Source organism: Aptenodytes patagonicus, chromosome 4 (assembly GCF_965638725.1).
Source record: "Aptenodytes patagonicus chromosome 4, bAptPat1.pri.cur, whole genome shotgun sequence".
In the NCBI taxonomy this organism is placed as follows: domain Eukaryota; kingdom Metazoa; phylum Chordata; class Aves; order Sphenisciformes; family Spheniscidae; genus Aptenodytes; species Aptenodytes patagonicus.
In genome coordinates, this window is record NC_134952.1 from 15949567 (window position 1) to 16093745 (window position 144179).

At 41.3% G+C, this 144179-nt stretch overlaps 2 protein-coding genes across 3 annotated transcripts; both read right to left on the reverse strand.

Annotated features, from left to right (window-relative positions):
* Positions 1–42728: 42728 nt before the first annotated feature.
* RAB28 (RAB28, member RAS oncogene family) lies at positions 42729–110574 on the reverse strand. 2 transcript variants are annotated; one of them, XM_076335953.1, is made up of 8 exons: positions 110251–110574; positions 102735–102831; positions 97436–97524; positions 88500–88629; positions 53642–53745; positions 50662–50739; positions 44660–44760; positions 43667–43733 (listed from the first exon to the last, which is right to left on the reverse strand). In XM_076335953.1, the coding sequence occupies exons 1-7, from the start codon at positions 110326–110328 to the stop codon at positions 44665–44667; spliced, it is 672 nt and encodes a 223-aa protein (XP_076192068.1). In that variant the 5' UTR covers positions 110329–110574; the 3' UTR covers positions 43667–43733; positions 44660–44664. The 2 variants fall into 2 exon arrangements, with proteins under 2 accessions (XP_076192069.1, XP_076192068.1); XM_076335954.1 differs by lacking the exon at positions 44660–44760 and having other exon boundaries at positions 42729–43733; positions 110251–110532.
* Positions 110575–136685: 26111 nt separating this feature from the next.
* On the reverse strand, positions 136686–138010 carry NKX3-2 (NK3 homeobox 2). The gene is made up of 2 exons (XM_076337581.1): positions 137596–138010; positions 136686–137161 (listed from the first exon to the last, which is right to left on the reverse strand). The coding sequence occupies exons 1-2, from the start codon at positions 138008–138010 to the stop codon at positions 136686–136688; spliced, it is 891 nt and encodes a 296-aa protein (XP_076193696.1).
* Positions 138011–144179: the final 6169 nt, after the last annotated feature.

Consider the following 144179-nt stretch of genomic DNA (forward strand, 5'->3'; position numbering starts at 1 on the left):
ACAGAGAATGAGATCACAGTCTGAACCACTCTCAGATACTTGAACTCTTCAAGGACCAAAGTGTTTTATTTCCTTTTGATAAGCTTGTCCCACAGCTCTCATAGCATCTTTCCTTCACTAAGCAATGGCCTGAAAATCTAATTTTCTAGGACTTTCCACTCAGTCCTCCCTAGCACTGTTTGTGAATGCCATAGGTCTGTAAGCTATACAATGCAGGTTTCCTAGCCCCTCACTCACAGAGAGATTAGACTTTTACAAGAGAGACCTTTCTTAACAGCAAAAAATAATAAATGTACCTCCTAAAATAGCATCTGTGAATCTGGCCCCAACTCATCCAAAGATATTTTTCTATCACCCAGTAACTATAATATGCATGTATATTACTATCCCTGAGCTCTCTGGGCCAGTTTTGATTAATCTTTCCCCAGGACACGGAGCCTTCCAAGCCATGAATCATTTTGCTTGATTTTGTCTGCACTTTTCCATGTCAGCAGTTTTCCTGCCCCACCGCATGATGACAAGAGCAGCATGCAGTGTTTGTTGACTGCCAAGTGTTACGCTAACTGTCACACAAGTAAAAAAGGCAGTGGAAACAGATCTGCTTTGTTTAAGGATGTGCAGTAATTTCGTAGGCATCTCCCTGCTCTCTAGCTCCATCTATAGAAATACTAAACCTCCCTTCCCAAAATAATCCCCAAGATTCCCCACAGAGTACAGGAACATTTGAGGCAAAATTGCTTTACCACAGGGTAGTATGATACAGTCTACAAAAGCTTAAGTGGTGACTACACACTTACAACACCCTACTGTAATACCCATTTCTGTAGGCTGATTCCATCTGAAGAGCCTGACCCCGTAACATCAGAAATTCCCCGTGACATACTTGACCTCCCCAGCACACTTGCATCGCCCTCTTTAATGAACACACAGCTGCTAATGTTCTTTCCAATGCCCATCGGCTCCATATCAGCCTTGCCCTTTGAATCTCTCCCTCGGTTGCCCCTATTTTGATGTGTTGCTGACTCCGCAGCAAAGCTACACCCTTTTTTCAGTGGAGGATATGTTAACTACTTTTTCATGACAATAGTCATTAAAGATCTATCATGAGTCAAACCTTCGGTCAGGACTTTGTTTATTCTTCATGAGAGCTTCAATGGAACTTGTTCCAACTGTATGCATTCATCTTACAGCTGATGAGAGACATAGGGAGAATTTTGTTTTGACCTTCCCAAAATAAACACTTTCAAGAAAAGAGATACAAAGTAAATAGTAAAAAGACTGTGAAATATTAAGAGGAAACTTGGAATGTCTGAGAAGATTACATAGTGTCTTCCCATTTAATGAGATTAATTTCTTTTCAAACCCCTCTTCAAACTGTAAATTATCAAATAAACATCTATTTCAGTAACTACTTAGAAATTTAAAAACAGAGGGATGAAATTACTAGAGAGAACTATTAAAGGAAAAGGACGTTAAGGTTCTAATTCATTTTAAAATCGATCCTAGCTGAAGTCTCCAGTAGGGTGTTGCATGGAAACACATGGGTAGCAGCAAAGGAATCTAACGCAACAGCAAAGGGGCTCTCACTGCTCTGGGTCTGGAAGAAGGAGAGGTCCTGGGGTGGGCTGCATGCCTCAGCCAGGGAGATGTTTACTCTACATGTCACAGTGTCCTGCTCTTCCCTGTGCTCAGGCAGTTCACCTGGTTCTGCCCCCGCTGGCTTGTGATCCAGTGAGCAAACCAAGTGAAAGAGGTTTTCCTTGCATTTTTTCCCTTCCCCTGTCCCCTCCTGCTTCTTCAAGGAACAAAGAGAGGCCTTGGAGAGGAGGAGGTGGGAAAAGAAATGAACGCCTAGTTGTTCTCTGCAAGAGCAGGGATGAAGAAATAAACAACTTGCATTACTCACAGGAGGGGGTGAAAGGAAAGCAGAGCCAGTCTGGACAAGCTGGATTTTCCTGGCTCCAGCAAACCCCTCCTGGAGTAATATATCGAGCCGCCTCACACCCTTCACTCTTTTATCTGAAACACACTGTCCACTTGCAAGCAGCGTTTTGCCTTCCCTCGCAGACCTGCCTCTAGCTGCTTCTTGAGGGACAGGAGGACCCAAGAAGCCCAAGGCACAGGCAGAGACTCAGCAGAGGAGGAAAAAAGCCACAGGAGTTGCAAGGACCTGGAAACTCCAGTGACATCCAGGAAAGAGATGGGAATAGCCTACGTTGTTTGCAGAGAGGTGTCCTAGCTGTAAAGTTGCCAACTTTCCTTTTGACCTGCCACAGAGTTACTTGTGTGGCTAACACACAGCAGGCTGGTAAGGGACTAAGGAAAGTAAAAATAACATTTCTATTTACTGCATCAGACTCAAGACTTGAATGACAGAGTGGCAACCAACAACACATAGTGGAGACTGGAGTAGTTTCTGCAGACACATAAATTGTTTGAATGCGTTTAATCCAAAACACTACTAATTTTGAGAGGAAGCTAGTAGGGGTGAATTATGTGTCTTCTTGAAGGCTTACATTTTAAACATACAATTTCATACACACAGAATATTCAGAACTCTTGCTTATCTTAAGGTGACTGAAAACCATAGGTTAGATAATGTCCACTCTACAGCTCTGCTCTTTCAAAAAAACCCCAAAAACTTCCGATGTATTTTACCTCCTTCTGCACTCAGTACAATTTAAAATTACCTTTTCAACTCTCCTATATTATCAGAAAGACTGCGTACCACCATCTATTTCTTTATGCTCTCCAGTAACTATGCAAGATAACAAAATGAGAGCACAACCAATCTCAGAATTTTACATAACCCCCCAAAATTATGGAACATACTGTGACTAGTGGAAACTTCTGGGAAACATTACTCTAATATGCAACCACCAGACAACTGTGCAACAGATTTATAACTGTATTAGGAGGGTAACTTGAAATCCAAATATCACCATTGTGATGAACGATGATATTTGAGTTGTCTCAGAAGACAGCTTCCTCTTCTGCTGAAGATACATCACAGGGGAAGGATTTATGGAATTCACTTTTCATTCAGAGTTTTCCTTAAAGCAATCCAGAGAAAGTAATCCACAAACTCCAGGTCAGACCTGAAAAGATGGCAGCCTAATGGCAAGTAGAGGGAACACAAACTGAACAGGGACAACATAATGGCATGAGGGTTGTGAGCAATCTGCACTGGCAGGGCACTGCCTGACCCACCTGCTCTCAGGTCACCTTGGCCTCCCGCGTATCTCCAGCACCAGCCTCCTATGTATAAAGTCATTAGAGGCCTCCAAACTAGGAATCCCACATCCGAGTCTCAGGCAGGGACCAAACAGCAGCCTGGTAGACAAATGGAAAAACTCATCTCTCAGTCACCTTCTGCAAACCCATTCTTTGGCACCCTTATTCAGTTTCTGGGGTGGCTTCTGGCACCTACCTTGAATTTGAAAATTCCTCTTCGAAAAAGCGGAACCCAGAAGTCGGGCATAGACAATGCACAAGAACACCGAAACGCCTCTTTGCCTTTGCTTATCAGTAGACAGATGACTTTGGTCTCCGGCTCCATTTTTTCAGACACAAACTAGGCATCAAGGACCTCAGGATCCACTGGTCTGCAATAAGGTTAGGTCTAAACACCATTGAGACTTTGAAAAACATGTCCTAAGTTCCTACATCTCCAAATTGACTTCTGTAAATTGTTTCCTTCAAACCATTTTGGAGACAAGCACATGTCAGAAGACCAAGCTGAATGAATTTGCATCAGTTGTGTGTGTGTCTCTCTCTCTCTGCAGAGGTAGTATAAAGCAAACTCTCATTCTGTTAGAGACCCACAGATTTCAAATCTCCTCTCCTGTGCGATCCATTATCACTGCTAGTTTTGTTACAGCATTGTCAGAGATCCCAGTATGGACCAAGGCCCCCTGTTTAACATTAGGATCCCACGCAGAAGCTTCCCACTGGTTGGCCAAGATTTGCAAGACAGCACTTTGACCCAGCTCAGCCTAATATAATCCACTGCCTAGCAAATGTTCAGACTTTATTACTGGGCCCCAAGTCTTTCATCAAAATATTGGTGTGCTTCAGCTAACAAGAGTCCATGCTAAGATCATCAACAATGTACTTTCCAGAAAGAAAATTTCTTGGGAGTCATTTTGCAGTCTAGGGCCAGGATGAGGCAACTTGCAGTAGTAAAAAAGAAAAGCTTAAATGTAGCTCCACTGGAGCTGGCCAGTGACTGAAAGCTTGAACATTCACAGACAAAACCTGGCCCTGTTAAAGGCAATGAGCAAAGTCTCACTGATTTCAGTGAGGTCTGGATTTCTCCCAGATGTACTCAGAAAAATGGTCAAAAAATCACCCTAGAGGCAGAGCCAAGCATTCACATTCCTGCTTCTGTAAAGAACCAAAAGTCTCTCAACCCCCAGTGCATGAAAACCACTCCCATATCTAATGTAATTGCATTTATCTTCAAAAGCATGGCAACTGGTCCAGAAAACAGATCAAGAGGCTTGTTAAATGTTAAACAAGTTACACTTCTGTCTCTCCCCTCTGTTTCCTCCTGTTTATTTTAAAAGGGAGCTTTTTAATCCAAGAACCTAATTCCCATCCTGCAATGTTTCAAGTGAGTGAGTTATGGGCATTACTAGGCCGATAAAATACTTACAGGATTTCTGAATTAGCTTTACCTTTTCTAAAATCATCAATTCTTAAAGTAAGAGGAATATCCGGTGGAAATGTGTTTTATCAAAAGGAAAAAGAGTGCACCTATATTTAGTCCTATTCGATACAGACAGTTTCAAAGCAAGACTGTAAGTAAAACTCTTAGAAAACACTGTATAAACACATTATTTAAGCTACATTCTGGATCTGATTAATTATAACAGGAGATCAAATGTTAACAACTTAAGAATCTTCACTCCCATCTACACATATGGGGTATTTCAAAAAGTACTATAATTTCAGAGTAATAAATAAGAGCTCTCAGCTAAATTATACAAGCATTATCTTTTGGTTGCTTTAAAGGTGAATGCACAATACAGAGGTTTTATTGCAGGCTCATTTGATAGAAGTTGCCCATATATGGCCTATGAGAGAACCAAAGAGGAAAATTATGTCCTTTGTAAGAACATTTAATTCACATTCCTGTTCTGTTTTCTGTACAGCAGTTACACTTATGACAGGTATGCATTCCTGCACTACTTACAATGTGTTTTCATACGACAAAGACATTCATATTCATTCTTAGCTGACAACATGTCTTGCATTGCTGTGAGTGTTACAGTAATCCTCAATTTGTTAACAGAATAAGGCAGGCCAACTTTCTCAGTATTCAAAGTCCAAATTCAATTTGTATCCTTACGATTTTGCTTCCAGATATTTTCCCAAATACTGAAAAACTTCCACTAAGCTCTACATCTTACAAAAATATATTGAATACTTATTGCCTGATAACAATTGCAACAGTTTTCAGTATAATCAGAACCGCCACATGCTGTAGTCACCACTTTAAGAGAAAGGGAAAAACCATCTCCAGTCCAAACCATAACACAGATAGTCCAAGCTCATTCCAGATGAGAGAGCGCAGAAATACAAACGTGATCCCAAGCTGCCAATACAGACCTTTATATGCCACATATCACCTTATAAAATTCAATAATGGAAGTGAATCCTCTATTTGAAGTTTCAATTATTTTCCTTTTTTCCTCCCCTTTTCCAGAAGCAGACGTAGTGGGCCAGAGTTTCATTTTGAACTAATAGTTAAAGTGATCAACCTTAAGATGGGAGACTTACAAGGAAAGAAAGCCCAGTATTTTGGAGAAATTACAGCTGTAAACCAGGGCTGAAATCTACTTCCATGAGTTTTCATGGTGCACGATCAGACTCTTGGGAGAAACAACTTTTGCTTAACGTTTATGAGTCTGGCATCAACCAGTAACCTACCCCTTTTGCAAGGGCTCAGCAGTACCCAGACCCTGAATTTGGGTGACTTCAGACTATGAAGCACGGAGGGAGGAGGGAAACAGACACACGGCATTGCTCTTACTCTTGTTTCAGTCCACGTTTGAACCAGACAGGATTTGTATCAGGTGTCACCATGGCATTCTGTTAACTCCAAAGATACGTTATCTTTATTATGCAACTGTATCCACTCTCCATTTACAGATGGACACCAGAAACCAAATTATGGCCTTACGTATTCTGATGGCTGTAAGAAAAACCAAAGGATATTCCGGAATTCAAAATGTCCATTCACCTATAATACCTCTCAAATTTCTATCCCATTCACAGCAGGTAACTCAAAGAAAAAGTTTAACTTTTTCATTTACTTTGCTTCAGAAAGCAGCAAATAGGTACAAAGTCAGGAGCTCTAAGCACAAATAGAACAGAACCTCTCTAAATAGTCATTGATCTTCTAAAAGTGCTCCACATAGACAACAAAATGGCTAGCCAGTCCAAAAGAGGATGAAAAGCCATGACATTGAAAACATTAATAAACAAATAATAGCATACAAGTCAATTGAATGATTCATGCTGTTTGCTCTTTGACCGGTTAAATATATGGATTTTTTTCCCCTCACAACTCAACTAAAGTTTCAAAACAAACCTACTTTGCGTTGGAAGCAAAAGAAAAAAACCCTTTCGTTTGGAAAATGGTTAAACAGGAAAAAAAAGATTTTTATTTTTTTTAAATTGCACTACTCAAAGTAATCTTATTCTTTAGATAAGCTCATTTGCTTTCCAGTCTATTCTATTGTTTTCCAACAATAAGCGTGTAATCAGAATATATCTAACGAGCTGTAATTGTCATTTCCAGAACTGATAAGAGAAGAACCTAGATATTTGATTTGTGTCAGAGCTCAACAGAGCAGTGACTTGCCTTAACCAACTGCTATCTCCTGAAATGAACCTCAAGGCATCACCCCTGCACTATGCTCTCTCCCTCTTCCCTACCCTCCCCAAAACCATCCCATTGCACACTGACATCACAAGAAAATTACCTCATCTGGAATGTGACCTTTCATTTCAGCACCTCCATTACCTTCTTCGCTTGCCGAAATTTACATTTCTCACCAATTCCCCTTGTGTCCATGGGCATGCTCCATGTTTTCTTTAGACATTAACCTCACGTTTGTGCATGAACATGCAGTCCAGGGAAACCATCAGAAAGAAAGGCAGAAGACGTGGTAAAACTCAGGAGTTTGGGGGCTCTTGCATGCTTCATCTTGCTGCTAGGGAAAACAATTTACTATAGGTCTGATGAGACACTGTATTATTCTTTGGCCTTGGCCAGCTAAAAGCATATAAATATTTCTGTATAATATCATTTCTCTCTAGATTATGCCTGATATTTAAAATGTAGATCACATGGTTAGGATGGTTTGTGTAGAAACCAGGTATGAAATGCTACAATGATGACGGCAGTATTAACTACTTGAAAAACTATCAGTAATTTTTTCTACATTAATTTTAATATTTTTCAATACTGTGTCATAATGGCATGACTCCGAATTACCACCTCAAAATAGCAAGTGGATACTCCTGTGGATAACCACTTTTCAGATTCCAACTGCATGATCTCCACAAGAAAAAGAGCAGGCAATAAACCCTCCAAAATGTTACGTAATGTTTCTAAAAACATCTTTGTTTCTAAGGAGCTTAAACATGTAACTTTTGAACTTGCACTTAAGCAATTATGAAAAATGTTAATACATATATGAAGAAAAGTGAAGTGTTGGAGTCTAACACTTGCAAGAAGAAAAAAGTAGGAAGGAGAGTTAAAATTTCTTTTTTTTTCTCTTTCATTAAATGAATTGACAAAGTTACCAGCTGCTAAAGGACTTGAACTAGCTGGTATAAGCCTTGTGTAATATGGTCACTCTTCTAAACTTAGCTCAGGATTAACAAGTAACACTAGTCAGAGCAAGGGTGAAACATGGAGACTCTGTTATTGGGAGATGAATGGATAGTACGAGCTTACAGAAACAGGTCTGGACTTTTTGCTTATAGAAGGGATCAACCAGACAAAAGCTGTAGCTCTAGGTTAAAGGTACATACTTATGGAACAGGTGCCACCTTCCTCCTTTTCACCTAGTACCAGAGCATTTCTAACACAGTAGGTTTTTGTCTGCTGCTGGTTTTCACTGCTGTGACACCGAAGTGACTTGAAGGAAGATGGAGCCCTAATTCTTTAACCTGATGCAGAAACCTCTGGAAGAGAACCAGCCCTCCAGCTGACTGTGTATGTGATTCACAGCTAACAACAGTCCCCTGGTTTATTCTCCCTTCTCAATATTGCTAAGAAAGAGAGCATATCCCCTTTGCAGCTAAGCCCAGAAAGAATTATAATCTCTTTGGCCTCCTTGAAACTAGGAGAAGGCAAGGAGTCCTTTGGCTTTGAAAGTTCATAAGTCCTGTCAAAAAGATGATGAATCAGCTTAGAAGGCGTAAGTAGCAGCACTCCCTCCACTGTGCAGTGTGTCCAGGCCTGGTGTGCCCGGCACTGAGACCCCTGAGCACATGGCTGGTGCACGGTCCAGGACAGCTTTGGAGTGCTGGATTCAAAGGCTGGAAGCTCTCATTCTGCCAGCTGCTGCACAGCCTCATCCCAGAAAGGCATAGGAAAAGCAGGATCCCATCCACTGTCAGCAGAAATGGGCTCAGCCCTGTTCATTTCAGCTACAGCACATAACGAGCAAATCCCACGCGCTATGTGCAGGTGACCAAGTGCTTCTGAATGCAGGACCTGCTGCAATCAGAAGTGCTCTGTCTGTAACTAGAAATTATGTCCCGTCAGGACTCAGCAACACTGAGTACAAGGAATGATTGGATTAGGCGAGATGGCAAGTCTCTTCATCATGGAGCACTTGCTGCTCTTTGGTGGCTTCTTGCAGGCCATATGAACACAGCAGTTGACAGGACCAAGCTCCTGGGTGTAAGCAGGCTCAGGAGGAAGGGTGAATTCACTGCTACATACAAATAGATGTAGTCCATCGCTACGAGCACCTAGCAATGTACAGGTACACTAGATGTCATTCAGATGTAGGGCACAAAACACAACTTTAATAACGTTTTTTTTCACTTTCTGAGGCACAAATAAAGGACTGTATGAGTTCCACTGGCCTAATCAGGCCTACTGACCATTGCTTGGCCTGTGCCAGCCCAGGAAATGAAAATTACTTTGCCTTCTTTAGGAAAAAGTTCTTCACTGAGAGGGTGGTGAAGCACTGGAACAAGCTCCCCGGGGTGTTCAAGCCTGTCAGTGTTCATGAAGCGTTTGGACAATGCTCTTAGACATATGGTTTAATTTTTAGGTTGCCCTGTTTGGAGGCAGGATTTGGTCTCGATGATTCTCGGGGGTCCCTTCCAGCTCAGGATATTCTTAACCCAAGGAGCTGGGACTGGGTGGCTTCGTAGTTATAGAAGAGATCTCATTCATTGCTCTAGTCCAGTAAATGAGCTTCACATCCCATAAATGATCCTTTCACAGCAGAGATGATTGACACAAATGCTGCAAGGTCTGTAATTTTTAAAGGCTGCTTTTGAAGGGAACAAACTGCTGAGAAGTAGAATCAGCTGGGACAGTTGTGTCTCAATATAAATATTTTGCTGTTATACATGGACTGTCATTAACTTCTACATGAATGAAAGTTTCGCAAATGGAGGTTCCCCCTCCTTCAAAAAATAAAAATAAACAACCATGGGTGAGCCAGCATAAAATTCACATCATAAGCAACAGAGTTCAATGTGTTAAAAACCATTAATCATGCTGAGGTCAACCAGTGCTTTACATATTTCCTCCCCAAACTCTGTCTTGTGGGTGATCTGTATCCTAACAGGTTTTGTATTGCTGAGTTGTAAAGCGTTCCTGATGAATTGTTTTTGGCACTCAGTCCAAAGCCTTGAAAGCCCGAGTCCTTGAAAATAAAAAGCAGAGCCTTCCTTTAACATTAGTGTTGGACACAACACTGGAACACAGTCTGCACCGTATGCATAACAGGAGAAGAGCCTATGGCCTGTGCATAGGTTTCTCTGTCACGTCAGGGAGAGTCAGGAGGCTATCAGCAGTGTTATAAAGCAAAGCCATTAGAGAAATGAGAGCACATTTGAAGGGAAGGCTATTAATATTAGATTTATTCCTCCTTCACTCTGCCACGGTAACTGTGGGACTTGTTACTACCCCTATAACTCCCACCATCAGACAGTGACCAAGTCCATCCTCCCTGCTGTCCAGTTACTCTCCCTGCCTTTCCTTAACCTCTCACTCTCATTAGTTTCCTCACACTTTTGACAGAAACGTGCCTTACTCTCCTATGTTGTGTGAAGAAGACAGACACAAACCCCTCTCTGGCTTCCATCCTTTTATCCTGCCTTTTCAACAGTTGCCATGAACAGACATACTGAATTCTTCCCCGCTGACCTCATCCTTCGCTCAGTCCAGTCTGGCTTCTCCCTTGAAATTATGTCCTTCCAGATACAGTGAAGCACACCTCCTACCTGAATCCAGGTGTTCTTGCTCCACCTTCACTGGCTCTCAACTTTCATCTGCTTTTACAAACTCTTTGTCATGCTTCATGAGATCCCAAAGGCTTTACATCCAGCCTTCCTTTGCTATTTGCCTTTTCATTAGGCATTCAACATGTTATTCAACATCTCTCCTTCCTTTGCTTTCCCACTTTCAACAAAGGAACCCAAGACGCCATCCTCTGCCTATGCCTTTTCTCCTTCAGCTTCCATACCTATTTGTATCTGTCATTTTTATCTCCGCTTTCTCTCCAGTCTACAGCCCCATTACAGAGTTGCCTTCAGCTGTCCAAAAACACTTATTGGATGGCCTTCCTCTGTGTGGGGAACCATAAGTTTAGTATAAACTATTATCTCTATCAAGTTTCCATGTCCTCCACTTGTTTGTAGAAGTAACTTTTACTGTGGCCAGGTTATACATCTAATGTATGTGTCTAAAGTATTCCTCTTGCTTTCTTCTTACATCACCAAAATATTATTTGGGTTTTGATTCATCAAGAGCTTTCTTCAAGTGTCCATCACTTCATGTCAGACCAGTTATCCTCAGGGTACTTGGCCCCCCGAGCTGGAAGACAGGGACGGCGAGCAGGATGAACCCCCCATAATCCAAGAGGAAGCAGTCAATGACCTGCTACGCCACCTGGACACTCACAAGTCTATGGGGCCGGATGGGATCCACCTGAGAGTGCTGAGGGAGCTGGCAGAGGAGCTCGCCAAGCCACTCTCCATCATTTATCAGCCGTCCTGGTTAACGGGGGAGGTCCCGGACGACTGGAGGCTTGCCAATGTGACGCCCATCTACAAGAAGGGCTGGAAGGAGGATCCGGGGAACTACAGGCCTGTCAGCCTGACCTCGGTGCCGGGGAAGATTATGGAGCGGTTCATCTTGAGGGCACTCACAAGGCATGAGCGGGACAACCAGGGGATCAGGCCCAGCCAGCACGGGTTCATGAGAGGCAGGTCCTGCCTGACCAACCTGATCTCCTTCTATGACCAGGTGACCCGCCTAGTGGATGAGGGAAAGGCTGTGGATGTGGTCTACCTGGACTTCAGCAAGGCCTTTGACACCGTCTCCCACAGCATTCTCCTAGAGAAGCTGGCGGCTCACGGCTTAGACAGGTGGACTCTGCGCTGGGTCAAAAACTGGCTAGATGGCCGGGCCCAGAGAGTTGTGGTGAATGGAGTGAAATCCAGTTGGCGGCCGGTCACGAGCGGTGTTCCCCAGGGCTCAGTTTTGGGGCCGGCCTTGTTCAGTATCTTTATCGATGATCTGGATGAGGGGATCGAGTGCTCCCTCAGTAAGTTTGCAGACGACACCAAGTTGGGCGGGAGCGTTGATCTGCTCGAGGGTAGGAAGGCTCTGCAGAGGGACCTGGACAGGCTGGATCGATGGGCCCAGGCCAACTGTATGAGGTTCAACAAGGCCAAGTGCCGGGTCCTGCACTTGGGCCACAACAACCCCATGCAGCGCTACAGGCTTGGGGAAGAGTGGCTGGAAAGCTGCCTGGCGGAAAAGGACCTGGGGGTGCTGGTCGACAGCCGGCTGAACATGAGCCGGCAGTGTGCCCAGGCGGCCAAGAAGGCCAATGGCATCCTGGCCTGTATCAGAAATAGTGTGGCCAGCAGGAGGAGGGAAGTGATCGTGCCCCTGTACTCGGCACTGGTGAGGCCGCACCTCGAATACTGTGTTCAGTTTTGGGCCCCTCACTACAAGAAGGACGTCGAGGTGCTGGAGCGTGTCCAGAGAAGGGCAACGAGGCTGGTGAGGGGTCTGGAGAACAAGTCTTCTGAGGAGCGGCTGAGGGAACTGGGGCTGTTCAGCCTGGAGAAAAGGAGGCTGAGGGGAGACCTCATCGCTCTCTACAACTCCCTGAAAGGAGGTTGTAGCGAGGTGGGTGTTGGTCTCTTCTCCCAAGTAACTAGCGATAGGACGAGAGGAAACGGCCTCCAGTTGCGCCAGGGGAGGTTTAGATTGGACGTGAGGAAAAATGTCTTTACTGAAAGAGTGGTTAAACATTGGAAGAGGCTGCTCAGGGAAGTGGTTGAGTCCCCACCCCTGGAGGTATTTAAAAGACGTGTAGATGCGGCGCTTAGGGACATGGTTTAGTGGGCATGGTGGTGTTGGGTCGACGGTTGGACTCGATGATCTTAGAGGTTTCTTCCAACCTTAATGATTCTATGATTCTATGTCTTTGCTTTTCATGTCTTTGCTGTTTCCACCAATTTTCTGCCACTTGTCAAAGAGCCTTTGGTCAACACTCACCTCAACTTCTCTCCTAGAGTTGGTGCAGTCTTCAGCATGAAAACAGGTCAGTTATATATAAATCCTGCTTTCTGTCAAACTGAACTTCAAGAGTTTTGTATAGCCAATAGGTATACGCAAGAAAATACTCTGTCTCCCAGCTAGAAATAAACGTGTTTCAGAGATATTCATCAGAAAAGAAACAATTTAGTATCAAATTACATCTCTTTCAGGAAACAGAAGACTGCAACTAGAGTTACGTTTGCAATCCAGACAAAGTTCTTGAGCAGAATGATTTTATCAGCTGTGTATGAAAGAGGCAAACTCAGCAACATTCAAAATAAATAGCATTACATTCTGTAAATAAGCAACACTCCTAAACTGCACAGGACACAGAACCATTTTCTTTCTGTTCTTGTTCTCTTATCATAGAAAATTATTGTCTGAGAACTGTTACAGTATTTTTAGGCAATAAGTAAAAAAAGCAATATATAATTCACTGTCATATGGTATGCCACACAGTTATACCTCATCTACACATACTTATACTCTGTCATAATTTCTTTTGTCCTTCATAAGGCCAGGTTTTCCTAAATTACCCATAATCAATAAAATAAAAGGACAACTCTTCTATCCTCAGACAAATAAAACTACTTTTCAACTAATAACCCCTTTCAGGTCTAAAAATTATAGTACTATTGTGACTGATGGCTCAGGGTTTATGTGGGTTTAACTATGCAGACTAATTTCTCATAAAGTTTGCAACTTGAATCAAAAGATCATTTCTCCGTTTGTTTTCACTACAGTCAATAGGAATCTGTTCCTGGATTTCAGCAGAAGCTGGAGCAGACACCTATTTTCTGTTATACTCAACTTTATTCATTGTTGTTATCTACTATTTATTCTTCATCACTTGACTAGGGTTGTGATTAAAACACAACTAAACTAAACAACTCAAAGAAAGTTAAAAGACATTAAAAATCATGGCTGCTTTAATGAAATGAGATAATATATGGCATATAACTATTTATAACATAAGACAAATATTGTCTGCATAAGCATTAACAAACTGTAATGAAGGAAATTTATTAAAATTCTGCAGTCTTCATTCCAACAGTATTTTTTTTTAAATACAACGTATAGTCATTTTAAAAACCAGCTATGGATTGTTAATAGTAATTACAATTTCACCTATGATCGTCAAAAAGAGTATTAACATAGAGCTGTGAGGATCATCTCCTTCATTTGTATGATTGCTTTCACCTAGTTATTCCACTTTTTGTTTGGTTATTTGTCCATGTCATGTCTTGTCCTTTTTTGCCATTAAATGCTCAGAAAGAATTTTCTATTCCATTTATAAATAACCTAGCACAACAGGACCCCAATCCTGGTTATGAGATTCAGAAATAATTCAACTTCTAATTATAGTGACTTCATTGTTATTTATGGCCAGCCACAAGAACAGTCCCATTTAACTCTGAGTTAAATAAAACTGTAAACAACATTGCTGTCAGCCCCTTGTTTTTGTGATAGAAACTGTGGATTAAATGAATGCTTTAAGCATCATAATTTTCTCTCTTGTGTACAAGAGAACATGTTTTTATATAGCCTCTCATGTCAATAAACTGAATGTACCATTTAATTCTTCATGGAAACCAGTGATCGATGTTCCACCTCAAAATCGCTAAGAAGCACTATGTTAGCCTCTAACCTCAGCTGCCCCAGTATCTGCTGGGGGTAAGTGGATGTAGGAAAAAATTTCTTGGTCCTTCAAGCTTGCCAATGGTCTGATTTAGAGCAGCCCACATCACATCTGGCTAGCTATGACCCCAGAGGGCTGCCTGCCAGCTGGGATTTGCCAGAACATCGTGTGCTTTGGACATTCCCCTGTTCCCACAGTAACATTCTTGTCAGGGGCTGCAGGGAATGTGCTAAGCAATGAGAATACCCAGCTGAGGAGACGCGGCAATTTTCCAGACATCTACAGTGCAGAATAAAGGAGCTCAGACTGACACACTCCGAAGCTGTTTGCAAGAGCAAACCCTCTTATTCCAGGACTGAAAGATCACACTACACCACACCACACCAGTCCTGGCTCTGAAGGAGAGAAGGGGAAATGTTGCCTATGAAGGCATTTCTATTTTAATTAATAGGATAGTTAAGATAAGCAGTGCTAAGCTGTGACTGTATTTGGATGGAAAGCACTAAGATAAATCCAGATAACAAGGCTTTGGGCTTACAGGGCACCATTCTGCCTTGAAGCAGTACTACCCATCTTGTGTACAATTTTACATGTGTATTTATCACTGTCCATCAGTGGAACATCATCTTTATAAAATCAGTGTATATAAATAAATGAGATATTTTGTGATAATGAAATATTTTTGCACTTCACCTCTCCTTGCAAGGTAAAATACCTACTTGGGACAGGCCTGAACCAATACCCAGCAGCACGCTAAATTATGTTTTTCTCAAAAATAACATTCTTTGAATGAGACTTAAAAGTGAGGTTCTAACTGCCAAGAGCACTTAAAAATCCCAATCCATTTTAAACGAGGACCTAATCAACTACCTCAGCTCATTATCTTCTGCTCGTTCACTTCCTGTCCCAAACCACTACCCAGGATTGCTCAAAAGCATTGGGCAGTTATTGAATTCCTTGCCCATCGATCATGGCGCTCCAGTGCTGTGCTTCCAAAGCTGTGAATAGTTTTGCAAATCCCTGATGAAACGCATAAAGCACTTTGGGGGAAGGTTGATAAATGAAAGCTCCATAGAACTTTGTTTTTTAGCACAAGAGCTTAATGGAGCATGATCGTGGTGGGTGGTGTGCACCTTCGATGGGGGGGTGAGGGGCGGACCAGAAGACAATCTCACTGAGAAAAAGGAGGAGACAGAGACAGTAAATACAAAGCCATGGACTTTTTAAGATGCGATTTCTTAAACAAGCATATTCCAATATGCAGCACATACATTTTTTTATTGCTTTGAAATTGCATCTGCTTTTTATAAGGGTAGGGTGATTATTATATAAGAAAAGCCTATTTGCCTGACTATGTGGTTACACATTTTCTACTGACTTCACAAATTGTTCAAATTTCAGCATTTGTTAGCTTCATTATAAACCATTGTTATTACTGGCCATTACTATAAGATATTAAAAACACTTTTTTTTATTGTTACTATAGTGTGGCATTAAGGATCAGAAACTCATCTGAAATAAGCTGAAAGGGCAGGAGTCAATTTACATTGTATTTCAATTTAAAATCTTACTAAAATAAATTATACTTACTCACCAGGTCAAGGAACCAACAGATCCCCCAGATGTGTGACGTCTTCTAAGATCTCATCAATTAGAGCTTTCCAGTTCAAATCAGATCCTGCCTGATCACTCTGCTCAGTTGAAGAGACTCACTTTGACTGGCCTTTGTGCTTTGGTTCACCTCCTACCCAAGGCACTTTCTGGACTCGTTTAGGGCTGATTTTCCCCCCATACTTTAATATTTTCTACTGGTTTTGGTCTTGTACTAACAGAAAAGAAATTTTCCACCACAATCACCCATGAACATAAAGCAGTAAGGAGGAAACCACACCGTGACGAGCTGTGAATACATAAGCTGAAGAGTTGGCATAGGTCAAACCAACAATAAAGCCCTATTTTTGACAAGTCACCCACTGTTGGGTGAGATGTTTCAGAGTCGCATTTCTACCAGTGTGACACACTCTGACAGAGAGAGGAATGAACAGATTTCAACCAATTGCTCATCTAAGCCTGCATGGTACCCAGCACCAGGCAATCCTGTGATATGAATGCAGGCTCTTTTGTGACATCAGAGAGGGAACACGTGGCTTCAGGTATTGTTTTCAGGGGAAGCAGACTTGGAAGGAGCCTTCAGGACATCAGATCCAGCCCTGGCTCTCACAAGCACCAATTCAGGTAATTGTTTTTATATAATTTGCCTCAAATAATCTGTAGCTTGCTTTGTTTTCATGGGTTTTGTTTCTCCTATTCATTTTGTTAGAAGACTGTTTCAGAAATTCACTGCTCTGAGGGGTGGGAACATTCTCATTTCCAGTCTGTCTGCATTTTTATGACCAATCTATATCTGTCTGTTGTCCATGTCACTGCAGTTCTCAGCTTTTAATTTCTCTTTCAGTGAAAACCCCAAATAAAAGCAGATTTTTTTTCTCAGTGAAGCCTCTGCTAAGACATTAGTTCTCTCACTTACTGTAGCTAATTCGGTGCATCACCATCATGAACAGAGGCAGGGACCTGATTTTCAGGAGAACAATCTTCCAGCCAGACCTGTGCCTGGAATCCCCACTGAAGCCAAAGGGCTGCCTGTTTTGCCACATGTGGGTGACCAAACTTGAAATAAACTGAAATTAATAGTAACAGCGCCCTTCACAAAGATCAGGTCATCCATATACAGACTCACATACAACATTTTGAGGAAACTAGAGACTCAGATAAAACTCCCTTCCCAAAGGAGACAGGTTAAATCTCTGTTCATTGCTTATGTTTTTACTCTGTTTCATCAGTAAACTGAGACACAAAAACTTGGTTTATAAAATCTACAATTATAGACCCAGGTAAACTTTTTCCTTCACAATACTAAACTAGAATTGTACAAGCACATGAAGTTTTAGGGCAGCAAACCTGTGCCTACATTCATCCTGGTAAACTGAGACCACAGAATGTACCCATATGCATTAACAAGTAGAAACATTTCAGGCTGAAAAGAATACATACGTGAATGTTATGCGAGCTGTTGATTTTGAAGACAGTACAAAAACATCAATTATTTTTCTGTCTTCTAAACTGAAGTGCTCAAAGAACATGAGAATTTTTCATAATCCAAATGCCCTGAGTACGTACAGGGGCTCCCTAACTTTTCAGCGAGACACCAAATGCAATGGCTAAACTATTTTACTTCATAGGGTCACGTTGAGTGCTAAAGTCAGCAGGAGCCACCTTGCACCCCTGAGGGCAAAACTCGTCTTGTCGGGTCTGCTCTCAGATACAAGACATTCAGAAAAATCAGGTTTAAGGTCAAATGTGGTGGGACAAAAGGACTGAAAACAAAGCCAACAAGACCAGCCAAATGAAATGTTCATCTCAATTTACGGCAGCACTACATGCAGACTATTAGAAAGCATATGTCCAGTTTAAGTATTACTGGGGGAGAGGGAAAGGCAGTCAGAGAAGTGTATGGCTTTCCACAGCACTACTAGCCTGGGTAAACTTCCAGTGTCTACTGGTTTCACTAGATTTGAGGCAGCATCTGTAATACTATTAGTTAACAGCAGTGCCAAACTCTCAGTAAGTTGCCACAACAGCAGCTCTATTCTTGGGTAAGGACACAAGATACTCGCTGAGCCCAGCTCTTCATAAACCCTAAACAAGACAAAAGATTATCAGTTTCCCATCAGTAACACACTGCAGTTGTTCAAATGACAGGTTATTTTGACACCTACTGGCCAACTCAGAGTACAGCATTGTTAAATTTCCAGGTTGAGACAGTGCCAAGAGTAGGCAGATGTTTAAGCCAGCCTCAGTAAAGTAAAACCCCTTTTTCTCCCCCCCCCCCCTTTTTTTTCCCTACTGGAAGTCAATGTATGGTTGGAAACTGGAAAGGCAGGACAGGCTGCTGGAGATCCCAGGCTAGTTTGAATCACAGGGTTACCTTAAAATAATTTGAGGGGATAGGGACAGGGAGAGGAGGGGAAGGAAGAGGAGCATGGGGACTGGGAAGCAGGATGCTTCTTGGAGAGTGTAACATTTATATTTGTAAGCACTGGTGTGGTTAATGGCTCTAAAATAGCTCTTAGGCATTGATGCATGAAATCCATTGCCAGGTCCAGGTGTTGAAAAAGGACTTGACTGATAAGAAAAGGCTGTTCAGAATTGAGAGTGCTACCAATGATATAAACAACCCTAGTAGCAGGGTCCATACAGAGAGAGGCGTGCTGTTATATTACGTCAGTTAAAATATATCATGAAAGTAAAATCTAGGGGTGTAGGATGAAAAGATTAATGAACCTTACGAGATTTTGACACTGGGAGTCAAAAAGCATGGTTATTGTCAACTCTCCTGCCAGGTTGACACAGGTACAGAATCAGCAGATGCAGACACAAAATGACGATCCTGCCCAACTAGTTTGGTCTACAAAATGGAAAAATTATTAAGGTCCAGAAATGATATTTTTTTGGAGAGAACTGAGTGCATTCATTTAAGTATCGATCCCTGGATTTTCCAATCTTCTTTCCAAGAGCTTCCACACTCCACTTTTCCCTGGCTGTGCACCTGAACAGAAGAGGGATCCCGCAATGCAAGGCAAAGCAAAGTTCAGAGAAAAGCTCAGCTGAAAGCAGAACAAATTTTCCAGCCTTCAGCTTTTTCCAGCCAGTCCTTTGGATTTAGCTACACTGTAGACAGCGTAAGCAACAAGTCATGACATAATTTTTGCAAGTAAGGAATACAAGCAACATATTGCAAGAAAACAAGCAAGCAAGCAAAACATACTTGCAAATTATTTTTTTTACCAAGGAAATTTAACAAGTAGCACTAGAGTTGCCATATATCACATCATGCAGTGAGGAGGGGTAAGAAATAGGCGAAAGAGAGAGACTCTAAAGTGTTGAAAGCTAGTACTATCCCACCTTAGCTAGCCAGACTTGGACATGCAGGAACTGTTCAGTTGGAACATTGAAGTAATAAAGAAAAATTGATGAGAAGAGAAGAACAAGTTTTCCCAAGCTGAAAAGTTTCTGAAAAATCTTCCTGGTGAACACTGGTAGTAAGAAGGATCAAAGTTTTCAAAATTTTTCTTTCTTCCCTCTTTAAACCTTTTTTATTATGTTTGGGGCAATTTGTTTTTTTAACTGAGCCATTAAATGGAAACCTGTTCTTCATGGGTAAGGAAACTTCTCCAAACCCAGCACAGTGACTGGCCCATATAGTACAGAGTGCTGACATTTTCATACGAATTTCTGCCCTTCCTAGTCCTGTTTCTTTATCACTCTCAAACTCCATATTTGTTTTTCCAGAGAGAGCAGCACTCCATTACCTTTTTTGCTTTATATTTTCACTGATTTTTTTTCCCTGCCCCTTTTACCACAATCTTGAAATGAAACATGAACCTAGTAATGTTCAAGCTTGAGCTGAACCTTGAAAGCGATGATATCTGAGTGGGTTTGAAATTAGACAAACTGAGTTCTCCCTTCCTTCATTCAATTGCTTGGGAAAAGATGTCAACCTGTTTACAGAGATATGGGGACTGACTTACATTTTCAAACAGCACAGAATGTTTTTACAAGCAATATGTGCAGTATTTGGGATACTGAGTCTTTGCAGAAGGATTTTGTACCCTGCTGCAGAGAAAGCGTCCAGTGTTGAGAGAGCTCGTACAGAGCTCATACTTCATCTGTGACTCTTAGAGAATATAGCCATTTTTCAAGCAATCAGTCTACCAGCTAATATCACCCCTGCATGGTGGCTATAAAAAAGCAAAGCGAAGCTGCAGAAAAAATACCACGAGTATAATTTTTGCAGTTTGGCCTGATCTGGCAAAACATGTCTCTTCAGGCTGTGCATCCCGCTGAGACAGGGAATATCTTTTTGCTCTCCTCTGAAAAGAACATAGTCCCAAGTCTCCTGTAACGTGAAGCATTGTGGTGAGAGTGATATGAGCATAAATATGCATACAAGAGGAATTAGACCGTGAGGATTTAGCCTGCACATGTAAACAACAGCAATCATAGGCATCTGCAGAGTGAGAGGTGCTGACTGTAGTTCCTGGAGTATTGTTAAACCCATTTTTGTTGGTATTTGAATTAGCTGCAGAGAAAACAAGTGCTGGACATGGACATCAGTGTGTTAAGTGCAGCCTGACCCTGAGCAGAAGACCCCTGCGACAGAAACATTGCAATTCCAGTATCAGACAAATGCAGATGGGCAAATGGGAAAGTATGAAGAAAACCAAACAAGTCATCTTGAAGTGCAGCAGTCTCAGCTTGCCAGGTGCCTGCTACTCTTTTTGTAGGCTTTGTGGAAAAACAGAATTTTAAGAAGTGATACTTAAAATTCATCTGCACGTAAAGCTAGTGTCAGTCTTTCCTACCCAATAAAACAAGGAGAAAAATTCTTGAGTTCATGCCCTCCAGCAAATTCAGCTAAAGAACTAGAAGCAGCATCCACTGCATCTAAAATGTTAGCAGTGCAGAATCAAGGTTCTTGAAACTTTATACCATCCAATGATGAAGCTAAAAGTCCCTGGTAGCTATTGAGCCTGAGGTTAGATATTCCACAGCTGCACTCCAAACACAAAAACAACTTTTATCTTAAGCCTCCCACGATACTTCAGATGCCTTAAGCAAAATTCTCCTCTTTCACATGCACGCTGGGTTTCATCTCTGCTGCTGTTTGCTCTCCTCCTGTGGGCAGAGCCGGCGGGATTCCCACTTGAGCGCAGCAGGCAGAATAGCAGAGTTGAGATCTCTGTGATTCCTGAGGGGAAGAAGTTGGATTTTAACAAGGCTGCCCAGGAGAACCAGAACAGATATTATCATTGAAACATTCACCTCCCTCCAGCATCAAAAATGCAAGTACCCCTGTTCCAGTCATATACATGGAAGAACAGGAAAAGCTTGTGAACAAATTTCATAGCTTGATTGCACTACCTCACCAAGATTTTATCTGCTCATTTTATCATTAACAAACAAACAAACAACACACAACATTTTTGCTGGATAAGGAAAGATACTGTCCTGTGTCTTTCAATATAATATCTCAGGTATGTGTTAAGAACAGCACCCAAAAGCACTTAAAAATGGATAAGGCTTTAGGAAAAGCCTTTACTTGCAGGGATGAAGGCTACATGCAGGTACTGAACAGAATAAGCATAGGAATGACAAGGCTAGTGTAACACTAGCCTTAGCGTTGCATGCTACTTGCTCTACAGCTGTAGTTTGTATGAGTAGAAAGAAGCCATGTGTTGAGAGAGGGGAGAGAAAGGGGAGGCAGTAGTTGGCCAAACTAAGGCAATTTTGCAGCTGTATGGGTCACAGATATATATGGGTGAAACAAAGGAAACCCCAAAGCCCATTTTTCCTTCCACTAACTATCTGGCCTCTGAACTCCGATCATCTGCTCCCCCTACAGCTATAGTTCTCCTGGCTTATTTGAGGATTTAATTTCAAATTATGCATGTGCAAAAACAGACTGAAATCCCATTTTACCACTGGTTTGATCACTACTGTCTGAACTATAATTCTAAAATACAGTGACTGTAATGTAGTTATGTTTCTTGCCTGCTGTTTGTAGTATAATAAGATACAGAAGCCAGGAACCCACTGTATCAAGCACTGTGCGAACATATTCCTCTACAATTCTTCCTCCATGAGTTTACAATTTAAGTACACAAGGGTTGAACTATGTTAACACTACTGCTACTTCCTTTTTTTTTTCCTAGGCTCTGAAAGACCTAAACATCAAGTTGACTGTATACGTTATAAATATTTTCTAAATATTATTTACCCAAGAGGCAGGATAGCAACTTTGAAAGTATAAGTACAATGTAGAAACACTAAAAACACACCCAACTTTCCCATGCCTCTCCCTTGCAATCCATTTAACACAAACACCCACTACTGTTTGCTCCTAACACCTTTATGTTAAACATTTCCAACAAAAACCAGAGCTTGTCTTTACCTTCAAGGCACCACTTAACAATCGCCCCATTCCTTTGCCCAGACAGCAGTATCCTCTAGCTGCCCCATTTCTGACTGTGGCTTTTTTCCACACTACCATAAAGTTAATGGAACTTCCAACTAGACAGGGCAGAATCCCCTTAAAAATACTTCTGTCCCAAACTAATTTCTCTTTGCTATATATAATTGCTAGCAGGTTTCTGTACTATGCTAAATTGCCTTTTTTTGTCCTAGAGCATACCCAAAGATGGCAGGTCCTGTAGGGCCTATAACTCTGAAATGGCTGGTCCAACAGACAGCTTGACACATTTCATAAAAGAGAAACAAAACTGGAGTTTATGATAAATATGATGCCACCTTCACTTCTGAATTAATTCCATCTTCTTCTGTCTAAAAATATAACTTGAAAATTAATCCTTCCAGTGGGTTTCCCAGTGCATATTCTCTTTCCACCTTTAAGCACTAAACTCAGTGAGCAAGGGACTGTTTCCATTTTGTGTCTCGCACAGAATTGAGCAGTTCTGTAATGTGCGATTAATATGTGAAAGCGAACAAGGGAATGTACCACCTGAAGTTTCCATTGCAGACCACTGAGTAAATTTGTACCGAGACATTAAATATGAATTTCTGCAGAACAGACCAGAATAGTTTCTCCTTCGTGACCCACTAACAGACCTTTTGTGAATTAACCTTTTTCTTTCAGGAATCATACTTAGACAGAAGGTTTAACTCATTGATTAAAGTCGCATAGATTTATGAGCTTGGTGGAGATTCTTACTTGTTTTAAAAATCTACCTTTTCTTGCCCTATTAGAGACGCTATTACAGTCACAAATTATTTAGAAGTCATTATAATAAAAGAATACCTCAGAATCATCTTTCTGTCACACGCGCATTGCTCAGCAAAACCTTCCACATTTTAACCAGTGGCAGGTTTACCCTTACTGCCATCAGTTGTTTCATCTTAATATATTGAATTTTAAATAATTCATTCCGGTGATTAAAAGGATCCAGAAATTTATTTAATGGACATTTAATTGCTGAAGAGGCTACAATTTTAAAGCTATTCATCATGTTTTAAGTAGTTTATTACATGTAACTAGCCCATTTAAAACTCAAGGAGCTTTGATTTCACTAATATTAATATTTGTCCTAAGTTACTACTAGTGATGGATACCAGTGTGAAACAATCCCTTTTCCTTTATATATCAGACCTGCAACCACCCAAGCTGTGAGCCCGCTGCAGATGCACCAGATAATCCATCTTATAGTTACTTAGTCATGTCTAGTTTTTCCTCTTGGTTTTATAACTTATCAAAACAGCTGTAGGAGTTTGGAGGGAAATAAGCAGTTTTATATTATTGTGTATTCTAAATAGTTGACTACTCAGCCAAAATAAACTTTGGCCTTCTAGTAGCTTTAAGGCAGTATTGGTACATGTAAAACAAAACATACAACAATACATACCACAATGAGTGCCAGATGTTCATGGGGGAAAACACACAGCTGTTGGGCTTAGATCACCTGAACTCTTTTAAAAGCCAAAGACACCGGTCACCTTTGTTGAGCTGTCAGATTAGCAGAGGGACTGCAAAGGCTGGAAGCAAGGAAGGGTCGTCTCAGTTACACTGAAGAATGCCAATTTATGCCTCATCAGCCAGCTGTCATGTAAAATTCCTTATGATAGACAGGACTAAAAATAGCTAATTTGTCTTAAATGTACTGTTAGGCCCACTGAAATAATCTAGTTATAGTTACTCTTCTATTAGAAGCTGAATGTTTCTCAAGTTTACTGTAAAAACCCAATTGACTCCAATTCTTCTGTTCTTCTATCCAGAAATAGCATTGAGCAATTCAGTGAGAGGTTATTCAGCATAACTAAATTTCACCATGCCATGAATTACAAGCGAGTGGACTGCAAACCCCTGAATTCTATATAATAATAAAATAATAGCTAGGAACTATGATTATCCCGCATACACAAACATAAGATAAATATTGGGTGATACATATCCCTGATATGGAGTTTCAATAAAGATTAATTTGCTCAAAAGATGAAGACAGATTACAACAAATCATTAAACTATTAAAGGTGGTGTTACCCCAGTGCTGAAACAAACTCTGGCAAAACTCGCCCCAAAAAGAGTACTTCCCTTAAAAGGATATAGCTACAGGATTTTAAATCATTTTGATGAAAACCAGTTGTAAGACTAAACACAATATTCCATTCCCAGTGCTGAATTACAGTAAAAGCAATAAATACTTTCCTCAGTTTTCTGAGCATCCAGACAGCAGGATCGTGTATTCTAGAATGATTCAGGAGTTACGGTGTTTGGATCAGTCATCTAAAATTCTGCTAGTGTACACAGTCAGAAACACAAACATACTATTTTTAAATCACAATAACCAACTGAATAATCTATTATTAAGCCTATTTTTGTTGAGCTCTTATGCTATGCATGTATCCAGCTGAAGATACCTAACAACGTGTTGTGTTTGCACATGCTGTTTCAGTTGTTTCTCTGAAATTCAGTCGGGGCCAATTCCATTTCCATTTCCATTGCTGCATTTCCCCAGTACAACTCTGTAAATAGCAAAATTATACATGTAAGTTTTTAGTCTTTGTGATTCTCACTTAAGAGGACTTATTCTGTCCTCACTTGGAACCAATATGCTCTACTATTTGTCTGATAAGCAAGTTATGTCATGGTAGAAAATTCAGGATGTGTTAAACATTTGCTGAGAAGTTTAGATCAGTCTTTATGGAAAGACTTTATGCAAAGAGTCTATGAGGCCCATCTGCTTTCCATAGGGTATGAGAGCCTATGAGATTCCTGTAGTTTCATATTCTGCTATTAGTTAAGGACTTTATTGCTTCCTAAATAAATACAGCAATTCAATCCATAAACTCACCACTGTATAACATATTTAGTACCACAGGTCTGACATTACCCATCTGAACATGTGATTACCAAAACCAGGTGAACAATTTTTTGTTCAAAGCACTGTATTTCTATATGCACTGAGAGAAACGTAGACAAAAAAATGAAACTATCATAATGAAATGTAACAAATATCTTAAATACTTTCATTGCTGTAAAATCTCATGGGTGGTTTCATGGAAACACCCCCTTTTTATTCAGTCTAATAAATTCAATGCTTCCTTAAGTTGTTGCGTCAACTGAAGATTTTAATTGCTCTAACAGCACTAAACATTTATTCATACATCTGGTTAGAATTCCTTTTCATTGACAAATTTAATCAGTGTAATTATCTATTTGACAGACACATAGTTAGACAAGGAGAAACCTCAACAAGATGTAACTTACATGCTTCAATTAATCTTTCTAAAAATTTGTACAATCTAACAGAGGGATCAAACTCTATGCGAGTATTTGACCAAAGGCTATAAATCAACAGTGACATGTTTTCTTTCAGGCAGTAGCTTGAGAAATTAATATTGTTTCACAAAGCTAGACAAAGGAATTGTAAATCTTACACTTACAATAGCGCCCTTCCTCATAAAACTATCTACTACGTAGAGAATATTAATGATGTAGCATTCTTAACCATGACAAAGAAAGGGTAAGTTTAAAATATATATTATTCTTGTTAAATCATTTTCTCTTATTTGTGTAAAGAACTTCATAACCCTGCACTACTGCAAATTAATTCACATTAACACTGATGAGCAAATAGTGAAATTCCCCAAAAGGCAGACTCCACAGTTACCACCTAATATCACAGCACACTATCAAAGCAGAGACACTTCCCTGATTTCATATTTTCCATTAACATTAAGAAAAAAAATGCAGAAATTGTGATACGAAAACACAATCTGACCCGGGGAGGTGGCATTATTCTAGGAAAGGCTCCAAGAGATGATTTGTGCTGTAAAGGAGAGAGGACTATGTCACTGCTGACCCTCCCCGTTACAGACAGCACCGCACTACTGCCTGCCCATGGAAGCAGCGCCTGGCAGCCCCGGCCAGGGAGTCTGTATTGCTCCACTGTCTCTTGAGCGTTGATACCATGATACTAGGAGTCGGTACACCTACAGTCAGCTATCCGAGAATGGCTCTGGGTGTTTAGGCTGAAAGCCTCTCAGTTTAGACCCGCCTGGACCTCCCAAGCTGCCCTCAGAAGGAAAAGTAAACTCACTGCTTCACCCCCCAAGTAATCAAAATACACAGCAGCTGAAATGCGATGGTCTGCAGCAGGTCGCCGTGTTACCACCGTCTTACTCTCAGCAGCGCCGTATGCCCACTTGGCCAAGCAAACATTCAGAACTGCAGCACCCGCAGGACTCCCTGCCATCCTCCCCCCGGAGGCGTGAGACACCTGAGAAGCTGCTGGTCTCACCAAGGAAGGGGCTTCTGTTCTAGCCGAGTTCCTGCAAGCCTTGTAGAGAGGGCCAGAGCTGCCACTTTGTACAGAGATGTTGCTGATCAGCTGAGTAATGGCATCTTCCTATAGACCAGCTTAAACGGCTTCAGCAAAAGGAAAGACTAAAACTTGCATCTCTCCCCTGCTATGAGAATGAGCACCATGTCTGGAATGCCTAACCTATTCACTAGGTAACCTTTAAAAAAAAACCTTATTCACTAGCAGAGCATGCTACCATGCTGCTGTCACAGTATGCTTTAAGATCAGGTACCTTTGAATGACAAATAATACTTCCTAGTCTTTAAAGCACCACGAGTGAGAAGCCATAGGAAGAACGTTTGTCTGGCGTAAAAACGTAGTCTCTTGGTTGTGACCTTCATCATTCTGCACTCTGAGAAGTAATAGGAGCTTTGATGACAATTAAGGAGCCAGCAACATGTAGCGCAATCCAGGCTGTGCAGTGTAGAACTGGGTGGGAGCAAGAATGTCATTTAAACCTTCCACTTGTTAAATACATCTTTCCATCTGTCTCTGAGTCAGCAGCACCCCCCTCAAGGCTGATACAAAGCTTAAGAGGAAACGAAACTGCTCCAAAACATTTTCAAACTTAACATATCAAGCCAATATTTAAAAACAGAGAGAGGTTCACTCTTTTAGAGTAGAGAGGTTGGGGGTATTCCTTTCTGAACCATGAGTGTACTTCAAAGGTACGTTCTTTTCACTTCAATGTGAAAAGCAGACCTAGTGCTTTAAAGCTACAAAGCCCTAACGCCCTTGATGTCTTAAAGATTATTTAAAATCAAATCAAATCAAAATTAATACCAGATGGGGAGGGGCAAGGAGGCCAGAGAAAGCGAAAAAAATATTAACATTCTGTTTTATCCCCAGTTATTTTTGGCATTTCATATTGGTACTTTAATTTTTTTACCCTTGTCTGCTATGACTAACTAATTCCGAGCTTAACTGGTAGTGACTATTGGCAATTTTGCTCACTTGTCAGATAATCACAGCAGTTAATTTTTCCAGATCTTTTATTTAATAGTGTTAGGCAAATACATCAAAAATTATTTGCAAATACTATTCCCTTGTTGATTATTTATTCTGCTGATTCATTGCACTGGTATTTGCACCCTGCTTGTTTACTTAGGCCTTGGCTCCTGCTAGCACTTATGTTCACAACTTATTGCTCACACGGAGCCAGCCAGTGGGACTATGCATGGATCGAAAGCTATCTCGTGCAAACCATGGATACATGCAGTCAAGCTTTGCATTTACAGGGAAAAAAAGCTCTTATTTCACAGCACTACAAATCCTTAAGAGACTTGGAAACAGAGAACAAGATAGCACATTTTTCAGTCTTAAGCTTTCCATAAGGAAACAAAAAGAGTAACACGCAAAACCAACGAATGATCCTATGGCATTAATAACTTGCAGCAACTGGTATAAGAAAAAAACCCACAGACTAAAATGAATTTGCACAGATTACTAATTGAACTTTAAGAACATTAACACATTCCCAACACAATTCATTTCTGGTAACTTGGAATAATCTTGAGGGATATACTTGAAGAAGCCGAAAAGGTCCCTTTTTACAACGTTGCTAGTTCAATCTAACTGAAAACCCAACTAAAATGTAAGATAATTTGCTTTAAAGTCTACTAAACATCACATGGCAGCCTTGGCTCCACCATAGGATATTTATTTATACATGTATATTATATTCAACGTGTATTATATTCTATTATATTCAAAAAAGCCATACGGAAGAACATTAAGGCTCCAAAGCCAAACACTGAAAAGTTAGCAAAAAGCCAAAGTTCAAGTTGCCTGTTCCACCATAGCGCTGCCTGCTCATGCATATACATTTTGACGCCATCTCCCATTACACGACCGCTTACTCTTTTCCCTAAAGAAACCCTCCCCCAGATATTGCGTATTTTCTCCTTCCCTCACCCAGCAAGGTGCGGCACGTTCTGTTACTTACTGCATGAAAGCCTTGCTGTGAGGGCAGGATTCATTTCCTCAGTGGTGAATGTGGTGTTGCACATCCCCATAGTAACTGAGTGCTTCAACCACGCACGTGTTTTCACAACACCCCTGTTTCCATCCTCCGTCACTCCGCTTGATCCCAAACCCTTTGGCAGGCTGTTGCCTTCCACAGTTTCACGCCCCAGTCACCCAATTCCTCATGTAATCTTGATCTCAGCCACACCTAGAGAATGAGGTTTCCATCCAAGTCTCAACTCCAGCAAAAAAATTAAAAAAGGTGGGGTTTAATCCTGACTCCCTTGAACCCCTTCTGATGAAGCCCCCTCTGTCCTGCAGACCCACTCGAGAGGAGAAACACTAGCCCAAACAGCCAAAGTTTAGCAAAGTTTTTACAAACTGAATGCAGGGAATTGGAAGGGATAATGTAACGTGGTAAATCTTCACAGAAGAAGTTGCAGCAGGTCTGCCGAGTTTTTATAAAAGAAGATGCTAGCTTCTAGGGAAAAGGAATTTGAACTGAGAAAAAAAAGCACATGGGGTTGAAAACACCCCCTGGAATAGAGAGAAGCACTCACTTGCAAAGGCCGCTTTCAAGGTTAGGGGTGCTTCCTTTTGCACCACTTTAAGGGCCAGTTCCCAGCAAAACGTGCCAAGGAAAGAAAGGTAATTTTATGGAAAGCAGGCAATGTTAACAGTTGTAGTGAAAAGTGTTGTTTATGTGTATTTTCTAATGCAAAAAGCAAAATTTATTACATATTCTGAATTAACTCTTGCTATCTTTGCAGATCGGAGTTTTTTTAAAGATAATAGTAATATGAAATTACACTTCAAGACTGGTTTTAGGTTGGTTTTTTTTAAGCTTAAATGCAATTTTAAAACTTCTTGTATCTACAGTAACTGGAAAAAATATTCTCGGAAATTTTCTCCCATTAACACACGTTTTGGCAGTCAAATCAACGTACTCCTGCAGGTCGAGGAACAACCTGTGTTGATGAGCTGGTCACTCACAAACACAAAACCAGATTCCCTTTACAAAGGCTGTGTTTCTCTGCATCCGTGTCTGCAGGTTCTCCTCAACCCAACAAACATAGCTGCATTACAGGACACAGTCTGGAAAACGCAGACAAATCAGCTGTGGGTGCATGCCTTGGATCAAATACGTCTGTTCTGCAGTATCTCTGAGCACAAATTACACCAGCTCCTAAGAGGAAACCATAGGGCGGTGTGGGGAATACTATGCTAATTTAAATCCTTACTGCCCTGAAACCTAGCGGTCTGCTCTCTGTTGGCCTCTCAAACACTGACAAAAAAAAAAATAATGGGCTTGGGTTTATTTCAGCTTTATCAAATCCCAGTGACTTTTTAGAACATTTATTCAGCTGGTCTGGATAAAAAGTAAGTTCTAAAATATTCTGAAGTATCATCAGATGTAAGACTCTCTCATAAATTACAAATTGAAAGGTCAATGACTCTGTGAGTGTAAATGGTAACCAATTAGCAATCAAGGGCAGCAGTCCAACTATTATGAAATCCATCTCCTGACTCTATTAAGTAGGAGATTAAGTACTGTGTAGCTGCATGGATAAACCCTTAGTCCTTTATGCATCTATTACTTATTAAAATTTAGCAAATGTTTTGAAGGCCACACCAGCTTAGTGTGGAAACAACCTTGAATCAAGGAGCTTCTGCTTTTTTGCCATAATTGGTTGCACTGCTTGTGGTTTAACACATTCTAAAATGGGCACTCTTCAGGTGAGGGACGTAAACCCTCCTTATTATGCTGCCAGCTATCTCCTTGGGTTGTGAAGTATTGACCTGAAGGAAAAGAAACCTTGTAATCTTGCCACACAACAGGTACGGATTTCCCGAGGTGTTACTGCATGTCTGTAACAGAACCAGAGAGAGAAGTCCAGGTCTCCTGGCCCCGATCTGAGGGCTCCATCCATGGAAGCTGGTTCTCTTTTTAAATGCCTGGTCAACAGCATTTAACCAGAATTGCTTTCCAGTTGGGTATCTGCTGAGACATCACCATTTAGCGCTGAAGTGGAAATTTTTCAGTCAATAACACAGAAGTTCCTGTAGTTAACGCGTTCTCTAATCCTAGCAGTGATGGCTCAGGCAATGTCATCAAACGATCCTAGCAGTGATGGCTCAGGCGATTTCATCAAACGTGCAAGTCGTGCCCCCAGCTCTTGCCTCCTACTTGGAAGGCGTTGCAACACCACCATGCAGCTTCTTCACATTGAACATATGTTGTGGATATTACCATTTACACCACATATGAACGTACCATTCTGAATAGTAGGAATTTGAGGACAGTCTGCCTTTGGTCTCCCTGGGAATCCAGGAGGCCTCATTTGGCCTCCACCTTGAGAGGTGGAAACAGAAAGGCTACTCAGCCTTTACCAGTCGGCTGAGTAATTTTCATGAGCAAAATCAGTGTCACCAAGCATCACAGATCCTGCAGAAGAGTGGGCTGTTGCCTTTGTCAAAATCCAACCTACAGAGCTTCTCATTCCCACCTCTAGAGGTGCACCTGTACCTCACTTTACCCTTATCTTTCCACATCCACGTTTGGCTCCTGACTCCCACTTACAACGGCAGCTCTTTGAGGCGAGGCCTCATTTGTTTCTGCATTTGAACAGCATCAAGCTTCAGGAATTCCAGATCACAGTTGGGGTTTTAGCACTTTTTGATAAAGGTAACAAAGAAATATTCTTCCATGTTTCCCCTAGCAAACAAACAAAAAAAACCCCAAACCACAAAGGGGAGAGGAATGCTTAGATTTGAATAATTTGACCAAATGTATATCATTTACATGGCGTAAGCATTTACATACATAGCATACTTCTACTGCAAATATACATTAACAGGCTATGCCTAGGGATTGTAGCTTCCATACAAGGGGGCAACTTTAGCTTTGATGCATGTAGGCGCGATTACATTAGCGTCAGTTGCAGCCACATGCTAAACACACGCTTTTCTCACACAGAAAAGTTTTTGATCCAGGAGCAAAACTACACGAGAAAGCTTCTAATCAGTATGGAGCCATCTTTGACATTAAGTTACACTCCCTTCCTCAACTCACTTATTCACCATCAGATGGAAGAGAAGAAAAGCCAAGTACGTTAAAAACAGCAACTGCTCCTTTTGTGAAAAAAGTGCCAGAAAACCCAGGGAGGAATGTAAAGTATTTCTTTGCCACAGATTTCAGATAGGCTGAAAGAGCATCACTGTGCATTTCCTCTCTCTTTCCTCTGCTGTTGCAAGAAACCACTATAGAGGTACAGAAAAGGGGCGGGTCATTTTATACTTAAGGTAATAATCTTTCTTCATTGAATTTAAAAAAAAAAAAAAAAAAAGATTTTATAGAGAAAGAAGTTAGATCAATTTTCAAAACTTGGGGTAACCCTAGCCCTGCAATCGGATGCTCAGGTATTCAGTGTCTCATTTTAGGCATCTCTGAAATATCCCCTATATGGAACACAGTCAGGTCTGTCTTTTGGTGCCAGATATTCTTTGATGAGGCAGCTGGCTTGGCAAAAGCAGGGGAAATTCTTGAAAATCATTATTACCTGCTGTGTTTCTGCCATTAATAGCAACATGCAAGGAAAACAATGTGAATTGAATATCTGGAAGCCCAGGAAAGGACGTGTTTGCAGACTGACTTTCTGCAGGTGGAATTGATGTCAAGAGGAGGTCAGACAGTGGTGAGAAGGATGAGAAAAAGGTCACTTTTCTTTACAACTTTTGCATAGCCTGAGGAATGCAGGTCATAAAGAGCTATACATTTTCCCAGGTCTGTGATTCCACGAGAAGCTGTCTTCACCGAAACACTGACCAGTGGTGCTTCTGTGCCCCAGCTCACTGTTGCCTCAGCTGTGCTTAAAAAAATGTGTGCCAAGCCACATCGATCCTGTCTTCTAATAAAAACTGATTCTCTTATGCTCCTCTTCCACATTTTTTAAGCTGGATCATTTCCCGGCCCAGATTATAACATGGCCATATAAATAATTGTGCTGCCTTAGTGACAGTGGAGTGGAGGGAGGATTTGAAGTACTGTAGGCTGATACTACTGGGAGCATCCAAGTGCTTTGGTGAAATGACAACAAGAGCTGGTTTGCGTACCTACTGTCCAGCCATCTTCCCATTTCCCTGCTTCCCACTGCAGCTCTCATTGCACCATGTAATTAAAAGTAGAAGGTGAGCTCTGGGCAGGCATGTCACTTCTGCGCCACAGCAGTGCAAGCAACAATGTTCCAGTGCTCTGCAGCGCTCCTTGGACCTGCTTAATTTACTGTAACAATGTAGTCAACATAGCCTAGACACAGCTATATTTATTATATATAATTAATAATTGTAGGTATTCCCACGTTTTAGCCACACAATCTAATATGTGCTTCTAGCAGCACTGAAACATTTGGCTTAAAACAGTAAATAGAGACAGGCGAGGAGAGAACCAAACATCTATCTAAAACTTTGCTAGTACCAACTACCAAGACATATATATGTGCACAAGTGTATGCAGGCTTATATATATGTTTATATACACACAGACATACATGTGTGTGTGAGCAATATAATGTCCTACTAAAGTACATAGCAATAGAAGAATCAGTTAATCTCAGAATGTGTGCTGTTGAGGATGACTGCGGTTGCCAAGTGTACAACAGAAACCACTGCTCTAATGAGTTGAACATTTAAAGAAAAAAAAAAAGAAAAAAAAAAAAAAAGGTGGGTTTGGTAACTTTTTGGTTTTTACTAGAATAATTAGGGAAAGGGACAGACCAGTAAAAAGACTAATTTTTTTTTTTTCATTAATTCAAAAGAATCCCAAGACTGACTTACGTGACTAGTCAGTCAGGCAAAGCATTCATCCATCCCCAGGCTTTGCCAGAATACCTCAGTGATCAATTGCATTAGCCTTCAGCTGCCATTTGTGTGTCTTCGAAGCAGAAATGGACAACGTTTTTTAATGTTTATGGCTTGTATGATGTAAACGGTCAGTTAACCTTGCTGGGATAACTTTTATAAACTTGAACCTACTTGTTACCTGAAATATACCTGGTCCAGGTCCGCCCCATGTGTTCGGCTGTAAGAGGGACACCGTCAGACCGCACAGTTGCACAACGGAAGCATTAACAAGAATCCTAGATAATATTGCTTGATGCCTCCCATGTCTGAACAAGGTATCAGTCAAAACTACAACTCCACCACAGTACGCAAGTGAGGACATTCCCACAAGTGTCCATGGCAGTCCTGCTGCGTGGAGTATTATGGTCACCCTGCAGAGAGTCCCAAGACACAGGCAGCTTAAGTGGTTTGTACAAAGGCACACAGGAAGCATTTGCACCTCCTCCAACTCAGAGCCAGAGATGCCATTCTACCAATTTCTGTTGAAAACACCCATCTGCAACGCCCAGTTCCAAATAATCTTAAAGACATTATCATTTCAGTTTCTTGGTGAATAGGTGTCAATTAGACTACTAAGGTCCTATAGGCGGGGGGAGGAAACCCCACACCAATATTCCGCAATTCACACATTTTCATTGCCCAGCACTTCCACCGTGCTGAGGGGAGGAAGAACATAGAAACAATCACAAAGACCAGAATTACCACCAGCTACTTATACCATCCTCTTTTAATGGATATTGCAGCATCACACTGAACGTTACGCAGAGAGATGGCTAATTAGGTCAGTGCCTGCACAACAATCTGGATTCAAACTTTCTCAAAGCTGAGTCAGATTTAGTGGTCGTGATCAGAATACCTTTTATATTGGAGAATAATTCACTTCTTTATTGCAGGAAATCTTTAATGTCTGACAAACCTGCCATGGTAACAGATCTCTGGCTCTGTAAAATTCCAAAGAGAAATACAGGTAAGCTGCAAAATGCAGTTTCCACACGTAAACTGATCTCTCACAAGCACCTTTACCCTCCTCCTTTCTTTCCAGTTAAGTTCCCTACTGACGATTCAAATCAGGTACAGCGCACAGCTTTGACTAACTTCATACCCAGAAACAAATAATGATGCTTCTAAGAACTTAGCTTGCATGTAGCCCTCTGCAACCTGACAGAAAAGTTATTTTTCATATGCTGAATGACAAAGAGGATTTTTACCAGTAGCAGATCATTGTTAATGATTTGGGGATCTTCATGGACCCTACAGTTGCCATAATCTACCATATTTCTGTTGGCAGCATAAACATTTTGCCAGAATAGGCAAATCCACGGTTGCAAGTATCAGTGCCATGATTTAGCAGGTTTGTGCCTCTTATGCTGGTTTCCAGTTAGTTGTCAGAAAATGTTGAAAGTGGTGTATTTACTTGTTCAGACAAATATCTGAAAGCACACTTGGAGCGTGGTACCACTATTTCCTCCTCAGATGAACAACAGACATTGGAATCAACATTCTGTTACTTTTTGGGGGTGAGGTTTGGCCTCATCCTTGCTACTCCAGCCTAGGAAACTGGAAAACACTAAGAATCTGATTCAGAAAACCTGAACTTTTGTTCTCAAAAGCCACAAAATGTGCCCTGAGAGAGAAACATCTACTGAATAACAGAGGTTCATGTTCACAGAGTGTAGTAATAATTTATGAGTAGTCACTTCGAAGTATCTGGGTACAAATGGAGTTACAGGACTTTATCGTATAACAAAATGCAGAGCCAACAGCTCAATTCTTGGGCTGATCCCGTCTCACATTTCTCTACCTTTCCACTTGGCCACTCCACAGATCAGTGTAGGACTTACACGATACAGAAGACCCTGCATGGATCCTGACCACAGCCTTCTTTCATGTGCGTGATTTATGCTACTATGGAGATGAGCATATGTGCAGAAAACCACCTTTATTTTGAAATTGCTGCATTTTCCTTGAGTCTGTTTTGTCTCTGGAGGGCATGGATTTCCCACTCCCCGGGGGGGGGGGGGGGGATCTGAGTTTTTCCCCTATATTTATTTTAATGAAACTCTATTAACAGGGCTAAATTATATGAACTCAAATACATCTTTTTGCAGTACATACACAGATAGCAACAATAGCAGGCAGCATTAGGTATAATACAACAGCACAGGTACCGTGTAAGTACCTATATAACAGCTGCAAGGAACTGGATTTGCTCTGCACGTGGAATGGGAACCTTCACCTGTTATTTCCAGACTTCCACAACCTGGGTAGCATCCAACCTGAATGGGTACGGTTAGTGAGTCTGCACTGCAACAAGCTTCTCAACCAAAGAGGAAAAGACTATGCCCACACCCAGGAGGATGCAGAAACATCCATCCTGTTGTCACAACTAAACAGCTACAATAAACTTACACTCGCCTAAAAAAAAAAAAAATAAAAATTAAAAAAAAGTAAGTTTGTGTCTTATCCAAAAGTCAACGGAAGAAATTCAGCTGCTGGTGACGTGTGTACAAATCAAACTAATTGTATCTCAATCAAGTAGTTTACGTTTCTGTGACTGCAAAGTCTGGCTGAACCTTCTCCAAGCATGCTCAGCTGCGCTTCAGCATCACCGCTGGCTGTCACCTCAGTCTCTGCTGCTGGGGACCTGCCTGGCCACCAGATGCTCTTGACAGAGGAGATTGGAAAGCCATCTAATCAACTCAGCTGTTGAGTGTATGGAGACAGAGTTAAACTCTGACCTTCAAAGGCTGGCCATTTAGTCAGAAAGATTAGCAGAACCATAGTGAAAAAAAGATAGGGAGCACTCTCTTAAGACTCTTGATTATATTCATGCTTAATTGGCACAAACACAAATTGTGCTTTTAATCTGAGAATGTGTAACCTGTTGAGTACAGGCTTATTTGCATCCCTGAATTTCTGGGTGATAAAATCAGGAAAGAGGTTAAACTGAAAGACTTCCATTTCCTTTCTTACATCAGTGTGTGATTCCTGGGGGATATGATTAGTTTTCTTGTAGTTTATGCTAGGTTGTGAGCTCACTCACTGTTATAAATGGGTTGTCTGTATAATTGTTACCAATTACATGCAAATTACTGCTAAATGGCACAGACAGCCCATTTGTGCCAAATGTTGGTTTACACTTTGCTCTCTTTCCAAGACAGTGGGGAGATAAAAAAGCAATTGGATTGATGAGTGGGATGTCAAAATTTCTCTCCAGTTTCCATTATGTGGTTAAACATTGCCTCACCATTCTTTGACAAATACTGGAATATGTCCAGAAATCACACTTCATTTTTTCCCAGATGGTGATCAAATACCTCCCCAAATCTGAGCAAGTACCGGCTCTTGTTTATCCTCCATGTCAGATCTGCAATTCAGACACTACAAATGGGAGCTTGATATGTTTTCCCGCACTATCAGTCGGTATTCAGCTTGCAGTGAGACTTGCCAAGTGTCTCCAGATTCTTTTCTCTGTTTCTGATTCATTATGGATCTGAGGAGCATTTGTTCCAAAACCAGCAACTCGCCCAATGTCAAGGAAATGCTCTGATCACACAACTGAACCACATTTCAACTTTTTTTATTTTCAACTTCTGTATCATTCATGCTAGGCAAAAGTATCAGAAAAGCAACTGAATACGAGAACCACATTCTTTTCATTTTTTTCTTTTTAACTTGGGAGTGGCTTTAGTTTATACCCTTCACAATGGGTAGAAAATTTAAGAAACAACACTGAAATTCCTGAAAGAACTTTAGCCTCAAAGGCATTTATTTCAATGGAGCCAGAATTTCTGTGTCAGCAAAGTATGCCAGAATGTATGTAGCTTCAAGTGTGTACTTAAATCTCATACACTTCAAGGGAACTTAAATACACGCTTAATTTTGAGCACATGCTTAAGTGCTTTTGGTGAATAGTATTGAACCACAGCATTCACCTCTTTGTAAAGGAGAGAATGCTTTCCAAAGCAACATTTACTTCCCAGGGCACGGTGTGTGTCTTTTAAATCCTCCTTTGATGTTTCTTGGTCTACTTTGTTTTTAAAAGCTCACCAGAAATCAAAAAGGATTAGTAGGTCATGATCCTGCAAGCTACCTGGTATGGATCAGCCCAGGAAAGGACAGAAATGGAGTTTAGCTAGCAAAGAAAAAAATATTTGCCTGGAGCAGTTTGCAGGACCAGTTTTCTGAGGCACAAACTAGTTAAAAACAGTTTGGTATTTTATTTTGTATTTGTAATCATTACCATTCTGAAAAATATTTTAAATAAGAAAAGTAGAAAGCAGAATATAGGATATTTAGCAGATCATAACAAGTAAAGATGATTTTTAATGTGTGTTAAACACCTTCACCTATGCCAGTGATACCTCATATAACACAAGCAGTTTTTTCCACTCATCCTTAAAAGAAAAACTTTCCTGAACCAAAGTATAACTACCACATTTTGTTTTTTAAATGGGGACTTGAATTAATACTTTTATAAAATATTGATTGCCAATATGACATGAGAGAGTAGAGGTAGAGAGACTCTTGAAAGTGAAATTAAAAAAAGATCTGGATTCCTATTTCCTGCAGAATTCAGTGCTCTAAATGTGGTATCGGAGCAAACACAAGCTCTTGACCTCAAATCTATATTCTTCTCCAAGGTTCGTCCACTAGGATAAGGAACCCTGTGTAGCGGTTAAATACAAAACAAACCTGAAATTGGTACCTTCTGAGGTTTGGTTCTGACCAACCTTTGAAACAAGATTGCTTTCAGTCAATTGGTTATTTCAGCACTTGACATCACCCCCACATAAAACAAGGCAAATGGCCAATTAGCTAACTGGAAGTTTTCCAGTTCAAAATGGTGCCAAAATGAACGAAGATGAAGTGGAGTAGAAAAAAAAAAAGTTTAAATTGGCTGAACAGTCAGCTCTCTATGGAAAGCTGAAAATAGAAAGCAGTTCACGGAACTCAGGAGCTTCACTATCTTCTATTTGGGGAAGATCAAACTTCGGCATTTGCAAGTTAAACAGGGATCCCCAAGGCTTCCAGAGAGTACTTTATAAAAAGAGGTTTTATATAGGACCTGTGTATTTTGCAAATAAAACTGTAGCACATTAAATTCTAATCACATTCTATTCATAGCATCTGAAATCAGAGTATAAATTTGCTTCCTACGATAATTATCTGGACTGGAGTTTTAATCTCATATGTATGCCATTACCCCTGTGCAAACACGGATAAATTTCGGCTTTTTCTTTTCAGCAGCATTCAGCTATTTTGACATTTTAAGTGGTTATGGGTCGGTTTTAAATAAAGACAGCCTAAAGAAATCAGATGATATGTTAAGCAGTAGTTGAACTGAGAAAGAAAAGAATACAACGTTGTAGAATAACCTCTTTGCTTGGGAAATAATGCTCAAATTCCAGACGGAAAAGTAGCTAATCACATCAGCTTTGTAAATATAATTTCTATAAAAGTCAATGCCGCTTTAAATACATCTATCAGGCCCCTCACACAAACTCTTAAGCTACATCAGAAATGAATGCAAGTATTCTAAATAGGAAAAATTCTCCTGCAGAAAATTTCCTGTTACTATAAAATTGTCAATTATGTTAAGGAACAGCAATTTAGTCTTCTGTCAATGATGACAAAACATGGACAGGACAGTTCTATTTAGATACACTAAGATTTACTTTGAAAGGGTTGAAGACAAGAAGTTATGGGGGATTTTGTTTTGCTTTCAGTCAGCTACAGCTGTCGGGCCAGCTCAGCGCAGTGATCCCAGCACGGCACAGGTACATAGCGACAAGGCTTCAGCGCCACTTCCCTCGGTCGCTCTTCCCAGCGACACCTAAATCTTAGGCCTCAGATCAACACATGAAACAGGGACACCTTCTAAACAGTACTCTCTACTACAACTTGTCTGAAAGGGTCACGATCATCATGAAACAAAGATTACAAACCTTCTTTTGTGAAAAAGCAACCATATTCCTAACATAAAATAAATGTAAACAGGAAAAATATTATTTCAACTTATTTAAACTGCCATCATGATCAAAAAGCAAAAGAATAGCCAACTTTAAATATTACTGTGATATTTTTCATCATACAATTATTACAAAATTTTGGCTACCAGGTTCATTATCGGGTGCATTTGCCAGTGTTTACTCTGACAAGCAAATTAGCTCTGCATTTAAAAGAAGCCACCTGATCCAAAAGCCCTTTAGTTCCAGTGAAACCCAAACAGTGCCTTATGGAACAGGGTTTTTTTGGTAAATAGATGCCTAATGATGCAGATAGCACCAACAATTTTCAAATTCCTGAAAAGAGCACACTTCACGTAATTTTTCTAGTGACCTTGTATGTGTCCTTTAAAACTTTTTTTTTTTTTAAAGTTATTCTGGTTAAAAAGAAGCCTCGTGTGTTTTCATAACTGTTATGAACTGTCAAAAGAACGATGTATTCAGAGAGGAGATCATGAACTCGTTGCAGGTGCTGGCACTCACAGCAGCTGGTCGTAAGGGAAAATACCTTCACGCTCCTGTTTGTGAAAGAGATTCAGTTTGACCCCACCGAATTTTAGAACCGCAAAAGGTAAGAAGTTGCATGAGTCTAATAACGCTTCAAATACATGTTTTAAAAGCACTGGTCATCTAACATACAGCCAGACACAATGCACCAATTGGTATCCACCACATCACATGAGACTGACCCTAGTGAGGAGCTGAACTTAGAAACAATTTTTAGCTGCGGAGCTGTTACTGAAATGATTAGTTACAACAGCTCTGAGCAGGCAGATCACTTCACCAGTGTGGATCTGCGTAAGATCAGGGCCTGAACACATTTCTTCCCTTCATCTGGCCTCAGCTTCAGGAAAAAACATGCTTCCCCCCTGCCCCAGCCCGCTCCCCATGTCAATGGACATTAAGCATCTGTCGCCTTACTTTTGGAAAGCGTTGCATTATTTAACTTCATTACTGTTTGTTGAATTGCTTTTAACCAGTTCTCACCTTGCAAAACACTTTTAAGTCCATTAATATGGCAGATGCTTAAACTCCACCATATGTGAATCGTGTGGATCAGTAGTGGGACACTACTTACGGAAGGAGACCGGGCACAGGGCGGTGGCTCACCTGCCTCCCCCTACACACCTCTCTGACTAAATTTGTTTCTATCCCTCCAGTCTCCAGAGAGCCCTGGCCTTCCCTGCAGAACAGTGTCTGCCCCCTCTCTCCATGTTGCTTAATCCTCCAGAATTATCTCTGACCTTTCTGCTCAGCCTGCTGGAACTTGGGCCGCACTGATGGCGAAGGCACCCCTGAGTCTTCAACCGCAGCTGCTGCAGCACTTCAAAGGCAGCTACCACAGCTAAGGATTTAGACTGCAGCTGGAATCCGAAGGCTCAAGGTGGGGTCCCCAGGGCTGAGCAAAAAGAGCAAAGCTCATTTGTAAGGATTAAAACGTGGACAGGTAATGGATCTAAATGGGGCGGGAAGGGTAGGGAAAGGCAGGGAGAGTGGAAGTCAGTATACAAAACAGAAAATCTGAGGAGGTTAAGAGGGGCAGCAACAGGAGGGGCTGGGGGCACAGAAGACAAGATATTCCCGGTTAGCGTAAATAATATACATGTATGTTAGGGAGGAAGAATGAGAGCAGCTTGGAAATGTAAACAAAAATAACTTCAGAGGAGGTAGGGCTTTAACATAGAAAATGGTGAAAAGATCAATGGGAATAAAACACAAAAGGATGTACAAGTCAAAGACAGATAGAAAAACAGGCACTGAGAATAAAAGATCGTGATGAGACAGGCATAAAAATCCATCTGTAAAACAGCTTGGACTGGCACAGCCTTCATGCTGCAGGATTACCCCAGATGTAAAACCAAAATGTTTTTATTATTCAGGGCAATAACAGGCTTTGCGTATCAAGTTACAAAAAAGCATTTTCTTCTGAAAAGTAAGATTACGGAAGTTTTTAAGAGAAAAGCACTGTTTGGTTTTTAAGAGCATGCTACATATTACTCGGGAAGCAGGACTATGAAGTTGACTCACATGCACTAGAGAAAGACGGCTCTAGCCATCAGGCTGAGCCAGGTTGTGCTCAGCTCCTCAGAGAGGGGGCAGTTCTCATGAATATTTGAACATATGGGCAGAGTTCAGGACACAAACGCACCAAGAAATCTGAGGGTTCAGAAGAACTTACCACATGCTTTGGAGGGCATAAACTTGTAAACTTACCAGCTACTTCAGAAAAACTGTTTGAACATTAGTTCTCATCTGGTGGTAGTGGAAGATAGCTCACCTTTCAGTTGCATGTAACTATAAGGTAAAGCTATGCAGCGGGACAGGAACTCCGTGGGACAGGAGCACGAACACAGACTGTAACCCTGGAATAAATAATTTACTGCAAATTCACACCTACCTTAGTGTAGAATAATTTCTCAGTATCTCAGCTTGTTTCTTAGAATTTCCCACATTTCAATGATAAAAAATTACAACACGAAGTCATTATCGTGTAGTTATAAAACTATGAGTCAAGCTGCATGTTGAATGGTTTAAAAATGAACTTAGCTTTTCAATGAACTTGGAATATACCAAAATAATAACAAATAGCACATTTTTGCCATCTGCAATCTTTTTTTTTAACATAGTTTAAATAGTTTAACTGTTTTATTAAACTATTAATAGTTTGCTAGTTCCAACCATTAAGCACTTGCTTGAACAGCTTAATAGGAACACTCACTTGAAGGACGTTATCATTTTCACTTGTGATATACACTCAGCCTCATTAATTTTCTAAATCTCCAAATCTTTTGTTGTACTTTATAAGAAAACACATTCTAGAGTTAAAACAGGAAAAGATTTCTAGTTTGGAATCAAGCTGGCTTAATTTTTTTTTTCTCTCCTTAGCTTTCTATTCAGATGTGCCAGCAGAGAACTGCATGTCTAAAAGAGACTGCTATAAAAGGAACAGAGGAGAAATGTGATGATCACAGAGCAGACAGCTTTTTATTTGTCGTTTACTCTGAACTAGAAAGAAAAGAGTACCAGGCCAAAAGTCATTCAGCTAGTTATTAAAAATGACTGATCCTAATTGATCCATCAACGGTTTCTAATGCATGCTGAATATATCACTCAACGTTCACAGCCCAAACTGTTGACTGAGGTTCATCCATATTCATGAAGACATATGAGCATATCTACTACTGCAAGAAGTAATGCTGACGTGCTAATAAAAATACACAAAAACACTAGCATTTTTCAGAGCATCCATGGAGACAACTTGAGACTTCAGAAAAATAACTATTTTTGTATTACAGCTTTATTTCAAGCACTGTTTCTTACTGGATACGATTTATACACTTTGCACTATGTATATATATTAATGGAATACTTTCCAAATTATCCCTAGATAAAATATATTACACGCTTAAATTTATTCCAGCAGTAGCTTTTCCAAGTTACATTTTTCTAAGTGTCAGTTCAGATCACAGAAGAAAAAAAAAAGAGAAAAAAATTTTGAAATGCTTTGGCAAAGTACCCTTCCATGGTGATGTCTTTAAAAGTATTCTGAATGCAGGACTTCTTCATCCATTTTTATTCCAGTATCAGTCAAATAGGTAGGAGGAAACATATAAACACAGTTATACTGTTTTATTTAAATATAATTTAAAAGAATATAGATCTTAATTTTTCAAAGTGTGTGGTCTCATATTTGAATTTTGGCCAGCCAAAATACTGCCCACTGCTTCTCAACACACAATGGTGCAACACGTTTTTGAAACCTCTAATTGCATTGTTGCGATGGTCACTGTTAAAACAAATTTCCTGGTAATCCCAGAGCCTGTGCCAAGGTAGGAGGACCGCCAAAGGTATCAAAACAGGGAAGAATAGCATGGTCATTGAACTGCACACATTGAGCTTCTAGGAGGATTAACGGTTCTTGTCACAGGCTCCTGACTGTAGTTGACAATATCTGCCTTCACCACCCTCTGTCATAAAAGAAAACACAGTAACAATCAGAAAATATAATCTTCATGCTGGCAAAGCATTCAACAGATATTTTACTATGAAATATGAAGGGAAAAAAATGAGGCAAAACAGACACTGTTCAGGGTTTTTTTTCATTACCTTACAGAAAGTCTTATCAGGTGCTAATTCTCATTCTAAATACCAGTTTATCCATACTAAGCAGAACGAAGTGCCTTGGTAGGTTTTCACAACACTACAAACGGAACATGACTTTTTTGCAAAAGCAATGAATACAGTTTTACTTCCATGAAAATTGCTTTGTATGGAAATAATAAAACAATATTAGTTTACAAAGACTATGGTATGCATTCTTTAAGAATAACTGCCTAAACTGTAATTGGAAATTGTACGTAAGTTTGTCTTTCCGTCTTTACTCCAAGCACTTCACAGGAAAATATGGACAGAAGTCAAAGCAAATTTCAAATACAACCATATTTCAAAAAAGCTTTGATAGGTAGACTGACTAAAGACTGAATTAACATTAAAAGAACCTCTGCATACCACAAATATTTATTTTCTAATACAGATCCAACAGATACTACCCATTCTATTTACAAAGCATTTGATAAGACTGTTGGTCTCTCCTATATGAGAAGGAAATAAGATTCCAGTTTTGCGTCCATTTTCATCTGAGGCAGCTATGTAACATTTTGAATATACAGCACTGAAGGACCTTCCTAATACCGTAACATGAAGTATTTCAAAGTTTCTATGAACTATCTGGTTATTAGAAACACCATGTAATTGTACACAGAGTTCCAAATTAACGTTATTACAAGTGCTTACATATACAAAATATATTTTTCCAATAGAACTTACTGTAACAGTTGTTACTTCATGTAAAAGCAATGCAGCTTGAAAAAAACCCCAAGTTTTCCATCAATACCTGAACTACTGCATTGAGCAGACTTTGCTCTGGCAGCTGGAAGTGTTGTGATGTTGGTTATCTTCTTCAGGATATTTCACTAGTTCTGCCCTGACAACATGCTGTTAATCATGTATCAACATAATGGATAGAGGGCAAGGAGAAGAATGTAAAAAGAAAAGAGAAGGAAAAAAAAAAATGGAGAGATTGATCAGTAGCTGAAAAGCATGAATGAATGACATAAAAAGACTATGCAGAAGCAAAACGAAAGTGCATTTCTTTTCAGGCCTTATGCTGATACAAGAGCAAGATGTCTAGCTGAAAGCGTCACTATCAGCATCAGGGATCCTTCTCAAGCTTCTTCAAGGACATGCCTTTTCAAAGCACCAAAGTGATATATTCATACGTGCAATCAACGGAAGTGTATTAAAGCAAGAGAAGGGACAGAATAAAAAGGAAGGCAATTCAGTGGAAGAAAAGATGACAATGGCCTATTCCTTTAAGTCTAGGGTACTTAAATATTACATTAGTCAGCTTCCTATCAACAATTGTAACAAGCGCATTAGATGCACACATGCATCTTTTCCATTACATAACTATCGCATTATAACTAAATATATAATCAAAAACAGTGACATAAATTAACAACCTCACATCTAAATGCTGCAAAGCATTTTTTTTTACTTCATATAAAAATAAAAGGCTCTCACTTTTCCCCTTAAAGACAAACAAAACTGTTGAAAGTTTTCTCACTATTAATGCAGTGTTAATGCAAAGGGGAGAAAAATTCATAGAACAATTTCAGCAAAGAAGTAACAGAGGAGGTAGATCTGCTATGAAAGATACCCCAAACCAGTTTAATGATTTAAGAAAAAATTCTTACTTACTTCAACTTTTACATAACATATTTTCAAGGTTAAAATTTATGGATAAATGAATAAATACTACTATTTTAAAGGAAACAATATATAAACTGGATTATATGAATACATAAACAGTATATGTTAAAGATCACCTCTGTAAATAAAACCTCTATGTCAAACAAGCAACAATAATTGAATTGGCTGGTAAGGGATCTGGATTTATTAGCTGCTGATGTACTCTTCTTGAGTTTAATTGATCACATTCATATTATCTTATCTAGTGGACAACACTCATGATTTACTGGACTCCTGGCCTGATGTTATCAAGGGAAAGGTTGCCAAATCCCATGTAAGGCGGTAGTAGGAGTTTTAGCATTAAACAGTGTTATCTGACCTCACAGGACCTAGTTTCTTCATACCAATCTTTTGACTAGAGCTGAAGGGGAGGGGAGAAGAAAAAAAAAAAAAGCTTTGCAATCAGTAGGCAATTAATTGTTCCTCAAAACATTGGTCTAAATCCCATCCTGTAAACACAGGCAGGTTAGTGACCCGTGCTTAGGCACGTTGTAGCAAGAAACTGACTATCATAAATGACTTGGATTTTCTAAAGGAATTTCATCTAAATAAGAGTAAAAAAAATACCACTGCAACATTTCTTTTATTAACTTCATGGTAATTAAAAACTTGGGCTTATTTGTATCAGTTTCTATGTCAGGCATATCATTGCCATGGTTCAAACCACTGTCAATAATGAGAAATAACCCTCCTTGGTGCAGGTGCTCTGAATTCCAGATCTGACTGATCTGCCAAACATTTTATTGTACAAAGCTGGCACACACACCCTAGTTTGCTGAATTGGCATTTAGTTAAAGAGAAAACTACACATCACTTACAAAAATGCTAGCTCTTGCCAATGCCAAGGAACAAAGCTGTACCCCATGCAGTTTTTACACTATGGTTGAAAGTAAAAAATATAGAAAGAAAAACATTTGGTTAGTAAAGGAGCTATTTCCTCAAATTTCATCAGATCCTTGCGATTTAAAAGGGAAAGTATTTTGAGGACTGAAAATAAGTCAGAATCTGCAATTTTCTTACTTTGGAACTGTTCCACTTCAAAAACATGCTCTACTTTCCAGTCACGCATAAAGAGTAATCTAGTTCTTTGTTTCACGACAGTTTTGACCAAATAAAGGTTTGATTAACAGTCATCTCAGCATGTTAACAGACAAGGTTTAGTAGCTCTAGCTGAGATAGTTTAAAAACTTACCACCCCCAAATGTCTGTCCTATTCCTCTGCTGGAGATCACTGCTGCCAAAGGAGAGCTGGTGGAATGTAACGTGTACTTGCACCTCATCCGCTTCAGCACAAAGTCTGGCAGCTTCACTTAAAAACAACTTTCAGCAGCAGTTTAAGCTAAGCTGCTCAACTTCACCCTGATGTGGCCAAGGCACATGATCACCTTCCATTTTCTGATTCTGCTGTGGGAGTGATAAATTCCAGCAAAAGGGCAGTAACAAATAGCTTGGGTTGCATTAATATCTTAGACTGCTGCAGCTGTTTTCTAAAACAATGCATGGTAAATAATTCAATTTCTAAGGCTTGTTCTTGCAGTTTATTAACAGAAGTTTTGCTGTTAATTTGAAGGGGACCAAGAACCCCATCCACTTTTCACAAGAGCTTCTGCAGTTCTGCCAGTCATCAAAGCTCAAAAGTCATGAGTCAAGCCCCACAAATTCATACAACTTAAAATAATGCGTTTGGGATTCCTATTACTTATTTCTAACCACCTGTGAGTCACTTCTAAGATCTTCGTAGTGACTGTGACAATTATAATTGATTTTAAACACAAGAAATATGATCTTCAGGCACAAAATAAAAAATGCGAGAATAATTTTTAAAGAGTATTCTCAATATTAGACAATCAGTAATAATGAAGACATGCATAATAAAACATAATTCACATATAGAATTTCACTGTTGGCATTTTACACAAACTCAGTATTTCATCTTATACTTTGTTACCACCTAGACTGAATGAAGACATCTGATGTTCTCTGACAAACATATTCAAGCAACAACGTTCTCATTTTTCAAAATGAGGAAACCTCACGTTACACAAAATATGGAAAATTCAAAGATATAATCCAGCATGTAAATAGTGCACATCTGTAAAAACTAAAATGTATTTTACTCTGTTTAAAAATTAAACCCAAGTCAACACTTGCATACTTACTGATTTAAGCATGAGTCATACTTACTATTGTAATTTTTATTTGTTTCTTTACAGCATTTATCTAGCATCCATCTATCTATCTACTTTTATAGTCCCATAACTAGAGTATTAAATGCCTAAAAATTTTAAGGAACACATTCACGTAACTGTTCCACAATTCACGGAAGCCCTGTGCCCATTTTACAGATGGGGAAAAGAAAGAAAAAAAACTCCACCACGACGCTAAGGAACCTGTACCTGTCATACAAAAAGTCTGCGGTAAACCAGAAACCTAGTAATGGCAACATCATCGAACACCACCTCCTTCCAGCCAAGAGACCAGCTCCATGCTTTTGGGAAACAGCATCAACACATTATTTCAATTAGTCTTTTCCACTGCAGACTAATAAATTTCTCTCAAGAAATGTCCTTCTATTCATCTCCCAGAGGATATGAAGGTTAAAGTTTTCCTTCTCCAATTTTATGTAGAGACTTTACCGTTCCTGTCTTAAGAAGTGACCAAGGTATTTGGTTCCATACAACAATGAACCTTAAGATACAGCTAACAGACAGACACTTCAATACAATTCCCATTGGTTTCTCACGGACTTAAATTTGGGCAATTCCTACGGCCCACTCAAAATAGCACTCTGAAAGGAAGCAAACGTTTTACTGGTAACAAAGAACTATTGCTTGTTTGGAATAGACTGAAACTACGCTTGATTAGCAGAACCTTGCAAAGTCAAGCAACTGCTTTCCAGCTCTCACTCTTTAGCTACATGCACAGCGTAGCACCACATAGCGACTTCTGCTGTACCTGAACGGTGACAGTGAAGTTTCTTTTCTGTCCAACTCCATTTACTGGCTTTGTTTCTACTTTTGTTGTTGGTCCTGGGGTTTTTTTGGGGGGTTACCTTTTTTTTTAATCACTATAGCTTGGATTCACATGAACAGTCATGTGTGGGCCGCAGTGAGTATTTAATTTATGCATATTAACTATTTATAGGCTATTGTTACTGCAATTTGCATAATACCAACTTTGTCTGATCTACATATTGCATATTCCATTGATCTGCTCAACAAAATTAAAAACCGTAATTACAGTACTAAGGTAGGAAGAAGCCTACTTAAAGCTGATAACAATTGGACATAGAAAGTTACGTACTCTTGAGTCAGGGCTAGATAGAGGTTCTTACTTTAAAAACAACCTAAAAATAGACACTTTCTTTAGAAAGCTACAGTTTTCTGTATAACCCCATTTCTCATGTTCTCTTTTTAATTTAAGGTATTTGCATACCCATCTACAAGCTTACACCTGAGTCACCGGAACACAACACCACACAGCACAGAGAGGTCTAAGACTGATGTTCCACTTAAACAACGAAAGAAAAATTAAAGAACTCTTTATGTGCTGAATTATTTATATGCAAATAATCATAGAGCTTAGAACAACAGATGGATGGTGCCTTAGTAGTAAAAGATCGTTGAAAAGACACAATATTTCTCTACCTATAAATTACAGCTTTTCGAAGCTCCTTAGCTTTGCCTGTTAGGTATGCACTATAAGTATATTTTACCATATTACTGTTTGCAATACAATTTTCTAGTTAACCACTTCAACACAGATTGTAAACACTGCTGTGGCACAACACTTTCAGGAATTACATATTTATTGTATATTTCAAAAAGCAGGAGACCAAACTGTACATAAGAAATGTTTTGCCTTTCTTTTAAATAAACTTGCTTGCTTGATCACTTATTTGAACAATTAACACATTTTTGATCTCCTAAACATGCCTACATCCATTACTAAACAGCATGAACTGCAACAAAGCTCTGCCACAGTTCAGAGCAGGACATGCAGCAGGGTTTTGCCATGCGTTCACAGCGAAATCGCTATATTCACATCCCTAACTCACTGCTAGCCAACACAAGAGAATGGGGGGACAACCTTCTTGATGACCTTCCCACCTGTTGCTGGGAAACATTCTCCTCTCTCTCAGCCCATTCTTACTGCAGAGGAAATGGCAGAAAATCCCCACGATAACACTCATAACGCAAAGGACAAAACACAAAATGCAAGGGCAGAAACTATGCAGCTCCTTTAGGGGGAGATTATTTGGGACTGGTACAATGAAAAATAATTGCAGATGCCAGGGAGCCGTAATAGCTACCCAAACACATGATTCCACACGTCTGCCTGCTGTTGAGAATGGGTATGCTGAACCAGAATAGAATTAATTTCTCATCTGCACATCAGAATAAAATGGGAAATAGTGACTACAAAGTCAATATTCCTTCCTTCAGGCAGAGAGTCACTACTGAGAAAAGTATTCTTGTCCTGTATTATACAGGCACACAATGAAAACTAAAATCTGAGATTAACCAAACACAGGATTTGACATAGTTAATTCCTGACTCTGTGACTGACAAATAATATTTTTTCCTGTATGACTACAATGAAGACTGATTTAGAACATTTCCACTCACAGAAGCTTATGCCTTCTACCACTTAAATTTGTAGTGTTCTAAAATGAAATTTGTTTTTAAATATGTAAAGAATTAAAAAAGAACAATGATTGTAAAAACTGTATCTGACATCAATGTGCAGTAATTAATGTATATATGAGTGTCATCCACGATACCTGTATATGCATACATATAGAGAGGTTTTAATTTCTAAAACAATTTTAAGTACTTAAGTACTTTTTTGAAACAAACAGCTCTCAAACTAACTTTTTTTCCTAATTTTTTGAACATACATTTTCTTGTTTCAGCAATGGATAAAGAATTATTATATTAAAAAAAAGCTATTGCAAAAGTAAATAATTGTCTTCAGAACAACAGATGCAGCTTGCTTTAAAGAACAGGTATTAATTTGCAATGAGATTTTTTTTTAATACTAAATAAAATACTAAGAAAAAACCATGTATTTGTGGAAAATCACCTGTGATTGTTCCAATTCTGCTTTGTTTAATTTGATGCCAAGTATGTCAGCAGCAATTCTCTGAAAACACAGGAAGACCTATGGAAAAAAATTAAATTGCATTTAAATGATTAAAAACAGACATCCTTGAGGTTCTTTCAAATATATCAAATCATTCTTGAACTGTAAACAATGAGATATACAAAATTATGACCTGTGCAAAACAGATCTGAAAATAACCTCATCTGGTACATTCAATTTTGTTTAAAAATTAGAGAAAATAAGTCAACAATGGTACAAGGAATGAACAGCATGCTGGATTGTTAAGCAACACCTCTACTCTGCCTCCAGAGACCTAAGTTTAAACAAGCTTTTACACAACCCACCTCTCAACTACTACTCTCAGTGCTATAAAATATGAATAAGGGTATTCACTAATGTTCAGCACAAAAAATATATTACCAGTGTATTGTGCAATAGAGATGTAGGTTTCTGAAATTGAGAACAACAGAACTGTGCATCGACATCACCAAAATCTCGTTTAAAAAACTTTAGCAGTATGAAAGCCAAGCAATGATACATCTGTTCTGAAAAGTCTTGCAAAACATTACGAGTGTTTTACCGAACAGGAGTTATCTAGGAAACAAGCAAGATGGTGTAGAGCATGCACCGGTCTGGCAGAGTTAGACTTTGGACATGGTTTGACAGATAACATGGGATGGCAATGCTATCTTAAATAACTCCTTCACTTCATCTCAATCCAGTCCACCAATCTTACTGCTTAGGCAGCTTCATTTTAAGTGAGATTAAAGAACACAAGAGATGTTAAAGAGCAGCAGCTTAAGCTTGCACTGCTGCTGAACACTGTATTGTCAAGCTACACGTTATATTTTACCTACATGGTTATTCAACTGAGCTCACAATCTAAACTACTAAGAAACATTGCTTTTCATCATGCAGCTGCCACCCCCAAAAGATAAGGCCTGTGTAAGCGCTTTTAGTCATTTTCAATGAAAATTCAAAAAAATACCATTTACACAATCTCTTCTTATACCTGACATGGAAACTAGTAAAAAATTAGTGGCACAACCAACAAGCCACAGTAGCTTCCAAAAGACTTTCTCTTTCTCTGAACTGCTTGGTCTAGTACTGGTCAACTCTACTAGGATCCACACAGCAAGCAAGAAAATCCTGAACAGGCTTACCTTTTCCAGAGACCTACTTTAACCCACACGAGGCTCTCAGGTGTACTGAGCTAGACCACCTGCCGTGAGGATGCTTTGTGCACAAAACATCAGGTGCGAGTTCAGTGCTTTAGTTATGCAATTTGATGGATAGTAAGACAGTTAGCTACACTAAACCTTGTATGAAAGTTTTTCTCCTCTGTTTGGGCTTTTCTATGTACATAAAATTATTTTTTGCAAATGAGTCTGTTGGAAAGATCTTAGGTAAACAAAACAAATCATTTATCTTAACTGAGTATTTAAGACTCCTCTCGTCTACATCCACAGTAGCAATGGATGGCCTCTTCTTAAATCAGTCTAGGGTAAACACCCTGTCTTTCCTGCACAGCTACCCAAATACATGAAGATTTTGAAAGGCCAATGTGCAGTAACAGTGAAAGAGTTAATTCAAGTCTATATTGAAACTAAACATGAACTACTGTGAACTGTATTTCGTACCTTCTTTTGTTAGTAGATATTTAAATGGAGATTTCTGGTTAATGCTTTCTAGGTATGTTCAGATTTATTTTTGTTTTTAAACAGTAAGTTAAAAAAAGTACAATCGGTGTATATAGTGGGATGCTGCTGTAATTCATGAACCGATTAAAAAGATATAATAAAGACTCCTTCGTAATTTGCAATGTTAAATATATCAACCTTATAAAAAGAACCGCTTTTTCTTCCTATTACCAAATCCCACAAAAAGGTTGTCTCCTTGAGAAAGGAATATATTTTATCAGATGCACCCTTCATTGACTGAAGTATTATAAAATTTTTCTTGTTTCTAGCATAAAAAGCTCGAATTTTCACACTTTAAACAAAAACGTATGCCAAAGATTTAACACAAACTATAAGGAGAATCAGGATTCACTGCATTTGTAACAGCAGTATTGTTAGACTTTACAGAATAACTATTATCTTATAAAATCAGGCAGTCCAATGTAGAAGTTTCATCAGAGATTTTAAAACAACAAATGATTCCATTTGTGTTACAGAATTATACTTCCACATAATTGAACATGGTCTTACTGTTCAATAACATAAAGCAAATTATGTTGTCATAAATAGGAGACAGATACAGGACTGTTTGATGGAAACGACAAAGTCATTAGGCATGTGACAGAAATCAAGCAAAACAATACAGCGTGAGTTAATTTGACTGATACAGTCAACTGAAAAAGAACCTTTTCTTCCATAGGCTTCCAAAACAAATAACCCACTTACCTCAGAGTCAAAAGATTGTTCAAAAATGTGCTCTGCAAAGCATTACAAATACCAGAATGTTCAAATTTCAATGGACCTGCAGAGGGAGTGTCTCTCATGGCTCAGGACCCGTATTAAAAACTTTGATCACAACAGGGTCTTGTGACATTATCAACTGTTGAAAGTTTCTATATTGATGGTCTGTAGATGGGACTCCACCTGGACTGAAGGAACATATTTAACTACAGGCTGACAGCAAACAGAGATCCAGCTGGTCTCGGTTCTCATGCTGATGTATAAGCTCAACCATTTCCATATTAAAATCTATACCTCAAACTTCAAATCAGATGAGAAGCCACTGTAATTAATAAAGAACACATACACTTATACAAAGATCTATTTTTCACGCAAGTAGGTAGGCAAAAAGGACCTGCAGCAGCCAAAGTTCTCAATGGTTTGATATGTGAAGTATAATAAAACTGTTACATCATATCCCAGAATGGCTTGCTAAAAAAAAAAAAAAAAAAAAAAAAAAAAAAAAAGACATCTACAAGGATTTTATTTTTCTTACTTACAGAATCTCCTGTCTTGGCTGACACGAAATGGCTACTGAAATTGTTCTCCTGACAAAATCGTTGATGCTTGTCAACTTTCACTGTGCGCATATGCTCCAAGTCAACTAAAATAAGTTGAAAAAAAGGAAAAATTACTACAATGGAGCCCATTTAGTTACCTGTCTTAGAAATTATTCATTGGAAACATATCAGATGTAATCTTTTCCTTTACATACGTATGCAAAGACAAGTTTCTTTTTTTTTTAATAATCATTTGCCAAAGTAAAAATAACTGATTACCTCAGATTAATTTTATTTGCAAAACTAAAATGAAACCACAATTAAGATTATACGGTCAAATGCAACAAATTCATATCTGAAATAAAGGACAAATTTATTTCTGGATACACACAAGAAATTTGTAACAACTTTACTGCTAACTGCATACAAAAACCTGAAAAAGAACTAAATTTTGAGCATTCTGTTTGCAAGCATGATGCATATTGGAGATTCCAGTGTAATCTAAAGACTTTTACAAAATAGAGTTCACCAAGCACATCTGAATCTACGTGTTTTTTCTAAGTAAAAAATGTAAATGAGTTATAAAGAATTTTATTACAGAACATGGTAGAAAAAACCCATTCACTATAATCAAAAAATGAACTGAATAAAAACATTGATGCTTTGTTACTTGTATATGAAGTTTTCAATTCCACAAAGATATGGTTCAGAAAATTAAAAACAGTAAAATGCGTATTTCAAGAGTCACACACATTTTCATTTTTATCATTTTACAACCATTGGAAGCAGAGCAAAGCTTTCAAATGGTATTTTATGTTGAAAAGCACTGGTTGCTTCCAAAACAACATGGAACTCAAGTCTTGCACAGGTTTTATTGTGTACATTCCAGTTTCTCCAAACCTGATCCTAAGGTAACTGGAAACTATATTGAACAGTTTCTCTTTTTATTGCATTACTGTTCCTATAAGGGTGTTGACTCAATGCCGACAAATTATAAGGCAAATATATTCAGAAGGATTTAAGGACAACCAGGCTCTTTGAGTCAATACAGGAAAAAAAAACTTAAACTGATTTCCTGAGGAAGGGACCCAACTGACTTGTAAAAACTTGTAAATTTGCAAATCTAGTAAGCCTGCATAATAGTGTCATTTGATTATCAGCTGAAAAAATGCTCTCCTGCTACATAAAAGGCTTTATTTTAGAATGATATTGGAGGTCTTTAATTTGTAGGCTCTGGAGATTTTCTCTTGGAGATTTTTAGTCTAACAGGGGATTCCTACACCCCATTTATACTGCTTACCTTGGTTAATGTGGAGTTTTTGCCACATATTACTGTTCCTTTCACATCAGTAAGGCCTTGTTTATAAGAACAGGCCTAAAATCATCCAGTTACCACAGGCATTAATTTGTGAAGGACTAAAATACTAAGCTATTAACACTAATGTGTGTAGTACAGTTTTTCATAATACTAAACGTAGAATATATAGTTTCATAAAAAATAGGAAGAACAAATACATTTACTAAGATAAAACCCAGTCGGTAACAATTTTGTTAAAAACTCATGCAGTCTACGTAACAGCTACTTAACTTTTTCCTCTGAAAAATAACTACCAGAAGAGAGCCTCTGTTGAAACGCTTTTAAGAATAAAATACAGCATACTGCCTAAACCATATCATTTTTAACTATTATTTTTACTCTTCACATATTAGCTTTAAGTGCAGCTTGGAAAACACAACAGTGAGATTACTCTTCTGGGAAAAATAAATATATATCTTCTTTATTTTTATTTGACGAGCTCTTAAAGGAACCTTAACCCCACCTCCAAATTTCACTCACTGTATTTCTTTGACTATACCCGAACTCCAAAAACCTACACACGATTACAATAAAAATAATAGATGGATAGATAGCTTTTACACTGTATCCCTCTAAAATACCATGACATGCTTATGTAAGTCCATAAAGACAAGCTTACAAGTTACAATCTCTTTCAAACTCTCTTCCCCAGGAAGGAAAGAATAGGGAGTGGAAGAACACAACAGCATGCTAAAAGGTTGATGAATTTTCAGGAAGAAAATGCCACTGCCACGTTGGAAATCATATCCTCAAACGCCTCCTATTTTCTATTTGAAGAAACATCAAGAATAATATATGGTCAGTGGAGCACATACTTTACTACAGTAGAGAAATTAAAAGCACACAAGATCCTAGAACCTAACAGACTGGCAGTGAAAATCAAGGTGAAATTATGTTTCTGAATTTTGTGTAATCCTCAGTCCCTCTCCCCACTTACAAGTATTTCACCTTGTGCCTTCTGAATTATGGGCAGTCTGCTGTGAACTGTACGGTTACTGTTATGCTAGATAACTGCCAGGTAACTGTCCATGTGCACACTCTCAGCCCACAGTAAATGCAAGGCAATTCATGTTACATTAGCTCTCAATGAAAGAGGGCACAGTTTTACTACAAGAAAAGGGTTTCAAGCATTAATAAATATTTAACTATAAAAAGTTGCAGTTTGCAGTCAATGAAAGACGACTATGCTAACTCAAATTACTTTGCATTGCCACAAGCTAAGGGCACAATCATGGACAGTTGCCGAAGATCAGCTAAAATACAGTGAATAATTACCCTCCAGTCCTTTTTTATGAACATCTGACGTTGGTCAGCTCGACAGGCAGAATTCTTAGCACACCAGGGGATAAGTCTTGTCCAGCTTTTATTTAGACATCACAGCAAAAAGACTTTAAGGAGGAATTTGGAGGAGAAAAATGATTTTCTAGAAAGATGTTTATAAGGAATGCAGGGACTTTATAGAAAGAAAACTAACAGCTGGCCAACGTGGGCTGGTTTGATGAGCCAATTAACAGCAGGAATAGATATCTTGGGATGAAGGATGATACTAGAATGCACTTAAGCCATGAAAAGTTTAAAGGCAAAGACAAATAAGTTTTGGATAGAAAGAAAGAGAATCAGATACATAAATACAGTTTGATTTTACAAAGCAGGAGAATGATCTTGCAGAATATTCTAAATGACTAGATAACATTGCATTGGCCAAGAATAAGGAATTACTGAAATTAAGATGCAAAATAAGAACATTTTAACTGTGGTAATGGTTATAATAGGCCACATCTAACAAAGGTCTCAAAGAAAGAATCTGCAAGATTTGGACACACATCAAACACAAACATTTAGAGAAAGGCCCAAAGTGAAGTTTACATGCCAGATGGTAAAGTCATCCTCCTCATCTGAAGTGAATGACAAAGACAACAGCAGGGTAAAATTAATAGGTTCATTTTTACCAAGTAGAATTTAAATTGATGACTAGAAATTCACAATGGGATGTCTAAAGGAGACACAAGGATTTTAGTTTGAAAAGTGAAAAGAGATTTAACTATTTGCAAACAGTGAATCTCTAAAGCACACAAATGTTACAAAGCAGTACTGTGGATTAAGTGTTTGGATACAAACTGCTATCTACATTAATAAATTATGTTTTCTGATCATTAAAAGCTAATGTAACCCCAAGATGTGTAAATTTTACAGAATGCAGTGAGAGCATTTCTTTGATCTATCATTTCTAAAATTCTAAAGGTCTTAAAAATGGAACCAACAGTAATGGCAGTTAAAGTAGAAGTTAGCAAAACAATAGTTAAAACGTCAAAGGAGTACAAGACCATTGCTAATTCCTTGACTATACAGGAACCACTTAGTATATTTGCATTAAATGGAATACTTAAATAAACCACATGAAAACTGAAATCAGGAGAAGAAGAGGGACATCACGAGCAATGGGGGGGAGAGAGAGAGGGGTCATGGTATTGTTTCCCTGATTGGCCTGATGAGGACAGAAAAAGGGGCTCATCAGCCCCCAAAGTCATTTTGAAGTCCCTTTCTAAGAAAAAAGCATCCACAATATGGGCTGCTGCCATTTGCTCATTTTTATGCCTGAAATACACACTAAAAAGCTTGTGTGACAACTACAAAAAAAATCCACGGTTGACAGATATTCTCCAAAAGTTATCTCCGTTGTCTTAGTTGTCCTCTTCTGCAACTCTGTTTCTAACTAACTAGTCAAGAGCTCAACCTTTTGTTTCTCTGGAACCAAACCAAACATTCACCTTTAAGCTTGTCTGGTGTGAAGAGTTATTTCAATTAAAGCTAGCAAGATAACTTGCTGCTCCATAACTAACAGATCTATACACGTTTGTACAGGCAGGTATCCCATAAAGATACTGGCACAACAAAAATACATTAGGAACGTCAGGAATTGAGACGTGACTTCTGCCAAGCCAGACAGATCCAAGTGACAAATCTCACCTCATAGATGTAACCAGCATAGATCAGTGTCTGCTGTAGCAAAAGCAGGTAAGGCTTGCTAAAAGACTTTCTTCTCATGAACTCTGGAGAGTTCAATTTTGATTTGTAGGTGAGACTAAACAGAGATCTAGTGAGGTGAAAAAAGAAAACAGAATCTAGGAGACAAGTATGAAACTCCCACAGAAATCCCAAAGATACTCTCCCTAAGGCATTCCTGAAGATGTGAGGAAAAAAAAAACAGGTAAGAAGAAAACTGCAGAATCTATGTAAGGAAAACGATGTAAACACCATCATGGTCACCTCTGTGGAGAGCAAGTGACATTTCAAAGAAGACAAGGACAAAACAGTCGTTTCAAGTTAGGACCAGAGAGAGTTGATTAGATCACGTCTTCAGGCGATTTATACAAACCACATTTTCATTATCCTTTGAATTGCTGCTATACATCACTTATTTGCAGTGAAAAGCTGATAGACAGTGCTAACTCAAAATGGAAAAGGAAATCGTATTTTAAATGACTGTCTGCAAAGCTAGATATCAAATGATAGAAAAATTCTGAGCAAACACTTGAGACAGTATAAATAGTTATTCAAAGTCAAATCTCTATATAACTTGAGAAATTAAGAGTCAGTCACTGAAATTTTAGTTTATTGGGTAGTAGCAAGGAAATAGAAAAACACTAGAAAGTACTAGATGAAACACAAATGGGTGCTTTACAATCTACCCACACACAGCCATTCAAGAGCAAATCAGTCTTGATTGAATAATTCTGTTACTTTTGACTTGAGACTCTGAAACCACTAATGCTAAATGAATTAATGCCATATTTGTTTCTCTTACACTATTACTGACCAATAGTCAAGCAGCTTCACTACTACTTTAGCTCATCTGCTTCACTGAAATGAACTAGAACAAATATAATCAGCTCACCAGAGTTTGCTTCAAGGAATAAAGTGTGATATCAAATCCCACAGCTGTATTGTCTTAAAATTACATAAAAATATGTGTAACAATTTACCAGAGTAATACAACTGGTACAATCATGAAGCCAGTAAGTATTTTAAAATATGTACCATCAGTTAGAAGAATGATGAATGTTCTGGTTTTATAATCTTTCAAAATGCCAAAAATGTAATAATAGTGTATTTTTATTTAAATATTATCACTCAAGCCAATAACTGCCCATACTCTAAGACAACAGAACATCATTTATACAGAGTGTAAAGGCTGCTACTCATGCTATTCATCTCCCTTTCCCACAGGGCTGCCAGACTCTTCTTTCATAACATCACTAGAGAAGAACTCCATGTAAAACTACAGTTTTTTAAAGTCCGAAAAGATCCATTTTGCATGAATCTTCCTTTCAGGTAATTCTGGAAGAAACACAAATACATAACTTGTACAGGTACTTCCAGGCAGCTGACAAAATAGTGACAGTACTTGTTCAGAATGGCATAAACAGCTGAGTGGCATGCATAATGCATGTTAAGCAAGTCTGAATGTTTAATAGTTTGTTGGCATTCCTCCTGGATCGTGAGATTACACTTGTAAACTATAAGGCACTATACAGTCATTTTAGATGATTATACCAGTGATAACTAACCTAGCCATTTTCTAAACCATATGTATGAAAAGAAACATGAAAAAGACAGTTCAGAGAATTTCAGTAAATGGACGCCTCTCCACCCAAATCTGACCGTCTTTCACTTCCACAGCTTGCAATCGTAATAACTGCGAGGGACTCTGTTACAAAGGGGCAGTTCTCCTGTTCAAGCTAAACTTTTTCTTTTATTGATAATTACAGTATTTGCTATTAAAACTGGTATTAACACATAAATGAATTTACAACTATCTAGTTTTGTAGTTGTCATGCATATTATAACTATTTCATATTTTAATATAATCAAGGATAGTTTTAAAGTTATAAGTAAACATCTATATTAATCTACGGTACTGCACAAAACTATATTCTTTTATCGTATGCTGTGAAAAAAGAAATATAAATCTTTCTGCAAAGTATTTGCAGCTGTTCACACAAGGTATACAATTACATAATGTTTAAATAATGAGCTATCACGATTAGCCCACACAGACATGACAAGTAAAATGCTTTAATAATTTATTAATTTGATTTACATGTGCTTAAAATTATGTACATATTTTCTCTTCTGAAAATACTCCAGGGTCATAAAAAAAGGGGGCTGTATGTGACGATCTCTTTTTCATCCTATTTTTTGGTATTATTCCAGACTTACTTCTTAAGAACAAACCTTGCTTGAGCACCTGAAAACCTAACAGAGTGATGAAGACAATACTGTTATACAGTAGTACCTCCATGCAGTATACACTGCTTAACAAGCACAGTCAGTTTAATTTCAGAGTGCGAAGGTTCTGCTTCTCCCATGCATAAGCAAAAGTGCATGAAAAAGGGAATAAAAATGGGATTTCTCTAAGATGTGCCCAAATATCCACTATTCTAAAGAATAAAACAGAAATCATGATCAATACTGGAAGCAGCATTCTGGGTAACAGGATTTACTGCCCAGTTTATCAGACGTCTGTCCCACAGCACCTCAGCAGAGCATAGCTTGGCAGGTCCCACAGCTCTGGCCACAAGGAACCCCTCTCAGGCCTCTTCTGCCATAAGCAATATTACCCAGTTTTCATTCTAATTCTGCCACCACTCCAAAGAAAACAGGAAAAAAAAGGCAACAAAAAAACTTCCCTAGCTTTTTATTGCTCAGCTTACCAGTAACCTACTGCTTTCCCACTAAAAGATGGAGCTATTTCATCATGCCTTAGTTTTTAAAGAATATTTGAATGGGTTACTTAGAACTTCAAGCAAGTGCACTTTCATTTTCTAAGTAGACACAAAGGTTCTTTCTGTGCAAATTAAAAATTCATCTGATATAACACATATCTGATGTTATTAATAATTATTATTATCTGATATAACAACATAACCAAAATTATGCAGAAATAACAATAAATTAATTTGGCAAAAATTGTACCAAGTCTGCAGTACTCTCAGACTTTGTGTATTACCTAGTTTTTTTAAAAATCAGTTTTGATTTGGTACTTTTAAATTACTACAGCACATAGTTCTTCTCGAATATTCAAACCTAAATGTCAGAGTGTGAACTGCAGCTTTTTGTAGTTAAATTTTTATTAATACTTTCAATCTTTTTCTCACACTAAAATTGTATAACTGCCAAGAAAAGAAAACTTTCATAGAAGTCCTGAGAACTATGCCACTACTCTGATTTGAGGAAGCTCAAAACGAAATATAAATATAGTTCCAGTACAGATTTTCTCAGTAATTTTTTTAGGTTATCAAGAAAACATCTAGAGTGTTGATCTGGCTATACTCATGTCAGACAAACTACATGTCACATTAACTACCTCCAGGAAGTTATTCCAAACACAAAATAAACTGTTTATGCCCCTTCTCAGATAGATAGCATGACAGATTGTTATTAGTTGAAGACAGATGAAATACATTAATTTGATTGCAAGCATGTGTTTACTTTCTCGCTGTCATGTACACTCTACTGCCGATGCTTCCCTATGAGGACATAGTAACAAATCAAATGTTGTATTAGAAGACTGGCTAAGGCAGAATAAGAATAGCTGGTGCTGCACTTTAATACTTAAAAAAACTATACTTAACATTTCCAGCTACAACAGGAAATTACTGGTTTCAGAAAGAAAAAAAAAAATTGATAGCTTAGAAACTCTTGTAATTTACACAAAACATTGTAACACTTCCTCCTCTAAAAAAATAGAATTATCAGCAAATATGCTTGTCAACTACTGAAGAAAAATATAACTTTCTAAATGCCAAATCTATGATCTGAGCTCCTCCTAAACCAAAAGACAAATTCCTACAGATACAAGACAAGAAAATGTATGCCTAATATGGGAAATGAAAGGTGGGCAATTCCTAGGTCTCCGGTTAAAAACAGAAAGGCATCTTGCCTGTGAGGTGAGGTTTGCCTGGTTTTATGCATACGTCTCTTATGGGCCTCCACTTATTTGTACAAAGCCTATGTGGAATTCTCCTTCCTTTCAAAGAATGACATATGAAGACACAAAATCTGTGATGAGCTTCTTAGAATAAAGGTACTTCACATGATAAAATCAGGTTGATGATGCTACTAGTTTGTTCTAACACAGGAAATAATAAGAAAGAATGTGTTCAGCGTGACAAGTTCTCTTTGATTTATATTTATGGAAGTAGCTGTAGTCTTTATACTAAGTTTTATACATAAAAACATCCCATATTAAATGAGACTTTCAAATACTGATAAATAATAAAGGATTACAGCATTTTTTCTAAAGCTATAAAACCTAGTGGTTCTTGTGCATCTTTAGAAGACAAAAGGTTAACATTTCCAAGATTTAAAATAGGCTTCAACAAAAACCAAGAAGAGCAGCAAGAAGCAAACGTCTCCATCTCAGCACACCAAGTGCAGCTAACTATAGAGGACACAATGTGACAGGATTCTCGCCTAATAACAAGGTTGTATAATGTTTGGTAGATGACAGGTCGTTTTTAAGAAGTATGTTAACCTTTGCAAATACAAACAGCAGGCATCTTTTCATAACAAAGAAAAATTTCTTACAAAGAAAAAAAGAATACACCCAAGTTTCTTTTCAAAACTAAGATGACAGATGACTGGCTTACACAGCTTGAAGAGACAGTTAAGGAGAAAATAAGAATATTTTTTTCTCAGCTAGACATTTCCCATTTTCATTTTTCAATAAATTCTTGGCAGAAATTCTTGCAACCATTTGTAATTTGACTGAACAGACTAAGATTACACCGATAGTTAGAATCTGATCCCTTCTGTTAGGTACCTATACTCCTTATCCCTACCCCTAATGCAGACATTTTTGGAAACAAGTATTCAAAAAAGATGACATTATTAAACAAACACACAATTGAGTCACCTTGTAGTATTATCTTAGGATTAAAACATAATTGGAATAACTCTGCCTTTTTTTGCCTTTTTAAAAGGGTATCATAAGGATACAGAAAGCAAGAGAGGAGGATGAAAGGCATGTGTTGACTGTCACCTCCTCACCCTGCAACTCAAGTGACTAAGTACATTGAAGATATAGCTAGATGGCAGACAGCGGCATAGCAAAGAGACGACCAAGTTAACTTCAAATGCATTAATCTGGGCACAAGGAGTTTAGATGTGGCAGTACAGACCTCTGTGCAGGTGATTTTACCACGTATCTCTGTTTACTGTCTGCAGTGTACAGACCTAAATAAACACGCCTTTAGGGTAAGCTTAACAAGTCAAGTGGGGATGCGAATGAAAGAACATGAAATGCTTTTGTGCATACTGGTATGGAGAGTGAACAGCCCAGCTTCGGTAAATTAATGCCGCCCTCTCTCAAAAGCATCATCACACAGGACTTTAATGTTCTCTAATTTCACACCTTTGGTTAATTAGTTTTTACTTTCCACAAAGAAATGTGTCCTAAGATTACAAGCTCCTCTTGGAAAGAAGACAGTTTGTTCACTCTTGCTTTTTATCTTGACAGTCGGATTCTTACATGGCCTTTATCGCCAATTTATAAGCACTTTGCAATTACTAACAGATCATTTGCTGACTAATTCTCTCCCCAGTAAACTAGGCAAATACTATTCTTATTTTTACAAATGGAAAAATGAAACATATATGAAAAGATAAATTTAAAGCCTTGCCTAAGATCACATGAAGTTTCACTGAACCATGAATTTATTGCTTTGTGCACTAAATCATCTTTCATCTTCTTTAACACTTGTGTTCAGGCTTCCTAATTTTTGTGCAAATGTGATAGCAATTAGTTTTACTTCCTTATTAAGTTAAAGCTGTTAATTTGGACTCAAACATCTTTATAAATAGCTGTTTCCTGGAGACAAGGAGAAATGAGAAAATGGCTGGGACAGGAGAACACCCCCAGCTGGATTTTTCTTGCTATACTAATTCAATTATAAAAATCACTGGCAGTCACAGTGATGAGCACAGCACACGAATGCAGTTGGGAAAGGCTTATTTATTGAACGACACTGAGAAAGCAAAACAAAACAGACTAACCTGTACTCACACAAACCATAATCCAGGATGCCCAACAACGGCTGGAATTCCAGTCCCCACAGGCACACTCTAACACACTGGCATTAGACAATGAAATGCCTAATGAAATTATAAAATGATACAGTAATAGCATTAGGGTGACCATCTTGAAGAAATGGCAATTCTGTTAATTAAGTACCATAACTCAAATACAAGACAGCATAAAAATATGTAATAATTATTTTGTATCTCTGCAACTCTAGCTGCATTTTCACATTCTTAGAAGTTTCTACAAGTAATAAAGACAATATTTCACTTTTTGGATCCAGCATTCTTCGCAAACACAGAAATTAAACATTTCCATTGAAAAAAACTAGCTTCAAGCTATATGTCATTTTCTAATTGCCAATGTTTTAGCGACACTAACAAGAAACAAGTTATACCATTTAGAATCTACATTTTCTCTCACCAATATAACACTACCCTTTACAGAGCAACATATGAGAAACACAGAATTACTTGATTCATAACCTTGTAAGAATATTTTTAACACTACAATGACTGCAATATATATATTTTAAAATGTTCATATGAACTCCTCTGGACAAATGAATTTCTATGAGCCTAACTTCAAAAAAAACGTTTCTCTTTAGATTACACATTACCATTTTTGATAGTAGTTTCCAAACTTCCCTATACCAAACTTTAATGACTGCCCAAGCACTCTGAAACAAAACTTGCTGACAGAAAAATAACAACAGACCCTTCTTTGATTCAACATGAAATGATTTTTATCAGGATTACTGAAACGACATAAAAAACTGCTTAAATTGATTTATTTAGCTGAGCTACTAGTGACAAATTGCTGGACTTCAATAGCTTTTTTCACAAAATAATTTCCCTCCTTGTAATATTAAATATACTTTTTAGGACAGAGGTTAAAAAAAGTGTAAAAAAAAAAAGTCTTAATTTCTCACTAATTCAACTTAGATATTCTTTGTTTTGGCTTAATTTAACAATTTCATAAACTCAATAGAGTGTAAAAAAGATATTACGGTACTGTGATTACTGAAATTCAAAGTTGAATATTTTTTTAAGTGTTCTTTAATGCCTTAGTGAAGACATAAAGCTGTAATGTACTAAACATTCAGAAGATGGTGCTAGTCCAATATACCTGCCAGCCATGGATGGATCAGCTTTTCTTCATGTCTCTCAAATAACTTCTCTAATTATGATGTATCTACTACATCATCACTGAATTTATCAATCCCAGGACAAGGTACAGTCATCTTCAGTTAAATACTAAGAACACTACTAAATGAATTATCATTCTAAAATTCACAAAGATTTAGTGGATTGACAGCCATAAAATATAAAGCTCATTATAATTTCATCAACTCAAGGTCTTGGGATCTTAATGAAAACTCATACAACATTTCTTAGATCCTACCTTCAGTCACTCACATCTGTCTCCTTTTGCAGTCAACAGCAAGGGTTTCCAGCCACAGTTTCAAGAGCTACCGATGACAGCACCAAAGCTCAGAAAATCTCACCAACCTGTCCCACTCCTCATTGTTCATTCCCACCCTCATGTCACAGTGCGCTATACCTCCTCACCTACTTAGGAGGCCACGCAACTCGCATGAGCTTATGAAGCTCAATGAGCTGATCCATGTTAAAAATAGCCATTTCTTTTTGCAGTGTTTGGTTTAACCCAGGTCAAGTCACAGATCCGATTTCCCGTGGGGCAGTGGTGCTAACTTCAAGCCGTAAAACAGCTTCACTGCAAAACCAACTGATGATGGAACTGCAGCCTCCATGAGCTCGGAAGGGCTGAATTCCTTGTCAGCATTCAAAAGGGCAGGCAAGTTAACAAAGTCGGTCTCACTACTGCATATGAAAAACTAAATTTTTCATGCTGTTAAAGGCAGGTATCTCCTTATTAAGAGATTAGATGCAGTCTGTAATTATAGACAGAATACAAAAAAGCCCCCACCTACCTTCCCCCCAGCAAACCCCCACAAAATGTTAGACACATTTGCAGTTCTGCCTATAATTCAAACATTCTACAGTGCCTTGTACAGTTGTACAAGTTGTACAAGTAATTTGTACAAGTAATTTCTTCCAAAAATAGTAAATCCGGACATACTGTAACATCAAGTGAAAAGATTTATCCTTACATAGCAGTTCCTAAAACAGTGTTCTCAAAATAATGCATAGGAACATATCTCAGAGTAATATATTTCATGAAGCCATGGAAATGAACTATTAATACAAAACTTCTTCCTATAAAAAGCATTTACCTAATAAATAACACTTCCTCACAGGACCCACTCCATCATTCTTGATGGCTGCTGCTGCATCCATCTATACAGACCGCTTCCACAGGTATATGTCTGTTGATTTCACGCCAAACAGCCATGTTAAAAATCTGGCTATCCTCTCAAGTGTGATGCTTTTATCCAATACTCTGAATTACTTGCTCCTAACAGAGCCAACCCAGGTCAGCTCCAGGGCCCTTCCATGCCTGATTCCATTGTTGCTTCCAGCAGATGTAATAAAGAGTTGGAGACACTTAGTGCTTCTCCTACATAGCCCTCTGGGAGCTCTCCCACAACAAAAATTGTAAGTGAACATGAAATCATTCACTGGGATATAAAAACAAGCCTTAAATGTTCAAAGATCAGGCCAAGTCAGTATTATTGTTATTACAATAAACCTCCAGTATTAAGCAATTTCAAACATCAGTTCTTCTTCCAAACTTTTTTCAATGTAGAGGCAAGACTGGCACATATCTCAGTGAAATTACTCAGTTACTAGGCAATTTATTACTGCTTAACTGTTCCATGTGTATCAAATCCTGTTTGACAGCAGCCCAGTTTTTCTTTCATTTGGAAGCTTTTGTAACTAATTATTACCAAGCCAAACTGTTTTCAACTGGCAGTTAAAAAATTAATAGTACAACTCAACTTTATATTAAATTACTTTTTATAAGAAAAAAGTAAGACTGCTTATTAAATATAACATACTTCGATTAACTATGAAAGGAGAAATGAAAACCAAACGTTCAGATCACTGATTGTATATTTATCAGCTATTTCTTAAATTGAGCCACAGCATTTCAAAGACTACAAAGAACTGAATTCAAACTATTTATATTTCAACAATATGATGATTTCAAACCAGACAGTAGAAGTGGGACTGTACAAACCTCTTTCACATTTGCCAGCTCACATATTTCATTATCACTAACTAGTCACCCAGGCTAAAAACCCCTGAATTTCAATCAATAAATCAATCATTGATTCATCATGGTATTGAAGAACTGTTCTTGTCTCCAAGTAGAATGAGCATATAGCTTGTTTCTTCCTGACATAATTTCTATATTGATGTGAACACTTTGATCCAAAACTTCATTAACTTAATAGAAGGCTATAATTGATTCAGATACTGAGGAAAAGCTACAAAAGCTCTTCTACAGTATTTATATCTACTATTTTTCCAAACAAATTTAAAAAATCTAATAGAGGACACACTAAGAATATACTAATATTGCAACTTTACAGTACTAACCAGTCTCAGATGAGGAACAAGAGGAAGCAGCTCAACAGGCTAGCTACAAAGCACTGAACAAAAATCGTTAACAACTTTGTCCAAGGCTTAAAAAGCTTTATAATGCATAAAGGACCCAAAGGAATAAGAAAAGTACTTTGTACATAATTTGATTGTTTCAGATCTAACAAAGCAGGGTCCATACTCTTCTGAGAACTAACCTGGCCATCTGGCTGTGCAGAGCAATCCAATTCCCTCTTCTTGTCTCACACACACACACACACACAAAAAAAAAAACAAACTCACACAGAAAAAACTTTTATCAAGAAATTAGATGGTTCAGTGGAAGAGGCTGGCCTGAAATTAGAGTTAGAAAAGTGGTAGTTTCTTTAGCAGCTTAAGCTACCATAATTGCAAATCAAATGGATGGTCCTGGCTTTCCCTGTGCTGCTGGCCAAGCACTTCCAAACCGCCTCATGTGATAGTACCACTGCAGAATAAAAGGAATCCACAAGTTCATTCAAACAAGAACTCCTCCCGTTGTTCTGTTCAGTTTAGCTTGGATCAGTGAACTGAACCAACTCTCTGTGCAGTGCTACCATGACTACAGTTGACAAAAGCAAAACTCGGTTAAGTCAATTGCAAAACCACCTCCTCAGGCTGGGCTGTTGTGGGGAATACAACACTGAGAACAGCTGAATTTGGACACATGTATGCACTCTTAAAATTTTTTGTCAGGATTCACTTTAATTTGAAAAAATTAAGCAAGCAAGTTAAGGTTCAGCTGGGACTTCTTTTTGTAAAATTTTAACACTTTTTTTCTAAAACTTCCTAAAACCAAAGACGATTTTAAGAGTTTCTGCTTTGTTCAATTTTTATTGAAGTTAGAGAAATCAGCTACATCTGACTTACAGCAGAATTTAGATGCTGAAAGCGTATTTTCCCAGATCATTTGGTCAGTCATGACCTCAAACAGTTAAACAAACCCACTCTACTTTTTATAGTTAGGAGTCCTCAAGGATAAGCAGCACTTCCTTTGCTAGGTTTCAAAAGGAAAGGAAGAATGAGTCAAAAAGTTCGTAAGTCCCTCATAAGTAACCCCAAGATATTATCTACTAAAATTTTAGCACGGCCCTGATGGCGACCTAGTTTCTTTGTGACTTAGTACACTCGTCCTCTTCTAATATACATTAAGAGGGCATGAAGTTTCCACAGGCATAATTTCCATGGGTGAAGTTTCCAGAATTAGGATAGTAAAGAGACTTTAGTTAATGGTTAAACATTCATTTAGGCCATCATTGAGCACTCTTTGAAAAATTGTGTCACCATCATACTGCCATTTAAAACATATTTATAAAAATGTATTAAACATGTTGGATTTTCAGAACTTTTCAGCAAAACAAACTTCTTTAACATAGTCTAGGAGAGAAGTGGGGTTTTCAGAAGAGTCTGCGTGACTAACACAGCTGAATTTGTTAAGAGCAGATATTGTAAAGACCCTGAGGGCCTAAAATTAATCACTAGGGATTACTCAGATACTCAGTGCCTCTCTCTATCCCACAAACTTCTTAATTACTTTATCCAAAGACTGTTGTATCGAAAAATAAATGAGAGACTGTGGAGCAACCACCAGAATCCAGGTCACATTCTCTCACCTGCACTGTTCCAAACAACTGGCTACAAAGTAATACACATAAATACAGCTACAGAATCTAAGGCACTGATGGCAAAACGGCAAGGCGGGGTGTTTCGCTCGCTGTTCTGGGGGGTTTTTTTGGAGGGTGGAGCAGGGGAGCAGGAGTTGTAACAGCTCAAGGTCAGGAATTTGTTTTTTTAAAATCTGATATTTGAAGGTCTGGTACAACCCATGCCAGTACCCCGCCTCAAGGAGCAGTCAACAGCAGGTATCGAGGCAGGAAAATAAGAAACAGTACAACTACAATGATCATTCCTTGATACACACCTCACTTTCAGCCAGTCTGCGTTCCTCAGCCTGACACTACATCTCCAGGTTGCTAGGAAAACAGCTGAAATGTTTTATAGCCACTGGTGGACCAGCCCTTCACAAATCTCTTGTGGTTCCCTTCTGAACCCATGTGCACCTTTGGCTTCTACAACAGTCAATGAATAGGACTTCCACAATTTAATTATTCACAATGTGAAAAAGCAATTTCATCTGTTTATTTTAAGCTTGCTGTTTAATAAAATGGCATGAGATTCCCTCAGGTTTGTATTGAAAAGATGCTATATAATTGTTCCCTAGTCTCTTCTCATGGTTTGATACACCTGTTTGTCTTCTTCCTACTGCTAAGGAGCTCAATCTATTTCGTCCCTCCTCACATAAAAGCTTTTTCATTCCTCTGGTTATTATTGCCCTCCTGTATGCAGTGTAGACTGAGACCACCTAAACTTTTCCCAATTCTTGAGGATAATTCTGTGACTTATACCCAAAATTCTAATCCCAGCATAGACAGAGTCCTGTGAAAGCTTTACAATTTGGCACCAGGGATACTCAATGTGACAGAAGGAAATTACTCACTTGGCATTTTGTTTCTTCTGCTTGTTTCTTCTTTTCTTTTCAGAAATGATAGTGGGAAATTTTTAGGGAATTCTGACTAAACAACACAAAAATGAGACATCCAAGAAATTGGAAATGATTAACAAGCTTTTTGGTTCTTGCTTGCTAATAATATGAAGTCATAACATACTTAACACATATAAGCAGAAAACAATGACAAAATAACTTTAAAAGAATTTACATTGCTACCCAACTCGTCTTCACCAGCTGCCCATGCAAAGAAAACATGGGCATATTGCAGAGAGAGATGTGTCAAATGAAAGCCATACCAAACCTTTAAACCCAAAACACTAGGCTGTACACTGCAGGCTACATTGTTGGGGGCAAAGGTGATACTGAAGGTGTAACACAAGTGTGGAAACCCCAACACAGCAGTTAGAAGTGTAACACAGCAACAAATACCAAGACAGACCATTTTAGTGACGGCACCAGTTAACACAGGCTGTAATCTGCTAAGATTAAAAGATAACAGACACCTCAACAACCTCAAATTAAAAAAAAAAATTGCAGCTTTGAAGAAACTTCAAAAGCATTTATGATTATTATCATTCTGCTGCCCCACGAAAAAGTCAAAAGACTTAATCAGAACATGTGGCTCAGGGGACATCTCACCTCAGTGGATCAGCACAAATTACCATGCAAAGCTTGATCTGTCGCACTCACACATACAAGGTTGTATCTATATGCCACATGTAGCCCAGGCCGGCGCTACAGCCATATATCTGCCAGGCTTCCAAACTGTATGAAGACAATTCCGCATCCAGATGCATGCTCTGAATGAGTATTAGTGCACACTGACACAGTAAGCTCGAGCTAAGCGAACTTACTGTCCCCTTACCACAGAGGGACTGGTCACACCTGTTCAGACAGGCTGCCACCATACATCTGGGAAGGCACTGCAGAGATGGCGTCTCGCTTATGGAACGGACCAGCTAGGACAGGCCCAAAGAAAATTGCCCAAACAAATTCCAGAGATACATATACATGGTTATTAGGTCACAGAGAATTTTATACTCTAGCCCCTCCTCCTCATCAGTAAAGACAAAATGTTCTTGAAGGTACTTTTTTTTTGTCTCTGAAAGCTCCTTACAGTACAGAAGGTGGATTGAACAAGGATTGAACAGTTTAAATCCTTCCTCTTTCTTTTAAATATTCAACATCTGATAGAATATTCCCTGCATGTTTCTGTCCAACCGATCAGTCCAATGTGGTAACTCTGACTCAAAAAAGAAATCCTATGATTACCTCAAAATGCTTAAGTCACAAGCAGGACTATAATGCCTGCAAAATATGGCACGAGGGAAGTATTATCCTTCTATGCTTAGTCTTGGAACTCAGGAATTTCAATGAACGAGATCCCTCATTAGAATCAGATGGGGACAGATGTACCTACATGGTGGGTGGGCACAGGTGGACATCACCCCCTCCAACCTCTCTAATGAGCAATTTCCCCAGATTCAAAGACAAAATTCATAAAAAGTTAAAGAGAAATGGCAAGTTGCCTCCTATTACCACTGGCCTAACTGCTTGGGTTGCTGCTTCTATAAAATGCAGCTTTTTTCAAAGAAAATTATTGTTAAAACCACTTGGCTGAAAGTGAAGAGCTATTGAAAAGTACAGTCAAACTGGCAGCTTGCTCTTAAAATTCCCCCCACCACTTTTATAAGTATCGTTTTGCTTGTGGCTTTTAACAGCTGTTCACACACGCCTAAGCTAGATGTGAACTTTTATTTTTCCAAAACTAAATGGGAAGCTTTAAACAGCATCTGATTTAATTTTTTTTTAATTAAAAGTGGAGGTTAAAAGGACCATGGAAATGGATGATGCAGCTGTGCTGATGCTAGGGAAAAGAATTCCAGAACAAGAAGTGAGGTAGAGTAAACACACAAAATAAGTTTCATGAAACTAAGTGTGCACCACACTTAAGTGATTTTATTAGCTAATGGGATGTTAACTCTATGTGTCTTAAGAAATGTTTTCCAAAATTAAATTAAATTGTATTTTGTAAATATAATAGAATTAGGCTATCCTTTCCCTCAGAGCGATCCTAAAATTAATTCCAGAATGAAGTGGCTTCACAGGTTCCAATATTATTCCCAAATACAGTTGGGAACTCAGAAAACTCAAACACACAACTCAGAACTAGCTCACTAATATTGCCATATATTTACTGTTTTGGTTCTCAGAAGAATTTAACTTCCCCTGCATTGAGATGTCTTCTTGGAATAATTAAATATTTAGAATCAGATTTGCAACAGTACTGAGATACTGAAAGATGCAAGCAGGCATTCCTAGGGGGACTTTTTAAAGTACCAAAGCAACTACCGGGCAACTAAGCAATGGTTTAACCACATTTGAAAATGCCACCAGACAGCAGTCTACATTTTTAAGCACCAGCATAGTCATAAAAATTCTGCCCTCTTGGCCTAATTACTTAATACACAGCACTAGATACTAAATTCAAACAAACAAACAAAAAAAAACCACAGAAAGAAAGGAGAATAAAAATGCCACATTTTATTTCTCTTTGTACACCTTAAGTACAAAAGCACACAATGACAATATAATAATTCTAGATATCACCACATATTTAAAGGGTCTTTTCTACTAAAACTCTTAGGAAAAACATAAAAGTATTTTTAAGGCAGAAAATTCATAGGATTATGAAGGAAATGCCACATTAATCCATGTGGATTATAAACCCTGTAGACTGTAACAGCTCCAAAAGAAATCTTTTCCAGTGCACTAGTACAGCTACTATTTAAATCAAGAGACCTTAGTAGTTCATCCATCAAGTTTATTCAGCCAGGGAAGCTGCTAGAATTTTTATAAGATGTCTAATATACTAAAAAAGTACGCAAAGTAACCCACACTTCTCAAAACATAACTATTTAAAAAAAAAAAAAAGAACAAAAACCTGGTGTGCATATCGGGCTGATGAAGCAGCACTCCCAGAAGATCTATGAACAAAAAAGAAAACTAACAACATTAAGAGCATTCCCTTTGCACCAAGCACAAGAGACTAGGTGTAAAGAGAATGGAGAGGATAAAGTGCAAGAAAAAAGACGTGTAATCCAGCCTGGACAGCAGAGCCTAATAGAGGGAGGCAGGTGGAAAATTTTAGTGATGCAGTCATCTGTTTGCCTCCCTTGTCCACCCACATGCAAGAGACTCAAGGATGAGAAATAAAGCACTCATAACAAATATGAAAATCTGACCTAATCAAAACCAGGAATCCAGAATATTCTAGTCAGGTCCAAAAAAAAAAAAAAAAAAACCACAACCAAAAAACACTACACCGTGGATCCCTGCCTAGGGTTCCTCTGGGACATAACTTGATGTTGTCTTTGATGATATGAAGCCTTGATTTCTGTTGGGTTAGTTCCTTGCTGCATCCAAGGCACAGTCTGACAAATGAAACCCAGGACAAAAGTAAAACATTTTATGCAGGTGCATATAAATTATATTTGTGCACTTTAACACATCAAACATAAATAAAAGTTCACCGCAGGTAAACACAATGATAAAGCAAATATAGCACTAATGTTTCTGAACTGTCTATAAATAAAACCATGCTTTAAGAACTGAGATTAATACACTGTACACCACTGACAGATAAAGTGATTCATAGTGCACCAATTAACAAAACATGTTTCATACCAGACAGAGCAGAAAGAAAATTCAACTTCCGTAACTATGAAGTGGTTATAAGTCACTTTTTGTTTAGTTGCCTAATAGTACTGCCCTCAGCACTACAAATATACATAAATCAATTATAAAAGTATCGCTCAATGAAAAGACAAAAGGAACTATCAATGACCAATATACATTTGGCAGAAATACAGTTCCTTACTATTCCACAAGTTAGCTGAAAAATAATTGGCCAAGCGATCTCGGAAATTGACACACACTACAAATAAGACCACAGAGACGCACCCACACTATAAAATGCTCAGCAGTGGATGGCATGGAAACAGAAAATGCCTTGTTCCACTAAGATATTTCTTCGTCCAAAGGATACCAGAAATCCTCTTTCTTTTCCCTCCTGTCAGTCAGTATGACCCTAAACGTATGAGAAGCTAGCTCCCAAAAGGAGCACAGAGATTTTCCTGTCTTGAGGATTCTTAGCTGGAAGTGTTCTCCTCACGTTAAACAACTATAAACGCATGTGGTTCTGCAACCTAATAAATAAAGGCATAACATGGTGAAACTATTCAAATGGAAAGAAAGAGTAACCATTTTCATCAATAAAGCAATATAATCTGCTCAGGACAAGGAAAGTGGTTTTATTGCATGTTTGCTCAGTGTTTCCTTTGCACCTTGGTTTCCTAATCTCTGACATTGTTGGGAGACTGACTTTGCCTCCTAATGGCAGCAGGGCTTGGGAGGGCACGGCTTGAGAGAAAAACTGATGGCCTTTTCACAATGATCTATTCTAGTTCAGTCTGAATTACTATACATGAAGCAAGAGTTAGAGAGCAAAATATTATGACCTGTGCCATGCAGATCAAGCCTGATAACAGGGCTCGTGGCCAAAATCTCCAAGTCTTGATCACACTGACGTCAAAGGCAAAACAGTACCGCTGACAGTGGAACTAGACACTCAGTTTTGAATTTATGATTTTTCAGTTCCCTCTCAAAGCAGATCAAGAATTTCCTAAAGCTTAACCCCACATACCTGTCAATATGACAAAAATGTAGGGTACTATTCAGTGTAAACATCATAATTAAAATAATCATTCTATGATCATTTATTTCAAAATTAAGAGATGAGGGGAGTTAACAGTTGTTTTGGTGACTGTTAAAGAACAAAACAGTGGATTTGTATATGCTTCAATTTTAGAGAAACCATGTACAAGACACTTTTCTATTTTGCTCTCTAGTGACCTGCTTCCATTATTAGTTCATTGCCATGCTCTAAGTTTAAATATATGAAGGAAAATTCAGTGTTCTTTCACTGCTTTTGAAGCCAATGAGATCGCTTGGAACAAGTCAGGATAAGTGTATACCGTGGGATTGCGACGTTGCTATAGTACTTACTCTTTCATGAATAGTAATTACTCTAGCAAGTGTGTAAAGCAGACAGGCACAGTTGCATAAGGCTCAATGCAAGTTTTATGAACTGCAGAAAAGCATGATTAGTATGGGGGGAAAAACATGTTTCACACTTTTATTGTAAAGAACATGAGAATCTCACAGAAACTGCCAGAACAGATGTTCATAAATTGGGCCCTTAATCTGCAGCACTTTCCAGGTTTTAAGCTATATCCACTGGTCTGTAGAACATATTCCTCTCTTTTTAATATAATTCTTCTGTTTAGTTTTTTTAATAAATAAGTTTATGACTTTAGTAGTGTTGCCAGCTGTTCAATTTTGATTTACTGTCAGAGTCTGCTTTAATATATAGTGGCTTTTGTGGCTTACCCATATAGATTACATTTTAAGCTTCAAGATATCACTATAAAGCAGCTGGAAAAAGTACGGGCTGTGCTTAGAAACCAGCATTATTGCCCTAGTGATCAACCACTTAAACATGCAACTACACCAGTAACTATTCTCTAAAAACCTTTTGGATACACCATTCCCAAAATAAAACAGCAAAACTTACAGTGTAAGAGGAGGTCATCTTAACACATGTACTTTAAAAAGCCAACCCAAGAAAATTGTTAATGATTAATTAGGCGATGTATTAGCTGGCAATAGAGATCTCTACAATGACTGTTCTTTGTTGTTTCATTACATTGCTTCCTTCTACTGTGTAGCTTGAGACAACTTAAGAAATAAAACCCCTTCACATTAAAAAAAAAAAAAACAAACATGTAAGTTCAAACATTATTAAGTCCAGACATTTTCAGTAATTGCTCCTGATAGACATCAGTAGCGTTGTAGAAAGTTACAGTTACTGTAGCATGACAAGAACTAACAGAGTAAAGAATGCAATAAGTAACTTCTAGGAAAACCCAGAACCTTTCTACAGTCTGAACTGGTATTCCATATTTTACAACTGCTTTATACAGTGCTTTCTAGAAAATTTCTTTACAGCATTGTTTACTGAATATTGCCGTGAAAGAACTGTCAATACTCTTCATACAGAACCATTTTTAACCTCACAGAATTGCAGTATGACCAGACTAGGCTTTTTTCCCCTCTATTATCTGCAAGTACAGGGTAATGTTATTAAAATAAACTACCACAACAGTATTCTTAGAATTGAACAATGGATGAAAATCAAAAACTCTGGAAACTCTCTACAGTTGGACTAGTCCAAAACTATCAGTCAGAACTACTAGGGTTTTTTTTACTACACTGAAAACTGCTTTTTCTGCTCAAAAAGGTTCCCTTTTCCATATAAAACTAACTCCCTAAAAAAATTCCAACCAAGACAACAGAACAGTTTGATTCAGAAAGATCAGTGTGGTGCTTAATGAGAGGGGTTTTTTTGTTTGTCTTACACTGTTATTTTCTCCCAAGTTTTGATTTGCCAGCTGGACAGTACCCATGATGCATTACTCTCACAAAGTCCTATCATACCTAAGAGGATGTGATACATCATGGAAGACATAAAGGGAAAAATAAAACAAAAACAAAACCAGCCTTTAAAGCCATAGCATCAGGAGCATAGCCTGTAGGAGAATGCGAATAGAAGCATCAGCACTACACTTCCCATGAGGCATAGCAGTGGCACCTCCAAACCAAAATACTTGAAGCTTTTCCATAATGGTTTTGAAGGGGGACTGAGAAGTAGACTCCAAAATGCCACAATTTTCTATGTGGGCAGCAGAACATAAAAATATTTTCAAAACAGTTCAACTTAACAGCCTAACCAACAACTCCTATACACTGCTTTCCTTCCTTCTGCATGCCTACAGCAAATGACTTTTCAAACTTCTCCTGTAAATGTATAAAGTAGGTTTTTAGCAACTGAGAGTCTCTCTTTCTTTCAACAGTATCAAAGGTGTGCTATCTGTACAAACCTTATTTTTTCCAGCCTTCATTTTAAATTCTCTACCACAAAAAATGCTTAAGATTGCAAAATCCAACATTTTAAAGTTAAAGTTGCCCTCGATATATATAATGATTATATATCAGTATTTTTCAAAAGCAAGCCTTTCTTAAGACATTTTACTATTCTGTGTGTTCCATTCAACTATTTAGTCTGTAGCTTTTTTCGAATTTGTGTATGTTTAGCATCTGAAACAAAAGAGTAATGATCCTGATGGCAGTTTTCAAATGCTACTATGTAGGAATGCTTAGGAATGAGTTCTCTAGTCAAAGTCAGAAAAAGGTAATGTTATTCCTCTTTCTGTATACATATTTCAAAACTAATGAATTCTACCATCACAAGCTAGTTTTATACTAGTATGATACATTCCTATTATCACACGTAATTAAGTAAACATATTGGACAATACTTACCACAAAAGAAAGACCACATGGTGTATATATATATATATATATATAAAAAGTAACCCAAAAAAATATTATAATCTAGGGGCTAGTCACAAAAACACCAGAGTAAACTTAGAGCAGCTCATCTGAAGTCACTAAATGTGCTCTAAATTTACACCTATGTAAACAAACGAAATTTTTATCTTAAGGTCAGTGATTCCCCACACTGAACAAAAGAATGCAGCAAGTGTAATATAGCTCATTTTACAGTTGTAAAAGTTTTTAAGTGTTAAAAATACTGATCTGGATGAGATGGGATGGTTGCTCCTTGTGTTCAGAGCATCAAAGGACAGATAGATGGAATGAAATTTAACCTTCTCAAAGGGTTCAGCAGAAGTTACGTATCTGCTACATATTTATAATTCCCTTGTTATAGTCAGAAATACACTGTTGCATCATTAAATAATGGAGATAAAACTTTGAAAGCACTACTTCTGCAAAAAAAAAAAAAAGACTTAAAAATGCTAAAATATATCATGAAAATTTCACAGGGAACTCAGTATTTTTTAAATAGAAACTATGTACATTGTACATAAAACCCTCCTCTTTTAAGACCTTATTTTAAATAAACAAACTAGATTTCTAGTTTACCATTCATCATCACTGCACTCCACCTCCTTAATCAACATGTTTCAGCAAATCTTAATTGATTTTTAACTGATTTTTTTGGCACTACAGAATCTTAGATCTCTCCTTTGAAAACAACAAACGTATTTTGAGGTTATGCTTCATATCACGAGGGCTGGAAGCACAAAGTGTAAATAACAACAATAATAATAACAATGCTATCTGCATTTAAACTATCTGGCTTATCTCAGTGAACTATTAAGATCAAACAAAGTTTGGTACTGGCTTAGTACTTACTCCCATGGTAACACCTTCACAGTCTCATATTACACAGACAAATAATAACTTTTTTTCCTCATAAAAAACTGACCTATAAAATAAACCAAAGCAGACAGCAGAAGGAAAATGCAGTTCATTCAGAACCTCATCAGGACATACCATCTCAAATACTGGAACAATGAAGAATTCATAACCGGAGGTGCTAATGTCATGAAGGCATTAATATGCTTAAAGACCTATCAAAAAAGCCACACATTTAGCATAGTATACATGCTCCTATACTGAAATGGGCATCATAAACTCAGAATGCCTCATTATATCAAGTGTATGGAGCTCTAACTGTGGACTACACTTGAAATAGTACTATAATTACCGCTTCTTCTCTTGCAAATCCCCAATAAACATAATACTGTCCTGACAATTACATAACTTCAAAATATACATATAATGCATTCCCCATAATTTTTCTTCTTCATTCTTAACTCTGCATGCACATAGTTCATACTATACGACTAAGAGAGGCCGATTTGAACATTCTACTCATTTACCAGTCTTCTATTGTATTCTGCTCCTAAGGGATCTGACAATGAATTATTTTGAAAAACAGCAACACCGCAAGATAATCCTACAGTATTACCATAACTTTAATCACTGTAAGAACTTCAAATTTCCTAAAATATTTTCAGGACAATGTTTCAGAATTGCATTTTTCATACTACAAACTCCTATTAATCGTATTAATGCAGGTTATCCATTATGATTATTCCCCATATTAACATAGGCTATCCTTCATCCTCTAAACTGAGCGGAAATAATTACCGGTTACTTCAAATAAAAATCTTAAATTTTTATGTTCATTGAAATAAATAGAAAAAGCTTAAGTTTTCCCTGCTGATTAGGAAGAAACTTCTCTTCGACACTTTCTGCTTGTACAGAGTAGTAAACATATTCAATTACTATATGCATTTCAGTTGAAGTTGCGGTGTACACAAATACTGTACAACTGTTACTAGATTTTATTCGTCTGACTCTAAAACTGTGAAGCATTACAAAAAGGTCAGTTTTCTGACTTATCTAGCTTTTAAATAGAAAATAATGCTACAATAGCACTTGTCTTTTTCGCACTTTGTCCACAGTCCTAATACTAATGCCCTATTCACACTTGAAATTTGGTTATCCTCTCTCATCAACTTCCTTCAATAATAATATATGAGAATATATTTCCACAGTAGCTAATGGAGACATTCCTACAAATCAATGTGCTGCAGTGATACAGAAATAAAAGCTTATTTCACTGTAATGATGCTTCCAGACTTCCCTCAAGTCAGGTGGTTACTTGCAGTTAATGATCTGTGACATACCACACAAGTAGTCCTAAAAAGACTTATTATCCACTGCATGTGCAACAATATTTGCTTTATGGATGGCTAAATGAATGAAGACATTCAATGTAACTGTAAAAGTAAAATCAAAAGAAAACTTACAAGTAACATGTTTTCTTTGAGTAAAAGAGCTGTGAACATTTTCCATTAATACTTAACCTTTTGCTGGAGCAGTGCAACCACATATAATGCTTGAATCTATAAAGCCCAAGAGCTGCTCAGGGTTAACACTGATTAACTGCCCCCAATCAAATGTTATAACTTTTAAAAATTTCAGAGACCTTCACTCCACTAATGAAATCAAATCGCATTTATGTCGTATGGCAAAGGTGGGAGCAGGACAACTTGCAATGAAAAGAAATTCTGTCATGTCTTAAAAACAGGTATTTTTTTCAATCCAGTAAAACAGACGTTAAATTGATTGGTTTTTAAAACTACGTATTTTATGCTGCGCTGACTTCCATTAATATACTAATAAAAAAGAATAGCAAATTAACTTAAAATAAGCTACAATCCAACAGCACAATATCTCCCATGACCCTCAGACTGTGCAGACATTCACACATTTTCTGTTTATAATTTTTTTCATTTACTAGACTCAGCTTTTGTCCACCATATGTCCACCGTAGATTAACTATTCCCTTAGGTACAATTAAGGGCTTTCCATTTGTTGTAAGAAGACCTAAGTATGAAGGACGCAGCCAGAAAAAACATTTCTACCTAAACCAAAAACAGAAGCACATTCAGCCTGGACTATGGTTTATGCAGCATCTTTTTTATTAGACGTATGTCTACATTGCTAAATAAACTACAGACAAAATCCATGGAAACAGTAAGAGATCTCTCAGCATTTCATTTGTGTATTATTATAAAAATAGGATACATATACTGTTCTAACCTTTGTATTTAAACGGTTTACTTCTATTTCCATTTTTCAATGACATCTTTAAAGATTTTTCTGAATTTAAGCATAACTGTTAGTGAATGAGAATATATTATTTACTGGCACTTCTGTCACACTGGCATTTCGGTTCCAACTACACTAACAATATTCTACCAGGTCCTTGAACTTGGTCTTAGTTCTTAGCCGGTCTTAGCAGGCAAAACTTAACATGCGCAAATAAAAAACTGAAGTGCAGCCTCAAGGTTTTAAGTGCAGGAAGAAGAAACCAGGTTATTCATACTCACTAAAATAAAAAAGCATAACATAAGAACAGTCTATCATTTGGGCTAGTTCATGGCTATCCTCACTTTCTTGTTAAAGCACCGTATGATCCGAATGAGAAAACATTAATTCCAGCAGACAGTTTGTACAGTATCTAATCTGTCCTGGTTCAAATGAATGCAAATTCATTGATTTTCATAGAATTACACCTGTTTATATCAGGGCTCTGTCTAGCTGTACAAATCTCAAATTCAGACAAGTGGTGTAACAGTAATATATCTTCTGTGTGCAAGATGTATATATTATTCAGCTTCATCCCTGTACTGAATGCCATACTGCAGCAGAACACAAATCAAAAAGCAAGCTCACTACTAGCTAATCCTACCTGTGTTGACATAAGAAACTGGTCTTAAGACAGGCAGGGCAGAAAATTATGACAATGATCAATTAATTATCTTTTGAGCAGCATGACAGAAAAGATTTCCCCTTTCTACTCTATTTTTTTTGTTAGCACTCTGGCACAGGCCACTTGGCTTTTGAGAGCCACCATCAAAACCTATCCTGTATACATGCTCCAGTAATGGCTGCAGCACTGGAAGAAAGTCCAGAAGTCTAAAAATTTGCCTTTAATCAGGTGATTTAGCAGCTGCTGTGTCCACTGTGACTTCCCATCCAAGAGATCATTTTATAAAGGATTCTGAAAGAAGGGTCCAAAGAAAACATGGGATGATTTGCAACCAGATGCAACAGATACATTTATCACAGCAGATTACACAGAGATTGGGGCCAGAACGGAGTGCATATGCCCAGATCCTGGTGATCTATCCTGCCAGGTATTTTCCCTTCTCAGCCAATGGAATATGTCTAAGTAAACGCTACACAACAGCAATAACCCTTCATTCTTTTGTTCTGTATAATTTTCTGTGAGCTCAGCTACTTTCTAAAGAACCACACTTGAGGCTCAGGTTCCATTTATGTATCTCTGTGTGGCGTATATCCCAGTTTAGTAGACTTGCCCACGTAGCAATTTAACAGACATAATTAAATAGATCACTAAGGCAGTGATGGTAGCCAGCACCATTAACATTATGCCAAGCATGATTTAGGATCAAAGTCTCGCAAGACAGATGCTTTCTCAGACAAACAAGGTGATTTTATCACTCAAAAATGTGTATGTTTCTAGATTGCTCCCATCCCTAAATACAGAGAACATTCAGACACTGGGTTGGAAATACATTATTATGGTGAATAAAAGATCATTTTCACCTGTGATTTTTCCTTTCATTAAGTTTCTTGTTAAAAATAATTTTAAAAAAAAGTTACCCAACCATTGAAACAAATAAATCCGTAAGACCGCAATTTTCTATTAATCTTCCAAGTTTGTTGAAACAAACATTCTATACATATTTTAAAACAGGGTAGCATTCTACATTTATTCAAATGAGTTGGTAAATTGACCGTAGCACAGGACAAGGTTTTCTTTTTAAGGGAGTCTCTACATGTAAGTAGTTTACCCTCCAATCCCAGAAGCGTGTGTGAGGCTCAGGTGACTGGACCTGCTGTCAGGCATACAGGAACTTTAGTTTAATCAGGCATAAGGCTCAGAAGAACAGGGGTCTTTGCATTTGCCGCTTAACACTTGTCTTAATTACAGGTGAAGGACCTAACAAGTGCAAGTCCACAGGAAACAAGAACAGAAAACAGCTGGGGGAGGTTGGGAGGGACAGAGAATGAATGCATAGTTCTGCATTTTAGTAAGCCAGAATCTCAAAATGAGTATTAATGAAGAAATTTTCTGAGTACAACTGGGGAGACTAAGCATATAAGGCAGTAACAGAGTCCAAAAGCAGACTGGGTATGTCCCGTTACCAGCCAGATTCACATTAGTACACAGTACACCAAACATTCATTTGTATCTGGGCTGAAAAATGTTTCTTTCTGCACTCAGATAAGATAGGTAAAAACATTTTATGTTGTATGTAAATGCAAGTTAAAGGGTACACTAAAATGTAACCTTTAAACTTCGCAATGTAACAGCATATCACTTCCTGTTCAGAGATAGCACTCCAAGATCAATTAATCATGGCTAAGACGAACAAACGGTCAACATTCTTAATTAGTGCTGATGCATTCTCCTCTGTGCCCTCATCTGTCATGAAGACTGTTTAAAAATCTGAGTTATTAGTCTTTATTGAGGAGTGGATCTGGTTAATATCTCTAAGAATAGAAATCATTCATCCATCCACTATACACTGGTACCTGATAATTCCTACCCCCTATATAAGCTACAGATAACCACCGCCCTAAGACCATCTTGGTAGCTATAAATCAAAATGAGTGTAGCTCCCATGCAACCTGGGTTAATTTTTGTTTAAAATATATCCACTGAAAATGTTGGTATGACACTTGAGGAGTCTGCTTATAGATTAGTGCAGAAGAAACTATATAAAGTAGTCAAGGTAGAAAGGAAACACACACATCAGTCACACGAAACACAGTAAAACCTCTCTAATTCACACTAACAACTAGAAGACCCATTGCGATTACTGAACTTTGTCAATACAAAATTTAAGCAAAGATCCTAAGTGCACAAAACAATTCATTCACTTGATAACTATAGTTTAATTTATACTATACAATATAAGTCAAAGTATTTGACAGAAACATATCTATAAAAGTTTTAAGTTACTGCATTGAAACTGAAAAGCATTTGTTAATGTTAACAACAAGGTTTACTCCCTTATTTCTGGTGCAAATTAAGTGGTATTAACAACATGGAAATAAGCATACTTCAAATATACTTTGTATTAAATAAGATTAAAATATTGCAAAGTAAGTTACAAGGAAAGTCAAATTTAAGATTCAACGCCAACTGTAAATTTTAGGATTATTAAGATCTTATGACTTACAATTAATATGAAAAAGAAAAATTCTACATTAAATTTTACAATTCTTTTTGTTGTTTACCAAACACACAGACAAAAATCTATGGAAAGACAGAGAATTAACTGATAATCAGACATAAGTGCAGGAAGAAGGTGTGGGCAAGATCTTGACTTAAATCAGTTTTCTACTCTCTCTGTCCAAATGCGTACGTCAGGCTATGGAAAAAAGATGTATGGGAAGGAAGAAAGAATGAAAAATAAAACTAAGCACCCAGGAGGAAGACAGTCATCTTAAATAAATCACCACTTTCACAAAGGAGGATTGCATCTCTGAAGCTCTTGTTCTCCCAATTATTTTTAATAAATTAGTGGGCAAAGACAGTCCTTCATTTTAGCTAGTCCTGAAAAAAAAAAAAAGAAAAAAAGAGGGGAAAAAAAAAAGAAAAAAGAGGGGTGGGGAGGTCCAGAATTTAGGAGATCTCAATTCATACTACTCTATTATTTTCAAATTAATTTCTGATGGATGAGAGACTGGAGACTGATTGGAGCTTTGTATGTAGAAATTACAATTGCTGGAATACTGAAAAAATTCCTGCAAACTTAACACATTTAACAGAATGACTATAAATTGATACAACAAAACACTAATAAATCAGGCAGTTTTACAGACAATTTAACAGCTACTACACAGTTATGCATCGTATACTGCTATACCTGAAGTAATTTGCTTTCAATGACAAAATTACCCAAGGAAATTATTTTCATCTAATAGAATTTGTGTACAGTTTTCTATATTTCATTGTGAAGAAAAATATTTTTCATTGTTTTCTTCCAAGCTCTTTTTTTTTTTTTAACTATGGCTTTATTCCTATTTCTGAAGCACTACAGCAGAGATCCCAGGTGTATTTACCCCAAAATGGAAGAACAGACATTTCTTTCAGACAGTATTAGTAAGTGAAAATGGTCAAATGAGAGCCTAAACCCAAGCTAAGTATACTTCAAAGAGCAGCACTAAATTTAAGCCAAGGTTTCAAAATGCAGCTGGGCTTCCAAATTCTTATCAAGTTATCTAAATACTGGCCCAATGCTTTCTAGTAGCTATGAATGAAAATAACTGCATTCTTGGCAATTTTTTAACACTTTTATCAGAAAGAAAGTTAAGTGTTAGAATAACTTCCCTGTGGATATAGACATTTCTGGTCTTTAAGTAAGCATACCTGGATATTTTCCTAAAAGACGTGTATAGCTCAAAAACCAAGTACAATCCTGAGACAGAAACTACTGACTTAAAGTATTTCTCCTGTATGATGCATGAGGTCAAATAAGATCATCAATTCATCAAATGGCTTTTTTTTGCTTTAAACCTATTATTGCTCTTGCATTGTGTAAGAGTGTCTTATCACTTACTGAGTAAAGAAGTTAAGCTATTCTGAACACAGTTATTCCACCTGAAGGACTTGTTAGTACTGGTAGCTTTATCCTTTCATAATATGCAAGAGTCAACACCATTCTTCTATATAAACACTTATCTTGTTTTCTATTTATGTAACAATAGGAGCCTGACTACAGTTACCTCTCACAGGCCAGTAAAGTATTGGGGTGGAAGCCCTCCTAGATATTCTTCTCCTGTTATAGAATTCAGAAAAACAATACACTTCTAAAAGCTTAATTTTAATGCTGAAATAAAAATAAAGCAAAAAAATTACCTCTGTAAGCAGCATCCCCTGCATGCTCGACATGTGCAACAACAACAAACATCCTTAGGATCAGGTGAAAGCAATAGTTTGCTTTTTTCTTTATACACAGCTTCTGAAGGAAAACAAGGTAGCAAGCACACTGTTCCTTCAGCTGCTATTTTCATAAAATGAAAGCCCTTTCACTAGTCAGTGTCAGCCTTTATCTGGAAACTCACCTACAAAAACATATTCTATTTGCAGATGCTCCCAAGGAAATACTTGGATTTTAAAGAATTGCAGGCATGTATATGAGAAAAATTTAGAATCATAGAATCATAGAATAGCTTGGGTTGGAAGGGACCTTTAAAGGTCATCTAGGCCAACACCCCTGCCGTGGGCAGGGACATCTTCAACTAGATCAGCTTGCTCAGAGCCCCGGCCAACCTGACCTTGAAGGTTTCCAGGCATGGGGCACCCACCACCTCTCTGGGCAACCTGTGCCAGTGTTTCACCACCCTCAGCGCAAAAAATGTCTTCCTTATAGCTAGTCTAAATCTACCCCCCTTTAGTTTAAAGCCATTCCCCCTTGTCCTGTCGCAACAGGCCCTGCTGAAAAGTTTGCCCCCATCTTTTTTATAAGCCCCCTTTAAGTACTGACAGGCTGCAATAAGGTCTCCCCAAAGCCTTCTCTTCCCCAGGCTGAACAACCCCAACTCTCTCAGCCTTTCTTCACAGGAGAGCTGTTCCATCCCCCTGATCATTTTCGTGGCCCTCCTCTGGACCCGCTCCAACAGGTCTGTGTCTGTCTTATCCTGAGGGCTCCAGAGCTGGACGCAGGACTCCAGGTGGGGTCTCACCAGAGCAGAGTAGAGGGGCAGAATCACCTCCCTCGACCTGCTGGCCACGCTGCTTTTGATGCAGGCCAGCATACAACTGGCCTTCTGGGCTGTGAGCGCACATTGCTGGCTCGTGTCCAGCTTTTCATCCACCAGTACCCCCAAGTCCTTCTCGGCAGGGCTGCTCTCAATCCCTTCATCCCCCAGCCTGTAGTGATACTGGGGGTTGCCCCGATCCAGGTGCAGGACCTTGCACTTGGCCTTGTTGAACCTCACGAGGTTCACAGGGGCCCACTTCTCAAACATGTCCAGGTCCCTCTGGATGGCATCTCATCCCTCTGGCGTGTCGACCGCACCACTCAGCTTGGTGTCATCTGCAAACTTGCGGAGGGTGCACTCGATCCCACTGTCCATGTCACTGATGAAGATATTAAACAGTACTGTCCCAATATGGACCCCTGCAGGACACCACTTGTCACTGATCTCCATCTGGACATTGAGCTGTTGACCACTACCCTCTGGATGTGACCATCTAACCAATTCCTCACCCACCAGACAGTCCACCCATCAAATCCATACCTCTCCAGTTTAGAGAGAAGGATGTTGTGGGGGACCGTGTCAAAGGCCTTACAGAGGTCCAGATAGACGACATCTGTAGCTCCTCCCTTGTCTTGTCTTGTTTACTGATGTAGTCAGTATATATACTTAAGGTATATAACAGAAATAAAACTCCTCCGAATGGAAACCAGTGCCTGATTTTCTACCTCTATGGTGTCATTCCAGTAAAAGAACATTATTTATCCTATGTTACAGTGTATCTTACCATAAATACTTCATAAGATTTGCAGAACTCCAACTAGGAAGTCCAATTTTGGGGCAAAATATAAATCAGTGAAAAGTATTTTTTATTTGAATTTCAACAGAATCTGTATTATTGACTCTGGTCTGCTAGAGTACAACACTGTCTATGTTATACTTTCAGAAGTGCTATTTATATATTGTAACTCTAAGAGCTTCTCTGTTTTCTTCCCAGAAAATAAGTAGTCTTTCATAATTAATATCATAAAATGTTACAGCATCACAGTAGCAACACTACAGTTAATGGTTCTGAATGAAAGTGTTGTCTCTACATTGTTTTCAAATGCTTTTAAACAATACTAACTTGCTGGATGAGGTTTTTTTTTCAAGTTTGTTCACGATATGGACACTGTGACAGACACAAATTACTTGGAAAGTAAAAAAAAAAATCAAAGCTATTTTTTGTTGTTCAAAAAAATGTATTTACATTGTTAAAAAATTCTGTATCTGTGTGCGCCACATTGTTTCTAAAATTGCTTTATGTTGCTTTTATCATCTTCAATAGAAAAAGGGTAAGAGAGGCAGGATCAAGACCTCAGATATGCTAATAAGGATGTTTCTGTAAGATTTCTTAGCTGGAAATTGGAATCCATCCATCCAATTAGGAAACTAGGTGATGGTTGTTTAAAGTGGCATATTTTGGTGGTCAGAAGAAAACCATTATATCATACTTACATGATCAAAAAGAGGACCGCTTAAAAAATCCCAGAACAACAGGAAATAAGTAACCTCATGTGCAAAACTACAGACAGCATGCAAAAAAAGCCTAATAAGCAAATCATAATTATTATGCCTAGTGTAGTTATTTTAAGTAATATATACCAGTACTTAATTTAGCAGTCTCTTGACATACAGAACCATGAAATATACCTGTTATTAGATCCAGGAATGCTTCCCAGTTCTCCATTCTAGATGCATGCCATGGCAATATCCTGAAGCCCTATCAAATTCAAACATGGGTGAGAGATCTCTCTCTACTCCTGTGTGCTGCTCTCCAAATAAAGAAAACACAGACAGAAAGGCTGCAGGCTAGGCAAAGCATGATGCAGCAAGTCCCTCAACCTAACTGCCCAGAACCAGAATACTGAGGTACACCCAAATATGTCATCCGTACACAGCAACAACACACAAGACGGTATTTAGTTTCATTTTACTAAAGATATATGCCCTGTGCCATTTCTTCGATAGAGCGCAACATCCAGAGTATTTCAATTAATATTTAAGCATGAATAACTTACTTTTATTTCCAACCAAGGCCACAAGTGGCTGTGTTTCTGATTCTTCATTCACTTTTTTTACCACATTATACCAGTCTTCTAAATTTTCAAAGCTCTGGCCGTTGGTAATATCATAAACCAAGAGAATACCCTAAATAAAAACATGTATTTTAAATGTTACACATTGTAAAAATATACTAACATGGTAAAATTTGCATCAGTCTAAATTATCATAAAATAGAGCATTAACAAATAATGGCATTGTATCTTTTGAGGAATAATTAAAGGAATTATAAGCTTCTGTAATAAACATTTTATTACAATATTTCTCCTGCATTCCATGTGTTCCAAATTCAGATGCTAACTGAACTACAAGGGCAGAAAAAAAAATGGCAATTCAGTAAAGAGCACAATTAGTTATATTAGAAATATTCCACACTGCTTTATGAAAAAACCCAAAAAGCCATTCACACTAATAGTAAGATAAAAATCACACTAGAGAAGGACTTTTATTTTAGCTAGTATTATTTGTAGTTTCACTGTTCCCTTTTTGAAAAAAATGAAAAATAAAAGCAGTTCAGTCGTACATTTCTGCACATTGCCTGACTGTCGCGTCTCTGCCCTCCTTTGGGGAGAAAGGCCAGATCCCTTCCTTCACTGTTGTAGGAGACAAGCAAGAAGTACTGGCAAACTTTAAACTTTCAAAGGAGAAACTAAAAATGTGGTCAGAAGTCAAAAAGAAGGGAGTCTCATATATTTCAGAGGTTTTGGGCCAGACTACAAGTAACAAGTACTCAAAACAGCCATTACTGAGGATTCCTCAGAGCTAATATCCAATATTATAAAGCACAGCCTATTAACAGCCCAAATGTCCACGTTCTCCCCTCCATAATTCTAAGACCAGCTCTCACAAATCACTCTCCTCTCAATTATTGAGTCTTCTGCCCCTGCTTTCCACTACACCATAATAAAGTAAGTATCTGTAAATGAGGAATAAAGTCAGAATTGGCTTCTGTTGCACTTATTCTCATGGAGTTCACATCTGGAAAAAAAAATCCCTGCAACTGCACACTGTTCCTCACATGAAATTTTCACAAATATTCTAAAAAAACAATACAATGCATACAAAATTAGCTGGTTCAATGACCCACTGTCAATAGAAAAGATTTTTCAAGTCAAGTTTTTCAGGCATTTGTCTGGGCCCAGCTTTACTTGATAGTTTCACGAGGGGTGTCTCAGATCACAAAATAGAGTGCACGCTTACTGCATTAACTTCACAGATGACAACAAACTGGTGGAGACTGCAAGATCATTTGAGGAGAATTTAGATTATATGATGAGAAACAATCTAAAAATAATAGGATGCAATTCAATAAGTACCATGACAAGTTCAAAGGAAGCAATAACCAACTGCACAATAGGAAACATCTGGCTTTGTAGCAGGTTCTATACAATAGGATCAAGGAGTTATAGCAGATCACAGCTGAATATGTCGAGCTTATTTTGTAGCAAAAAGGCAAATATCACACTGGCATGAAACACTCCAGGTGAAATAATGCATCCAGCTTTGGACACTGAATGTCAAGAAAAGGGTAGACTAGAAGAGACCAGTAACAATATCAGAGGTTTAGAAACCATGACTGACACCAGAAAATTGAAAAAAAAATGGATTGTTTCAACAAACAAGACTGATGGCAGGCATGATGATGCTGGTAAAAGTTTCAAGAGAAGATAACAGGAGTTGTCTTTTTAGATGCTCTTATACATAGTTTGCAGATGACACTAAATTGGGATGACCAGCCAATATGCCTGAGGGCAGGGCTACCATTCTGAGGTATGTTGACACACTCAGGGAACCGGTGAACAGGAACCTTTCAACATTCAACAAGGACAAATGCAAAGCCCTGCAGCTGCGCAAGTTTAAACAATGCAGGCTGGGGGGACTGACTGGCTGGGGCCCAACTGAAAATGACCTGCAGGTTTTGGTAGACAGCAAGCCAAATATGAGCCAGCAATGTTCCCTGGCAGCAAGGATGGTCAATGTGATCCTGGACTGTATTAGCAGAAGCACAGCCAATAGACCAAGGGATCTATACCATACTACTCAGCACTTGTTAGATCGTATCTAAAGTAATACATCCAGTTTTAAGCCCCTGAAGACATCAACAAACTGGAGCAAGTTCAGCAGAGGGCCACCAAGATGATCAGAGGCTGGAGCACTTGTCCTATGAGAAAAAGCTGAGGGAACTAGAATTCTTCAGCATGGAGAGGAGGTGGTCCTAGGAGGACCTAAAAGCAGCTTTCCCATACCCATGAGGAAGCTATGAAGGAAATGGAGCCAGGCTCTTCACAGTAGTGCATGGCAGGAGGATGAAACACAATGGGCATAAGTTGAAACAAGAGAAATTAAAACTATATATAAGGAAAAGCTTTTTCACCATGAGGAGAATCAAGCAGTGGAACAGTTTACCCAAAGAGGTTGCTCAGTCTCCATCTTTAGAGGTTTACAAGAAGGAACTGGATAAAGCCTTGAGCAACCTAGTCCCATCCCACAGCTGACCCTACTTTGAGCAGGAGGTTTGACTAGACACCTCCTGAGATCCCTTCCACCCTGAACTTTCTTATGATTCTGTGATCAATACAACATGTAGCAACAGGTTTAACTTAGCAAGAAGATTATAGCAAGGGTACATACTAGAAAAAACCACGTAGACAATAAGAATAGTGAAGCTCTGAAATACACAACCTTCAGGGATAGCAGAGTCACCAACACTGGAGGATTTTTGAAGGTTGATAAAAATGAAATAGACGTTATACAGGTATAGCTTCGGAGGAGGGCAACAGATTCTACTGAGATGCCTTCAATTCCTATTTCCCTATGACAGCAACACAAATCTCTCTCTTTTCCCACAATGCCATCAACTCCTTGGCAAAATGAGTTCTTGTTCCTTATATTTATATGGCTGCTATTAATTTCTGAGGAACAGTTTTCACCAGTTCCTTCAAGGAAATTAAGAATTACGACACCCATCTTTTCCCTTGCTACCTTTCCTCCTTTACTTTACTAATCAAATCTAATATTAAACATCCACTTCCCTCTTCCATCTTTTGTACAGTTTATTCCTTAATATCTTGCATTTCAGTTAACTTCTCCTGACTATTTTTATAATTACCCAAACGCCTGTGCATGTATGTATGTCTTTCATGATAAGCCTTGCTCTAGGAAGGACATACTGATGTTATTAAATGCTCAGTGGAAAAGAAGAAACTTAAGCTGAAGGACAGATATTGTAAAGGTTGAAAAAAAAAAAAAAAAGAACAGACATAAGGCTGAAAGTTGTAAATGAGAAAGTGCACATGGCACAATTCTTTCACCAGTGGTCAAGTTCTCTCACCAGCTTGCAGAAAAGCAGAGCAGACTATCTAAACCACCTTCAGCACTGAAGAGTTTAATCAGTTAGATGTAAGATAAAGTTAATAGAATCTGAGCATTTAAGGTTGGCCAACTCTGTTCCTAACTAATTCTTCATCAAAATGCTACTCTGCTACATGTCCTCTAGCCAACTGCAGCCTACCTACACCTTTGGAAGAAAGAGTATTCACGGTGGATTTACTGTGAAAGAAATCATTGAACAAAGTTCACAACTAGAGCTCACCTAACTTCCTTTTGGTCCCCTTCTCCATGATCTAAAACATCACCTCCAAAGCACATTCTTTTCTTAACCATTCTTTTTTTGAATCTTGTCAATATTTGCTATACTTAAGAAACAAAGATGGCAGGTATGACATCTTAGAGATGCAAAAAAAAAGCAGCATGGCATCCAGGTTGTAAAGAATACTTCTCGCTTAGGTTTTTGCCACAACAGCACTCCATAAGCAGTATATAGTATGATATACATAATTAATGAAGGACTAGTCATAACTCCATTGCTGAAATTTATTTCACCTTTTTTTATTTAACATAGAAACCCCGTCATTGCTTTCACAAAAATACATCATATTTTCTACAAACTTACCGTATATGGAGTACAGAATGAGTAGATAGTATAAAAGCTGTTATTTCCCTATTAAGCATGAGGAATTAAGGTGGAAAATTAACACTGGCTTTTTTACACAAAAGTAGCGCATTTCCCTGCCATGAAAAAGGTTTGAAACATATGGAGAACAACATGCCGAGAACAGCATGTTAATTCTCTAGTCTCCAGCAAGATGGCAAATAGTCCCTGCTTGCATAATTGCACTCTAGTAAGAGAGACATTTTGCCTACATTAGTGCATATGTGAGTGCTTTTTGTTTTGGAATTATAGAGTATTTTCAAAAATAGGTCACTGGAAACTGAGAATATTGCAGAAATTATTTGCTGGTCTCTGGAGAAGGTAGAGTCTGCAGTACTCTTATTCTATTAACAAGCCAATTTATGAGGTAGCATATGCCAGCTCTTAAAGATACTTTAAACTAGGTATGTGGGTAGGGGCAGCAATTGCAGGTAAGAGATGGGAGCGGTTCTGAAATATTTACCACAAAAACAGCAGCAGTGCTATTATACAGCAGAACTGCTATTATGGAAGTGTTGTAACCAGGCAATACATTCACACTAGACAATCAACATTTAAAAGGTGTCAAGTTTATGTCAAGATTGTCACAATAAAAGAAAGCTATGGAAAACACTAATTAAAACAATACGTTTTCTTCTTCAGGTTTATCCTCAGCTGCCCTCATCCTATGACTGACTTTAGTATGAAGGAACTAAATTAACTTTCACATTTTCATTAATATTCATGAAATATGTCAGATCAAAATTCTAAAATATTTTTTCTAGTCACAGAATATTCATTTTAGCAAAAAGTAACTTCATTATAATATCTTGCACATCTGCAGAAATGCTATTTTTACAGGTGAAAACAGTTTACAGTCTACATATACTTAACCACTGTTGTCTTTGCTGATACTGAGGATATGGTCACTCAAATACACGTGATTGAGTTGTCATCATTGAATGAACTACTGTCTATCAGCTCAGCTGTAGTAACTGACTATACGATTACTTTTAGCCTCTCTCAATTCTGAGATAAATGTGTCAGTTTAAATCAACACTGACAGAAAACTGTTTATTAGCACCTTTCATTTATAAAGATCAAAGAGCTCTTTTTCCCCCCCAGCTTGCAGAGTTCTTCTGACCCATCAGTGAAATTCAGCTACCAAGATGGGATGCAGCAACTGTATTGTTCTGGATGAGCAACACCAGAAAAAAAACGGGGTGGAAAAGCAACCGCTTCAAGACAACAAGTGAATTGCAATTTCTCCAACTGCAACCACGCAAGCAAATTAAGTAAGTTCTCATCCTCAAATCTGGCACTCTTATTTTAAAACATGGCACAAAAAATCAGGGACCTCAGTCAAAAAATGGCACCTTAATAGTAACTCAACCGAAAGATCTATCCTAGAGAATTGATTCAGCTCTCAAAGAGAAGGAAACCTCCAGTGGCAAGGTTTGCAGCAAAGTATAGATGGATGCTCCACTTACTCCTCCTGGTACCCTGATCAAATTTCAACTGAGATCAAGTGAACTGTAGACTTGCTACTAAGACAACCTTTTCAGTTGCTGTAGATTCTCAAAACTTCCATCTCCAGCTGGTCTTAGTATTTTATAAGTAGGTCTACTATATATTTGGATTTCTGAGCAGAAAACCAAGAATTCAGCCACTTGTGATTTCTGAATCTCACGATGATCAACCAGATGAAGTCTATACAATACTGGATAAAAGCATGATGCATACTGTAGGCATGCTGCAAGCTATTCTACACATTTAAATCTGAATGATTTTGATTTGGAGAATACATGCAGATGAACACAATTTCTGCAACAGATCCAAATCATCTACTCTATGTGTAAGTGTACAGCTTGTGTACTTTGCAAACAAGATGTTTAATATCCCAGTTGCACCACACACACAGACCAGGTGCAACACACCATAGGTACACATACTTCTTTTGTAGCAACCTTCGCTAGAATTGCTCCAATATTTTAAAGGCTTTCTTGTACTGGGGAACCCAAAACTGAACACAGTACTCCAAATGTAGCCTCAAAAATGCCAGAGAGGATGATAATCACTTTCCTTGATTTGCCTACTTCACTCTCACTAATGCAGCCCAGTATTCAGTTAGCTTTTACTGTTGCAAGGGTGCACTGCTGACTCCCATTCAACTGTTCTCTTTCCAGTAGGACCCCCACCTTCTTTTCTCTAAAGCCATTTCACAGAATGACTGAGGTTGGAAGGCGTCCTTTGGTCCAACACCCCTGTTCAAGCAGTGTCACCTAAAGCCAGCTGCCCAGGACCATGTCCAGATGGCTTTTGAATATCTCTGAGGATGGAGACTCCACATCATCTCTGGGCAACCTGTACAGTGCTGGGTCACCCTCACAGTGGAAAAGCGTTTCTTGATGTTCAGAGGGAACCTCCTGTGTTTCAGTTTGTGCCCATTGCCTCTTGTCCTGTTGCTGGGCACCACTGAAAAGAGCCTGGCTCTGTCTTCTTTAGGCCCTCCCGTCAGGTATTTATATATATTGATGAGATCCCCCTGAGCCTTCTCTTCTCCAGGTTGAACAGTCCCAGCTCTCTTGGCCCTTCCTCATAGGAGAGATGCTCCAGTCCATTAATCAGCTTAGTGGCTCTTTGCTGGACGCTCTCCAGTTGATTCCTCAACAGTTGATTCCCAGCCTGCATAAGGTTATTCTGTCCCAGGTGCAGGACTTTGCATTTGTCTTCAGTGAACTTCACAAGGTTTCTGTTGGTCCTATCCTTCAGTTGGTCATGGTCTCTCTCAATAGCACCCCTACCCTCCAGCACATTGACCATTCCTCCCCAATTTGGTGTCATTTGCAAACTTACAAACAATATTTTTTTCCATTGTTCAAAGAATTAATAAAAGACATGACCCCAGTACCAACCCCTAAGGAATACGACTTATAACCAGGCACCAGTAAGACACTGAGCGATGGACCATCTCCCTTTAAGTCCAGCTGTCCATTCAGTTTTTCAGTCACCTTATGGTCCACCCATCCAGTCTGTATCTCTACATTTTGTCTGTAATACTTTTATGGGAGATTATGCCAAAGGCCTTGCTGAAGTCAAGGTAAATGACATCCACAGCTCTCCTCTCTACAGAGCCAATCATCTAACCACAGAAGGCAATCAGGTTGGTTGGGCACAATTTACCCTTGCTAATTCCATGCTAGCTCTTCCCAATTACATTCTTGCTGCTTTGCTGTCCATTCACAGGAATTTTTATATGTACTTAAAAGGATTTTTCTTTCTAAATACTCCTACTTGCTGTACTTTATCTTTCCTCTTTTTCTTCTACAAAGCTACGAATGTTCAACATGAAATAAGCGTCTGTCCAGGAATAAGCTGAAAGCAGTGCCTTTCTGAATTACTCATGGTGTTTCATGAATAAATGAAAATAAAGATAGTTTTATGTGCCTTTAACAGGTGCTGTTACAAAGCTAATAGAAAAGCGTGTTACAAGTCAGCTTTGATGATAAGAAGCCTATTACAGACATTGGCAATACATGCCAACAATGGGAAAGAAAACAGCCACTAGTTCATTAAAAAAATTAGAGTTACAATGAGGGTTGGGGGAGGATTAAAGGAGAAGAGATTGGACGTAGGGTTTTTTTGTTAATGTGCTCAGAAACACTAAAAATCAAACTTTTTTAACTTTAGGCTTACTGATATTAACTTTTTCACTACTTTGGGGCACTGGTATTAACTTTTTGACCTGCTTTTGCTGATAAGAAACTCCTAAGTTTATCACCAAATTCAATACAGAAAAAGTTAATAGCCTTTTATTTCCTTCATTGAGTTTACTTTGGGCATATGGCAACAATTTGTGATTAATCAAATTCCCTCTGTCATGGAAGCCACTTTCTCCTGTTGCTTGGTAGATCTTTAACAGGGCAGGAAAATGGTTTTTATTAAAAAATAAGAAAATGGTATAAAACAAATGCAACAGCTAAAAACATTTAGACATTTTTTGAAAGTGACAAAATGTTAAATTGACAAGTTTGTCTTTATCCTATTAACTAATAAATCCTAATCTCCTTAATTAGCCATTCCTGTGCTGTACTTATTAGTACAGAGTTTCTGTCCAATAAAAGTTTTAGGATTCCGTATTCCTATTCCTTAAAGTATTGGGGGAAAAATAGGTGCATTTGTTTTCTTTTCAGATAAATATAACATTATGTAATAAAATGTTATGCCTATTGTTCTCATTACAAATTCCAAATTAAAGAACAGAATACATTTTAGGATCACTCATGTTAAGAAATTTGGCATATAGTACATCCTCCTAAACCATCTCATAATTCAAGATACTGTTATAATATTTAGCTCTTACTTAATCCTACCATTCACTTTAAGTTGCTTAGTTAACCTCAAGATAAAATTAATTTTCATTGGATAAGAGTTCTGCAAAAATATTTAGCTACCTGGTTGCCTCCTTTTGTTTGCCCTCTTATAACCCCAGTTGCATGTATGAGTTTAATGGTATAGGATTGCTCTTAATTTCCTCCTTCTACTTTTTTCCCCCAGGAGGCATCTGTTCTAAAAGCAGCCACTATATCTACCATGTGGATATCCAAATAGCCTTTACTATTTACTGTGATTGCTTTTCTTAACTCAAGACACAAAGCATGGAAACATACATCTGTTCTTGAGAGTTATTCAGATCTACAAATACACACCCTTGCTTTGGTTTTTAAGTCAGCTCTAAAAAATTAACTACATACCAGAATTAGACTTTCATCTTAATATCAATTAAGTTTAGGTTAAGCAGAGATTCAACATCTTTGAGATCTACAAAACAACAACCTGTAAGATATGTATAATTTTAAGAACAAAGTTTCAATGAATTTTATATAATTACTATAGATACAATTATCATCATTTATACTGTACCTGAGCTCCATAAATATATTTATCCAGCATTTTGCCTCCTATCGTTTGCCCCCCTACATCCCATACTTGAAGAGTAACATTCAAATTTCCTGAAAAAGAAAATGATACAGATATTGTATAACCTGGAAAATTTAGATACAAATAAAATTAAAAAATATATTATCACGACAGGTAATACAGCTCTAGCGTATCAACAGCAATAGCTTTTTACAAGTATACAATAAATAGTAACTAAATGTCAACACAAAGATGATTGTATCGTTTGGAAAAAAGTCACTTGTGCCCAGCTAATTCATTAAGATGCAGTAAAACTATACCTAGATATTAACATATTTAATATTAACAGAAAAGAATTGGAACTGCATAAAGTATAAGATTCCTGACTAGAAATTATATACATACTTCACTGAAGAAACATATAAAACTTTCTCTTTACAGAGAAAGTTGTACAGCACAGTACTTGGAATTGAAAGGTAACACAATTAATGCCAACTTAACCATGTTATTTCATACTCTATGTCCCTTCCTCCCCCTCCAAATTTTCTTTACAAATCTAGAAGCAGGGAAAATCTGCGCAGTAACTGTATTTTGGTAGTGATGCTCTTAGTACTATACAGCTAAAGAATTATATAGTTGACAGACTGAAAAATGGAAATACTGACACACATCTAAGTTGAGGATGCGAACTATGATAATTTCCTCCACCCACCACCCCAAAGCAGGCAACGAAATTGGACATGATTTACATAATTTCATCTTTCAAGAAGCTACACCAAGAACAGATCTTCCTTTCTATTCTAAACATTCTTTAAGCTATGTTGAAACTGTTAACAGGTTTTCAAAAACAAAGTAACAAAAAAAATCAGCGTAAATACAGAATATTTAATATCCTACAAGTCATACATATTCTGCAAGCTAACAACTCAGAAACCCACAGACTAAACATACACATAGCAATGTATGTCACCACATGCATACAAACATATTAGAGTATAATTTGGCTCATTTTGCATGGTGAGAACTGTTTTCAAAACTGTACTGATTACCTGGAAGCACCAAACTCTAATACAGTAAGGTCTGATGAAAAATTTTCTAATCTACATAAAACTCACAACTTACGTGTTAATAACAATTCTACATACTCACAAATAATCATAACTGCCTGTTAATTTTATTCCTAGATTTAAAAAAAAAATTGCAACAAATTCCACATCACAACAATTGAGAGCTGAGTGAAAAAGACGACAATATTTTGGGCTGCTAAGAAAGATATACTCTTAATTCAACTATTTTATGTTATTAACAACCTTATTTTACACAATGTGATCTATTCAGCCATCAATTTGTAACTGACACACTCAAATTAGTTATGCAAGGGAGTGTGCTGCATGGAAATATATCCCAGCACTCGGTGAATATAAGCAGCAAATTAGAACTATAGAGCTGAACGTACACTACTTGTGGCATTAAATATACCACATTATATTTTTATGATGCATCTTGCTTTAATCTGGTTAAAAGTGCAGATTTCCTAAAGTGCTACTTTAGTCTTAAGTATATAGAGACGAATGTGAGACAATCCATTCACAGTACTTTTAAGCTACGCTGAGTTTTATCTAATACTAAGATAAAGAATTTCTACATGGAGCTTAGTAAATACATCATAAACATTCCAGTTCAATAAAGGCAACCTTTCATAGAATAAAAAGCTTATTTGTTTTGACAGTGCATACACTATGTATTAATTCTTTTTAAAGCTTAGAACATAAGTGACTCCAAACAATGCAGGAAAGTCTTCCATAAAGCATCTGGCATGGATAAAATGGTGAATCCGCAGTCTGAAATGACTATGCATCCTCAGTAGGTATACAAACTAAACATGCTCAAACACTCATAATGCTGCAGTATTCTACCCCTAACTTGGTTGTATGTATTCTACTAGAAACCTACCATGTCATTCATGCCAGCTATTTGGAAAAAAGCTTTATAAATATTATCACTTTCAAACTCAACAATTTTCAGATGCCTAATTTTGTGTTCAAATGCTTTAAAAAGTTTCTAACTTCATTTTTGCTCCTAAGAGTAGTAATCATGCACAGCATACTGGGCTTAGTATCTGGATAACTGCATGAAATTATCTGAGAAACTTTAATACAGGAAGTTAAATTAAATGGTCTAACAGTGAAAAAGGTTGGAATGTTCATTTAAGGTGAAGTGGTTCTCAATTAAGACCTCACTAACTACTGAAATTCATGCTGACCATCTCCAGTGCAAAATGCTTCATTTTCCCTTTTTTCCAGTTAGGTCCTGTAATATTTGCTTTGTGCTCAGATTGATTTTGGAGGAGAAAGAAGGATGTTAGAATTATTCTGACAGAAGGAAACACTCCGGACAATTTGCCTAGCAAATATTTAATTAACAACTATGATAGCAGCACATGAAGTTTTCTGCAGAGTTTGAAATCTTCTATTTTTTCATAGATTTAAGAGGAACATACAAACTGGAGATGACAACAGAACAGAAAGAAACCATGCATAATAAGACAGTTCTTAGAAACAAGGTTAACATACCAATAAAAATAACTGAAGAATCCCATAAAAATAATATGTAATACACTGATAAGGAACAAGAAAACACTAGCACTTTTTTACGCCGTAGAAAATGCACACAAGTGCGAAGTTAAAATAACTGAGGCAACACAGTGCAGGTATCTAGATTGTTTCTGGTACAAACTGAAGCCACTGGGCTGATTCAGTAGGGATCGTGCAGAAGTATACTTGGTGCATTGGTTAACCTTACTTGGAAGTGCTGCACAGTCAAGATGGAACTAAAAACACAAGTCTGCCCACTTTTTGCACCGACGACTTAAAAAAATCCTTTTAACAGAAGAATCCTGTTTACTGGACTGCACCCACAACCTTCCTAAAAATATTAGACTATGGCTCTTAAGAATCTATCAGCAGACCCTCTAACAGATACACTATTTAGGCAGTAAAATGTACACCGTGGTTGCATCCAGACTATACAAGATACTGCATCAATCAATAAATATACTGAAATTGATTTGCATTTGAAAAAATATTTTTAACAAACTGCATGAAGAGAATTTGTCAACAGTTGAACACTGAAAGTCATATTGTTCAAAACTAATCAAAGCATTTACTATTTGTATTAAACCATATTGTTTTACCATGTAAAATATTTACTTTTTTCACTGCAAAACTGCATCAGTTACTAAAACAACTGGAGACAAATACAGCTTTTATTTTTAAAAAGAAAAAAAAAACAGAAAAACAGTACTTTATTTTACAAGCTAAAATGCATTTCTAATGTGGCCTAGTGTAAACTTCTGTGCAATTCTAGAAATCAGTAATTTTAACTTCTGAAATCTTTGCTTACATTTAAGGAAGAAAATAAATATTCAAATACCGAACCATAGTTATTCATCAATTCTCCTACTAAATAAATCAAGGCTTTTTTTCCCACTGATATACATATTATAATTTCTGTGCAGCAGTATGAATTAACCTTTCAAGTAAACATAGCAGCTCTGCAAACCCAGAACTAATCAAGAAATTAGAAAAATCCGCTTACTTAAGTAATGCTTCCCATTCCAGTATTTAGAAATTTTACCTCCCTCCCTCTTCTCTTCCTTCCCTCTCACTCCCCACCACCAGTTCAGCTTACCTATAAAATACAGAAATCCATATATACCTAAACACATAAATAGACATAGGCAAAAACAGAATGACAATCTACAGAAAAATGCTTCTTCCTGAATATGAATACATTCCACGAACGTTACTATTTGGTTACTGATAAATAAGGAAAATACATGCAGACTTTGTTGCTGTTTTGGTGCTATTTTCATCTACATTCTGATATTATTACAAAATACACTCGAAGAAAGTACGTGAATAAATCAATAGTTGATAATTTTCCAAATTTTCTACTCATCAAGAATATTTAGAATCCCAGTAATGTACTAATAGCTTCTGTATGCTTAACAGCTGGAAAAAAACTTGCAAAATACAAGTTCTCAGCATGCACACTGCATGATTTGTGTACACATTCCACTTGCAAGTACTGCTGTTAATTATTATGCACACTGGTATTTTTAGAGGCATAAGCAGGACAATAAAAAAATTATTCTGTTGATTTTATGGAGAAATAAGCACTGAAATTTGGTACTTTCTCACTCACCAGATACTAAAATAGCACAGCAAAATGGCCAAACCAAAATAGTGAATGCAGGAACAGTCTGAAAAGATTATTCTGTTTCACTTAAGAAAATATATAAACATAATCAAGAAATTATTGGCAATATAATTTTAACAAAATAAGTTCAAGAACTGTATATATTTTCTTATAACTTCAGGTTATAGCTAAAATGTTTCATTTCTGGGTTTGCTTCCCTCCCCACCCTCCACAAGGAAAAAAGACAGAACTACAGAACTTGCATCAACTTTATCAAATCTCACTACAACTTTTAATAATTACACATACTTTTTCTAACTTTTTCTGATTTCTGAAACCAGAAGAAAATGCATTTAATGAAATACTGTCGCACTTAGAAATTGAGCAACCACAAATCAATGAAAAGACTTATTTCAAACCCCCAATTGTTTGGAGACAAACTTCTACCCACAACTATTCTTTTTTAATTATTTCTTTGCATTTTCCATGCAGTGTGCTGCAACTGGCATGTAAATAGTTTCTTTGCCGTCGTGAAGTGAAACATCTTGAATGCTCAAACTGTATTTTTATGAGTGCCGAGGGACCCTAAATTTTAGTGGTCTATTAAATGCCAGCAATTTCATGCTGCCTTGCATAAAACAGCATTCACATATTAGAGCACTGCGATTCCATAGCTGCATTATGCTTCTCACACACAACTCAAATACAAGTTGTGTATTTCATTTAAAAAAAAAAAAAAATCTATTTCTTTCAAAACACATATACTTTTTCAATGAACATATTTAAAGTTCCATTTCATTGTTGTATGTTACACTATCCACATAGACAGCGAGTACACTCAAGTAGAGATAATAAAAATCATTAATATAGATAGCATTCCTTTTAATTGGATTCTGCATTTTACTTAAAGATATAAGTTGCAAATGCATAACCCTTTGTCACCTGGTAAGAATGTACTAACAAAATTTCCTCTGAATAACCTAATTTACTTTGCCATAAAAAGCACTGTACTAAGCTTATTTAGTATACATTACTTTGAAGAATCTGTTTCTGCAAGTCTTACTGCTGCCCAACCTTTCAGTGTTAGTTTTTATTCTCTTACCTGGCAGTATTATCCTTTTCAAGAAGAAGTCCAGTCCTATGGTTTGTTTGTACTGTTTTCCAAATGTCTCTTGGGCAAAACGTGTGGCTAAGGATGTCTAAAACAGAACAATATCAAATTAAGCTGCCATTTTAAACAGCAAAAAACTTGACGTTAAACCAGAAGTATGAAATACAGTTAAGCACTTTTTAAATCAATGCACGCTGACAGTGTTGATGGATTTGGATTGACGAGCATTCCAGACAACTTCAACATAATAAGAGGAGGTGGCAAAGGCTACTAATTTGTGCAAAAAGAAGCAAGGCGCTTATTTCCTTTGTATTTCAAAGATACTGTGATATTCATATTACAAAATATTACACAGATTTGAATGAGGTATCATTAGCACGCTCAGACTGACACAAATCTAAGTGACACCATCCATACCTGAAGAGCTTATTATTTTTAAAAAGTGTTCATTTCCAAAACAAGGGTCCTTCCCTGGTACAGAACACCATGATCCCAAGACCAACTTTCTGGGAGTGAACAGAGATCTGCACAGTGCAGAGTCCCACAGGGGCTCCAAAGTGTGGCAGGATTCCTGCCACTGTACATCAAAGTTTCAGGATCAGGGATTACATGAAGTCTAAGGAAGAGTACTTTCTTGTACACAGGAAAAACTAAACTCATGTTAAGAATGCACATTTGCAGAATCATTCCTTTAAGCAGAACTTTGGAAACTCACTTCTTCAATTTATATTTTGTGGATTTATGAAAGTAGACCAATACACTGTTAACCTAATAAAGAATCAGCTTTTACTACATACTGCTAAAAGGATACACAACTAACCTACATAAAGTAATGAAGTAAGGCATTTATATTCTTTCACTAGCAATTTAAGTTCTCCATGCAAGGCAAAAAAAAAAGGGGGGGGGGGAAGGGGAAAGGGGAAAGCCCCACAATCTAAGGTTAAAAAAAAAGGAAAGGAGAAAAGAGAAGTGCAATTATAAAGAATGCAAAAGTTTGTATTGTGGAAAAAATTTAATACTGTATTAAAAATTAATGTCACAGATAAAATACATCCTACATCAAATTAGTGGTGTACACTTACAAATCTCTTGTTGACATGACATATGGAAATATAAAACCAAAGTAATTGCAGACAAAAGAATCTAAATATCTATTTACATAGATGGGGGAAAAAGCCTAACAGCCCCACAAAACCCTTACACTGTCTGAAAAAACTCAAAATGGGCAAGAAGGATTTTTTTTTGCCAGCTTTCCATTCATCAAGACCTGAAAAGATGAGTCACATCAATTCTTATTAGAAATTGCTGTTAGAGCATATTTAGTTAAAAATGCAATAGCAAAATAATGCCAATAGTTCTGAAAAATGAGAATAGTCAAGTTCTATTAATAGAAGGGTTATAACAAAGATATAAATTATGCTAATAATGTCAAATATACCCAGGAAGAAAAGGTAACTTACTCTTTTTTTTCATGAAAACATGATCACCAGAGCTCCAGCATTAAAGCTCTAGTATGAATAGGCAAACATTTATTCAACTATTAAATTACCTGTGAAGTAAATAACACAAGATTTACTGTTTTCTTGTTTCTAGATCACATTTATATTCCTATCACTGTCATATATACATAATAAGTGATATTTTAATATCAGAAGATATGTTTAGGAAGTAATCAAAAAAATCAATTAAAGACTATGGCAACATTTTCATTTACTTCACTGAACTCAAGCCCCACGAGGATTAAAAATAAATAAATAAGGGAAAAAAGCAAGTAAACTAGAAATAGCATGAGTATGCTTATATATTTATATCACTGTGGAAAGGGTGAAGAACACAGAGGATGAATCATGAGAAGATTCTTCTGCCTACAGCTATGTGACAGTAATATTAACAACATGCACAAAATAAAATGCAATACAGATTTAGACTGTAGTAGAATCGGTAGAACTGATTCTTTTAATCACAATAGTTAGCATGTCTAGATTACAAAGACATTATTTTTAATCTGTCATGACCTTAAAGATGTAGATAAGAATAAGAACATTGCAGGAATACACCATACAGTCGTCTTGAAATTTTTCTTTTCGGAATAGTAACCAGTACCCAGAGTACAGATTAAAATATCATCTGACTATATCATAGCATTCTATATTCTCCAACACACTAATTTAGATCCCCATTAAATAAGCAACCACTCCCTTCTTGTTTTAAGGGCTCAGTAAATATTAGCTTTATCACTCTGTGACACTCAATATTCCCTGAGGGCTTCTAGGGGTGTTAGTAAAAATAAACAACATGCATTCAATTAGCAGCCAACCAATAAGAGCAGCAAGTAATCAACAGCATGGCAAAGTTCTCTTAAACAGTTTTCTTCTAGTGTGCTCTTGAATGCAAAGGAATTTATAGCAGAAAGTCATTGACTAACTCCTTTTTAATTTTTTTTTCTAATAAATGTTAGAGCTCAAGGAAGGTGTTGGATTACCAGACTAGAGTTCTCTATTTAGTCACAGAACAAGCATTTATCCACAAAATACTAAGAGCAACAGTTCAAACTTCTCCACAACACTAAACAGAGAAGTTATGTCAATGCATAGTCAAGTACCTCTATAATGCAAATACTCCCTTCAATCCTAAAATTGTTCTCTGCCATGCTTGCCATAAAAGATTCTGCATGACAGTTTTGCCTGTAAGGATATGTTGAGGACAATCTATGTAAAAAATAACCAAAGTTAAATAATGGTTCAGTAGAACTATAGCTGTAAAAATAAATAAGTGATCAGTGACTGTTTTTAAAAAAAGATTATGCTCCATTCATAAAATTTCAGCCATTAATGTAGAGATCAGAGGATAGTATGATATCAAGAAGGCCTTGTTCCTTCACATCTCTCCTAAGACAACCAGGCCACCAACTTTCATAGCAGATGTTCCATTAGACCCAGTTTGGCAGGTCCAGACATTTATCCTAAATACTTCAGAGCGAATGTTTATATGCTGTTCTGAATAGCAATACACTATTGAAGGTTGATGTTACAAACTCCTTCCTTTCAGACAAAAAAAAAGTCTTTGGGTTCTAACATACAGCAATCAAGACAGCAGTAAAAAAAAAACACATAAAAATTACAGTATTCTAAGTGCAAAATACAATGGGATATTTGGGAAGGTTTTTTGGAAGCAAAGGAAGATGCAATTAAACCTCACAGGTGAGGCAAGACTATTTCTTGCTTCTATTTTTCAATGTCAACAGCTCACAGTACAAACTGCTGACAAGCTGTTCCTAAATACCTACATAGTAAATAGAAAAAAAGCAAACAATATTTATGAAATAGTAGCAGACAAGTCAAACAAGCAATGACAGCCAGCTCTAACTGACACTGACTACTCACCAGGACAACATGGAAACTTGTAGAGAAAATCCTGCCAATGACAATTCTTTGAGTAAAATCCTATAGAAGAAAGCGTTCAGAAAGCGATGCTGAAGTGTAGTATCATAGTTGTGAGAAAGAAAAACTAAAACCAAAATTCAATGGGATGCAAGCATATAGTTCTGAAGCCATGAATTTCCATTCACATACCAACTTTACCAGCCAACTGAGAATCCACTTTCCAAAAAGCAACACATATTTATCCCTTCCCTCACTCCCTTCTAGAACGTCAATGCCGTTCTCCAAGCACAGCAACGTCCACCTCTCAGTCATGTCCTATCCCTACTGGCAAGGATTTCAAGACAGACAAAATGAAAAGAAACACTAGGCTAAATAATGAAATGCTTTAACTAGCATAAAACCCTGTAACTGTCCAACACAGAGAATTTGTTACAGAGAACACTCTAGCTTTATCGGGGGGGGGAGGGGGGGGGAAAGTATTTTGTAAACAAAGGAAGTAGTTCTGTCATCTGAAGGTGATGACTTTCCACCCCACTCCTAACTACTGATGAAACTTTGTTCACTGAAAAAGAGAAAATTATCAAGACTTTTTGACATTAGACATGCATCTATGAAGCTAGACCAATCTGCACAGGACACGATGTAATTTTCTATCTGCAAGACGGAACAGTTACAACAATGTTTTTGTCAACACTGATGAAGTTTTTGAGCCCCTGTATAACAACAAGATCCAGAATTGGCACAATGCTTAAAAACCTGGCATCCTAAAAAATCCTAAAGCAAGCAGGACACCACTCTCTATTCCAGCCTACGTTTTAGCTCCTGCAAACTCCCACACCAGATCGAGCATTCGCTCTTTCATTTTCATCACCCATCGTTACGAGGAGAACGAAAAGGTAGGATGTTTCTGCTACCATGCTTTAGCCCCAGTTGCAACCGATGGCGGAAAGACAGAACCTCGGCTGCCTTGCTCCTCCCGCACACCTATTTTTCAGGACCTCCCTTCCCGTGAATAGCTCCAAGATTTGCTTCCAGAGGCCCAAAACCTTCTTCAACTGTAGCAAATGAGAGTTAGTTCTAGCTCAAATCAGCATCATTATACACTTCAATATTAAGCCAATCTATGCATAGCAAGAGTAGAAATCTCTGGATCACAACGTCATTTTTTTTCAATCTATACTGGTACTGCTGGTTTATTTTAATGGAAAATCATTTTGGCTCGGGAAGAGTGGGTTGATTTAAAACCTAAATGCATAAGGCTGCTGTGTGTATATATGTTCCCTCCTGTCATCCAAATCAAAGAGCCAACTGCTATTAATAATTGCTGTTTATTTTCATCTCACATTGTCCCCACTTCTGATTTCTTTTCAGATTGTTTTCCTAGTTTGTCTAGTTCATTAAAATAATTCTGAATTATTATCTTCTTACTAACCAATCTTGCCTTCCTCAATTTTTCAACAATTTACCATTTCCTTACCACCTCTATTTTACCCTAATACTTTTTCAGATTCTACTCTGTCTCACTCTCTCACTCCTCTCATTCCTTCTTTCCCTTTTACTGTTCTCTCCTTAGAGCTTGCTCCAGCAGTGCTTATTCCTACCCTTAAAATTCTAAGTATCCAATTATTCATTCAACCACCACAAAACAAATGAATAGAAGCACAACATCCCTCCCTTGCCTCATGGATAGAACAATTCCTAGCTAGTGGAAACACAAACATTACCCTTAGCTTGAAACGACATTGATTTGTTTTTAAACTGCTACCAACCCTTGCACAGAACCTGAATCAGATTGCTTCTGAACAATGGGTGAGGAAAAAGAAATTAAGTTTTCACCTTCAGCCAGCTGACTCACAAAGACATAATTTTTTTCCCCTGGAGAACTGAAGACCAAACAGCCCCAGATGGCCAAGAGGGTGGAAATAAAATCTTTTTTTTTTTTTCCTCCTTTTTTTTTTTGTGGTGGGGGGGAAGCAATGGAAAGAAGTCAAATGTGAACATCTCACACTAAACATGAGATGCAATATTTCAAAGACATATTCCATTATTTCCTACACTCCTCCCGTCCGATGATCCCAGTGACAGAGGAAGAAAAAAACTAATGTCTTGCACAGTAAATGAGAGGCTAAGTATGCATGTGTATAAAGACCAGCTGTGAACCAGATGTGAGAGGCAGGCTATTTAGAGTTGAAAACATATAGACATATGCATGTTTCAACAAGTAAGCGGAACGAGTAGCCAACAAAGGAGGGGAACCTCAACGATTTAGTCTTCTGGGGTGCTTGAAATAGCACTAGGTACATTTTATCCTCCCATTCCATGACCCAACCCCTTCTTTATTTTTACAAGATCTTACAATAAATGTATTATTGCAAGTGTTTGCTGCTAGGCCATCAGGATGGCTGGAAGAAGCCTCTATTACAGCATCATCTAGGGGGGACAGGAGGAAAAGCAGCCCACCATAGCATAGCTGCTGCTCATGCAAAATAAACTGCACTTGAAGCACAGGATTCCTAGAACCAGCAGGAGATTCAGTGAGTGGCAGCTCCCATGTGAGAGGTAGGACCCAGCAGGAATATACATCAAAACTCAAGAACACTTGAAAAACCATGTTTGGCGAGAGGTTTTGCCACAAGGTGCTGAACAGCATTAGTGAAAGGATTCCTCAGTTTGAATGGAAAACTCCTGGGGAAAGCTACCAGTGAAACAGCACTTCAGCTGCCAATCCTGTGCATTTATTATGCTCTCGTCACATAGTTGCTCAGAATTGCCCATCTACTGACTTAGATGAATACAATACCACTTCAGACTGGGTTTAGAATCACTGGAGACAAAAAATGTTTTGTTTCTTCATAGAGCTCTGCATAAGTGAGCAAAACTGTGTATGTACTTTCACTAAGAGCTTATTTCTATTAACAGCAGGCAGTTCATTTAAATCATCTCTAAGACTATTTCTACTTTTCATCTGAACTGTGAGGCAGGCAGACTTTCTGCCTCCCCATGTTTTCAAGTTAATGATACAGGAAAAACTGTATTCCTCAAATATACACACTAAAATAGTAATTTTATTGTATCTCACAAAAGGATTCAGGCTACATATTGCAATAGATATGTTCACACATGTAAGTAAAGATCAGTGACTACTTCCATGGGCAAGAAAGCATCTTTTACATTCTTTGGTCTCTATTTGTCAAAATTTCTCTTTTAAAAAGGTAAGTATAACTTGTTTACAAACAAACTGCTTATAAATAGTACTTATGTTGATTATAGATAGGAAAAAAACCGTAAAAGTCACAAACAAAAACTAAATTGACCCAGAAGTGTCTCTCCAAACTCTGAAACTAACTCAAATAGATGCAAACTGTTCTATCCACCTCAGGAGGTTATCGGCTCCGAAGCCGAAACGAAGAGAGCCTGGAGACCCAGCTAAGCAACCTTCCCTGCTCGTCGTTTCGGCGGGAACCGCGAATTCACGTGCTCGGCCCCGTCCCCAGCCCCTCCCGGGCACCGCCAGCCACTGAGAACCGCGGGCTACCCCAGCAACTCCAGCCGAGCAACCACCCGTCACCAGTGCGCGGCCTGCAGCGCGCTGAAGGCACGGGGATCGGTGGGAACGCCAGACCCGGCAGCACCATAGTAACTACGTTATTCGCCGCTCCGTTTATTAAGGCTCAAGAAAACTGGATTTAAGTCGTATACGTCTGTTTGTCGGCCAGGCCTCTTCGGGTGCCGCGAGGGTACGGAAACCCCGTTAGGGGGTTTCGCTGCCGAGCACGGAGCGGATACAGGCGGCCCCGGAGCGAGGCTCCCCGGCGAAGAGCCCGCCTCTGCCTGCCGGCCGGGGGACCGTCCCGGCTCTGCGCTACGCCCCCGCCCCACACACGCGGGGGAGACAACGGAGAGGGAGAAGTGCAGGGCCGGGGGTGAAGGGGGAGCAGTCAGCCGGCGTGACGCCGCCGGGTATCGCGACAACGGCAGCGCGACGGACTGGAAGCCGCCACGGGCTGCTCCCTCCTCAGCGGGAGGGCCGGCGGGAGCGCTGAGGAAGGAAGACCGGGAAGGGGGCTCGGGGCACCGCGGCGACGGAGAGGAGCGGGGCGCTGCCGGCGGGGGCCGGCACTGACCTTGCCAGTGGTGCCGTCGCCCAGCACCACTAGCTTGAGCTGGCGGTCCGGACTCTCCTCCTCCTCCGAGTCCGACATGGTCCCTACGCCCCCGGCGGGGAAGGAGAAGAGGCGGAGGGCAGCCGGGAGAGACGGGGTGCAGGAGCGAGGAGGGGAAGGGGGAAAGGAGCGAGCGCCGCGCTCACGGAGCCGGCAGCCGTGCAGAGGCCGGAGCCGCCATCTTCCCTCAGCGCGCCCGCCGTCGCTATGGCCCGCACGGGACGAAACCAACGAGAGAACGGAGGGAAGGGGGAGAGAGTAGGTGGCGGGCGTGAGCTACAGCAACAAGTCCAAGAGCCGCCGCGGGCGCAAGCGGGGGGCACCCGCGACGTCCTCACTTCCGGTTCCCCCCCCCCCCCAGCGGCCGGGCGAATGGTTCGGCCCGACTCTCCGCTACGCGCAGCGGTGGTTTAGCCCCGAAGTGACGCCCCGCGCGGTAACTAAGGAACGTGGAGGTCAGAGGTCGCGGGGTGGGCGGGGCACGGGGCGGGGCTACCGGCTCCAACGGTCGTGAGCGCGTAAGGGCGCTCCGCCATCCCGGGCCGCCGGCCGCGGGGTTGCCCGGGCGGGGGGGCGCTCGCCCCCGCGGGGCCCTCCAGACGGTGTCGGCTGCAGGCCTCCAGGGAGGGGCAGCTCCGGCAGGGGACTCGAAGACTTGGAAAGGAGGAATAAAAACTGGGTCATTCCCTGAGAGATTTCCTTTGAGAGCAGAAAACCGGTCGTCTGCCGTGCTTCTAGCAGAGGTGATCCGCTTCCGCCAAGGGGCTGCGTTTTCATTCTAGCAGCATCCGCCTGCATGGCCAGGTCCCTTTCTTGGCTGGGCTTCTGCACAGCAGCGAGATAGATGAATATTTTTGAAGAAGTGTGCTAGCGTGGAGAGCAGGTGCAATAGCAAGCACCGCACCGAGTCCAGCCTGGTTTCCCCACGTTGCAGCTCAGCCGTTCTTGACAGCTCTTTGCCTAACCTTGTAAACCTGCCAGCTAGGGATGCCACCGTTTTCTCAGGGGATCTACTCAGAACTTTTCTGTCCGTATAGGCAACTAGTAAGAAAACTTGTCTACGAAGCCCTAACTGAATTTTAAACCATTCTTCTATTACGCACAATCACCATGGAGAACAGTTTATAACCTCCTCTTTTGCAGCAGCCTTTCACATATTTGAAAACTGTTAGCATGTCTTCAGTCCGTATTCTTTTCTGTAGACTAAACAACTCCTCTCCATTCAGTCTTTCCCTGGGTTGTCTTTTCTAGACTTCTGATTATTCTTGTTGCTTTCTTTTGGCCCCTCTCCCCTTTCTTGAAGTGGTGTGCCAAAAACTGGATACAGTACTTTGGTTGAGGCCTTATGAGTACTGAGTAGAGTGGAATTATTACTTCATGTGTCTTACATACGAGACTCCTGTTTATATATCCCACTATGATGTTTGCTTTCTTCACGGTATGACATTGCTGACTCATACTGTTTCTGATTTACTAAAAAACTTCTGAATCCTCTCCTGTTATCAGAATTTCATACACTTCGAGGTTTTATTCCTGTTAAACTGTAGTGCTTTCTGCATGTCCCCATTGAATTTCATCCTATATTTCAGGCTACTTGCACAATTTGTCAATACAATTTTGTTTATAATCCTGTCCTGCAAAATGCATGCTCTCCCTTCCAACTTGGTTATATCTGCAACTTTAAGAATCATATTCTCTGTTCCAAAGTCATTAATAAAGATATCCAATAGTACCAGATCTCCACAAGCCTCTATTTGACATATCCTTCCAACGTGACGAGTGATAACAATTCATTGGACGTAGTTTACACAACAACTTGGACAAAAGAGCCAGCTAAAGCTGTGTAAAGTATACATGTACTTTAATGGATTCAATATCAATCTAAGAATTTTTAGAACAACTTCGTGTAATGTCTGAATAGAAATCATTCCTGTTTCAGTCTCTTTCAGGTCTTCTTTTTGAAATGTATGTCAGAAATTTCCAGTATTACAAGTACACTGTTTTACTCAATCCTCAGCAGGATCAAGAAAATTCTTTATTACTCATGTATTCAAGTGTCTGCAGAATTGAGGCCAAATGCTTTCGCAATTACATTCTGAAAAAAGGGAAAAAATAAGCAGAAAAGACCTTAATTTCTAATGGAAAACCAGACACACATCTTTGTCACTTTCTTCATACTTCAAAACAAATTAAACATGTTACTCATCAACTATTTTCCACTTCAAATCATCTTTTAGCCTAATTATACTGCAAGTTCTCTTAACTAGGAACTTCAGCAAGATCAGCATCAGGGCTCAGCTGAACAGCATTTCTTGGAAGGAAGAGCAACAGGGACAAACATGGAATTTTCCTTTATGATTTCTGACATACTGAACGGTTGTACAATTGGCATTAGACATTTAAAAGCTCCACATCTCACATCGGGGCAGACACGTGATTGATAAACCACTGTTGATGGAACTGTTCATATTCCTGCCAATTCTGCCTCAATTGCATTAGGAAAGAACATGAAAGATGAATTCAAAGCTTCCCAACACTTCTGGGGAGAAGCAGGGTTGTATTCAACCCCCAGGACGAGAATTAGGTGGGTGTCCTGGTTTCTGCTGGGATAGAGTTAATTTTCTTCCTAGTAGCTGGTACAGTGCTGTGTTTTGGATTTAGTTCAAGAACAATGTTGATAACACACCAATGTTTTAGTTGTTGCTAAGCAGTGCTTACACTAGTCAAGGACTTTTCAGCTTCCCATGTTCTACCAACTGAGAAGGCTGGAGGTGCACAAGAAGCTGGGAGGGGGCACAGCCAGGACAGCTGACCCAAACTGGCCAGAGGGACATTCCATCCCATGGGACGTCATGCTCAGTACGTAAACTGGGGGAAAGCTGGCCGGGGGGGCCGCTGCTCGGGGACTGGCTGGGCATTGGTTGGTGGGTGGTGAGCAACTGTACTGTGCATCACTTGCTTTTTATATTATTATTATTACTACTACTACTATTTTACTTTATTTCAATTATTAAACTGCTCTTATCTCAATCCACAAGTTTTCTCACTTTTACGCTTCCGATTCTCTTCGCCCATCCCACTGGAGGGGGGGAGAGTGAGCGAGCAGCTGTGTGGTGCTCAGTTGCCGGCTGAGGTTAAACCACGACAGCAGGGTTGGGCTGCGTGTGCAAAAGCAGGATGATCAGAGAGGAAGGTGCTCCAGGTCTCCAGGCTACCTGTATTCTCATTTGAAATACGACAAAGAAATGTGTGTGTTATAATACACATCCCCAAACTTAATTTTGTTCTTATAGTCATTCTTCCTCCACAAATCACACAAGCTTATTAAAAGTTAGCATCTTCATCTAAATGAGTGAACAACATAGAAAGAACTGTTCCATCTTGAATACGGCATTCATGGGCTTAAAGTTGTCTGGAGGCTGTGTATCTGATCTATTTAAATAAGCACTTATATATTAAGGTATAATTTTGGAAATTATGAATTATGTAAAGAATACTTGATAGGGATAAACATGCATGTTTGCTGTTGACTACCAAGAAAGAAGAATGTAAACTAACCCAGGAGACAGCATAGTAACGTAATTGGACAAGTCAGCCCCCAAGAGCCTCCTTGCAGTTGTTAAGTGTATGGATGACAGGGGTGTACTAAAATCCTTTCTGACTATATAAAAAATCAGTGTACGAGATTAAAGCTGCCCAGTGGAGTTAATGCTTTAATTAAGAATAAAACTACAGAAGAGTGTTGTTTACCATTATTTCACTTTATACGAGCGTAACGGAGCAAACAATCAGACTACAAATCTTTATACATCTTATTTGTCGATGTTCAGCAAGCACATTAGTGGCAGGGTGTCGTTATTTTATGTGGGGTGGTACAGATTGTTGGTACCAGCACATCCCCTCTAGGGCGGTTTTCAAACTGAAATGTTTTTGCCATGCAATCTTAACTAGTTTGTTATTTGCTAAATATGAACAACAGTTTATAGATTAAAGGAAGCTAGTCTTGAACTGCTTGATACTTTACAGGTAAAGGAAATACATGAAGCATGTTGAAAAGCACTGGAATTAACAAACAAACACACTGCAGTCAACATTTTTTTTTCATTGATGGCAGTATGCAAATAATTTTAAATTCTTCTGCATTTATAGAATACTAAGAAAATAATCCTTGAGCAGTGCCTTTCAATAGAGCTTTTCCTGAAAAATGCCAGGGTCCACCCAATGACACAGAAAATAAATATATATTGTTTAGTGGACATTCAGTCAGCATTTTGATATTTGCTCTTTTGTTTTTCATTATACTTTCTATATACTTTATATTATTTCTTTATGAAGAAATTTCACTGGTAATCCACTGGTAATTTAGAATATTGTCAATGATAAGTGAGATGGCAACAATTTAAAAATTCCCATATTTCATTTAGGGTCCAAATAAGAAAGTAATTGTATCCCCATTCTCTCTCAAGTTTTGGCTTATTACTTGGCTTCAGCATTTTCTACTGAATTAAATCAACTTTTTTAGTATGTGAAACCAAATGGTATAGACAGTTTCCTATCTCTATACTTCAGAAAAAGGGAGGGAAGAGCTATATGAGTTCATTTCTATTCCCTAAACCAATAGTTATTGATCAGTGGAGCCTTGGGTCTTTGAAAACACCTTGCAGGAGTCCATGGAAGGTTGCTGAGAAAAGCAAACCCAGAAGGCGTAGATTTAGCCTATGTAGCTTTTCACTTGAGGACTTTTAAGAGTCTGTAAGACCGATTGTTGCTGCTGCTCTATGCCATTACTGAATGTTCCACCTTTATCAGCTGGGCAGTGAGTTTAATAAGTGTTTTCATTTGGTTTGGTTCTTCATCTTCAGATTATCACTGAAGTTGTGCCAGTTCAGTTTTAGCTGAAAAGGCTCGAGTATTTGAAGGCTTGGCAGCTCTCCCTAAGTGGGGTCACTACAACTGCTGAGTAAGTTTGGGTGGACAGAGGTAATGGAGAGTGACAGGAGAGGCCAGAGAGGTTTAGGAGAGGAGACAGACAGCGGTGGAGGAGTCAGAGGTTTTATGTAGGTAAGAAAGGGGGACTGGAAGGGTTGAGTGGGTGTTGTAGGAAGATGGTACTGGGAAAGATCTGCAGGAATTTCTGAGGGTCGGAGACAAGTGTGGGAGTCTCATCTTACTATTCACTCTCTCCAGTCAACCCCTCCTGTACAACATCTTCCTCCCTCCCAGGATACAGAGCCACATACCCAGCTCACTGCTCATCTGGGTCAAAAGGAACTTTCCTTCCTGGCACCTGCTTATTTCTGTGCCTCTCTGGGAGGCCACCACTTCCCTCCCTCACATCTTCCCTGACGCCCTCCTGGTCACATTTTTCAGTGCAAGCCTGAAAATTTCTGCTGTTATTTTGAGCTGGCAATCAGAAATACTTTTTTTTTCCCCACCATTTTTCCACCATTTTGTTCCAGTTTAATTAGAAAATAATTGTTGGTAATCGGTTTGAAGTTTGAAGATGAAATAGCACAGTTCCAGTTTTGGTTCCTTTGCCCCATGTTCTTAAGTTACCCTGACTAAATAATTGTGGCATACACTGTTATACTATTTTTGCAAATGCATATTGTACAAATGCAAACTGGACTTTTGTGAATGTGTGAACTTTTCAGAATATAGTATAAGGTTGCATTTCCTACATGCAAGTATTTACAAAAGAGCCCAAAATCACTACCTAGATAGGAAATAGCTATAATAAGAATCATTTGTGTCATCCTTCCCTGTGTCAGAGCCGTATGCTTCTCCCAGGCTCTGGGGAAAGGTGTGAATCAGGCTGAATGAGGTGGAATTCTGGGCTGACAGAAAAAGGAATGGCCTGTGTGGGAGTCTGCAACCTTTTTGCCATCCTTGTCAGGAATGCAGGGTCGTTAGCTAGCGAGTCATCTGTGCTGTCCCCTTCAGCGCTTGATGGAAACACCACATTTCTCAGTGATCGGCCGGAGCTGTGTCCTCTGTTACCAATACAAGCCATTCTTTTAACTTTTGTTCTGCTGTTTCTTCCTGTGCTTCCACAAACACAGGCATTTCCTTTTGTGTTTCATTCATATCAGTTTTTCTATTTCAAGTCTCTGTAGCTGGGATCCATAGACCCTCCTCTTCTTCAAGGTGGAAACTGCCATTACATGTTTGAATGACGAAAGTGTCCTTCTTGAAAAGAAAAGCAAAATTGCGGCAAAAAAAGTGGAATGTGTATTAAAAAGAAAATTTAACAGATTTACTTGTGTCATTGTGTTGATTTTGCCACTCTGCCCTGGAGCAGAGTGTTGTAGGAAGCTGGTCCTGGGAAAGATCTGCAGGAATTTCTACTCTGGAGCAGAGTAGAAAGCAGCTGTTACTTTTAATTGCACTAGAGATTTGCAAATAAAAACCAAACTGTTTCTTCTTCATCAGTACCATCTCTAATGTTTTTACCAGATAGTCTTTTCTGCACTGCTTGATTACTGTGCCTTGAGTCAGACTCGGTGATTAATGCGGCTGACTAGACTGACAACTGAGTGGAAATGGTAAATAATCACTTGTTTTTATACATGTAAAAAACAGTGCCTGCTCAGGTTGGAAACCCTTGCTTTTGGAAGAGCATTCTTCCATCTTGCTTCCTGCTAACCTAAGGTCATTCAAGGAATAACTGCTTTAAGTGCTTGTTGATTACAGTGATGTAAACATCTCTGGCCAAGACACTGCAGCGAACAAGACTTTCCACACAGGAATATGGTTAAACTGAAGGCCGCAACTTTTATGAACTACATTGCCTAATAAAATGGGGAAGAACCACTAGCCAGCTGTTCCCCACAAACTGCCCAGTAAAACAGGACCAGTGAGGTTCACCAAGCACGAGACTATGGAGGCCAAGCTAAATGTTTAAGAGAAGGCTAACCGCATCCTCCCTCCCGCAAAAGTGACCAAGGATGTGGTCCCAAACAACGTATCTCCTTCTACACTGCCTGTGCTGGGGAGAGAAGAGTAAAATAAGTAGTAGCTTTTTTCTTTGTGTAAGGAGCTAAATTTTCCCTGCATTGTGGAAAAGGAAATAGCTAACCGACACCTGGCTAGTATTTAAGACATGAACAGTAATTCTGGCCACAGCTAACATGAAAAAACCCACACTGGAAACTTGCTCTCCAGTTGTGTGAATGCACAAACAAGTTCTCTGGTCTTTCCACTAGCCGAATTTGCTAGTAAAGCCACACCACATTTTCAGTGTGGTAAACACTTTCTCACTGTTGAAGGAAAGCATGCTAGCCAACTCAGAGTAGAAAATCCAGCACCAGCCAGGGTATATAACAGCCAGAAAATAACAACAACAACAGTTAGAGAAAGAGAAGGGGTCAAAAAGACCTTCAGAACAAGAACTAATTTATAGAAGAGGCAACTGGAATTCACACAAAGTACGTCTAACTTCTGCTGAGAGGGTTGCACAAATTTGAAGTTGCCCACCTGAACACAGAGGATCACTGGGAACTCCTGTTCCTTGTCTCCAAACCACAACGCTTGTTAGAATAATGGAGAAAGCTGTCTTTCTCACAGTGTTGACCTGTTACCAGTCCAATAAAAAGCCATTAATTTTTTCTTCCTTTTATAACAACATGGAAAATAATACTACGATTATTTTCTAGCATCTAGGACTGCAGGTTTGGAAGGACACACCTGAATCACTGGTGTCTTGTTGTAGAATTCCTGAAGGTAACCATCAAGTTCCACCACAAAAGCAGGAAAGCCATTTGCCCCCACCACTCTTGCTTGTTCTAGAGCCTAGTGGTTTGACTCCATGTGGTGGAGTGACCCCACCTGGCAGATAAGCTCCCACCCAGTCACTTGCTCACTCTCCCTCAGCAGGATGGGAGGGAGAAGGGCAAAAGCAAGAAATAAAGATTGAGATAATGACAGTTTAATAAGTGAAACAAAGGTGCATGCACAAACAAAGGAAAAAAAGGACTTCATTCACTACTTCCCATCAGCAGATAGGTGTTTAGATGCTTCCTGGAAAGCAGAGTCTCAGCATGTGTAACGGTTACTTGGGAAGACAAATGCCGTAACCTCAACCCCTTTCTCCTCCTTTCCCCCAGCTTTTATTGCTGAGCAGTACAATTGCATTTGCTTTTTCACAAATAAATCACATTTCCAACAGACCTAGTAGCCACCTCATTCTCCTCTTAAATTGTTAGCTATGATGTCTTATCTTCTCCTGGAGATTTGCTTACCAGTTTCCAAGTGTATGACCTTGCACTTTATATGGCTGAATCTTATCCCACATCAAGTGTTTCAGGCTACGGAGTTATCCAGTTCTTTTGGCCCGATATCTTGAGCCTCCCCTATAGCTTTCCAACATCCTCTTACCAGTTAATCAGCCCGATCCTGCTTTTTGTGGGCAGCTCATTAAGGAATGCATTACACAAGATTGCACCTGAAGCTTATCGTTGAGGTAGCCCATCCCCTGCAACGTGAAACTTCTTTCAGTAATATCCATCATCTTTTTCTCTCTAGCTAGTTCTCCCATCTTCACTTTATCTACTGATTTCCACCTTTCTAACTTAATGAGTAGCTACTCTATCAAAGTCCACATAGATGATATCTACCATATCGCCCTTGTCGAAAATATCTTTCAGCAAGGAAAACTGTCATGTTAATCTGATGCATGAAGTAAACCTGTGTTGCAATGTATCCTATTTTCCACTTGCCTGGAGGTCCTTATTAATTGCTCTTTTTCACACTGAACTTTACGCCAGGAGAAATCCCTTGGAAGTATATCAGTAAATGCCTTTATATAATCTGTCAATCTGTAGATATGATCTACCTGTGAAGAATACACAAGAAGACAAACTCAATTTTCTGAATAAAATATTAGTTGCAAATGATTTTTAATACTCCCATGATAGTGAATGTGTCCCATTCAGTATTTTTATGATCAGCCTCTCCAACAATAATCATTCGCTACTGATGTCCGTCCAAGGAACTGCACGTACATGAGTTGAATGAATCTTGACATGGGAAACCCACTGCAGTCCCCTTTCTGCCAAGTCTAACTGACCTGCTCAAAGTCATATATCATGTCAGCCTCAAAGGCAAGATTAGAGTTCAGGGTTTCCTACCTCAATGTCTCCAAAAATATATTTATCTCCAACACTAAACTCCAGATGTTACTCATGACTGTTATACCTAAACATGCAGTTCTGTGTTCACTGCAGCACATACCAACCATGCTTTCAGTGTGCTCAAAGCTAATTAGTTCCCCAGACTGCTAGGCTTTATTTTACTAGTCTCTATATAGCATAGAAAAATATTCTGGGTTGTGATCCACTTGGCAAAATTTGAATCCCTGTTCCAGGAGCTTTTTTCCAGAAAGAGATCTCTCTACACTTTGAATTATTTTGGTTATGTATCTGCATAGCTCTCCAAGAAGCTCCCATGCTGTATGGGAAAAAACATTACCAGTCTGAGTAAAGAAGGACTCATGTGAAGAGGTGAGAGCCTACTCCTCCGCTCCTTCACTGCTCGACCTCTTTGTCTATAAATATCATGGCAGCTGGAAGGTACTGATGATCCAGTACAGTTGTCTGTCATATTGAACAAAATTGTCTCATTGTTTCTTGCTTCTCCTCCATGACTGTGGCAAGTTCCCATTTCTTTCTTTATACCTAGGTTGCAATTTGCAATTTTTAAGGAAGAAATATGATCTATTGGCTATACCTGTGTACATCACCTTGTGAACTGAGATCCTCATGCCTGACTAGAGATTTTAGCTGCTGTGAATATATGAGCAATACAGTCAGACGTACATCTCGGTCTGGAATTAACTCAGCTGGATGCACACTTTCCTGTCAAACCTTCATGGGAGAGGTAGGTTTGCACTGGCTGCAGACACCCAAGCCTAATTTTCTTGAGTAGGCAACTATTCCAGTCCAAAATTAATTTGAAATGTCTGTAAAGCGTCATTTAGTAACCGCCCACTCAGGTATGTACTGCTGTTAGCGACTATATGAGATACAGGGCAAGAGAGGATGAAGCCTAGCGTTACCTCCACAAACCATCCAGCCGTTCATCAGCTGTGCCATTTCAGTGCAACATGTCAGTGAATGAAGGCAAAGATGACTGAAGTACTAACTACCCCAGTGTACTTTGCCAGAAAATGATCCCCATTTGAATAACTAAATGTAACATGTCTTAATCAGCTTTGAAATGTCTGTTGTGCCTGACAGGCATTCGTGTCACTACCCAGTGTGGCAGAGGGCTCTGACTCACGTTCAGAGAGCAAACAGCTGCAGCAATTCACGATGTTATCATCGCCACCCCCTCCGTTATTAGCTACCACACCTCTGCCCGCGGTTACCACCACAGCAAGAGACTTGGCAGAAATGACGTGCGCCCACACTACAGCCTCATGCCTTCGCGTGAACTCATCTTCGTCGGGGACTTAAGCCATGACATGAGCAGTGAGGCTGGGCACAAACCCCTGCTGCCGCTTTGGCTACTGTGACATCCAGCAAACTGGACAGCTGATGTCCTGGCTGGGCAGCTGGGCATCACAGTCCAATTCAGCAGCTGGCCTGTCATAGCTCTAATAAACATACTCTCTTGGATATTATTGATATTATTTAACACAGTAAAGCTCACAGCTCAGTGGTAATGTGTCTCAGCTGGAATGACAAAGGGATAGAATTTCAGATACTTTTCCTGTCCATCTTTCATATTGCGCACAACAAACTAAAATCAGAACTAACTGCCAATAATCCATAAGTGAGTATGACCAGCAACATTACATCTGTGGGTAACTGATTTTCAAAACCCTGCTTTGTATTGATTTTCTTCTGGTGTGGTATCAAAAGTCATGACTCACCCAAAATGCTTTCGTTCAATGCTAGTCTATGTGCTCCCAAACTAACTTCCTCCTGGGAAATTTTACATCTTTGAGGGCAGTTCATTTACCGCTGCCAAAACTATAGGCGTTCTTGACGGAGCTGGAGTAGCTTTATGGCATGATTATCTCAGATCTATGTTTAGCCAAACTATGGAGATGTATTAACAGCCAGATGAGTACAGAAAATAGTAAGGAAGAGATAGTTAGGAAAAACACACCAGGAAAAATTAAAAGGAACAACTGTGACAGAATTTACATATCTAATTCTGTGCTCAAGTAGACCAGGATGAAACCTGGCAATTAAGGTTTTGAGAATATGCAAGAGTTACTAATGAGAGATTAGGTATTATTTTCAGTGTCTTGAGGATTCCACCACATATCCTTTTAGCATCTGATAGTAGTTCAGATCCTGCTGATTTTACTTTACTTTACTTTACTCAGGCAAAATTCTTGCTGGTTAATAACAGAATAACATTCATGTTCAGTCTGGCAATGTGTTAAACGAATGAAGAGCTTGTACAGTTTATTGCATGGACCTGATGAAATACTATGAAAAAATACACATTTAGACTACTACAAGAACTGAGATTCAGACTTACAATTAGATGTGCTGGCTCTATAATCTTATGCACCATGCAACACAATTTGAAATGTTTGGAGTGATTTGCTGTGGTTAACTTGTAATTAGAGTACACGTTTTTAGAAGAAAATTCGATATATCGAATTGATAGTGTTCCCTGAAATGGACAAATGTACACTCACACCCACAGCCACACACACTGATGTATGTATCTGTGACTGCTGGAGCACATCAAGTGAAGTAGCTGGGGTTTAGATCCCCACTGGCAAACACAAGCCTGTTGGACGCTGTGCAATACTGTCATTTCACTTTGGTGCTTCAGTGGCAGCTGTAATCTTCTGAAAAAAAAATGCGCTCGTAAATGTCTGAGCTGTTTGGCCAAGTTCCTGTGATCCTTTGCCTACACAAAACTGCCTTCTCCTCAAGCTCTGTTAATCCATTAAAATGTTACCAGAGATCTCCACTGATCTCACTTTGTCATGCAAGAACTTCCCCAAAATATTCCCTGCTAGATTTTAGCTTTAACTGATAGGTGTTGGTACGTTTTCATTTGTCCTGAATCATTCGATGACTGTCTCAAGTGCAAACCAAGGATCCTTGAGCCAGACTCTTTCCATAGACATGCAGAGAATTTTTTTGGAGATCAAAGGAGAAAATCTAGCTTGTCTGAAGGGAGATATCACTGCTAACCCTGTTTCATTTTCTGCCTAGTGAGAATGAAGAGAAGAAAGCTTTATACAATATACAGTGTAAACACAACAGAGGGCATGAGCCTGTCAGGCTATCATTGACATGAGACATGCATACCTGGATCCTGACAAGGATATTTTGTGAGCAAAGGCAATAACAAGGCTTTGAAAAGCACACATTTAAGAATGCTTTAGAGCTGTGCTCATACAAGTTGTGATTTAAAAGGCTGGAGGCTTCAATCTGAGCCACTAAAATTCAAAATGGCAGAAACTTACAAAGTTTTATTGCTGTGCATTTAATAAAATCTACATTTACAAGCTGTCAGTTTGAAATGCTGAATAACTTACAGTTTAGAACACCAAACACCAGTTGGGATTGTGCTTGAAGTCCATGACTTCCTACTTACAGTCTTTCTCAGATACTCAGAATAATCCTTCAATCCACGCACTTTTGTTATCTCTCTTAAATTCAGCTTTGGACCAAAAAAATATATTGACTTTGCAGGAAGGTCAGGGAAAGGCATGTATCTTGTTGCCATTAAAAAAAAAAAAAACCCAAAAAAAACCCACAGGCATAATTAAAAGCTCCCTTTCTGCTTGCTTAATGTGCTAATATGAGAACATTAAGGCCAATGTACCATCTACTGCCTGGTTGCTCCAGCTGTCTGGATTTTTTTGTTAATTTACGGACTCAATTGTGTAGACTCTTAAATCCACAGCATTGGTGGGTGGTAAGGTAGATGGTTAATGAAGAATCATAGAGTAGGAAACTCCTTTAATACCTGTTTTATATGTATCTTGGGTAATATTTTTAGGAGAACAAGGATCAAAGATTGTAACTTTAAGAAACTCTCAAGACAGGAATAAATGTACATGGTTTTAAGGCACCCCTAAAAATTATGAGATGGCTAATATCCCCACGATTCTGTGGTCTGTTCTAAAACAGAAATATTAAGCCAAATGTTTGGCTCTGTATAATAAAAACAGATTATCTAATGGTTTCCAGTGGGAAATATGAGAAAGAGCATTCATAAAGACTCTGTAATAGTTATGAATTATAAAGACTTCCTCATTTTCAGTATAAACTCAGATCCCAATAGAAACTGTTAGCTATTTATTCACATGCCCTCAAAGGGACTGCACGTGGACATTTTTAATTAACATTATTTGCAACACCTTACTCAAGTTGTTCATTATTAATTTGACGTGTTTTGAAGTCCTGACCAGAAAGTTTTCATCACTTACTCTAATTACACCATTCTTATATGACTTTAATACTTTTAAAAGGATACAGTGATTTGCAATCTATACTTATTTTAATTAAAAATGAAAACTGTGTTTAAGTAATCTAGGTCATAACACACACACCCCCCAAAAAAAAAGTCAGGACACATTAACTAAACTTTGGGTCATTTTCTGTAACATGCCACTAGGCCTTCTCTGTAAGGAAAAAAAATAGATAATTTAAAAATAAAGACCCGGTTTGACAGCCCTTCTGCATTTCCAGAGTTGTCTCTGTTGTCCCCATTTTACCCTTCCCTTTCCAGCTCCCCAAAATGTTTCTATGTGTAGTAGTGGGTATAAAACAGGTATATCACCCTCAGCTCACTTCCGTCTGTCCTCACTGTCCAGATATCTGTGCCGATGAGTTCAAATGATTAAGCTAGTGTAAAACTTCCTTGTCTTGCCTCGTTTAGAGTTATTTTCCTTTCCTCGTTTGAATTATTTTCCTCTTTCATGCAGTTTTACCTGTTGAAGCCATTCACCAAAACTGCATGGTGAGACTGTAGAGATCTATTTGAGGGTACAGTGGTGGTAGCAAAGGCAGAAAATACGCAGGAAACTATTGACATGACCTTCATGTTTGTGTCTACAAAGGATAAATAAACTCTGCTAGTTTCTTCCTAGAAAATGGTACACATGACCAGAAGAAAAGTGCCACTGGAGAGACCTGAGAAATCAGCAAAGTCTGAGTTGAACCATGATAGATACAGAAAAACCTCCTCATCCTTCAAAAGATCCAACAGGCTCAATTATGCTTAAAATTTACTTTTTAGTTAGAAGCTAAAATGTTGAAATTTAGCGTGTTAAGTAAAACGGGCACTTGGCACTTCCCATTGAGAGCATGTGTTAAACTGTCTGCAGGCTCAGCTACACCTTTTTCTTTGCAAATTACACCTTTTCATTGAAACTTAGTGACAGAGACTCTGTTTTTGTAAATAATAGCTGAAACTCTAGAACACAAGATGGCAGTGTCAGACGCCACGTACCAGCAGGGGACTACAGCCTGGTTCAGCTGGATCTCTTGGGAGTGGGGACAGAAGCAAGCAGCACTGAGGACTTCGTGCTTTCCTTGACCCCTCTGTGGAAATCTTGCTAGGAAGCTAAGAGACCTTTGTGTTCCCAGAATACCTAGAAAATACCCTGCAGAAGGAATAAAAAAACAGTACCTCCCGCGGAACAGCTCTTGCTTCCTTGCAGTTCTCCGAGATCTCCATATTTAAGGTGGTGTGTTAAGACATAAAATAATATTTATCTTGCAAAGTTATCAAGGGAAACTGACCTTCTGTCGCTGGAACACTGATTTTCTTTCCCTGGGGTTATCCTAGCAGAGAACAGAGTTCAAGGGTGGGGTTTTGGGGTTTTTTTTCCAAATTCGTATATCACATGTCTCTAGCTGGCTAGAGCGACACATATGGTAAGAACCTAATCTTTGTCAAAGACATGCAGGAAAATTTATTTATTTATGAGTTCTTAAATGCCATGGTTTTGTCTTGTTGCTTGTTTTGGGAAGCTCACTACAATCAACGAGGGTGAGCATGTGAAGGTCGGAGTGGAGAAGGTGCGAACGTGATCTAAAAAGTGGCAAAAACCCCAGATCAAACCTGGCAGAAATGGAGCTATGTGGAGTCCAGACACCTGGCAGAGTCTCGGTGGGGAAATAAACGTTTAAGACCCTTTACTCACACCGATATGTCCAAACCCAGCGAAGGTCATTAACAATTATTGTTCTGCTGAGTTCGGGGACTTCTTCCCGGCGTGTCCATGATGACTTTCCTAGCCCTACCGAGCGCCTGAGCCCCAGTCCTGCTCCCACGGAGGGACGTGGGTCTATTCCTTTGCATGACGCAGTTCTGGACCCCCCCCCACAACCAAGAAAAACTTTCATCGAGTGTCACTACTTGAGCAAGGACACTCAAGTCGAGGACTTCTACCGTTAAGCTAAAACCGGGCGGATCCCTTGGGGGCGAGGGGAGGAAGGGTGAGAAGATGTTTGAGGTCCCCGGTGGCGCAGACGCGGGTGGGAGAGCTTTATGGTACCCGGGGCCCTGCAGAAATAGGGCCGGTGGGATAAAGCACCCGGGGAGGGGAGCAGCCAAGACACGGGGCTGGAGTCCCGCATGCGAGGGGGAGCGAGGATACAGAGGAGGGTCCCGGCTCCCAAACTCCCTGTCCGCCCCGTCGCCTTCCCCTGCGCTGCGTTTGGGTCCGCCTGAAACACCGGGGCGTTTCAGACCAGCCTTCCCCTCCCAGGCGAGGAGCCCTCGCTCCCGGTAGTCAGTCGGTACTAGCTGACTCGCAGTGCCCTAATTTTTGACATGTAGCGGGCTGGTGTTTTTTTCCACCGTCTTTACCTCGAAATCGAGGGCTGAGAAAGTATTTTGTTTAGTTCTCGGGGAAACTGCAATAACACCTCAGACACGCCGTGGAAGTTTAACTAGAAATAAACCTCCTAATCAAAACACCTTGCCGGGAAGCGAGAAACCTCAGACGGGCAATCCCTCTGGTCCTTATTTTAAAGCATATTGACGGAGAAATCCTTCCGCTTTCTCCGTTAAAAAGACTACGAGAACCACGTTTCCTCACCCTCGGCTGCCCAGAGCAGGCCTCGGTCTGTTTGCTCTTCGCGGGGCCGTTTCGCTGCGGCCGCCGCGGGGGGTGAGGACTTCATCCCTCCCGCGGAGGAGCGGGGCCGGGGCGGTGCGGCGGTCCGGCCAAATTCAGCACTTTCCCGCCGATGACAGTTCCCTCTCGCCGCCCCGAGCTGGGGTCCGGCGGAGACTGCTCGCCCGGCAGCTCCCGCCACCCGCATCCCTGCAGCATCCCCCCGGCCGCTTCGCCTCTGGAGGACACGGCCGTCCTCTCGCCCCGCCGCCCCCCGCGGCTCCCGGCAGCCGCCCTGCTTTTTCGCGGGTGCCCAGCGAAGAAACAGCCGAAAAATAATTTTTAAAAAAGGGTGTTAAACCGGAGCTGTTTGGGTGGGTTTTAAGCTTTAACGATGAAGGGAAGCGACGTCGAAGGCAGCGGGGAAGGGCTGTGTGCGGGGAGACGCGAGTTCACGAGTGGGTTGGTAGAGGCGCCCAGGGGACGCAACAAGGGGATGAGGGCACTGAGAAGCCCCGGGTAATGCCGCGGCATGCTCGGGCGTGTGGCCCTCAGACCGGTGATCGCCAGCCCTCGGACAGACCTGCCTGTCCCGCTGGAAACACGCGTGTCTTTGCGTGACCCTGTCTGCGCTTCTCTGTCGCTCTAACTAGGCCTTGGGCTGCGCCGGTGAGCGTTGCTCTGCGGGGGAGAGCAGCACAACGTCAGGATCTGGCCCAGTTTGCTCCCTCTCTACCCTTCCTTGCAGCTGTGACTGGGATATCCACAGTCATATATCCGCAGGATATTCCTGCCGAAGGAAATTCTTCATGTGGCTCTTTAAACGTTAGTGCAGCAGAAATATTTAGGGCTTAAAAAGCAAGCGATGCCTGCCGATCTGCAGAAACGCGGAGTGTCTCGCCTTGCAGCACTCGGCAGGGACGTTGCGCCGTGGATGTTGTGTCGCGGCAGCTGCGGCGCGTTTCCGTCGTGGGGGGCTTCAAACCAAACGCCACGGCTTCATTCGCTCATTCATTCCAAAAAAAAAAAAAAAAAGAATTACCCGGGGTAAATCCTCTCCCCGTTGCTTTTGGCAACACGTGTCCCGGCGCGGAGGGGCCGGGGGCACCGGGGCGCGTCTGCCCGCGCAGCGGGAGGCTGCCCCGACGGCCGGGGCGGCGGCGGAGGCGAGGAGCTGGCGGTCCTGCTTCCATCGGGTGCATCGGATTTCTAGGGGAGCCGTGGAGGTAAATGCCCCAGGAAAGCTGATGGGTGTGATGGAAAGCACCCCGCGCCCTTTTTACAGCTGCACCTCCCCGCCACCCTTTTCTGTCTGTCCATATAGGACGGTTCAAGGCCATGTGTCCCCACGTCGAGGAGGATCGGGGCTTTTCGCCTGCGCTGGGAGCCGGTCTCCTTTCACGGGCCTTCCTGGCCGCGTTGGCGGTGAGAGCAGCGGGAAGGGAACAGCCCGCCGAGACGCCTCTGACTCCCGGATCAAGCCGCTTTCCCAGCCGGGGCTTTCTCCGAGGTGTATAACCTCCCCGAGGCCGAGCCCAGCTCGGTTGCCCCAGGAGGGCGGCGGGGCGGTGAGCTGCGGGGCTGGCCGCTGGGCACGGGGCTCACCTCTGTCCCCGCCGGCTCGCCCCACGCACGCCCACGGCGACGGAGCTGCCGTCCGGGGGCTTGCGATGGCAAACGGCCGAGCTCCGGCGGCCTGGGGAAGGGCCGGGGGTGCCGGGGGGGGTGGGTGGCATCCCAGGTGCCCCTCTCGGAGGAGAGGGGCTTGCTGCAAATGTCATCAGGGCCTCGCAGCCGAGCCCGGCGCGTTTCAGCCACATATGGTGGGTGGATTTAGGTGTCAAAAGCCGGCGAATTAGAAATGGTAATTGTCCGTCATTATGGGTGAAACGCGATCTATCACAACAACTGGAACATGTCTGGGCGCTAGCAAAAACAATTTGAATGATTAGCGATCATTATGGATGTCAAGCCGCGTCCATTAAGTTGTATGAAGAAATTATCCTTGACGTGCGAAATCAAACTACAAATACACAGGCCTGGCATTGAGGAGACCCTCCCTGCTGGGCCGCGGGAGGCCGGGAGCAGCCCGGCAGGGCGCTGGCAGGGCCCGGGAGAGGCGCCGGGGCGACCGCGCTGCCGCGGCCGGGCCGCCGGGCGCTCCCGCCCCGCTGCCCGCCGCGGCCCGGGGCGAGGGCTCTGCCCCGAGCCTGCGTGGCCCTGCTCACGGCGGGGGGACAGGGGAGAGGCGCTCGGTCGTTCAGAGAAGGTTTTGCAGGGAGAGGGAGGCGAGGGGCAGGGACCCGGGCGGGATGCGGCGGCGGTGGGCGGTTGTCCCGAGCAGCCAGCAGGCACCTCCCGGAGGAGAGAGGGCAGGAGACAAATGATGGGGTTTGGACCCTGCTGGGAGGCATTCTGGAAGATGTCCTCTGCAAGGGATGCGTCTGCACCTCCCGTAGTTACACCAGCCCCTGGCAGGAGGGGACGTCTGGGGACCCGCTTTCCCCGCTTCTGCGGGGGGGCAGCGCGCCCCGGCCCCGCCGCGGTCCCCGGCTCGCAGCCGGCGCCGCCAGCCCCCCACTAACCCCCGCCGCGCCTGCCTGGCAAAAGGGCTTTGCCACCGCTCTGAAAACGGGACTCTTCCCGAGGCGAGATCAGTTTACAAGGAATTTCCACGTTGCAAAGGTTGCATATATTTTTTCTAAGATAAAATGTCGTTTTTCCTTTTAAAGTTCGCCCCTTACGGCGAGGGCTTGCGGTAGATTTTTTTTTTCCCTGCGCCTTCGTTTCTGATCCTTCTTCAGCGACATAATTTGTTCGCAAAAACGAAGCGGATATTTCAGTATCTTTTGGAGGTATTTTCGGTAAAACTATGCCATTGCGATCCCTCGGGCCATAGCCTGACACGGACATCTAAGCACAACTTCCCGGGGTCCGCGAATCCACGGCGCCGGACCGTACTTAAAGCAACGCGCAAAAGCTTTTCCCTGAGAGCGAAGAAAATCGGCCGTTTCTTCCAGGCATTTTATTTTTTTTAATCCGATAAATTAGTAAATTTCAGAAAAATTAAAGGAACCTTCACGGTCACTTGACAAAATGACAGTCTGCACCCCTGCGGCGTGGTGTTTATAGCCCGCGAATGAGCACATATATTCTTTTCTTGTTGCAGCCGCTGGAAAAACGTATTATGTCCGTAGAAGTTCCCCGTTTGCGATTATATTTTATTCTTAACTGAATGAAGGGAAAGGCGAATCGCCCTTTTAGTTTTCAATTAGCCAAGTGAAAAATATTTGTTTGCTGTGTTCATTTAGAACTGCTGTGCCCCCGTGCAGAGCAGAGCGGCGGCGCCGCCACCTCGGTAAATCCGCTCACGACATCCCCCACGGAGGAAAACGGCCCCGCGGCTTCTCGGCGGTGCCCTCCGGGCTGCGCCCCCGCCACCCGCCCTGCCGCCGCCCGCATCGCCCCCAGACACCCCGCGGCCGCCGACCGGCACCGCACGCAAGTGCCAAAAGCATAAATCCCGGGCGCGACCCGTCCCTCGTTTTCGCTGTCCCGAGCAGAAGAGCCCGGCACAAAGCTCGCCGTCAAGCCCAGGAGCTGCCGGCAGCCAGCAGAACTGCCTCCCCTCCCAGCCTACCCAGCTTTATTCGTACAGTTTGCAAATCTGTATTATTCCCGCACAAGCCAAAAATAATATTAGTCCTCTCCACGCGCATTTCATCCCTAATTATCACTCGAGTCCTTTGCGACACAAAGAGTTTCCCCGGCCGGTTTAAGCTCAACGCAGCGCAGATCCATGGGCAAAGACTTTTACCCCTACCCGGGAGAAAAGCAGGGGGGTCTCGCCGTCGGGCGGCTTTAACGGGGAGCAGATCACCGGTACCGAGCAGGGTCCTCAAACCGCCGGAGCCGAAAGGCAGGGTCGGGCTCTGAAGCAGAGGACAGGGGAGACAGAGTCTTTCAGAGCCATCACCGCTTGCAGGATTTGCTTTCCCCACAGAGCAATTTAGGAAACAAAGCAGTAACCCGTCCCCCCGTCCCCCCCCCGCGAGCAGCCGGCTCCTGCCCTGTGGGCGCTCGCCCCGGCCCCGGCCCGGCGGCCAAACCCCCCCCGCCGCCCCTCTGCCCCGGCCCGCCGGCGCCCCTGCTCGCACGCTGATGCCGTCCAGCCCCGAGAAGCCGAAAATCAGACCCTTCTTTGCCTTTCCACCCGTTTTATGGTTTTCTGGCCATTCTTGCTCGGTGTGGAAGCACTGTTTTGGCTGTCAGTCGGCCGTGCATGGAAAGGCTGCGCGTAGCCTTTTTAGCTCCCGCACTTTTTTTTTCTTCTTTTCTTAAGAAAGAAAAAAAAAATTGTTTGAACTACCTACGGGCACTGCTACCTAGATAGATATTTTTATTAATAACTGTGTCCCTACTCTGATGGAAGGGACATCAGTCACCAATCCTGGTGGCAAATTGCACCCCTTTGGAGACAGCGGGTAGTCCCTGCAGGTCGCCCTCCGCCCGTGGCCCGCAGCGGGGCAGCCCCCCCGCCGCCCCTTGCCTGCCGCTCCCAGAGCCGAGCTACTGCCGCGGGAGAGGAGAGGCTTCCCTGGCTCAGATGCAGTTCTGTTTCAGCGGAGGATCCGTTGCTGGCTGCCAGCAGTGTCTTTCGGGAGCCCAAGCGCCGGCCTCTTTGCTACCGAGTCAGATTTTAGGCAGAAAGGCACGGGCGCACCTGAGAGCCCCCAAACGGCGTAACCTGCGGCTCTGCAGCCACTGCTCCCCGCTGTTATTTTTTCAAGTAGCGCCCCGACAATTCCACTCGTCGCCGGCATCGCTTGGGACCAGCCTCGTGGCTAACACCTCTCCCCGCTCCGGTACGGAGCCGGGGAAACAGCCGGGGAAAGAGGCGGGGATGGTCCTTCAGCCGCCCCGAGGGCTCCGGGCAGCGGAGTCAAACCCCTCATCCTCTGGCCAGGGCTTTCCGCTCGGGCCCGCGGGACCCGGCCGGGAGCTGGGCAGGGCGGCGTCTGCCATAGCGGGGGGAGGAGGGCAGCCCTCGCCCCCGGCCTGCGCCGGGCACGGCGACCTTCGCCTCCCGGGCGGGCCCGGGCCTGAACTCGCCCTCTCGCTCGTCTCCGTCCCTCCGGACAGAGCGAGGCTTTGCGTGCGGATTGCTGAAATTCTCTCCCTCCCTTAAAAAAAACAAAACAAAACAAAACAACACAAAAAAAAACCCAAATACAAGCCACGTTAAAAAAAGGACAAGCCCCACTTGCGGGTGGGAGTCCGCCCGCTCCCGTGGTCCCTCGGCAAGGCACCGGCCAGCCGCCCTGCGGAGCGGCCGCCGTGCGGGGGTAAAGGCGGCTCCCCGGGGGCAGAGCGGTACGCGGGGCCCCGCAGGCGGCGGCCCCAGCGGGGCCGGGGTCTCCGGGCAGAGCCTCCTCGCCCACCGGCGTCTCTGCTCGCCCCCGGAGGAGGGAGCGCTGCCCCGGCCCGCAGCGGTGCGGGGGACCGGCGCTGACCGCCGCGCGACGTGGCTGGGAAACGTTTCGCTTGCTGCCTGGTTCACCTTGCTCCCCGGTTAATCTCATTGTTACCCGCAGCAGCGAACAACGCGAAGGGAAGAGTACGCTTGTGGGAGGCTTTCGGACAGGCTAGGAGCGGTAGCATCCCCGAGGATGTGGCCGGGGCAGAGAGACCTGCCCTTTATTTTTCCCATCACCTCGGGAAAAAACAGGCTGCTCGCTGGAGCCACCGCTGCCACCGTCTTAGGGCTCCCCCGGCCGCGGGGGTCCGGCTTTTCGGCCGCCTGGGTCAGCCCTCGCTCCGGCAGGGCTCCCAGCGCGCCCGACCGTCTACGGGCAGGAAGATCCCTGCCTCGGGCTCCGGGGCCCTCCAAGCGGAGCTGCTTGCTCCGGCGGTTCGGTGCTGCGGACCCGGGGGAGCCGCCGGGAGGGCAGCTGGGCTTCCCCGTGCCCCCGGGGCGCGTCGCCTTCCCACTGACAGGAGAAGCGGAGCGGAAAAGTGCCTGCCAAAGCCCCAGGCCTGCCGGGGGGAGGTCCTTAACCTCCGGGGCACCTTTGCCCCCTGCTCCCGGGAGCCCCTGGGAGGCCGGGCAGGTGCTGCGCTGCCGGGGGGACTGCCTGGGCTCCGGCATCTTCTGCTGCTTCTCCTCCTCCCGGGTAGAGGATTTCTACCTGACAAGTGTGTCTTGGGGGTGGTGGTGGTGGGGAAATCTACGTGGTTTCCTGTTTTATTACCCTGCGAGCGAGCGGGAGGTATCTAAATATGGGCAGCCTCCCGGTTGCAGGGTTGGTCTCTGCGCCTGTGCGAGTGTTTAATACACAAACACAAGCACCTATGGAGGCATATGCAAAGATATACACAATTTACATTACATTTCAACAATCGAATTTCTTGTAGCCGCGGTTGTTTCCCTCTCCCTCTTTCTATTGCGGCCGTTTTCTCTTATTTAAGACTAGAGCTTGTCCACGGCCGGGTGGAAAACCATTCCCACGGCTTCTGCACGGATTCGGGGTCTGGGAGAGAGGCCGAAGTTGGGACATATCGTTAGGGGGATTATTTTCATGCTGCAGCCGTGGATGTGCTGATGAGCTGAATGTGTGTTCAGGGGGGATGGAGAGAGCGTGTTAGAGCCCAGGTTTTGCTAATAACCTAAACGCCGAAAATCCAGACTAATTCCTTTGGCCTTGGTACAGTTACGCGCGGGTTACTAGGGATTTTGTCATTAAGAAAAGACAAAAAGACTCAGAGCGTTTGCTTTATATTTCAAATCGTAAAATTATCAGCAAAAACAGGAATAGAAACGCCTCCAAATTCCCGTAAAATTCCATTAAATTATCGTTTAAATTTTCCCGATGCAAAATACTGACGTTTTTCAAATACTGGGTTCTGTCAACGTCAAACGAAGACACTCGAGGCGTAGATATTTGATATTAAACACAATCCTAAAATTCCAAGTAACTTCACTCGGATCATCTTTTTCAGCAATTTCTGTCTCGAGCAAAAGGCATCTTGGTTTTACCGGATTCAAAGAAAAATAGTTTGACGCTTTATTCTGCGTATGTTATCCAGTGTTAAACCCGTGAACCCTGGGGAAGCTCTGATGACCGACGCTTTCTTTTCGTATCAGGCGGTTTCCTACAGCGCTACATCCGTCAGCAAGCACGAAGCAAAATAATAAAGCACGGTGTCCTACGGGAAAAAAAGAAAGCTTCCAGATAATCCTCTCGCTCCAACAGGGAGCACGATAGGAACCATAACCAGCTTCGCCGAAAGCCACCCCCGCCGCCTTGCCTCCCCATCCCCACCGGAGCCAAACCCTCCGCTGGTGTAAATTGTCCCATCGAAGCCATCGGAGCGATCGACTCTTCGTGTCGCTGGGGTTGCAAACCTCGCGCGGGGACACGGGGCTGCAGGCAGAGAAACATCCGCAGGGGCAAGAAAAGGAGCAAACTGAGCTGTCTGCGGGGCAGCAGGGGCTCCTCTTCACCTTCCCAAGTGCACGGGGCCCTGCTCCTGCCATCCAAAACTTTCATTTTCCCAGGAGGGAAAGCGGTGGGAAAGGCGGAAGGAAATAGTTAAAAAAAAAAAAAAAAGAAAAGAAAAAAAAAAAGAAGAAGAAAGAAAAAAGAGAAAAAGTGTTTCAGGATCGGGCCTAATAAATGTCAGTCCTCCCGCATCCGCCAAGGTCTGCTCTACAGAGCACCCTTCTCGCCAGGACCGCTACATCTGGAGCGCTCCTTTCGCCGGCAGGATTGCCGACCCGCCCGGCGGAACAAAACCAAAACCAAAACCAAAACCAAAGCCAAAGCATTCCCCCCGGTGCCACGACGGCTTTAGGAGCAGAGAGCTCGCCCCGAGCCCGCGCTGGGACCGGGGCAGCCCCCGGGGAGCCGCCGCCGCCTCTCCCCACCGCCGAGGGCAGGCGGGGCTGCCAGCCTGGGAACATCTCCCCTGCAGGGCAAACGCAGCCCGCAGCGCTGGTTGCCCGAGCCTGGGGAGAGGCAAATAGCAACGGGGGAGGGCCGGGGCGAGCGGGCTGACGAGGAAACAGCCCGGCCTCCTCTTGGGGCGGCTCGCAAGGACCGCGGCCGGGGGGCGATGGAGCAGCAGGGGCTTCCTTCGAGCCGCTCGGTGCTCGGGAGCCGGAGGGGAGCCCGTGCGACCCATCGGGGAGGGAAAGGAGCCGGCGCCGAGGGAGAACCGGCGGCGTCCAAGCGACGCGGCCGCCTGCGAGCGGGGCCTGGTAGGGCTCCGTCGGCGTGGAGGAACTACCGCAGCTACCACCGGGTCCGGTCCATCTGCCCGGCCCCCCGGGTGGAGCTGCCCACCCCGGCGCGGGCTGCCCGCCCCGTCTGGCAGCGCTGGCCCCGGCGGGGACGGCCGGAGGACGGCAGCCGGCAGCAGGGATGCGCTGCCAGCACCGTGCCGAAGGCCCGGGCTCGTCGCGGACGCTTGGAGAGGATTCAGTCCAAGGCGGGAGGCTGCCCCAAGCGGCTATCGCGGATGTGTCGGGACACAAACGGCCTCGGCCGTTTCGCCGAGGACTGCGAAGCCCCATCCTGCAGCCCCAGCCGGAGCCCCCGCCCGCCCGCGGCTCCCGGCCCCGGCCTGCCCGCCAGGCTCCAGCACAGAGAAAACAATCCGCCGACCCACGCACTGTCCCCGGGAGCTGCCAAGTTTTAAACCGACACGGCCCGTGGAAACGAGCAACTGCCGGGCCGCCCGGTCCGGCCAGCATAGCGAGACCGCCCTCGCCCGGGAAAACCGATTTGGTGTCCCCCAGGCTCCTCCGACCGCACCGCATCCCCACCGTAACCCAGGCAGCTGAAAATTAAACCCGTGATCCCGGCTCTCCGGCAGAAGGGGGGATCGCTCCATCCTGGACACGCGTTATCAAATAACTCCTTAAGGCGCCCGGCCCTAGCCCCTTCGCCCCCTCCGCTTCCCACCGGCGCTGCAGGGTGCACACGGGCAGAGCGGCCCTGGGGACCGGAGGGCGAGAGCCCTGCCAGGCCCCACGATCCCCGCGGCCGGAGCTGCCAGTTCCCACCAGAGCCACCGCCAGTCTCCGTGCGAGTGGGAGAAGGAGGGACGCGGTCTGAACTACAGCCTGAAGTCTGCTGCGGGGAAAAAGTCGCTGGGGAAATCCGTGTCTGCTCTCAGAAACGACACAAGCGGCAGAGCTAAGTGTTAAACTAAAGTTTATAAATTAAAAAAAAAAAAAAAGTACAGCGGGTAGCTTACAAACATTCACAATTCATTTGAAGTAAATAATCTAGTTGAGTGCACAGTGCCATTAAAAGAGAAAGGGAGGAAAAAAAAAAAGGAAGGAAGAAAAAAAAGCAATGAGTTACCTTAAAAGAAAGAGACTGTAATTACATTGCTGAGCAGATCAGAAATCCCCGCCCCGAAGGAGAGGTCTGCAGAAGAACTGTAAAAGGCACTGATGGTATTAAAATTTCCCGTTACATCGATTTCTTAAAAAGCCTGACTAGAAATATTCACATTGAATATAAAAATAATAATAACAACAACTTTAATACAACTGGAAAGTGCGAAAAATCCGTAACTCCTCCCTCCCCGAACATGGAAAGATCTCAGGAAAAAAGGAAAAGAAGAAGTCTGGAGTTTCGATTTAAGTCTCACCCTTTTGTGACATATTTATCCTTTGCCAGGGACCATGGAGTACAGGAATAACATGGGCAACAAGAGCAGGGGGGATCTGAAAGAGGCTTCCTTACATTCAGCACCATACAAGGCACACTCAGTTTGCAACAAGTTGGAAGACCAAGGACTCAAACAGACGTCAAAAATAATCTTCCTTACAATCCACCGAGGGAGTCCTTGATCTCCTCTTTTGAGCTGCATTTGGTTTTCCGGGTCGGTTTTTTTTTTTTTCCTCTCCTTTTTTTTCCTCTCTCTTTCTCTCTCCCACACAAGATCGAGTCTCTACCAATCCGAAGCGAAATAAAACAAACAAACAAAAAGTCTACACCAAATACACTGACAACATGGATACCATGAACTAGTCGTGCCGAATCGCGAGAGTCCTCGGCTGGCGGGGTGGGGACGGGGTGAGGGTCGGGGCGGGGGTGGCTGAGAAGTCCTACGTTGGAAGAGGAGAGGGTGAGGAATCATCCAAATAATATTAATAATAAAAATAACAATAAAATAATAATAAATACTGTCCGAGGCACTGAGAGCTGCAGCTGGGGCTCTGGATCTGAGAAGCTGGCTGGCTGGCTGGCTGGTGGGGGTGACAGAGGGGAGTTGGGTTTCCTGGCTGCCAGTGTGTGTGGCAGGGGGGTTGGGGGGGATGTATGTGTGCCCCTCACTGGGTGCCGGCGGCTGCAGCGCAGGTGGACAGAGCCCACCCGGGCAGGCAGTAGTAGGGGTAGTAGTAGGAGGGCTGGAGGGAGAGCAGCGAGGGCGGCCGCAGCACCTCCCCGGGGTGGTACTGTCTCTGGTCGTCGCGCACCAGCACCTTGACGGCCACCTTCTTGGCGGCGGGGGCGGCGGCCAGGAGGTCGGCGGCCATCTGCCGCCGCTTGGTCTTGTAGCGCCGGTTCTGGAACCAGATCTTCACCTGCGTCTCGGTGAGCTTCAGCGAGGCGGCCAGGTCGGCCCGCTCGGGCCCCGACAGGTACCGCTGGTGGTTGAAGCGCCGCTCCAGCTCGAAGACCTGCGCGTGGGAAAAGGCTGCGCGGGAGCGCTTCTTCCGCGGCTTCGGCGCCGCCGCCTCCTCCTCCCCCGGCAGCAGCTTCCCGCACTTGCCCGCTCCGTCCTCCTCCTCCGGCGGGCTGCGATCTGCGGGCAGGGCGAGAGCACGGCGGTCAGGGCAGGCAGGCACCGGGATACCCACATCCCCCGCGCCCCGCTCCTCGGAGGGCCCGCACCCGCGCGGCCGGCCGGGCGCGCTCCTTGCGGCGCCGAGCCGCTGCCCACCCCGCCGCCGGGCCAGCCGCCGCCGGCAGCCGGGGTTCCCCGCGCTCCTCTAAGCGCCGGGCGCCCTCCCGGGCTGCGGGCTCAGCCTGGCAAAGGGCTCTCCCCGCTCCGCCCTCCCTCGCCCCGCGGGACGCGTTTCGGTGGCTTTTTCCCCCGGCGCAGCCCGGGCCCGTTGCACAACCCCGGGGGGCCGGCGGAAAGCCCCGATCATCTCCCGCTCTCAGCACCCCCCGCCCCGGGACCCTCCCGCCCTCCCCGCGCGGGTGCGGAGGGGCCGCCGGCGGGGCCGCCCCTACCTGAGACGGCGGCCGACATCTCGCTGTCACTGAGGCCGGCGGCGTCCCGCTCCGCCGCCTCCGGGTGCTGCACCGCCTCCTCCTCCCCCGTCGCCGCCGGCCGCCCCCCGCCCGCGGCTTCGGCGGGGCGGGCGCCGCCACCGGCGCCCTCCTCCTCGGAGGGCCGCTCGCCCTCGTGGTCCTCGCTGAGCGCCGAGTCCGAGTCCCAGCCCGCCGGCGTCCGCGGGGCTGGGGCGCGGGCGGCGGCGGCGGGCGAGGGGAGCGGCGGGCCCTCGGCGGCGCCGCACAGCCGCCAGCCGCCGGCCGCTCCCGGGGGCGGCGGCCGCCCCGCCGCGTGGCGGGCGCGCTCCTCCTTCTTGTTGAGGATGGCCTGGATGGAGAAAGGCGTCAGGGCGTTGCCGCCGCGGACGGCCATGGCCCGGCGGCGGGCGGCCCCGCGGGCGAGCAGCGGACCGCGCCGCGCCTTCAGCTGGGCGACCGCATCGCCGGCCGCGGCCGCGCCGGTGCCGGTGCCGGGCCCTTCTCTGCCGCCGGGAGGGCGGGCGCCAGCGGGGGCAGCCTCTCTGCGCCGCTGCCGGCCCGCCCGCCCATAGGGCCGGGGCCGCCGCGCCGCGCTCCGCCGGGCGCCGCCGCGGGTCCCTGGCGGCGCGGGCGCTGCCTCCGCCCCGCTCTGTCCCGCCCCGCGCCCGCCCTCTCCTTTTTCTCCCGGCGGCGCTGTCATCCCTCACCGCCGCCTGACAGCGCCGGCCCCGCGCCTTCCCATTGGGCAGCCCCCGCGCAGCCCGCCCGGCGATTGGCTCCCCGCCGCGGGGCGATGCGCTCCGCGGGGCGCGCGGCGGGGCGCGCCGCGCCTTAACCCCTTGCGGCCCGCGGGGCTCCCCCCCCGCCGCCGGCCGCCCGGGGCGCCGCGCTGCCCGGCCGGTGCCGCCCGTGGCGGAGGCGACCCTCGGAGGGAGGGTCCCTCTCCTTGGCGGGGAGCGGCGGCTTCCAGCGGAGAGTGACGGATAATAGTTTCAGGGTGTTTCCCCTCCCGCCGCGCCTCGGCCGAGCCGGGCAACGGGCGCCGCAGCCCGGCGGCGGGGAAGGGTCCGGTCACGGCGGGAAACGTCGCGGGGGAAGCGGAACAACGCCGCAGGCTGGCACGCATTTGATGCGTGCCGCTCGGGGAAGAGCCTCGGGAAATCGCTTATTTCGGGGTCTGTCGGGGACGGCGACGCCGCGCCGGGATCGGGGCTGTGTGCGCTGCGGGAAAGCGCCCGAACCTCCGGCCGCTCGCCTCGTGGGCGTACACGCAAAATAGCCTCGACTGCCTTTCGAAAGTGGGCTTTTCGCCGGTTCGTTTGTTTAAAAGCGTGGTCGGTTTTACGTTAGGGTGGGTCTTCGGCCCATGGGGCTTTTAAAGACCGTTGTAGGAGGGCAACTTCGCGCAGGTTGAAGACTGCTTTCCTTGAAACGACGCTTTCCCTGACAGAAAATGGCCCTAAACAAGAAGCTTTTGGAAACTGTTGCACGCACGTGAATAGTATAAATGCGACTCGTTGCCAAAACAACAACGTGCCCCCAAGCATCATGCTCGTCTTTATCTCAGACATTATTGGCATCCTCAGAGCTAACAGAAAAATCCCGGCGAGGCTATCAGGCAGGTACACGAGAAATGAAATGCCAGAGCGTCACGACCGTGATTTTTCGGTGCTGGGGAGGCGCGGCAATGTAACGAGCTAGAGCATATCACAGTGATACCCCCAAACTCGGCTTTGCTTGGTGAGCCGAATTCGCAGGGTGTTAACCTGCTTCTTCACGGGCGTGCGTCCACCGCCAACGTTTCCTTACTTGATCCCGCAGAGACGGGCGCCGGTTTGCAGTAGACCACGAAGCCACGAGAATTGATTATCAACGACTCTGACACGAATTAAATGTTTTCAATCACCGTTCTTACCCGGAAAATAAATTAATAAAATAAATAACCCCGCTTTCATACGCAGCACGAAGCCGGAGAGCACCTTTGTGTGCCTGAACGAGAACAGGCTTTATCCTTCTGAACAAATTCAGCCCGTTTTAGTAACCTTGCTTGGACTCACTCGTTATCCCTTTTTCCCACCCAGGTATTTCCCGGGAAAGCCATCGCTTATGCCACCCAAGACTTCGGTGCCACGATACGCTCAGGAAATATCCAAAGGGGATTTTTTTTAAGAGCTGGAGGAAAGTAAGAGGCGTTTGGGGAAGCTGCGAGAAATCCACTTAGGAGGAGACGTGTAGGAGGTGTAGGAAGGGTGCCCTGTGCGGGCGTTTTAAGGGGTGCTAAACAGCCGAGAGATGAAATTTGGGGTGTCAGAGGAGATGCGTGGACGGAGACGTGGGGAGAGAGGAAGGGCTCCGCGCTTCTAAGGGGGACGGCTGGAGGTGCGGGTCGCGGGAGCCGTGGTTTGTGTTGACGGCCGGAGAGGGGCTCTGGGCACGGCGGAGACGGGGAGCTCCGGGCAGGACTGGCCGCGGCAGCTTTCCGGCGTGCGATTCTGCGCTTCTGTTTTCGGGCTCTGCTCAGGTGCGGCAGACCGCCGAGCGGGAGGCAGAGCAGGCGGCTGCTTTGGGGCTGGGGGAGCGGCGGGGGGGAGGAAGAGGCGCTCTCCCCGGTGCAGCCTCCCTCCAAGCTCCGGCACAGGCAGCTTCCAGCCCGCGAAGTCCCCGATTTACAAGGTTTCGCGTCCAAGCTCTTGGAAATACCTGCGGTTAGTTTACAATGGCTGTAATTCTTTGCTAATTTACCCAGCTCCCTCCTTGCCACCTCCTGTGTTTTTTTTTTTTTGTTTGTTTTGTTTGTTCTCTCCCCCTCGCCCGCCTCCCGGGGCGATCTCTGCGCCCTCTTCCCGACCAGAAAACTACTGTTTGGGGGAGGAAATGCCTGGGGAGGAGGCCGGGAGGAGAGCGAGCAGCGACGGGGGTAAGGCGCAGGGGAGCGGCGGAGGGAGGCCGGGCAGGGCCGGCGGTCCCGGGGCTGCGGCGGCCGGGGGCCAGCTGGGTGGTCCCGCCGCGCCCGCCCTCCAGCCCCGCCGGGGGAGACGGGCAGCGGGAGGGAGGGAAGGAGAGAGGGATGGGGGGGAGAGCGGCGGCCCGGCATTACTCCTCACTGGCCGCCCGGGCGGAGGGCTCGCAGCCGGCTGCCGGCCGCCCTCAGCTGGGGCAGCACCGGAGGGCAAGGGCTCCCCGGCCACGGCGTGCGGCGGCCGCAGGGCCCCCTCCCGAGCGTGTGTGGAGAAACTGGGCGCAAACCCTCCTCGCAGGAACAGGCTCGGGGGGGACGGGAGGAGGCAGCAGGGCGGGCAGCCGAGCGGGCAGGACAGCGCCTGAAACGGGGGTGTCGGCGGGGGCACGCTTTCCGCCTTGCCCCCACCCCCGATAAGGGCTCCGCACCCCCCCATTCCCCGCGGTTTGGAAGCAGCCAAAACCCGTATTTTGTGTCGCACCCGCTGTTTTCCAGACGTGTGTTACACTGCAGCGGGGAAACCCCAAACCCCGCCGTGCCCCATAGCTGCCTCTCCCTGCGCCCACCGGAGACCCCCCGGCTCTTCATCCGACACCCCGCGGAGGAGCCCGCCTCGCCCTCCCGTTTCCGACCGGCGGCGGCCGGGACGCCCCGCGCCGAGGCCGGCCCGGCGCTGCCGGCAGACGGGCTGCCCCACCTAGAGGCGTCCCCGCCGCACTGCCCGGCCTCTGCCGCCCCTCGGGGCTGGGGGGTCGGCCGCGCGGCCCAGCCCTGGGCGCCCAGCGGGTCCCTGGTGACATCGGGGGCCGGGGTGGGCCAGGGCAGGGGCGGGCAAGGCCACCCCATGTGGGGACACCACTGCAGAGGCACAGCCCCAGTGCCCTGTCCCAGTATCCAGTGGCAAGCCACGGTGCGGGCTGGGAAAGCGGGAGCAGAGCCTGCCCGGCTGCAGTGTGAGGTGGCTTCTGGCAGTCACCTGGGACGTTTTTCTTTCCAGGTGTGAGGAAACTCGCTCACAGAAGTACTGCTCATAGTGCGGGGAAGGACGGGTCCTGCTTCTTGGGCGTCTTCTGAAAGCATCAGATTAACACGTGAAAGGCAGCGCGCACATACATGAAGAAGGTGGCAGCAAAACCTTTAAAGAGCCTTTGTAAAGAGCGCACACCACATAACGTTGTATAAAAAACCTAGATGGTCCCTGGGTGGGAGTAGCTTGCACTGGGAAAAGGAAATGTTATAACTTTTCCTTCAGGGTAGGATTTGCCCGCTCTGGGAAATTAATTAGAGATGTGGCCCCCGTGTGCTGGCTCTCAGGCACTCCCAGAACCAGGCTAGCTCAGGAAGGGGTCACACTTCTGTCCCGGCTCTCTGCCAGCCCGAGACCTTCTCAGCTCTGAGGCAGGCCAAAGAGTATCATGGCCCAGGGCTACCCCACACTGTAAGGCCTCTTGGCAGCACTTTCCAAAGCCTGCATGGGGGTAATACCTTTGCCATACCTAATCAGAAGTGATATTGTTTTCCCAGACAGAAGCTGTCTCCCCAAACTTGTCTCTAGTTTGCCTCCCAATATACATACAGAGATGCAAATCCTTGCAGAGTCTCCTGCTGGGTCTCCCAGGGGCTTAGGTGGAAGATGGCAATGGTGCAAGCAGTGCTTCCTCCTACAAGGAATTTTCATCCCCTGTGACTCTGTTGGTGGTGGGGAAGATTCGGTTCATGGTTTTTACCTCAGCTGTGCTCCTCTCTGGCTGTGCAGCAAAGGCACATAAACGTGTCCTGCACAACTCGCTGGTTTTGCAGGAAAATCTCAGGTCATCTGCTTTTGAACAGGTTTTGACTCTATCTCTTACCAATCTATTGCCAAGTAAATGTAACTGTAGCTACACAGTAGGTGACAGTTGTGCATCTCTAAAACAAGTTCTGAGCAGGATTCCTCCATGCGCTTTGGGGGGGACCTCACGTAAGTAACTGCTGCAACACTCAGCCTTCAAATTGCTTTTTACAGTTGACGTCAGGAGCCTGTGTTGCTGCTGGGCTGTCAACTGTAAGATGCTTACGGACTTCAGTGAGAGGATATACCGCCTACAATTAAGAGAAAAATCTGAATGATTTTGAGCATTCAGCTGAATAATAAACCTGGAGAATGTGCAAATATAATCCTGACAATGAGAAGTTTAATCTTACTGACTTGACAACCTCTTAGCAAATTAGCTCAGTAGGTTTTAATAGCTGGCTTGCAATCCCCTTCTCTGCTCATATTCCTTATATGGGGAGAAGCCCGTGTCCTTTAAGGCTGGGAGGCTCAAACACAAACATTCCTATGGGAGTTTACAACCAAACTGAAAGAAACGCTTGAATCTTGCTGGTTGTGATACGATTTGGCCCAGTTTTATTGCTCAGAGCTGCTGTTTCTGGGAAAACCAACCCAAAGCTCCCTCTTGCTGCTTCATCTTTACGGTAAAAAGTGAAGGCCTGGTATGCAGAGTACCAAGCACAAAAACAAAACTACCAATGTTTCATTTCACCGCGTGGCAGTTTTTTTCCTGAATTATTCCTCCTTGCAAGACCCTGAAAACGAAAAGTCATACGGCCTATCTAATCATCGCGCTCCCAAGAAAGGGTGAAGATGTACGGTTTCCTCCGCTTAGTGCCAGGAGGCCACTAGCTGCGCACGCGCCGAGAGCCCTGTCTCACAACTGCATTCAGGAGAGACCATCTTTTGAAATAAATCTTCTCTCTGACTCTTTCCTTATTTTTATGCTGAGTTTCCTACTACCCCAGTAAATGGCTATATGTTCCTCATCTTCTGATGTATTTATCTGTAGGATAGAAATACAACCTGGACAAGATTAACTTGATTTACTAATAAAAAGCAAACCAGCATAGCCAAATGGCCAGATGCATCTTGTAGTCATTAATTAAAGCTCTTGCATTTTTCTGTGAAATAAATATTGTGATATTTAGCCCCTGTATTTAGCTTTTTATTTGTTTCAAGCAATTTTAGAAGGAGGGGGTAGTCTATTTATTTGTACTCTTCGATAGAAAAATTGAAGTAGAAACAGATTGAATGACTTATGCCAAAGTCATTTATGTGTCTGTCATCCATACAGTAGCTGGTCTATCTACTTGTTCTGAATTTTTCTTTATTATTTACTAGAACATTTTAATGAATATTCACTATATTACAGTAGATGCATTTGTTGTGTGCAAGTCTCTAGGCTTTTAAGGACACTCATAGCACAGATTAATCATTTGATGTTTATTTGGTACAACATCATATCAAATCCAGGTTTCCTTTACCATTGCTCCTCAATCTATAAATAAGTAATAACCTTTCCTACTTTTTGTTTGAAATAGTTGAGCTCACTTTTCACATATGATGGGCTAACTTGGTAATTAAATCAATGGCTACATTGGGGTAGCGTTTAAATATTTTTATTGCTTCTGATGCTTAGGTAAATCAAGTAAGCCTGCCGGCCTCTCAGGATACTGGAACTGTTTACATTTATAAAGTGATTTCACACCTTTGTCTAAAAGTCACATCTTTATTGACAGTAAGTCAACAGTCATTTTATATTAATTTTTCTATCTCTTTATTATTCAT

Excerpts from the sequence above, each read along its gene's own strand:
- RAB28 (XM_076335953.1), bottom strand. The coding sequence starts at position 110,328 with ATGTCGGACTCGGAGGAGGAGGAGAGTCCGGACCGCCAGCTCAAGCTA. Across the intron at positions 53,746-88,499 it reads GGCCTTGGTTGGAAATAAAA|TTGACTTGGAGCATATGCGC; the intron begins GTAAGTTATTCA and ends AACTTATTTTAG. Across the intron at positions 50,740-53,641 it reads CAGCCAAGACAGGAGATTCT|GTCTTCCTGTGTTTTCAGAG; the intron begins GTAAGTAAGAAA and ends TTTTTTCCATAG.
- NKX3-2 (XM_076337581.1), bottom strand. The coding sequence starts at position 138,010 with ATGGCCGTCCGCGGCGGCAACGCCCTGACGCCTTTCTCCATCCAGGCC. Across the intron at positions 137,162-137,595 it reads GATGTCGGCCGCCGTCTCAG|ATCGCAGCCCGCCGGAGGAG; the intron begins GTAGGGGCGGCC and ends CCCTGCCCGCAG.